At 39.8% G+C, this 126,273-nt stretch overlaps 2 protein-coding genes and 2 long non-coding RNA genes across 9 annotated transcripts; 2 read left to right on the top strand and 2 right to left on the bottom strand.

The window, feature by feature from the left end:
* Window positions 1-25,935: 25,935 nt before the first annotated feature.
* LOC144588826 (uncharacterized) lies at window positions 25,936-34,316 on the top strand. Its single transcript, XR_013544544.1, has 2 exons — window positions 25,936-33,596; window positions 34,102-34,316. It is a non-coding gene; the product is annotated as an uncharacterized LOC144588826 (long non-coding RNA).
* A 20,648-nt stretch (window positions 34,317-54,964) lies between these two features.
* Window positions 54,965-103,270, bottom strand: KIF14 (kinesin family member 14). 2 transcript variants are annotated; one of them, XM_072998063.2, is made up of 30 exons: window positions 103,116-103,270; window positions 100,406-101,624; window positions 98,056-98,307; window positions 96,490-96,580; window positions 94,417-94,515; window positions 93,245-93,297; window positions 92,537-92,567; window positions 90,960-91,067; window positions 89,987-90,103; window positions 87,752-87,870; window positions 85,554-85,726; window positions 84,748-84,895; window positions 82,722-82,785; window positions 82,344-82,528; window positions 81,179-81,281; window positions 80,335-80,495; window positions 79,872-80,019; window positions 77,663-77,815; window positions 75,040-75,157; window positions 71,015-71,105; window positions 70,519-70,657; window positions 69,709-69,809; window positions 68,980-69,065; window positions 68,120-68,341; window positions 67,830-68,014; window positions 67,497-67,655; window positions 66,563-66,685; window positions 64,979-65,053; window positions 64,680-64,830; window positions 54,965-63,151 (listed from the first exon to the last, which is right to left on the bottom strand). In XM_072998063.2, exons 2-30 carry the CDS (start codon window positions 101,503-101,505, stop codon window positions 62,766-62,768), a joined length of 4,941 nt encoding a protein of 1,646 aa, XP_072854164.2. In that variant the 5' UTR covers window positions 101,506-101,624; window positions 103,116-103,270; the 3' UTR covers window positions 54,965-62,765. The 2 variants fall into 2 exon arrangements, with proteins under 2 accessions (XP_072854164.2, XP_020640354.3); XM_020784695.3 differs by having other exon boundaries at window positions 64,692-64,830; window positions 103,116-103,268.
* On the top strand, window positions 103,248-107,019 carry LOC140706708 (uncharacterized). Its single transcript, XR_012086526.2, has 2 exons — window positions 103,248-103,315; window positions 104,263-107,019. It is a non-coding gene; the product is annotated as an uncharacterized LOC140706708 (long non-coding RNA).
* Window positions 107,020-108,041: 1,022 nt separating this feature from the next.
* DDX59 (DEAD-box helicase 59) lies at window positions 108,042-120,093 on the bottom strand. 5 transcript variants are annotated; one of them, XM_020784690.3, is made up of 8 exons: window positions 119,855-120,093; window positions 117,196-118,010; window positions 115,693-115,860; window positions 114,443-114,532; window positions 112,682-112,933; window positions 111,875-112,027; window positions 110,173-110,301; window positions 108,042-108,422 (listed from the first exon to the last, which is right to left on the bottom strand). In XM_020784690.3, exons 2-8 carry the CDS (start codon window positions 117,997-117,999, stop codon window positions 108,159-108,161), a joined length of 1,860 nt encoding a protein of 619 aa, XP_020640349.3. In that variant the 5' UTR covers window positions 118,000-118,010; window positions 119,855-120,093; the 3' UTR covers window positions 108,042-108,158. The 5 variants fall into 5 exon arrangements, with proteins under 5 accessions (XP_020640349.3, XP_078248410.1, XP_020640353.3 ...); XM_078392284.1 differs by having other exon boundaries at window positions 117,196-118,013; window positions 119,837-120,079; XM_020784694.3 differs by having other exon boundaries at window positions 117,196-118,013; window positions 119,855-120,079.
* Between the last annotated feature and the right edge of the window lie 6,180 nt (window positions 120,094-126,273).

The raw sequence follows: 126,273 nt of genomic DNA, 5'->3' as shown, positions 1-126,273 counted from the left end.
AAGTTGCCTCTTGAAACCCAGGAGGAATTGGGCTAGTCACACCTCTAGCAGAAAGGAATTCCAGAGTGAGGCAGCCGCCACAGAGAAGGCCTGATTGAGGGTGGAAGAGTTCCGGACCTTCCCTGGGGTGATCACCTGGAGCATTCCCATGTAAGAGGTGCAGATGGGACAAGTGGACGTTTTGAGGGAGAGGCTCTCAGACAGGTACAGTATCAAAGTCCTAAATGGTTTTGAAAGGTAACATAAGAATCTGGAACTTGGCCTGGAAGCATAGAGGGAGCCAGTGCAGACCAACCAAGACAGGAGTTATATAGTCATATTGAGATGCTCCAGAGACCAATCTGACAGCAGCTTTCTGTACCAGCAACTGCCTTCAGGGACTGCCCCACATAAAGAGTGTTGAAATAGTATGTTTTTTGAGATTACAAGCTATAGATATATACTATTCATCTATGAATACTTCCACACAGCTGGATGTAACAAGGATCCGCCCCCCCCCCCGGGGCTGGACCATCCACTCACGCATCTGCTGCTGCCGTCAGCTCTGCTCTCCATTCCAATCGCTCCAGAGCTCACATTCAGCTATCCACTCCTGGCAGAAGGAGGGAAGACAAGTCTCCCTGCCAGGCTGACGAGTGGATAGCTGACCGTGAGCTCCAGAGCGATTGGAAGGAAGAGCAGAACTGCCAGTGGCAGCGGTCATGTGGGGCCAGACCCTCGTTACATCCAGCCTTGTGGGGGTATTCATATAGACAGAGGTGCTCCTGGTCAGCTGAAAGGCAGATCAGGGAATAGGGATGCAGCCTATGCTGCAAGGGGTTGCACTCCCTCTGAAAGCACAGGTTCACAGCCTGGGGTGCTCCTGGATTCATCTATGAACCTGAATGCCCAGGTTACAGTGGTGCCCAGGAGTGCCTTTGCACAATTAAAACTAGTGCACTGTGGCCATTCCTGGAAAAGTCTGATCTGGCCACAGTGACACATGCCTTAGTTACATCCCAACTGGATTACTATAATGCATTATATGTGGGGCTACCCATGGAAAGTGTCAGGAAACTTCAGCAGGTACAAAATACAGCAGCCAGGTTGCTGATTGGGACTGGTTATAGGGATCACATTACTCACTGTTACAGCAGCTCCACTGGCTGTTGATCTCTTTTTGGATGGAAATCAAAGTAGTGGTTCTAACCAATAAAGTCCTAAATGGCTTGGGTCCAGGCTATCTCAAGAATGTTGGAGAGGGCCTTCTCTGTTGCTGTTGCCAAACTTTGGAACTCCCTCCCCCAGGAGGCCAAGCTGGCTCCATCTTTGCTGTCCTTCCGCAAGTAGGCAAAGACCTTTCTCTTCAGGCAAGCTTCCCTGAGTGACTAGCAGCCTGAGTGGGGGTTTTAAATGAATTTTTTAACTCTTTTTAATGTGTTTTGGTGTTGCTTGTGTTTTTTACTATGGTATTTGTTTAATTCTTTTTTTAGTGTTTGTATACATATTGTTGTTAACTTTAATATTATCTTTTAATTATATAATTAATGGATCCTTTTAGGAAGAAAGGTGGAGTAAAAATATTTTAAAGAATATAAATAGTAAATAAATAATGGATACTGTATTTCTACTCCCAGGTTCTGGTGCTTTGAGGACTTTCTAAGAGCTTTCCCAAGGTTGGAAAAGTTACTTTTCTGGACTACAACTAGCTAAACTAACTATGGAATTGTGAGCATTATAGTCCAAAAGAGTATTCCCCCCCCCCCCCAGTGCTATGTTTTCTGCCACAGGTCAAAATAAAGCACCTAGCCTTGCATTCCAAGCACCTTGACTGCAGGAGGAGAACCATATGTTATGCTGCCTCAGGCAGAAGAATGGGGCATGGTTCTTTCTTCATCTTTCTAACATCTTAACAGGGTTTCTGTTTTCATGCCAGTGACTTCATAGCTGAAGAGGAGAGGACTGAATTGTCAACCTCCCCAATAAATTTACAATTTGTTCTCATTATCACAGTTCATTCACTTAGTCACTACACAGTTCTAGCAATTCACAGATGTTACGTTGAAACTCTCATGACTAGCATATGAGAATCTTGTGAATTCTCCATTAGCTAGAATGCAATCTGAAAATGTATCATTAATTAATTAATTAATTAATGACACAAGGGGCCAAGAGGGATGTCAATTCAAAGAGTAAGACAAGCAGACGCTTACAATCAAAAAAATTCTGCTGATGCGTATTGGTAGGGTAAAGTGTTGTTAGCAGCCGATCATTTCAAAAGTAGATTTTCCCCCACTAGCTGCAATCATTTGGTTGGCAGCTCATGTTATTGAGCCTATTGAATAAGCTATCAATGTTAAGAGGAATTTAAAAATTACAGGATTAAAGGATAATAATGGTTATGAATTAAGAGAAGTATTATGGCCCACACATATTAGTAATGTTTCAGAAATGTGGTGGACACACACCAGGAGTCTAATTAAGCAACTGGAAATGTGCATTATCTCATCACACTTCATGTCTTTAACATAACTAATGGAGCAGTGATAGTGTCACAGATCTGTAAAGGAGGAGTTATTCTCTGCATCTCCGTAGCACATTGGCTCATGCCTCACCTTTTTTCCTCTTTGGTTCTAAATAGTCAAGGCTGTTCCTGCCAAAGCAATATATGGTACAGTTTATGATTAGTGTCACATGTTTTCTGATATTAGCTGAAATCATGCTGCACAATTTATGCTGCATAAAACTGATGACATCATCTGCCTTCTGTGATGTATCTTCTGGAAACAGGATTTCTGCCTTCATGTGAGATATGATATTAATCATAGGTATCTGAAAACCTTTGGTAGGACAAATGAAACAAGAGATAGTGCTCAATATGAGACATCTGTGTTAGAAAACACTCAATCAGCTACTGAGGAAGAGCAAAGAGTAAGTATGAATCGAGATCATCTGACAAATATACATTGGCTACGGGACCATAGCGATGAGTTTCAGAAGAAATTAAATTTGTACTATATTAAAGCCTTTGACCATGTGGACTATGGAAAGCTCTGGGTTATTCTAAAAGAAATAGATGTGCCTCAGTGTTTTATTACCCTGATATATAACCTGTAGTCTGAACAAGAGGCTACTGTTGGGACAGAATATGGAGAAACAGAATGGTTTTCCATTGGCAAAAGTATCAAACAAGTATCAATCTATAGGCAGAAAATATCATACAACAATATGGATTTGATTCAGATGAAGGAGAATGAAAATCAGTTGAAGAGACATCAGTAATTTAAGATACACAGGTGACATTGTATTATTGGCAAAAAATAGTGGTTGAAACAACTTCTAAGGAAGGTAAAAAGAAAGTGCAAATAGAGGGTTGCAGTAGAACATTAAGAAGATAAAAATGACTACAGAAGAATTATGTATGGAGAATTAGAGCAGGGAAATCACCCCAGAGGGAGACCACAGCTGCGATACAAGGATAACTGCAAGCAGGATCTGAAGGCCTTAGGAATGGACCTCAACAGATGGGAAAACTTGACATCTGAGCGTTCAGCTTGGAGGCAGGCATCATGGCCTCTCCCAATTTGAAGAGACCCTTATCCAGCAGGCCGAGGCAAAGAGGCAGTCCCGAACGCAGCAAAATCAGGGAGCTGGACAGGGGACAGATTGTATTTGTCTTCAGTGTGGAAGGGAGTGTCACTCTCGAAATGGCCTTCTCAGCCACACTCGTCTCTGTTCCAAGACCTCCATACAGAGCACATTACCATAGTCTCTCGAGACTGAAGGATGCCTACTATGTAGTGCTGAAAATGAAGAAATCAAAATGGTTAAATAAATTCGGTATCTTGACTGAATCATCAATCCAAATGGATACTGCAGTCAAGAAATGACAAGAAGACTGAGATTTGGAAGAGCAGCTGTGAAGAAGCTAGAAGAGATCCTTAAGTGTAAGATATGTCACTGAAGACCAAGAAGAATATTATTCATGCTATTATTCCTAATTACAATGTATAGATATAAAAGCTGGACACTGAAGAAAACCAACAGAGTAAAAAATCAACTCATTTGAAATGTGGTTCCAGAGGAAAATTTTATGTGTACATATATACATGAGTTCTAGACCATATGAAGACTGAACTCTTACTAAAAACTAAAGAAAGTAAACAGGCTATTATACTTTGGTATACTCTAGAAGACAAAACTCATTGGAAAAGAAAATAAGAAGAGTTGAAAACAATAAGAAAAGAGGAAGACCTTACATGGGATGAGTTGACTCAATAAGCAAATCCATAGTTTTTAGTTCGTGAGATCTGAACAAGGCTGTTAACAAAGGTTCTTTTGGAAGTTATTAATTCATTATGTTGCTGTAAGTTGGAAAGGACTTGAATGCTCATGACAGCAATGGCCTTGAGAAAAGACAACTGAAGAGAAATATGATAGCACTTTCAAATACTTGAAAGATTGTCATACAGAGGAGGGGCAATATCTGTTCTCAATCACCTCAGAGCGCAGGACATGTAATAATGGGCTCAAGTTACAGAAAGCCAGATTTTTGTTTTAATAACGTCCTGTTAAAGTAGTACAACAATGGAACCAATTCCACATTCCATGTACAAAAACCAGCTAAAAGTCAAGTCTTTCTTCAACCCTGCTGATGGTACAGTAGCCTGCACCCATGATCCCCAACCTTGGGCCTCCATATGTTCTTGGACTGCAACTCCCAGAAGCCTTCACCACCACTTCTGCTGGCCAGAATTTCTGGGAATTGAAATCCAAGGTTGGGGACCACTGGCCTACACCACGCTAAAGGGCAACAGGATAGGTCCTAGGCACAGGGCAGGCTACTTAACACACAGCTATCTCACTCCTGCTCTCTCCTACTATCTGCTTCCTGGAACAACTTTTTCACTCTGCATAATGGACCTTGAACCTGCCACGTTTGCCTGTTAAAAGGAATATCTCTGTGGCTATAGGCTGCATCCCCCACTTGCCCCACTTTTCCTGTGTCCAAACTCACCAAACCTAAACTATATATCTGATCTAGTTTGATCACATTTCTAGATGAGTTTTTTATTTCTTAATTTGCATTTTTCACTACTCCATGTTTTAGGCTCAAAGGTATGTGTTTTGTTAAGCGTCTATCCTTTCCATTGGCTTACACTGCCTGGTTCTTATTATTTGAGAAGTAAGAGGGAATCACATATAAACACAAATTGTATCGGTGGGGTAGATCCTTTTGTAATGCTAACAGGAAGACAATATAGACTGGGGGGAAATGTCGAGGGGGAAGGCTTAAACAGTCCCTCTCCTCAATTCTGCTGCATCAGTCAGCCATTCCATCCCTATGTTAGGATTGCTTTAATGTAAAAAACAATAAAATTAAATTAAAACTCATATCATGTGAAACTTTTCTCTAAGCCCAGAATCTGATTTTAATGATAGGATTCATTCCTAGATCTTGTGAAGACCTCTGAGTATGTACAAAGTACATTTACCTTTCCATTGACTAGCTAGCATCAACTAATTCCAACTGTAGGATGAAGATTTTTAAAAGATGGTTTTGGTAGCCAAAACAGCTTGAGCCACAAAATCCTGAATAAAAATAATGTTCATATATTATTTTCGGAAATCAAGCCTGTGATCCCATACACACTTCCATAAAGTCCAGGGAATTCAGTCTAATTTACTAAGTGCAATCTAAATCAGGGTAGATTTCATGGTTAAACAATTTTCCAAGTAAATATCTTTCTGGTTTTTCCTCATAATTCCTTTGGATTATGAAACAAAGTCGGAAGGACACTCACAACCAACCTTCTCATGTCAGTTCCCCAGGCTCAGCCCCGCCTGTTGATCTTTTTACACAGCTTGGGAAAGCTACTTCTTCAGCTATAGTTCCCAGAATCACCATGGCCACTACTGCTGCTGGCTATGTGGTTCTGGTACTTGTAGCCCAAAATAGTAACTCTTCCAAGTTCTGAGATGTCATATCAAGCTTTGGTCCGACCTACAACTCTCACTGCATTAAACATGTTCAGTAGCAAAAGAAAAAACACTTTGAAACGTCAGCCATGTTCTACAATGGATCCAGGCCCATCTTTCAGAAGTTTTCAATTCGTATTATTATTCTCCATGTCCCCCATGCATACATCATAGGCAGTACTGGTGGTATCAAGGATACCCCTCAACAGAGGATACAGTGGCAGTGAAATTCTTGTCACATCCTCTTCTAGCTAAAGAGCCCACCAACTAATATTGAGGTAGTATATTGGCCATATATGCTAAAGGAAAAGGATCTACAGATCCTTTTTTACTGGAGCATGCTTAATATTCCCAAGATGACATCCTTCAACATTACCAATAATGGATTGACATTTTTTTGGTGTGGTTTGTATACACACAGTACTAATTGTATTCATAGTGTAAAGCACATGCCAGGATTTTCTTTGACCAATGGACTGAGACCAAGAAGCCTGACTTATATGGTTGCTCAGTTAAATAATAATTTGATGGTTAACTCATTATGGAATGCCTTCGATAAAAATGCTACAGTACATCTATTCTACGATCGTCCGGCTCAGGCAGAATTGTCTGTGATTTGTTTATGATGTAGTGATGATTGACTCTGTCAGTTACTAATAAATGGTAAATAAAAAAAAAGTAACCTGTGATATTAAAGTACTACATTAGCTACACCGCGATTAAATTACAGTAACATCACCAGCTATAAACCTTTATAGAATCTTCTCAACCATGCAGTAATTCTCCTAACTATGTAGAGCACAAATATTTCTTTGTAAGTCCGAAGCAATACATCAGGGGAGCATTTACTGCTAAAGCTAGATTGAGAGTAAATGCATCTTGGGTTGCTATGAATAAAAGCTCTAGCTTCTCATTACTTTATGACAAGACACAGAAATTCACTTTACTTTTCATTTAAGCTTTTCTGCTCCAGTTTATAGATGTATGCCTTCACGCTTTTATTCCCTTCTCGCTTCAGCCGTACGTAATAAATGATTATAAATTTTCACATTTGACCACCTCTCTGCTAGTCTCATGCTTAATGCACAAAGTTAGGAAGCTGCAGGTAAAAATTTCACAAACACTTTTATTTATGATGTTGTCCTTGGTAACGGAAATTTCAATGTACTGAAATGAAAAGTATGATTAAAAGGATACGACGACCTGACAAGGATAGTAGAGGGCAGCCTTCTATTTCCCACAGAAAATATATAATACTTTTTTGACATCAATTTCATAGAGAATAGACATGGGCTATTCATGAAAAAAAAGAAGAAGACACAAATATGTTTCTAACTTCAGCGCTCTTGTCCTTTAAATGAAACTTCTGCCAAAGCCCATCGTGACTGAATAAATGGGCTTTTGATCTGGAAGTTTTTCATCTGGAGTCACAACTAATTTCCAATAAATGTAATGTAAAATAAAAAGCGAAAAGCTATGTTGGCCTTAGAATCAATTTGTTTCACATTTAAAAGAATTTAAGTCTTTGTTCTGTTCATCACCAACTTTGTTTTAGGTGCTTAATAAATGTAACAGCAATAAAAACAGTAATAACAACTATGACAACAGCCCTAATATTAAAACCTATAAATCTCAACTCAATGTAATTGATGTGTCTTGTCTCCATGTTGTCATATTGTACTGATAGTTCTTTTTAAATGTATGCAATTACTATTATAATTATTGTTTTCCAAATTCCTATCCACCTACTACCGTTGTTTTTTTCAGGGAACAACAAATACTCAAAACTTTTAAGACCCTATCAAGGGTCCAAAACTGTAGTAAAATTATTTAAAACAGAAGGAATAGAAAGAACAAAAGAATAGATAGAGAATAAAGCTACTCTCAGGGAAAGTGGGAGGACTGTAACTCGATGTATGTTGCTTGTGCAATGTTGGCATCTATGTTAATATCATATTATTTCAACCCCAATTGTGTTGTTGTTGCTGCTGCTTTTGCTGCTGCTGTTGTTGTTGTCTGACATTCCTGTGAAATTCTCATCATGGCAATACAGCAAAACTGTTAGACTTGATTTGCTCATATGCTAAATATGCCAAAGTCTGTACACTGCCACACACTGTGCTTGTAGAAAATGCATATATGCAGCGCAATCAACTTATTTCATTTTCCAGTAATGAAGAGAGTTTGCTAAACAAGCAGTATTACGTTCTTTTTCTTGGAAGTATCTGGTGAGCTGTTTTTCTTCAGTTGCTCAGGGAGGAGATGAAACTGGTTATACTTCAGATTTTGTGAGAGCAGAAAGATGTTGTCTGGCTGGCTGGGATTAAAATCTCACCGCAGGAGCAGGCTGGAGAGTATGAAGATGTCCTGAAAAGGGGTGGCAAGCCCAGAAGCCAAGAGTCTGAAGGGAGGGAGGGAAGTACAGAACAGACTGGGGAAGAAGAACCTGAAGGGACATTGTTAAAAGTAGAATAAAAAGGTCAAGGGGAGAAATGACTTATGAAGGGTCTATTTAGAGCAAGGGAAGTCCAAGAAATTCAGCTGGTTGGGGCATAGCAGCAAATGATACCCACCAGTTCCAAAAATAAAAATGCACAAGACCCTCAGCTGCTCCCATGATTTTGGGAGGTGAGGCAGAAAATCTCCAAAAGTACTTCAGCAAAAATACAAGAATAATAAACAAAATAACAGTTTCATGACACCCAGAATTTGCCTAATAGCAGAGCTGGCCCTGAATCAGAAGGAGGATGTTAAAAGAATTTTACAGAAGGTTATTAAGCCCAGAAGGAAAGATATGCTGTGGGTGATTTTAAAAAAAACCTGACAGGAGAGCCAGAGATATGTGATTGGTGCTTAAACTATGTATAAATGTATACATGAAAAGAATGGGGGCGGGGCTGGAATAATAATCAACCCCGACAGACATTTTGTTATGCTACAGATAAAAGGAGCAAAGAATCATTACAGAAGAGATAAAGCTTCAGTACAAATACATTGATGTACTTAAACCTGTTTAATTTTAGTAGATCTTAGTGACAATGAGTAAGTAATATCCATGAAGCTAGCATGTCTGCACAGGTCTCTCTGGCCTGTGGCTATAGCCAGAATTACATCTGCTGTCACTATCTGCAACCTCTAGACCTGCTTACTGCTCAACAGTGCTGTACAGAGCCCTAACTATGAGATGTTACACAGAGACACTGCATTTCCAATCTGTTCTCTGTCCTGAGACCTCCACAAATGCTCACCTTGCTTTCTACCTTCCTCGACTACAGGGATGGGATCTCAAGTCACGGGACTCTCTGTCAAGTCAGACTTAAGTCACACCAATGACTTGGATTCGACTTGAGTCACGAGTCAGAACCCAACCACCCCTCCCTTCTTTCTGGGGGGAAAAGCTTGCTTTTAATAGGGATTTGGACTTGGGGCTTCTGACTCAGGACTTGGTACCAAGGAATCTGAATCAGACTTGGAACTTGGACCCAAAGACTTGCCGACAACCGTGCTTGACTACCTGCACAGAGTTAATAGCACATAAAAGTAAATGGCTGCTAAGTTTAGACTCTAGATTCAGCTGCAGCTTTTCCTGTTGCTATACAAGGATCAGCTCCATCCTATGACGGGAAGTGACAAAGTACCCTCTGGTCTATCAAGAGGTGATTCTGTGGTAGCTAAAGATCCAGCAGAGGATAGTAGTTAGTGGTTCTAATCTCCACTGAACTATGGCATCCCCTTGGTGACTTTGGGCCTATTGTTCCCATCTTGCCTTTGTTATTGTCCCCCTGCTTAGAGGCCAGGAGAGGGGAAGCTGCCACTTTTTTCATTTTCATTTCCTGTTTTTGCCCAGTGTATAGGATCTAAGTAAGAGATAGGTCTTCTGTTGCTTGAGGGCAGGCAATCTGAATTTCCCTCCAGGGAAGGGAAAGTTAGCCTTCCCTTTCTTGATGTGAGTTTGATATAAGCACATTTTGGGTTTTTTGGCAGCTCTCTGAATATAAACTGTTTGAACTGAATTTTGTAATAGTGTATAAATGTAATGAATTTAGTATTGACCAATTAGTATTGACCAATTGGTGTACGCTGCTCTTAACTTTTTTGTAATGTTTCACATGAATTGTAATGTCAGGAAATATAGCATGTATTATGATGTATTATTAATAAAATAATAATGGAACTGCAGAGCTGGAAGGGACCCTATGGATCATTAAGTCTAGCCACTGTCAAGGAGGCACAGTGGAGAATTGAACTCCCAACCTTTAGCTCCACAGTCAGATGCCTAAACAACTGAGCTATCTAGTAGTTCTCATATAGTGATGTATCATGTCTAATGCTGTATTTGTATGTTTCTACAACTTGCTTTGAGCACCAGGAACTGTGGAAACAACAGCAACAGCAGCAGCAACAACAACAACAACAACTTGTGGATGAAACACACTTCAGTGGTTCCCATAGTCATCGGAACTTTGGGAACAATATCAAGAAATTTCACACAGTATTAGAAGCAGTTGCAGATCTCAAAAATAACAGCATTAGAGCTACAAAAAATAGCAGTTTTAGGAACAGCATACATACTGTGCCAATATTTAACAGAACAGATATTTAACAGATATGTAGGTTTTTAGTTAAAAGTAATATCCATTATATAATGACGGTCAATGTTTTTATAATTTTGATTGACTGTGCTATTATTATTATTATTATTATTATTATTATTATTATTATTATTATTATTATTATTATTATTATTATTATTATTATTATTATTATTATTATTATTATTATTACAGCAGACAGCAGAGGAGAAAAAAGAAGCCTAAATCATTATATCAGTACAAGCAGACAAAAATTACTTAAGGCAGTGAAAATGGAGAATATTTTGAAAATAGAAACAAAGGCTCAATGTAAGAAACAACAACTTGAAAATAAATTAAACAGCTGGAAAAATAAACAACTACATGGACAACAGCTGAGAAATATTGATGGAAAGCATGACAATAGTCCAACATGGGCATGGCTAAAACTGGAGACCATTAAGAAAGAAACTAAAGGCTTGATATTTGCTGTACAAGAACAAGCATTCCAAACTAATATGATGAAAGCTAAGATTCAAGGAATTAGTGCTGACCGTGAATGTCGACTCTGCCAAGAAAAAGATGAAACTGTGAATGTCCAAAGATTGCACAAACAGATTACAAAATTAACATGACAGAGTGGCAAAATTAGCACACTGGTCATGATGCAAAAAATATACCTTGCCAGCCTCCAAAAACCCATGGGAACATCAGGTAAAGAAGGTGTCAGAAAATGAGGAAGTCAAGATCTTGTGGGATTTCTGGATTCAAACTGATAGACACCGTGAACAGAACACACCAGACATAGTAGTAATAGAACAAAGAATGTCTGAACCATTAAACTGCAATTATCTGTTATATAATACCAGTCAATGTTTTTATAACTTTGACTATTCCTGGTATTTTAGAATAATAATAATAGCCTGCTCCTTTGATTCACCTTACAGGGCTGTTCTGATAATACAGTGAGAAGTTGGACGCAAATGCCTAGCTCTGCTTGAAGCAAATCAAGGGGAGGGTAAAAGGCAGGTTAGCAATGGCCCCTGCCATCAAAGCTCTACCAAAGGTATTCTTTGAACAATGTCTCCCAGAATTCCCCAGTGGCCACGCTGGCTAAAGAAGTCTGGAAACTATAGTTCCAAGAAATATTTTTCCCCAAACTATGGCTGGAGCCCAAGCAATCTATAAAGAATGTCAAATGCCTGGCAATCTTAAAAGGATGAAGATGTCCGAAAAGCAGTTGTTGGCATGAATATCACATATAGATTTGAACTAACCAGCTAGTTTTCTGATTGTAGACTTCCAGTCTTTTAGTATTATGCAAAATACTAGATTGAGTAGTCTTTTTAAATGAATGTTTGAAATTAATGAAGAAAATAACTCATCTGGATAGAGAGTGTCAAGTTTCAAGCCTTCCCCTTGCATATCACAGATAAAGATGGGTTGCAATCCTCTCTTCAAATTTAAGATCACTGATTGAGCTTCACCATCGCATTGCACATTGCTGCCTGCTGTATAAAACACCTTTCCAAGTTCTTTGAAAGTAGCTTTCACATCACTTTCTAAAGCTCCAGATTTTTCATTGCAGGATTCTTCTTCAAAGGAATCTGTCATCCTTGTACTATCTCTACTATATCATTCTTCAGTACGTACCAGTATTTCCATCTTTTCTTTGTCCTGAATGATCAGATAATATGTTCCCCATTGATCTTTTAGTGTTGCAAATGGGAAGGAAAGCAGTACTTTGTCTTAAGAGTTTTATAAATTCTGTAAGAAAATGGTGGTCCAGGTGCCCATAGGAAAGCTTCAAGGAGGGGATAAAAGCATATTCCCAAGCAACAGATAAATGGAAGCCTCCACAACCTTTCAGTCTCCACTCAGAATATCTTTTAATGCAGTAATTTCTGCTTGAAATACATTAGGACTGAGGGTTCCTAGGCTAGAGAGATAGTCAGCATATGCACAAAGCACTCTGTTATTAATAGTTGGGCTTTTCACTCAAGAGGTATGACAGCTGTCCATCCAAGATTTCCAGGCAATTGCACTGGATGAAATCTCAGGGGATTGTCATCTTTCTCCAGGTGGGGAGACAAATCTCAGGGCAAAGATTTTAAGGAGGAGACTGGAGGATGAGAAAATTTGATTTGGAGTGTACATGTCTATATTCCTTAGTGGCTTGGCACAACAGTGTTTGTGTGTGGATTATGCTCACTTTCCTCCCAACTCTTGCCTGCCCTGCCTTTATGACATCACAAGGGCCTGCTGTCTGTCTCAAATTTTGGTTCTGATACTTAAAATCTCAGGGAATGAACACTGTTGACTTTGCAAACATCACTTCATGCAGTCCTAGAATTAGGGGTGTCAGTGTCAAAAATTTTCTGAATGTTAATAGTTCTCTGTTAGTCTAACACACATTTGCCAGGATTACATCATCTCCAATACCTCTCAAGAAAAGCCTGTGGAAATTACTTTTTTGAACTACAGCTCCCAGAATCCTTCAGTCCCTGGGAAAATTAAATGTTCCAAGTCTGAGCTGGGCAATGCGTATGCTACAGACTCAAAGAGACGTCTGTCCAAAATCTTGTGGGAGGTATTTGCTGCTGTTGGAAAGCGACCATAGCCAGGAATGGAACTTGCTATACAGACTATGACCCTAGTTGTTATTACCTAGTTAGGGAGATATTTCATGGCTCTTTATACTAAATAGTTCACAGTATGCACTTGTACCTCAGAGCATTAAACTCTCAGAAGGGGGAAGCTGCAAATACTTTGTGACAGATTCCATTTGTCGGCTGGCAATTGCAAAACCCAAAAACATATTATGTCTCTTGTCAGCCATAAAAACAACACCACAAATTACAACCTAAACAAAATTATGTAGCAATTATCATCTGGAGATCCATTTTAATCCGTTTCAGATTCACTGTCAATCTGGGACCTTTTCTTTCTTTTCTTTCTTTGCCCTCTTTCTTTCTTTCTTTCTTTACACCTTGAGATCTGATATCAGGTCAGGTAATTATAAGGTATCGCGGCCCTTTAAATTGCTCTCTTTGTAACCACTGCTATTAGAAAACCAGCAGTCGACATTGCTGGGCATTCTGTGTAGTCTCCTAATGCAAACATGCATCACTTTCTAAATAAATTTGATTTTTGCACTTGAAACTTGACAAGAACTGCTTAAAAAGCTCGCATGTGGGATCGATTATGAAAATGCAGCAAGTACATAGGTTAAAAGTGCAAAACCAGAGCTCACACTCTCTTTTAACTTCCTAATGTCTCTGACCCCTTTGTACAAAAGTACTTTAATCAACATTATATGTATAATATTTTAGTCTCAGCATTTAGCAGGCTGTAAAAAATGTTTGCCCGTCAATTATAGACATCAAGTTGATATGCTGCAGGACCAGGACCATTTAAGTTTGCAATTAGAGTGAGGAGAGTTTGCAGAAATCCAGACAGTGGAGGAACAAGGTTTTTCTCCCCTCTTAAAACAGGCACAAAAGTTTGCAAGCAGAAAGGGTGAATATTAGTTACAGAAAAACAAATTGAGACAATTATTTCAGAAATGTGGTCCTTAACACACACAAACACACACACAAACACACACAGCAGTAACAACAAAATATTCCCTATCGTGTAATTGCATTAGATAAATTTGGGACCAGCTTTCCTTTTTAGGCCCTAATACACTATTGGAACAATGACCTGAATCTGACTACCGATTACTGGTATGAGACATGGGTCAATGCACATAAGTGCTCTATTTGTAACCATAAAAGCAAGATAATGTATAGGATGCTAAACCACTGCTTTACATTCCCTTCACCTTATGAAGAAATTGATGGTCCATGTTCATTCAAGGAGGATGGGAAGAGAGTGGTCATTTAGAAACTTGATGCTCAGTCTGGCAACAGGCACTTTTAAAGTCCCCTTTATTTAAAGTTAAAGTAGAGTTCTATTTAGCTGCTGCTGCTCTTTTGAACAACAATAAAGCAAGGAAAGCCTTCAGAATCTTAGAATCCACTGTGGCATTAGGAAATAGGCAAGGGAAGGAAATTCACGAGTTTTGAAACCTCATGAAAAAGTAGTGTTTCCACACCTCAGAAGATGAAAGACACCTCACCTCAAGAATTCACACGTTTACAAAGCACAGGGGCATTCTGGAGAGATAAAATAGGCACAAAAACTGTGTGCATGTATTTCAGTGCAAATGGCTGAAATGCACGCTGTTGAAAAAAACAAACAAAACCATGAGGAGATTCATAAATCAGGTAGCATTTATAAATACATGCATGGGTCAGGTAATAATGCACAAAAGCACTATACAAATTTCAGGAAGGAAAAATAGTATATTACAATTGAACAATGAAACAAGGACAGGAAAAAATGTACACGGGAATTAGAAGGCACATATCAAAACTGAGACTGAGGGATTTTCATGTTCCTAATTAGGCATCTGTTATTGGCCTGAACAACCCTCATGCGTTCCATTGTAGTGAATCCTTTCTGATCCAACTTGGCATGACTAGTCACTAGAGATATGTTTGTTTATCTACATAGCTAACTGTTTTCTCTTTCTATACAATTGTGTGATCAATTTTTGATTCTGAAGGATTTTGACCTAATTCTGGAGAATAATTCTTTAGCTCTTTAGAATACCTTCTTAGCTTTCTTGTTGGCCGTATCCAGAAAGTTCAGCTTGGAGAGGCTTTATTGACCCCTTGGACACTATGCTGTGGGGTCACTCAGGGCTCAATCATCTCTCCTATGCTGTTAAACATCTATGTAGAGCCACTGGGAGAGGACATCTCAAGAACTGGGGTGCATTGTCATCACAATACTGATGACATGTAACTTTCTCTCATTTACTACATCTGCAGTGCATGCTGTTCAGCTCCTGAAATGTTGCCTGTACTGGATAAAGCACTGGACGAGGGCAAACAAGTTGAAATTATTCCTGACAATTGTTGCAGGGAATGGTCTCCTGCCCAATTAGGGGATAATTTATCTAGTCTTAATGGGGTCAAACCTCGGACTGGGTTCACAACATGGACATAGTTAGTCCTGGATCCATTGTCTATGAAACATAAGATATCAGCTATGACCAGGACCACCTTTTTTCATCTTAGATTGCCCAGTTGCACCCCTTTCTGGATGAGAGATCCCTGAAGACATTGATGCATGCATTGCAAATCCTGAGAATTGACTACTGTAACGGTCTCTACATGGGCTTCCCTTGAAGATGATAGAGAAGCTTCATCAGGATTGGAATGAAGCAGCCAAGTTAATCTCTGGGACTAGGAGATTTGAGCATGTCTCTCTTATCCTAGCTCACCTACACTGGCTTTCTGTCAGCCTCCATCCCAGCCTTAAAGTGTTAGTTATGATTTTGGGACCTTGCTTTTCTCATGCCTCACTATTGAGGGTGTCTACATGGAGGGACTTGGAGGGATGTAAAGAACAGCGACACTAGAAACCTTTTCAGCAGTGGCACCCTCCTGGTTGAATAAACTCTCTTTAGAAATTAGACAGACCCCTTTCCTACAGATTTGTTTAGTGAGGCCTAAACAGAATTGTTTAGTGAGGCCTTTGGTAACATCTTATGTTACTTTTTTGTAACCCGTATGTTATATTTTGTATTGATGTTACTCTGTTATTCTTTATTCACTATATTGGGGTTATATTTTGTTAATTTTCATATGGTTTCTTCTAATTTGGTTAGTGTTCTTTTGTCTGTGGTCTGCTGAGGGTCTCTTTTTTGTTTCTTTGTTTGTTTGTTTGTTTGCTTGGTTGATTAATGAGAATAAGGGTAATTTCTTTTGATTATTTTTAGTTTGGCTGTATGGTTTGGTTCACGTAAACTGCCCTGAATAGTGATTTCTTGTAGCTGGGCAGTCCATAAGCTTCATAAATAAAATAAATAAATAAACTGTTAAGCATATGGGAATGTTTTATCCTAGCTCTCACATATGAAACTGTTCAGCCCTCCCTCAGAGCATCTTTGGATGTCTAACTCAAAAGATGATGTGGTGCTGAGAATGGTCAGGGTCAGAATGCGGAACAAACCACAGCCACCCCATGTGGGGTGTGCCACCATAATGGTAATTCACAATATCTGTGTCAGTAGTAAAGGGCCCCCATAGCAGACTGCTTCTATACATTCAGTGTAGCCTTGGCATTCAATTACAGCCAAGTTTATTTATTTATTTAAAAATTCTAACTCAACAGCTGGCTATATCTTAGACCTATAGTATTATAAGTCCTCCTGATACTATTGAGATTTTTGTTCCAGAATAAGAGTCTGTGGCATCATCATCATCTTCTTCATCATCATCATCATCATCATCAGTAGTAGTAGTAGTAGTAATAGTAGTTGTATTTGTAGTTTTATTTATATGCCACATTTCTCCCAACAACGGACCCAAAATGGCTCACAACATTAAAATTCACACAATTAAAAACACAATAAGTTAAATATTAAAAGACAAATTAAACAATATATGATTTAAAATTAAATTAAAACATTAAAACATGGAAATTATTAAAATTATCTGCTAAAATGGGGTTCAGGGATTCAGTTGTAATTGTTAAAAGCCTCCCTGAAGAGCTGGGTCTTTAGCTTTTTTCGAAAGGAGAAAAGGGAAGGGGTCATCCTGCTCTCCCAAGGGAGAGAGTACCATGGCCTGGGAGCTGCCAGAGAAGGCCCTCTCCCGTGTCCCCATCAGCTGTGCTTGTGCTGGCAATGGGACTGAGAGGAGGGCCTCCTCTGCTGATCTTAATTGCTGAGAATGCCATATAGGGAGATCCTTCAGGTAGCCTGGACCCAAGCTGTATAGGGCTTTATAGGTAATGACCAGCACTTTGAATTAAGCCCAGAAATGGACTGGTAGCCAGTGCAGTTCTTGTAACAGGTGTGTTATATGTTCCCTGTAGCTGGCCCCAGTCAGTAGTCTGGCTGCAGAGTTTTGCATCAGCTGAAGTTTCCGAACCATCTTCAAAGGCAGCCCCACATAGAGCGTGTTACAGTAATCCAAACAGGATGTAACTAGGGCATTTCAAGCATTGTAGTACTTGCTTGAAAAAGGAAGTGAGCATTGTGACCTCAGAATTTGGGACTGACCCTACAGCTAGATACAGTGGTGCCCCGCTTGACGACGATAATCTGTTCCAAGAAAATCGCTGTTAAGTGAAATAGTTGTCAAGTGAAAAAAAACCCATTGGAATGCATTGAAAACTGGTTAATGCGTTCCAGTGGGGGAAATACCTCATCGTCCAGCAAAGATCCTCCATAGGGGAAGCCATTTTCGATCGCTGTCTTGTGAAAATAGGTCTGGAAAACAGCGGGGAGCCATTTTGCAAACCGTCAATCAGCTGTTTTTAGTTGTCGTCTTGCGAACAATCAGTTCACAAAACAGGGACCTAATATTGTAAAGGAAAAAAAAACATAGGAACTATCGTTTTGTGATCGCTATAGCGATCGTAAAAAAAACTCATCGTCAAGCGATTTCATCGTCAAGCGGGGTCATCGTCAGGCAGGGCACCAGTGTAATGTGAGGCAGTTGCCTCAGGTGACAGATATTTGAAGGCAGCAGCAAGATGTTGGAAGAAAAAGTTGTGTTCCATACAGGCCGCTCTGCACCTGTTGTGTTCAGGTGCAGTAGAGGATGCTACCCCATCACAACTATTTTCAGAGATGTAACTGTGAATTCAGTCAATTCTTGTACATATAATCGCAGGGCGCATCATTCTGTTATTTATCTCATCTACTAAAACACCATGTGACAACTTTTTGGGGTTCTCCTTTGGTTGTAGTGGGCCTGGGGAAGGCATGAGGGAACATAGCAACTCAGGCAACAGAGGTTGGAGTTAGGTGTTCCCAGAGTCAGTAAATTAAAAAAAACAGGAGAGAGTCACCATTCAAAATGACTTGGTACTCACTACTATGCAGCACAGAAGCAGTGGAATGCTACAACATCCTGCGGGCACATATGTAACTCTTTCCCAATATGGAAGCCCTACTTGTGTCACAAACAGTTAATGAGACTGAGACCTGAAGAAGACTGATACAGAGTTCATATTTTCATGTGCCAGCTCCAGAGCAAATGTCAGCTTCAAAGAACTTAGGCACATTTCATTGCCATTAGCAAACTGCTTGTTGAGTTCCACCTTTGTTTGCCTTACTGTCAACCTTCGCAACCGCTGAGAAAACACAGGTAATTTGATTAAGAGGCAAGCAAATAATATATGTGGGGAACCTGCTGCTAAAGACATGGAAAATAACACAAGTGGTCTCTGAAGAGATGAGAAGCAGGAAACCAGGCAGGACAAACCTCGTTGGATGAGAAGAGCACAAGAAGAATGAGTGAGTGGCAATATGGGAAAGCCTTCCCCAGTGGTGTTAAGTGATGGAACTTGGAGGGGGAGAAAGTTTGCATAACTGCACAACAGGATTATAGCCATTAACTTAGTGTGAGCTTTCATATTTAAAATCTAAAGCTCATATTAAAATAATTCCATAGTTTTAAAGTGCTACAATAGCTTGGCTGTGGGCTTTGTTTGTTTGCTTATTCGCCTGCATTCTTTCTGTTTTTGGTTTTGGTGCAGATAGGGCTACCTAACTTGGAGCCCATCTTAGTTCAAATAAAACACCATTTTCTTAATGATGAATAATCACTATCTGACAAATTATACATTTGAGATGGCGATGGTGATGGCAATGGCCAAGCAGCCCTAGAAGACATTCTTTTTTGTTTTTGTAGAGACCCACAACTAGAGATTAAATAAATTTCTAATTTATTTTCTACACACAGGAGATCTGACTTCAGCCCAAAAGTTGCCAAGGTTTTAAAAGGCAGCAATAAAGCTTTCTTTGTATTAAGCAGTCAAGCACATATAATTTTAATGAACAGTTTTTACATGGTTCATTGGAAAGCTCCCAGTCTCCTATAACACAAATCATTCCTCTGCCATATTCATTTCTTTCATATGGTGCTTATTTATTATTATTATTATTATTATTATTATTATTATTATTATTATTATTATTATTATTATTATTATTATTATTATTATTATTATTATTGTAAGTATATACACAGTATACCCAAACAACGAAATTCACAGACACCCAGAGACCAGACACATGCACAAACATAAAATTCCCCAAACACTCCCCACCCACTAAAAGTCCCCCACTAAAAATACAAACATCTACACTGCAGGCCAAGTAACACAGTGCAACTAATTATTCACTACTGGTGGTCTTTAAGCTCATTATTTAATTGCAATTATAGCTCTGGGATAAAAACTATTCAGAAAACGTGTGGTCCGAGTCTTAATTGTTCTATATCTTCTGCCAGACGGTAACAGTTCAAAAAAGTTATAAGCAGGATGGGAAGAGTCTCTCAGAATGCTGTGTGACTTCCTCAGACAGCGGGATGTGAAGATGTCATCCAGGGTTGGTAGCTGGAGCCCGATGATATTCTGGGCAATTTTAATGGTTCTCTGTAGAGCTTTTTTGTCCACTACAGAGCTACTCCCAAACCATGCCAGAATGCCATAGGTTAGGACACAATGGTGCTACGATAGTATGACAGAAGTAAATGCTGAGATAAATTTAACTTGTGGAGCATTCTCAGGAAATACAGCCTCTTCTGTGCCTTCTTCATTAGCATGTTGGCATTTATAGTCCATGAGAGGTCCTCTGAGATGTAAGTACCCAGAAATTTAAAACTACCAACTCTCTCCACTTCCTCACTGTTTATGTACAGTGGTAAATGTACATTTCTCTTCCTCCTAAAATCAATTGTGAGTTCTTTAGTTTTTTTGATGTTAAGTGTGAGATGATTTTCTTTACACCAAAGTATCAACCTTTGTACTTCCTTTCTATAAGCAGACTCATTGTTCTTATTTATGAGCCCCACCACTGTCGTATCATCTGCAAATTTAATAATTGCATTGGTGTTATACAGTGGGGTGCAATCATGTGTGTACAGGGAATAGAGGAAGGGACTTAGCACACAGTCCTGGGGAGCTCCTGTACTTAGTACCAGGGTAGAAGAATTGTGAGATCCCATCCTTACTGTGGCCTATCTGTCAGAAAATCCTTTATCCACATGCAGATCTCCTGAAGTAATCCCAGGATCATTTTAAAAAACAACCTATTTGGTAGAATGGTATTAAAAGCAGAGCTATAATCCACAAACAACAGCCTCGCATAAGTTCCCTCTTGTTCTAAGTGGCTCAATACAGTATGGAGTACAATGGAGACAGCATCATCAGTAGATCTATTTCTCCTGTATGCAAATTGCCGTGGGTCCAAAGAAGGTGGAAGACTAGCCTTAATGTAATCCAGCACCAATCTCTCAAAACATTTCATAATAACAGATGTTAAAGCTACTGGTCTATAATCATTGAGAAATACCACAGCTGACTGCTTGGGGACTAGCACTATAATAGATGTCTTCAGGCAAGTGGGGACAGAACACTGCAACAATGATAGATTGAAAATATCTGTAAAAACTCCAGCTAATTCTGCAGCACAGCACCTAACAACTCGTCCCATGATTCCATCTGGTCCAGCTGCCTTTCAAACGTTAATATTCTGGAAAGTGCGTCTCACATCCGAAATCTGCAGTACTAGTTGAATAATAATAATAATAATAATAATAATAATAATTATTATTATTATTATTATTATTATTATTATTATTATTATTATTATTATTATTATTATTATTATTATTATTATTATTAAATTTATACCCCGCTTATCTGGTCCACATAGGCTTACATTTCAGTTTACGAAATGCTAATTGAACAACAGCACAAATGGAAGTCCAGTAAATACCAAAGTTAGGGAAGAAGGCAAGTGAACCCCTTGATGAATGCACCTCTCAAACAGTTAATGCAAGAATGACCAACTGGCAACCCAAAGTTTGCCTCTGAACCCTATATTGATTTTCCATTCCTTTTTTTCTTCCTACTGCAGGCTGTGTGGAAATTCTAAAAATATGTCTTCCTCATCTTCAAGATGGCAATGTGGCAATGTATTTTCTGCTGATATCCATGACAGCATTTATGAGAATGATTTTTGTGCAAACTCTGCAACTGCTCACAAATATAATTGCTGCAGCAATATTTTTTTTCCTACTTTGTTGCATGTCCTTCTGTGCTTGTCATGCACACTCTGCTTCTTAAAAGGGAAAATACTCAACTGTGCAAGGACATTTTGCACAAATTGTGAATACCCCAATGGCAGAAAAAGTACTCCATGTCTCATTCTCACACTGGAGGTGAAAAATCTCACAGAATTAACCAACTGTCAACAGTCTGTTTCAACCTGTCAAGGTAGGCTACCTCAACAGGAAGAAAGAATTTAGTGAGATTTCTGCACATCTCTTCTCCATATTCAGCTGAAAGCTGCTAGCCTAACCAGCCAGACTCCTTTCCTCAAGCAGCTACTCTTATAAGATGGCACCTGCAAGTACAGTCTACCAATCAGGCTGTCTTTTCTTCCATAAGACTTTGGGTTGTCAGAGAGGTGTCACCACTTCCCTTACTTGCCTATGGGGACCTTCAACAGTGCCTCCCACAACAAAAGCATAGGGTAGTGGTGGTATTATGACCCAAGGGGGGGAAATATAACGTTTCAAGCAGTTTAGTTTAGGTGCAGATGGCTACCCACATTATAAAACCAACATGATTTAATAGTTGGAGCGTTGGACAGGTACTGGAGAGATCATGGTTCAAATCTCTGAACAACTCATTCAATGACTTTGGGCTTGTAACTGTTTCTCAGACTGGTCTACCTCACAGGGTAGTTGTGAGGACAGAAACGGGGACAAAGCCTAGGTATCTCGATCGCAGTTCTTTGAAGGTAAGGTGGGATATAAATGTAACAGACAAACACATGAAGAACTCTCATTTAGGGGACCAGACAACAATCCACTGACACCAATCTTGCAACAGCTTTAAAAAATACATTTATTGTTCATGACCAGCAACAGAATATTTATGATCGTACATGACAGGATTATCATATTATTTGGGGGTGCTACACTATCATTAATCATTTCTGAAAAAGCTATCTCCCTAAGCAGGTATTTATTTTATAATGACCTAAAGGCAGAAATAAATTATTAAAATCAACATCAGTGCATAACTCTTTAGAATAATTAGAGCACGTTAATGGCAAACATTTTAGCACATTCTGTTTAACCTTCCAAAGCAACACAGAGAACATCAAATATTTATTATCCTCTTGAATGTATGTTTTTGCAAGTGTTAAATAAGCTTTATTCCTTGTTAAGCTTGCTTATATTTTTGTCAGTATTCTCTTGATCCAACCAGCCAGAGTCTCCATAGGTATATGAGAAATGGGTTTTAAAAGTCATATACCATTGTTTATTTTGTTTAATGGTGTTTTAACAGTTTTCTGGTTTCTATCTATACTTGTTTTAAGTCTTGTTGTGAGCCACTGTGAGACCTGGTTTTGGGAGAAAGGTAAAGTAGAATGCACATAAATAAATAAATAAATTCATCCCGCCTCTCTCCTCTTACCTCTCAGATCGATTCTTTCCTGATCCACCAGACTCTGACTTGTTTCTGCCTTTGTTGTCCAGATCCTCTGTGCTCTAATCCTGACTTACCAAGTCTATAGGTGTACTGAGGTTCATCTTCAGGTTCTGTTCATTCTGAAATCAAAAGTCACAGCTCTACACTGTATCCTGAAAATTAATATGCAAGCTAACATAGGATTTGATAATAATGAGTACACGTTATGAGTAAATGTTAATAAGCCATGCCACATTTTTATGGCTAAACATCTGTCATTAATAGAGCAGAATAAGAAATGGCTTTGTGATGGACCATCCCATTGACTGAGGATCAGAAAATTTCACCTTGACGTGGCCTTTTTAAAGAAAAACAACATTTAAGAAGTCTTGCATCAACGGAACAAAATAAAACGAACAAAGCACTATGACCAGCCACATAACAGTACTCAATTTTTATTTTTCTTAACAAATATATTTAATGGGGGGGAGGGGAAAGAAAATATCTAGAATGTTTATTTCCATGATGATCCCAGCATTAAGTGGTACTAATGGTACAATAAAGTTGTTATATGGTGTTAATATAACCTGAGTATTAAAAACGTAATGGATTCACTGTTTATGAACCATTAAGTTTTACTTCACCCCTCAAATAAACTTCATATCATTATTGGCCTATTAATACCTTTTCCCTCCTGTCTGTAATCCTTCAATCTATTGCTCCTACACAGGCATGCATGCACATGTGCGCATGCACACACACACCAATCATATAGCTAAGCATCTGAAGGCAGTAGGATGTGGTGTATAAAACAAGGTTGACACATTGGCATCTGGATATATTGTGCAGAAGTCCATTGCCAAAGTCCATTAAAAATTCTGTTTCTGTTAAGAATAACATTTAACATATATGGGTGCAGCACAGAACTCAGCCTATCAAAGTGAGAGAACAGGGTAGAGAACCTGCAGCACAGGCCTTAAAGCACATTAGAACAGGGAAGTTGCTGAAGACTGGTATCCTAATGTTAAACCATCTCACAGCCCATCAACACTGGCAGAATAGCTTGCTATTTGGGTCAGTTTTGGTGTTATTTGGTTGCTTAAGGCTTCCCACATGTCTTGACTTAGGGCAGGGGTCAGGGAACTTTTTTACCTTTTACTCCCTAAAAAAATTATAAACGCTGTTATTACTCCCTTGATTTGAAAGGAAGGATCTTGGTCACACCTGGCCAGTCGAGCGCTGCCACCGAAGCCTTGTCGCCTGGGCTGCCGCCGACACCTCCTTTGCCGCTGCCTGGTGGGGCCGCGCTCAGTCCTTGGCCCCATGGGACGGTTCCCTTTCTCTGTCGGTGGGCGGCTCCTAGGCGGCCATCGAAGAGCAGCAGGTGGCTCGCCCCCCCGGGGGCATTCAATGCCGCCTCCTGCTCTGGCACCGGCTCCAGCGGCTGCTCGCCGAGGCGGCCGCGGACCTCGCTGTCAAAGCGCCATGACAGCTCCTGCACGGAGGGTGAGAGGCTCCTCCAGGCCCTGCTGGCCAGCGTGGAGGCGCCGCCGAAGGAAGCCAGTGCTTTGGTTGCAGCTGGGCCAGAGAAGGGGGTGGGAAGAGGGCGATTGGGCTGCCAGGGACCCCCTTCTGGGCAGACGAGGAGGAGGACGAGGAGGAAAGGGGGTTAGGGTTGCGTCCTTATTACCCCAGGATTTTCATTTTTACCCCATTTGGGGTAATTGACCCCTGTTCCATGACCACTGACTTAGGGGGATCCATCTCCATTTTGACACAGTGGTAGATTACTTTTTTTTTTACACTGTGTTTCAGAGCACTCCTAATTAGCCTGTTCTGTAGCCCATGAGGATAGTCTGTATCAAAACAGAGCCGTGGGCAGTGTTATCTGAGGTGACAACCCTGTGATATATCTGATGGGTTATGACATTGAAAGGGACGACAGAGAACCTCTCCTCTTCTATTTTCAGCTACTCTACCATTTTACATTTTTGTACATATTTTCCTATTGATGCAACACTATTCCAGATAAACAAGATATACTAGCAATATTATGTATACCATGCTGGGTAGATTCATTGCTGTTTCACTGTGTCACTTATTTTATTTAACCAAAAAAGTCAAGTTGCCATAGTCTACTAAATAACGATCATGGCAAAAGGTGAGGAAGGGAGGGGGCAGGAAGGGAACAATTTGGGGCAATCCAAAGACCTTTCTGGATCCTTCTCATGGAAGAAAAAACATCAATCAGTGTGAATGAAATGATCGCTCAAGTGAGAGATAAAATAGATTGCCCTAAAGATAAGAACCTTTTAAGTATGAACCAGACCACTCCGACTTCCACCATCTTGATGTGCATTCAGTATCCTAGTCATAAGCTCTAAAATGCTCATTTTATTGGTTTTATACTGTGTCTTCCTCTGGGATGAAGATGTAGGGATGTAAAAACTTATAGCACCAGTCCACCTCACAATTACTATTATATGCTACTGCTAGGATAGAAAGGCATTTTGGGGGAATATCCCCATGGTAACCGTAATGTACATTCCATTTTTCACAATATTATTACCATGAAGAAAAAGGATATCCTCTTATGCTCACTACCATTCACAAAATGACACCAAGTAAGGGAAAACCCCAGAAGCTGACTCCTTTTTTTCCATCAGTTAACCACTTCTCACCCAAACACAAAGCAATTGTCAGGGCTGTTTTTCGACAAGTGTGACTGGTAGGGCACAAAAGAGGGTATCCTGCAGATCTTGGCTGTTCCTATTGGTGTCATCAACATGCAGGTGGCCCTTTGCTAAGTAAAGCTTGGCATCTTTTTTCTTGCTAGCAACATGGGCCTTATATTATGCAGCAATATCAAGCCATTTCCTGGCATTTTGAATCATGGATCCAGATGCACGATATCCCACATTCATATACTGGAGGTTTTTTAATTCTCCTGCTTTTAAAAATTTGAAGTCTATTTATTTATGTATGTATGTATGTATTTATTTATTTATTTATTTATTTATTTATTTATTTATTTATTTATTTATTTATTTATTTATTTATTTATTTATATACATGCACACTACCTACAAATGCCAACAGAAACGTCCCTCATGTAGAATCACCCAGTGCTAGAAGATGAGCACATTATCTGTATTATGGTTGCTGGTAGAGCTTTAATGCACACTTGATGATTCCTGACAAGAGCAGTGAATATTATTATAATATTTTAATATTTTAAATTTCAATTATATACCAATAATTAAAAAATAATTTGCAATAACTAAGATATTAATAATTTGTTACAATTTACTCAGTGTTTGGGGTAGGATTGGAGGTTCATACTCAGCCTTACCTCTCAGGTAGTGCTTTGGAAACAATCCCTCTTTGTGCAGGAAAGACTGTGTTGGGGAGCTTAGGTGAGGAAGGTACAGGGGATTCGTCTCACTATGCAGAGGCCACTGGAAGCCCCCTGTGCTGCTGGCCGGCCATTGTCCTCCTTTGCTTTGTTAGGTCAGGGAAATAGTGACTCAACAGGCAATACACCAAAATGAAAAAAGGTGCTGTCTTCTTGCCCTTGTGCATGCAGTCTTTCTTAATAGGAAGTTAGCCAAAGATGCCTTGATTGCTCAATGGCTCTTAGCCTGCAGTGGGCAACCAGAGAGACTGAATCCTTTGGAGGATTGCACCACAAACAGCAATAAAGAAGGGATGTGGTAAGTGGTATTGTGATTTCCTGTAGATAGGCAATTCAGCCAGAAGTGTTGTTGCTTAGTCATTAAGTCGTGTCTGACTCTTAGTGACCCCATGGACCAGAGCACGCCAGGCCCTGCTGTCTTCCACTGCCTCCCGGAGTTGTGTCAAATTCATGTTGGTAGCTTCGGTGACACTGTCCAACCATCTCAGCCTCTGTTGTCCCCTTCTCCTCACATTTTCCCAATATCAGGGTCAGCTAGAAGTAACCCCTACCATTTGGGGCAATGAAAGTGAGTATCTCTACATCAAATAGTTACAGCAGTTTGATTCACTTTAACAAGGATGTCCACATCCTATGGAATCCTGGGATTTATAGCTTGGTGATATATTTGGAATTCTGTGCTAGAAATCGCTAGTGTAATCGCCTGAACCACAGCAAAGAATTCTAAATATCTCATCAAATTATAGACCCCAGAACTATGTAGAGTGCTGTCTTGGTTCTTACTCTGTTGCCAAGTCTATTGTCACTGTGTAATGTAGCCAGGGCTGACCTTAGAGGTGGGCAAACTGGGTGATCACCCAGGGTGTTTAGCTGAGGGGGCATGAACCTCAGCTCAAATGGATGTGAACCAAAGCTCCTAGGCACCAAAAAGGTGAAGAAGAAAACAGGGGGTCTCTCTCACAATCTTTCTCTCTCTCTATTTTAATGCGCTGTTCACAAAGAGATAAGGAACATATTGTCAGCAAGGGTTCATTCTCCACAGCTGCCATGTTTGCAAAATCAGCATACAAATGGAACCTATTGTTTCACTCACCAAACAAAAGCACACTGATCTGCAACTTGTAAAGTGGTGAAGGACATACAAGCACAATAGCACATTCTTTACTGTTTAAATTAGTTCTGACTCAAACAGCTAGAATCAGAAGCTTCCTCATCTCATCTCTTTTGGCCTCAGAATACCTGGATAAATAAACATTCTTGATCTGGACTCATCCGGGCTGGCTTGACCATTGAAGAAATAATAAAGTGATGACCTCAGCAATCAGTCTGGGGGTTTTGTGGTATACAATTATGAGCTATTTGTTCTAGATTTATACAATCTGAAGAGAAACCAGAGTATAGAAATACTGTACCTCAGTTAAGGTAAGATGTAGCATTCACGGCCATCTTACTAATGCCATTCAAACCCAAGAAGGAGTCAAACAAGGCTGCCTTCTGGCTCCACTTTTGTTTAACTTTTACATTGACTCTATGGTGGACCAGTTAAAAATATTGACTTTCATCCCCCTGAAATCGCAGGGAGGCATATAACAACATTACTGTATGCCAATGATGCAGCTGTCATCTCTAGGACCCCAACTGGTCTTAGAAGAGCTTTGCGAATGTTGTCTATATATTGTGAGCAGGAAGATCTGATAATTAATTTTCAAAAAACAAAAATCATGTCTTTTGCCAAAAGGCCAATAATGTGAACATGGATGATAAATCAGCATAGAATTGATCAGATCCACCAATTTAAATATTTAGATTGGAAAACAACACCTAAATAACGGCTCTAGGAAAGCACACAGTGATTATGTGGCATTAAATGCCCACAGAAGTTCTGCTGCAATATTACAATTTATGAGAACAAAGGGGGGGCATTACATTCCCTCGGGCATTAAATTGTTCCATGCAAAAGCAGTAGCCCAACTACTGTATGGCTCCCAATTGGGCCCCTTCCCAAATATTGCAACCCTAGAATGTGTGCAATCAAAATTCCTGAGGGCAATGTCAGGAGTCGCCAGAGATGTCACCAATGTAAAACTAAGATTGGAAACTGGTCAAATTAAAATCGAAGCCAGGATATGGATTGCAGTTCTCATGTACTGGCTCAGGCTGTCTTATCTCCCTATTGGTCTTGCACCATTGATCCTGCAAGACACCTTAAAGTCAACATTGATTCAGTTAATTGAACAAAAAATAGCCTTTTTGGGTCTCTCTAGGTTGACTCTGTTAACCATGGGAATGGAACAGGCAAAGAAAATAATCAAGCAGCATATTGAGGACATTGAGAGACAAAATGATTTAAGCAGTGCCCCAGAATTCTACCTTAGGGAGGACAATCTATACAAGGTCACAGCAGCACCTTGTTTTGCCCAGTTGGAGCAGCCCAGGCAAAGAAGGGTGTTTACTCTGGCCCAGCTTAATGTACTACCTTCAGCAGTGCAGGAAGGACGGTATAAAAAGATCCCCTGGGCAGAGTGCCTTTGCCCGTGTGGAATGGAGCAGACAGAAACAATTGAACACGTCCTGTTGCAGTGCACGTTTTACAAGGATGTACGTGAAGAACTTGTCTCCCCTCTGATTGGCCAATTTCCCAGTTGTACAGAGCAACAATGTATGCAGGTGCTGCTGTCTGACTCCAACCCCATTCTTACACAGGGTTGCCAAATTTTTCACTTCTCCAATGGGCATTAGAAAAAGGACCCTAAAGGTGGATGAGCCTCTGTAGTTAGAGCATGGTTTGCTAGAAATTCTGGAATTGCTTTAGGGGAGATGTTTTGATGCTGTCGTTATTTACCTCAGAACCGAATATTTGCATTTGATCCCAATATTTTTGTATACCTCTGGATATTTATATATTTCAATGTTCTATTTGTGGCTGGTCTTTGACTGTAATAAAGTTTTATCTATCTATCTATCTATCTATCTATCTATCTATCTATCTATCTATCTATCTATCTATCTATCTATCTATCTATCTATCTATCTATCTATCTGTCTGTCTGTCTGTCTGTCTGTCTGTCTGTCTGTCTGTCTGTCTGTCTGTCTGTCTGTCTGTCTGTCTTTGTTCTAGATTTTGTTACTGCTAGAGATGGTAGGTAAAACCTGCTTGTGGGATCTCCTGTCACTTGTGCCAGAATAACTGGACTGCTTTGATGTATTATGTGTCATGGGTTGGGTAGTTATAGGGTGCTATGTGCTGTTCTGCCTCAGGGAGAAAATGTCTTAGATTGGTGCTGGGACACTTACGTCTGCCATTCAGCAATATGTAGGGTCCTAGACAGTTGGACAGGGAAGAATGGGCCAGATGCGATAGGACACTGCAATCCCTTATCTGTTTCAACCTTCTTTCACTGTGACTTGGTTCACCGATTGTTTGGGCTTCTGCTGCCTTGTGATCCAAGCGTAAGGTTAACTCAAGATTTTTACTGTCTGAGAACAAGCAGAAAGCAGTGGCACTTCCATATCAATCGCACCCTATAGATAATGTTTTTCTAGTATAAGTCAAACCATGATGGTGGTGATTGTTACAGGAGGGTCCCATACAGGTCTTCTTGCAGGGATTCTTGAAATGAGGCCTTCATGACAGGGTCTCAGTACCATCTTTTGAAAGATTTGATAGATTTGTCCCATTCTTTCTCTTTCTTCCATCTTTTGGCAAGACCTGTGCTCCAGAGAACAGAAATCCCTGTATATTTTACTAGCCAAAATCTTGTTCTGTACGTTCTGTCTATGAAGGGCAATGACACTGTGTAACAGTCAAGAGCCCTCTCTTCTTCTTCTTCTTCTTCTTCTTCTTCTTCTTTTTTTCTTTTTTTTTTTGGCCTTCATTTTTGCATTCCATGAACATGGAATGGGGGGCAGTGGGTTGGTACGAGCTGCTCACCTTGTCTGGGTGGTGGAAATAGGCATATGTATGGCGTTTGTGGCCAAAAGAAGAGGCATCTGGACAACCTTAAGTGACTGCTACTCATCTATAATGAGGAGAAGGGGCTCCTTCACGAATGAGGAAATGATTCAGACTAGATCCTTTCTCACTGATGTGCCAAATTTGTGCTTTGGTTTGCAGGGAGCGAATTTAAAAATAAAAATATATCACTTCCTGCATAAAAAAATGTTCTCCAACCTCTCATTTAATTCTTATAATAAGAGTTATATTCCATATCAAAAGAGGGAGGGCGGGAGGGAGGGAACGTGTTTGTACAAATTAAGGTGGTGAACTAAACAGTAATATATAATCTTAGAATTACAGAGCTGGAAGGGATCCTATGGATCATCTAATCTAGTCCCTGTGGAAAAGGCACAATGGGGAATGAAACTCCCAGCCTCTGGCTCTACACCCAGATAACTAAACCACTGGGCTACCCAAAAGTTCTAGACAAACATGAAGTTGAAAAAAAAAGTTTTCATTAGACAATACTGTTATATCACTAAACAGTGATCCCAGATTTACTGTCTGGGAGCAGAAACAGACATTAGAGATAGCCCATGAGTGGAAGAAGGAAATCCTTAACTAATGTGCGCATCTATCATGGCAGTAGCTTCTCTCCCCTCCAGGATTATGCAGATTGGCTTGCTCTGTGTGATCCTGGTCTTCAGGATTTAAGCATAGGATCCCTTTTGAAATCTAATTTCACAAACAGACTGCCTAGCCTCTTTGCAATGTTAATGTGTATTTGGCTCTAATTATGAACTGTCTCTTTCTGGCCTCAGAATACTACAGTATGTCAGAATGGGCTGAGGAAAAGGGGTATCATAGTAATTTATTTCATACATAACTAACAAATGTGAAATCTTTTTGAAAAATAAAAATACTGCTGTTCATAACATCTGCATTTGCAGGTACAAAACACTGGAAAGTTTCCGGTTTGTGTCTCTTTGAAATATAGCTGACTAATGCCAAATTGGTAAATCAGTTATTACCAGTTGTTAAAGCTTATCTGAATCCTTGTGATGTAAGCTTATCAACTACTATCTGCTTGAGATTCTGAATGGCTTGATATCCTTTTATGTGTCAACAACATAAACATAATACAATTTGGGTGTCACAAGACAAAATGATAAATAGATAGGGTTTAAAAAAACCCAAAAATGCCTAGTTTTGCTGGATCATGAAGAAGGTTCGAAGCCAAGATTTTATAAAAGCACTTTGTAAAACCCCTGTTTTTTTTTAACTTGTGGGATATTGATGCTGTTAATGGTGAAGTTAAGGAAAAAGAATTGTCCATTTAAAAATAGTCAAAATATTGTGTTTTTTTCAACTGCTATGGATTGCTCAGTGAGTTCAGTACCTAGCTGTAGAGCCAACAGCTAGGAATCTGATTCCCCATATACCTCCTGGGACAAGACCCAGCCTGTATGGCCTTGGGCAAACTGCATCGTCCCAGAACACCACCAGAAGAAGGGAATAGTATACCCATTTTGTGTACTAGTTCTCTAGAAAACCTTTAAAAGGGTCACTACAGGTCAGAATTGACTTGTTGGCACAAAATTATTATTACCTTTTCTCATATGATATGCAGAGAATAAACATTCTGTAGGCACGATATCTAATTAATTATTTTAAAAGTGATTGGCATGGGGACTTTCTCATTCAGCATTGGTCATGTGTGATTTTTTTTTTCAGTAGTGTCATCCTTTCAGTAGAGGTAAAACTGATCCTCAAAACTATAAAAAAAACTTCACTTTTTTCTAAGTTAGGGAGGATGCCTTCTGAAGTACCACATGGCAATCCACATCTCAAAACTTTATCAATTCTGTGTCCAGCGCTGTCATAGAAGTGTCAAAATGGTGTATATTTTATAGCTTTATTTGTGAGGTACTGCTGGCTCTGCATTGAAGTTTTGAAAGGAGCCCAAGAAAGGAAGAGAGGAAAGTGCTGAGAAGAAACCCTGACAAAATTAAACAAAACCCCATTTAAGCTGCAGGCAGCATCACACTGAGAAAGGCTATGTGAATTGAAAGCCTGGCTGTGCCTGAAAAGCCATTCCATTTTCTCTGGATATATTTTCTGTTCAGGAAAAAAGCAGCCATGGAGAGAAAAGGTGGGAGGGAGATAGGTACACAAACAATTTAGATGTAAAAGGTAATACAGGGTGGACTCGAGTGGCATGCAAACAGCAGAATAGGATCAAACTGTGGTTTTCCACAAGCAGTAATGCTCTTGAGATTTCTCCATGCAACTATAGGAATGACGGCCGTGTGTGTGTGTGTGTGTGTGTGTGTGTGTGTGTGTGTGTGTAGAGACAATTTCTACCCAGAGGTATAGACAAAGAAGATAAGCTCCCTCAGGAGCCTAGCATGATAAGTAGCCACAGCCAGAAATGCTGTGATCAGTCAGAAAGGCAGAAGAGTTATTAGCTTAGCCCTGAACCTCCTACTTAATGTGGGACCAGTGGTGATAGCTAACAGACCCAGGCTAAGGTGACAAGCTTTGGACCTGCTCGAGGAAATCCAATTGAAAAGCAGCCAAGAGGAACAACGAGTTAGAAACAGATGTTCCAGCTAGGAGGATGTGCACACATTTAAACAGAACATTGCTTTTCTTTAAAGAAAAAAAAAAAAAAGGAAATTCTAAATATAGGATTTCATCGCTTCCTGTCGCCCTGTTATTCTCAACTACTGTTATCCTTGGCGAGGGGAGGGACGCTAGGTAAAGGCAGCAGGGGGTAGCATCTTTCTAATTTTCAAATACAGTTTAAATCATCTAGTGACCACCTTTCCTGAACCAAGAATTTTAAAACAGCCGCAAGGTTTCCGAGCCATCCCCAAACATAATTGCAGTGCTTTGCACATCAGCAGGCACACACGATCATACACATACACACGTATATGGCATTTTATGAGGAGGGGGGAGATTTCCACCTTAAAAAAAGTATTCCCCCCCCCCCCGATTACAGGGATGGGGAATGTTATTTCAGTTGTTCACAACTACTGTCAACACATATCTAACTGCTATTAAAGAAAGAAAGAAAAGAGGATTGATAAAAGGAATTAATTACACTTTGAAAGGAACAATAACAGACACAAGAAAAGAACTGCTTCTGCCCTAGGTAAGTCCTTTGCGCAGCTCTATATTCTATACCATTTCCAAAAGCACATATACTGTATGTCTGACAAAGATGTTAATATCCAGCACATAACATGTATTGGGCTATATTCTCTTTTGGATGGATTTCCATAATTCTCATTAACATTAATGGGAGTTATATATGCACCCCAGGAGGGCAGAGTGGTCCCACTGTGTTGATTTTTACAACAAATTCACTATTCTCAACACAGTATATCCGGAACATATTTTGAGCTGATCCTGTTTGCAAATGCTACATTCCAAATGAATTTATCTGCAGCTGTGCACTCGAGAATAAAATAAAGAGCATCAGGAAATAAAGCATACTAATAAGTATGGGCATTGTATCTGACTAATTATAGCAGTTATTAATTGTGGAATTCCTCAAGAGTAGCTACACATTTCTGTCAGCATATTTGCTTGCTGTGTCTCAATCTGACACACAATTTGGGAGGAAGAGTAATGCATATTTTTTCTCTTTAATTCAGGTATCTTTCGGTCGAAAATGAGAAAGAAACAAAAATGAGTGTACTGAAATAGAAATATGAGAGAATGCTGACAGAAGCCAGGTAATCTTAAGAACAAAATCAGCACATTGAGTGTGAAACTACCCACAGACATCATTTTTATGAAGCATTTAGACTATTGAAATTTGCAATAGAAACACAAGTAGTCATGGGTCAGCCAGTGTGGTACGGTAAGGCAATATGGCTCACTCTTCATTTCGAGATGTTCAATACAAACTTGCAAGGTGGTCCCACCACATGTAAAAACCCACATGCCCCCATCTGCACGATCCAATCCTATACACAAAAATCCAAAGGTAAGACATACCTTTATCTCTTTGGCTTTTTGCTTTTTAAAAAAAATATTTTTATTGCATAACATGACTACCTTCATTTTTGCAATCCTGTATATACACCACACACACACACACACACACACACACACACACACACATATACATATATACATATATATCCTGAGAAACCTATATGTGGGACAGGAAGCAACAGTTAGAACTGGATATGGAAACACTGATTGGTTCAAAATTGGGAAAGGAGTATGACAAGGCTGTATATTGTCCCCCTGCTTATTTAACATATATGCAGAATACATCATGCGAAAGGCCGGACTGGAGGAATCCCAAACCGGAATTAAGATTGCCGGAAGAAATATCAACAACCTCCAATATGCAGATGATACCACTCTGATGGCAGAAAGTGAGGAGGAAATAAGGAACCTTGTAATGAGGGTGAAAGAGGAGAGTGCAAAAAAACGGTCTGAAGCTCAACATAAAAAAAAAAACCAAGATCATGGCCACTGGTCCCATCACCTCCTGGCAAATAGAAGGGAAAGATATGGAGGCAATGACAGATTTCACTTTCTTGGGCTCCATGATCACTGCAGAGGGTGACAGCAGCACCGAAATTAAAAGATGCCTGCTTCTTGGGAGGAAAGCGATGACAAACCTCGCTAGCATCTTAAAAAGCAGAGACATCACCTTGCCAACAAAAGTCCGAATAGTCAAAGCTATGGTTTTCCCTGTAGTGATGTACGGAAGTGAGAGCTGGACCATAAAGAAAGCTGACTGCTGAAGAATTGATGCTTTTGAATTGTGGTGTTGGAGGAGAATCTTGAGAGTCACCTGGACTGCAAGGAGAACAAACCTATCCATTCTGAAGGAAATCAAGCCTGAGTGTTCACTGGAAGGACAGATCCTGAAGCTGGGGCGCCAATACTTTGGCCATCTCATGAGAAGAGAAGATTCCCTGGAAACGACCCTGATATTGGGAAAGTGTGAAGGCAAGAGGAGAAGGAGACAACGGAGGATGAGATGGTTGGACAGTGTCATTGAAGCGACCAACATGAATTTGACCCAACTCCTGGAGGCAGTGGAAGACAGGAGGGCCTGGCATGCTCTGGTCCATGGGGTCAAGAAGAGTTGGACATGACTAAACAACTAAACAACAACATATACATCACAAGTATTTACTCACATGTATTAAGTGTTTAAGTAGATCCTACCAGCCATTGGCTTCTACTGTCCCTAGGACTCGTATCCCTCATCGTTGTGATGCTTTGTTCCTCCCTTCTTCTTATATACTTGGAGCTCTAGGATTGCTGCTTCTTAAGAGTGTATGATGCTAAAAAGTGCAGACTTTGCTGTATCTCAACCAATAAGTCCCACTTCAAATGTCAAAGCACATTCTCGCTTGTTTTGTTTGTTGTCATTGTTGTTGTTGTTTAGCTCCGCCATTTCTTCAAGTTGGTTCCAACAATTGTTCCCAATCTTGACAATAGGTGCCCTATACAGGAAACGTGTTTCTATACATAGGGAATAATCTACAACTTAGCCTCAGCTTTTTTCCATGTGGTAACTGGGTTGCTGTCAAGGCCACAAAACTCTGGATGTTTGGATCCTGATAAAATACACCTTTCCATTCTGAAGGAAATCAAGCCTGAGTGCTCACTGGAAGGACAGATCCTGAAGCCGGGGCTCCAACACTTTGGCCAACTCATGAGAAGAGAAGACTCCCTGGAAAAGCCCCTGATGCTGGGAAAGTGTGAAGGCAAGAGGAGAAGGGGATGACAGAGGACGAGATGGCTGGACAGTGTCATTGAAGCGACCAACATGAATTTGACCCAACCCCAGGAGGCAGTGGAAGACAGGAGGGCCTGGCGTGCTCTGGTCCATGGGGTCATGAAGAATCAGACATGACTTCACAACTAAACAACAATAAAATACACCTTCACCCGCCCCCCCCCAATCAAGGGACCTTAGAAGCTCCTCCTTGCTCCAAGAGTGTTTGTCCATCTAGGTCACGACTGTTTGCACCAACTGGCAGTAATGGTACCGACCCAAGCAGGAATCTTCCAACAGGTAGGGATGCTATAGGTGGAATATGCTACCATGGTACCAATCTAATCCCATATGCCAAAGCAAGTGCTTTGCCTGAGTAACACACAGCCCTTTCTAAATTGACATTTTGAAGCTCTCAGATTAAAGGTGCAGGATGACCACAGCTGAAAAACAACAGGGAGGAAAAGATGTAATTACCCTTGTCTAGAAATGCTGCTTCTCTTCTCTTCTGTAGCCTCAAACGGCTTCAGAGCTCCATTACTCACATCCACGTATAATGTATTCACCAACAATGCGACAAATAATTTATATAACAATCGGGGGGGGGGGGAATTAAAGATGTTTCAAGTTTAAAAGAAACATTCACACTTAATTGCTTCACCGACAAATCTGAACAAAGCTGATTTAGAAGATCAGTGACTCAGTCTGCTGGTGTTTTCTTCTTAAGGTACATTTAAAAATTAAAGTCAGTCCAGGAGGCTCCAGTTTTCATGTAAGAAGGACGCTGGAGTGGCTGGGAGTTTAACCTTTTCCTTTTGCACAGTTTTCCTGATCTAAATTGGACACACACACACACACACACACACACACACACACACACACACACACACACACACACACACACACACACACACACACACACACACACACACACACACACAGCTGCTGTACAAAGGAATGCACTGTTGGTGCTCATAATGATAGTTGCCATAGTCACGTTCCCAAAAAGAGTTTGAAACCACAGGCAGTTCTATTTATGGTGTGTGTGTGTGATAGAGAGAGAGAGAGAGAGAGAGAGACTGAAAAGCAATACTAAATAGCATTTATTTATTGTTCATTTATTTCTTATATTATTTAATTCTTATATTTATATACCACCACCTTATTAGTGCAAAGCATTATCCTGGGCAGTTTGCCACAAATAATAAAGCACAGCAACAAATTAATTACATAAAGCCAATCAACAGAGAAAATCAGATGCAACAAAAGGCACCATATCCCATTTCTTATCCTCAGCATAGGTTAATAGTTAATCTGTCAGATTTACCCTGGATAGATCTGAGATCCTGTGTAAAAGGTGAGAGATACAGCATTGGACCCCCCCCCCCAGCAGCATAATCCCTGATGAGAACATTCAAAGTTGCCACATTTGTAGAATGAGCATACAAATGGAGCCTATTGTTTGCTCCCAAGGATCAATCACTTTTTTTAAAAAAAAAAAAAAGGCAAGCTACAAATTAGCCTTGCAAAACTGCAAGACACTAGAGAATGATCACAATCCTTTACTGCTTATGGCCATTCTGCTTCTAACTGCCCAGCTCCTCTGCTTCTGCCTTCAAGGTCCACAAACCTGTTCTATAGGTTTTCATCTTCAGCAGGAACTTCCTTTGTTTGTTTTTGTTTGTTTTCATTTTGGTAAAGCTGTGTGTATTATCTGCCATCAAGTCATACCTAACCTATGGCAACCCTAGTAGGGTTTTCAAAGTACTGTGTGTGAGATATTTGAGGAGCAGCTTTATCAATGCCAGTCCCCTGTGAGTTTCCACAGTCAAGTGGGGATAGGACTCCAGGCCCCTGGGCTCCGAGTCCATCACTTTGTGCACTGCACCACACAAGCAGTCAAAACCGCCCACTGAAAAATAAGTCCACCCCCAAATACTTCGTATCAGAACAGGGATATTCAGATAAATATATTGTTGGTGGGAAAATTTAGCTCCTTGCCCCAAGTACTGTGGGAATTGTGGCTAAACTTTGAGTGAATAGGAAAACTTTAGAAGATATTAGATGACATCATCATCTCTGCTAACAAAATTAAAATAACAACAACCAAAATTAGATGACATGTTGACCCAAGAAGGAGTTCTTATCCACTGGAGTTCTTATCCACTACAGTATTCTTTATAAAGTTGGAAAAGACTTATCAGATTACTCATTGTATTGCTTGTTGCTTTTTTTTCCTTACTAAAATATATCCTTACGGTTGCTAAAAGAATGCAAAAAAGTTGAAATTTTCCTCTAAAATTTCTTTTTGTCTCAGTTTACTGTCATGAGCAGACAGTAAATGTTTTTGGTTGTTGTTGGTTTTTTGGGCTCTTTGGCCATTTTCTGAAGATTGTTCTTATTTATTTATTTAATTTATATGCCGCCCACACTACCCAAAGGTCTTCCTGAGGTTTCGCCAGTCTCTGTGGCTGGCATCTTCAGAGGACTGGAGTAGGAACTCTGACAGAAGCCTTCGTGAATACAGTGAATGTTTTTATTTAAATAAATTCATTCCTACTCATTATATTTTAAATGCGGATTTCTTCCACTCTCATAACTTGAACAATGTCATTACAAGGAACTTTGGGATCTTCCAGGTGTACTCTTTGTTTGGCCTGTACAGCTCACGTTACTGATATTTTTCTGCAACATCCTGAAGTTGTTCCTCTTAATCCCTTTTCAAATTGCTTCTCCAGAAATGGGGTTTTCTTTGTCCTATTGGTTAATTCCCTGCCTATTCCATTTTAGCGCTGGGAGTGTTTTCTGATAATTATTTCATGACAAGTAAAATGATGAGTATGTCTCCTTTCTTCCCCTCCTCACATCTCCATTCTGGGGAGGCATGGGAATAATAACCCTTGTTTGTCTATCCAAACTACATGGCAGCTTTAGCTAAACACCCAAGGCAGCGGCAAGCCAAATTGAAGGGCCCAAGAATGGAAGATAAATATAACAGAAATAGCACTAGAATGCAAATAGATAGCAAAAGATAAGGGTGGATCCACCTACTCATAATCAATGCAAATAATGACAAGAAATAAAGTAAAGAGCCTCGTGGCGCAGTGGTTAAAACGCTGTACTGCAACTAAAACTGTGCTCACGACCTGGGGTTCAAATCCCAGGTAGCTGGCTCAAGGTTGACTCAGCCTTCCATCCTTCCGAGGTCGGTAAAATGAGTACCCAGCTTGCTGGGGGGGCAATGTGTAGCCTGTATAATGAAATTGTAAACCGCCCGGAGAGTGCTTGTAGCACTATGGGGCGGTATATAAGTCCAAAAATAAATAAATAAATAAATAAATAAATAAATAAATCCTTGACCATTAAAGCAAAAGCAAAGTGTGCTGCTTATATACCACCCCATAATGCTTCAAGCACTCTCTGGGCGGTTTACAAGTTAATTATGCAGGCTACACATTCCCCCCCCCGCCCACTGAGCTGGGTACTCATTTTACCGACCTCGGAAGGATGGAAGGCTGAGTCAACCTTGAGCCGGTTACCTGGGATTGAACCCCAGGTCGTGAGCACAGTTTTGGCTGAAGTACAGCAGTTTGACCCCTGCGCCATGAGGCTCTTCAAAGATTAAAGAAAGGAAGAGTGGGAAAACACCTTCTGGGAGCAACTGGGAGCAAGCAGAACTAGCAAATTGTGAGTAGATTCCTAGATTAGTAGGTCACTACAGCAAGGGTAGTTTTAGAGGTTGATGATTGAACAAACTGGATCTTTTGGAGGAACAAATAATATCAGCACCAGGAAGATTCATAATTTTGTGTGAGAGAGCAAGCTGAAATGACAAAAAGGGGAGGTGATGTTAATAGAAGAGTGAGGCAAAAGGAACTGGGGGAAAGTGGAAAACTGGGAGGATACATGGTTTATGAGATGAGTTTAATTAGGTAGTTGGTTCCTTTCCACACTTGTGCATGGCACAAGTATGGAAGGAAGGAAGAAACATAATATTCCCTCCAGATAATACTTTCCCTCCAGATAATACTTAATCTTTTTTCTTTGTTTGTTTGTTTCTTTTCTTTTTTTCTCTCCTTTCCTTGAATTTTTTTTAAATATTGCCATCTTGAAAAATATGTTTAGCGTTTATTGTTGGCTGTTTATTGCGGTGGTTTATAATATATTGGTTTGTTATATGTATTTTTAATCATGTTTTATATGCTTGGAAGCCACCTAGAGTGCTCATTCTGAGCAGATAGGCAGGGTATAAATTAAATAAATAAATAAATATTCTGCATAATTCCAACATAAATCAAAAAGAGGAACTGCCAGGAACAATAAACAACCATACCACAGTAAACAACCATGATCTATTAAGCTGTTCCATGAAAACAATTATTGGAAGCATATACAGCATAACATCTCTTCTGGAAGGGTTGCATGTTGCTTCCAAACTTCCAGGTTCTGCATGAACAATTATGCTGCTCATTTCAGAACAAAGATATGTTTGGGTGGTAGTGACTATGGGTCACCCAGTGGACCTATCTCCAAGCCATCACACCTCCAAGCCACCTACTCTCAAAATAATAGACTGTCTAGAGCCTATATACCCAACATGTGTACACCCAACAATGCTCCCTGTACGTATATGCAATCAAGTGACCTGGAAAACTAGTGATACCGGACTAGTATCATTTGTAAGCATAGATGTCATGCATACAGAAAATCAGAGAAAGAGGCAGCGAATTCAGTCTCTAACTAACTGCAGAATATCTACACAGAGGTACTGGAGAAACATTAACTTATGGATCCAGCCTTAGAATCTTAGAGTGGTTATCTAAGTACATTTCCCTCTTTGTAAAGGAATCATATCCGCATTTCTTTGGGATAGGAAAGGTGATAGAAGTCCTAGTTTTAGCTAAATAGGTTGTAGATGTGAGGAACTATGGATGCTTCTTTCATCTTCGGAGAACAAAGGCAGGATCCTGGAGGGACAAGAGAGAGGCATGAGAAGGAAATAACTGCCAGTAGCAAACCAGGTCAGCACAGGTCAAAGCAGGTAAAGGACAGTTTAAGAAACCTGAGGAGGTCCTCTCTCTCTGCTCTTCCCCATGTAAAGACTTGCATCTTCTCAAGTGCAAGCTGAATTGCACCCGGTCACTTCCAGTAGAACTCACTCAGATATTCATTTGTACCAAAAGAAAAGGCAAGTAAAGGGTTTCAATCTGATGCATTTTTGCAGAGGTTATGGCCAGACTGTGACCTTGGATCAGTTTTATCTCATTTTCAGTTTCCCAAAAGAGAATAATGGGATGTACCAATTATTCTGGGATTAGAGATCCATAGTCTACCTCTTGGAACTACATTTTCCAGGGATCCTTGGAAGAGGGGAACAACTTACACTAATTTACACTTTATGAATGTACCTCCAGGACTCAGAAATTTTATTTTAGAAATTGTAGCTTTCGGAACCCACATAGTTATAATGTCTGGTGGGATTTGGGGGCTTCTAGTCCCAAAAATAATTTTTCCAAACTCTGATTACACACTATGGCCTTGAAAGAGCTGGGCTGTAACTTTTTCAATGCCTGGAAGAAATTTTAGCTCCATGGCAGGGCACATGTTTTGCATCCAGAGGGTCCCAAATCAAATTCTCAACATCTCAGGTAGGAAAAAAAGGTATGGCTGAAAGCTGGAGAGCCACTGCCAGTCACTATCTATGATAGTGGGATAGATGGTCCAACAGTCGGGTTATGGTTGCTAGCCCAGTAGCATTCCACACCCCAAGATTACCGGACCCAAATATGAGAAGGAAGAGATTGGCATATCATAGACGCTCATGGTGGAATGGGAAGGGAGGAATTCAGATATGTTGGCCTGGAATCCAGATAAAACCCAATAAATCCAGTAAAATTATAACTCAGAGCTGGGTGAAGGAGGGAGAACGACATCCTTAGTGGCTAATCTGGCAGCAAAATGCACCCAATAATTGTAGTGGTTGCTGCCAGTCCTGCTAAGGTTCACGTTCCGCGGGCCCTTTTTTTTTTAACAGCACACTCGACATGGAGGAAGTATTTTTCCAGGCCCCGCCCTGCTGGCGATGCTTGTGAGAAACCTCATTGCTAGGCCATAGGGAGATCTTCTCTCCCAAAGCTCTGCAATGCTGCTGGCCAGAGCTTGTGCAATTCCTATGACAAATAACAGAGGTATAGCTCCATTGCCTCACAACTGCAGCTGCACAAAAGATAACGTAGCTCTTTTTGTAGTGCAACTGTAGCTTTTTCATTAATTTTATATTTATGGGTGTGTGGCCTCATTAAATATGGAAGATATCCCTTATTTCTAGTGCTGACTCATGCTGTTTTCTGTTCTGTACTAGAGGCCAGTGGCTTGTAGCATTCAGATTTTTAACTAACGAGAAACCATTTTAATCATTTTTTTAAAATGATGTAGTTTTTTAAAAAAAAATGAGTGTGTGTGTTTTAAATATTGCAATTGAAATAGAAACAAACTAATTTTGGTGTGTCTTTTGACCAAACCATAATTAGTTTTAGAATGTAATTTTCTAAACTCTGCTTTCCTTGAAAAGACTAGCCCTTTCCATGTTACAGGACTCAAAAAGGAAAGTCAGTTATTTAAGGAGAACCAGTTGATATTTGCCTATCAACATATCCTAAGGAACTAGCATTTTTACATGTTCTCCAAATTATTAAATCAAATGCTTTGGCTTTTTAAGGTATATGCCACGCTACATGTGGAAGAAAATACAAATGTAAATCTCTTGCAAATGATTGGTGTGTATAAAGTACATAGTTGATTGACACACACTTTCACTTAATGAGGGTAATTACAAAGAACAACAATTCAAAACCACATCTGTTCAATGTAACCGTCTTGTAGTGCCATGCAGCATACATTGAGAGCTATCAGAAATGCCAGTTTTGCCACAAATCATGCACAAGCACACTTGTAAGACAAGAAACAGATTAATAAGCATCAACACTTTCCCATAAACACTTGTTGAGGAGAATAAAAGCTGTTTCTCGCTGAAGAAAATTATCCCAAAGTGGACACTTTCTCTTGGAGCAGCCAGGAAAGGGTGGGGGAATAACAGGAAGGACAGAAGTCCATGAAAGGAAACTTATAAAGAATATTTCTTTCAAAAAGGGCACTAAATATTGAAAAGCCAACATCTGTGTCTCACACAAACAAGCATGACATTCTCTGTATTATTCTGTACTTTATTATTGCTACATGCCCTCAACTTGCCTCTGAGTTATGGTCACCCTGTGAATGAGTTGTTGCCAAAATGACCTGTTCTCAATTGCTGAGCTCAGCTCTTGTACACTCAACCCGGTGGTTTCTTTTAGGGAGTCAGTCTATCTTGTTTTTAGTCTTCCTATTTTCCTGCTGCCTTCAATTTTTCCTAGCATTATTGTCATTTCCTGTTAATCTTGCCTTCTCATAACAGCTTTTAGTTTCATCTTTTTTGTCTCCAGTGATAGTTCAGGGTGGATTTGCTCTAGGAACCACCTGTCCGTCTTTCTGGCCATCCAGGGTAATTGCAAAGCTGTCCTCCAGCATCATATTTCCAGCGAATCTATTTTTTCCTGTCAGCTTTCTTTACTGCCCAGCCTTCACACCCATACTGTACATAGAGAGAAAAAATACAACAATATTTACAATAAACAGATTGTTGGCTTCACAGAACTCTACTTCATTTTTTCCCATAGACCAAATTTTCCAACAACATTTGGTTCTTCTTTGTTTCCTACTTTTGCATTCCAGTCGTCTATGATTATAAACATGTCTTGTTTTGGTGTGTGATCAATTTCCTCTTGGATGCTTATATATAAGCTTTCAATTTCTTCTTCAGCATCTGTAGTTGGCGCATAGACTCAGATGATGGTTATGGTGATACGTTTTCCCCGGAGTCTGGAAGATATTATTCAGTCAGACCTTGTGTTATTACCTGTTACTGCCTATATTACATCTTGCCCCTGTATTAGAGCCACTGCATTTCTTTCTAGTTTGTCATTTCCAGAATATAACACTTTATACTTGTCTTACTGAAAAGATCCCTTTAGTTCATTGACACCACACACTGCAATATTTATATGTTCCATTTCTTGCTTAACAGTTTGCTTTGATTCATACTTCTCATGTTCCATGTTCCAGTTGTACATGCTGTACAGCATTGGACTCTTCTTTCACATCAGCCACTAGACATCCTTTCAGCTTTAATCAAGTTGTGGCATTAAAAATAGTGCTATTTGTCCTCTGCTCTTCCCTAGTAGCTGATTGGGTGCTTTCCAACCAATGCTGGAAAATGATGGGAGTCTCATCTTCCAGCTGTATCTCTTGTTTTATTTTGGGCTGTCTCATCATAATGTTATCATGATAAGAAAAGATCATCAGAAATTTACCACTACCACCTTCTGTGCAATACTAACAAAAATTAGCTTGAGTGTCACCACTGTTGTGTCCTCTGCCAGTGTCACCTACAGCTATTACTGCTGCTGCCTGGTATGCTGCCCCCATCACCCTTGGAACTATCCATTCTCTACTGCTGATGTGACTGTTACCCTTGAAGAGAGTGGACACATCTTAGTCTGGTGTCTCAGCTTTAACCATTCTGCCTTGGGTGACCCTGCCAGGCTTGTAATGGAATCTGGCCTCCTGACGGCATGGCTCTCACCTTCATTGACGCACTCAAACCCCTTCACCACATGAAGGTGTTCGTCCAAGAAGGGGTATTCTGCAGTAACTTGAACTAAAAACTGACTTTGACGGATCTGATGGGTGACATTTTTTAATGTCTTGGGATTAAACTACATTTTGCACAGAATAGTTTCTGCCGATGCCCAGCTTCTGAATAATAAAAAGCAGCCATAATGGTTACAGAGAAAGGTTCAGTACACAGTGCTTCTTGGCGGCTATTTCTGCTGTCAAAATCCTCCGCCTTGCTGTTTTTCTCAGTGTAGAAAAGAGTGGCACAGAATTCCATACAATGGGTTTATACATGTGCCACAGTATGTCATGATTTGTTGGCTAAATCATTAATTGTACAGCAGCCAACAATAAAAATTGTGTTTTGCCTTTTACATCTCTGCTTTCTTTCATCTTTGTTAACTTATAATTTAGGATGCACATCCAGGCACTTTTGGATGTAGCAAAAGTCGTAGAATCATAGAATCATAGAAAATTGAAGTTGGAAGGGGCCTACAAGGCCATCAAGTCCAACCCCCTGCTCAATGCAGGAATACAATCAAAGCATATCTGACAGGTGATTATCTAAGTTTTTCTAGAATGCCCCCAGTGTTGGCTTGCCTCCATGATTTCAGCAAGCCAGTGATTATGAGTCAATAACAAACTGAGTTCTGATTGTGGTTTGTGGCTGATTAACAAACCATGGCATGTTAGCAAAGTGGATTTGTCCATCACAATCAAGCAGGTTTTACCAAAACCAGACTATAGCTAGCTCTGACATGCAAACTTATCAATGGGAAATTTGGCCCCAAAGCTGCAAATAGACAATTTTCTGTTCAAAATGATTAAGACAGATTTTAAAGGGTTCACTATTCAAGGTGTCTCATACTTTTGCTTTTAGTCAACAGAGCATCTGGGTTTTAAACTGTCTGTAAAACTTAAAAGCTATACAGCAGCAGTCTTCTATGCTCTTACTGGGGAGTAATACAAGATGAACTCAGTGCAACTTAATTCTAAGTAAACATGCACACAATTGTGCTGTACATCTGTTAAAAAATACAAATGTATTTTTCCATCTGGTTTCAACAAATAGGAAACATGAGATAATATTCAAACAAACAGACAGTAGAAACAAAGAAATCATAAATAATATTATGAGCTTTCTTAACCATATCCAGAGTATAGGTGCTTTTATTCAAATGCTGTTTAACATTCAGGGTCATGTTTTTAATAGCAAAGGGGCATGGAATTATAGCCAGTCAGTCATATGATCTCAGACAAGTCATTAATGTAACATGACTTTGTTTGCTTTTATATGACAGAAGACATTACAAGACATGGCTGACACATGGTATTATAGCTGAATAAATAAATAGCTTGATTTTGAAACACAAAGGTCCTTAGATATGTTTTGTAAAGAACAGTTCTTTTTTAAATTTTTCTTTAAAGCCTAAGATTTATTCACTTGTTTGATGCAGAAATAGTTTTCCATCAAACGTGTCTAGCACAGCTACAACTGACTAAAGTAGGGTTTGTCATATATAAGTGTTAGCATACGGTATGGAAAAACTAACAGGCAATCTTCCTCAAGATACACACACACTTTCGGATGCTGCCCCTTACACAGCACTATAAATCTGTATTGATAGATGGAGCACTGAACCTCATTCAGACTGAATCAAGTTGGGAATGAATTGTATCATTTGATGAAAATCGTAGGGCACAATACAGCCAAAACAAAGCTGTGGAGGGCAACTTCCATTAATTTTCATGGAAGAGAATTCTCATTAACATCAGAGGGACTTCAAAGTGGCAGGCCTTGAATGGGTCAAGTCCTTAATTTTACATTATTCAAAGACCAGAATCTAACCTTTTCCGTGCCAGAACCCAGAAATGTTAACTGCCTCTTCTTCTTCTCCTTCTTTTCCCCTTTGGTGTTTGTTTTGTTTGCTTGTTGCTTTGAAGAAACTTCAAAACTCTCTTCTAGATAATAATCTGGATCAAGTCCTTCCACCCTAAATCTCAAATTCCTTCATTTCAAAAGTGCTAGTTCTAACATATAAAGTTTTAAATGGCTTAGGTGCAAGCTATATCAAGGACTGTGTCTATGAGCCTACTCAAGTGTTGACATCATCAGGAGAGGCCTTCCTCTCAGTCCCATCACCTTCACAGGTGTGTTTGGTGTAGAGATGGGCATGAACCACAGTTCTTTGGTTTGGCTCACTTTGGCATCGCACCCACACAGGTGTTCCACGAGTGCTACGACTCCCCTCTCCTGTCTCCCTTGAGCACTTGGCCCATTCCCCAAGTGATTTCGTTTCCTGTCTTTTTGTGTGGCATCTGTTTGATCCTTTTTAGTATTTGTATATTTACTGTTTTTAGCTTTAAACATTGTCTTTTAATGATGGAAGATGTCTCGGGTCTTCTTTAAGGAGAAATTTGGGATAAAAAATATTTTAAATAAGTAAAACAAATAAATCAATGGCAAGTGCGGAAGTGTTTCCAAATGCATGGTTAGTCAGCAAACACCCCTATACAGTCAGAGATGACATCACCAGGACAGGCGTCATGAACAAAACTAAGCATCCGGCTGAACTGAGCTGTCATCCTTTTGCACCAATGACAGCTTCCATAGGTGAAACAGCCACCACCAATCAACTGCTTCTAAACTTTTACACCAAACTGTTTTTCCCCCCCGTTCAAGCAGTTCACACATGCAGCTGCAAAGTTATTAGTGCATTTTTTTAAGCAATATAATATATTACATTACATGGGAGAGCCATTAGAACCAGCAGCTGTCTTTTGGACCTCCATCTTGTACTAAAGCACTCCGATAGAACATGATCCTCTGGGCCCTCACACCCTCTGTTCGCTGTTCCTGCAGGGAAGAATGGCTGCCAGCAATATTCTTACCCCTACCACATATGTATGCCCGAAGCAAATTTCCAAAGAACCAGCTGTTTCGGGGTTATCTTGGCATCTGATTAAATGATTTGCCAAAAAAAGAAGAAGAAGAAGAAGAAGAAGAATTCCAGAGGGGAAGAGGTACTTTAAAGGCTGCCGGAGAGTGGTGATAGGGTTGGAGGAAGAGTGAAGAGGCACAGCTGTGACAGCTGAAAGCAGAATAAACCACCGCTGATCTGTTTCCCTGCTTATCACAACACCCATTAATCAATTCCAATCTCAGCAGGCCTACCAAGTCTACCACACTCCAACTCTTAAAAAAAAATGACTGCTCAGCCTTGTAATCCACTTCAAAACCTGTTCATCAGCAGAGGCACTGTTACCCACTAATGTGAAAAGTATTAATGTAATGCTGGGAGGTTGTTCTTTTATTTTTATTTTTTTAAATTTTTAAAAAGACATATTTACAAGTCTCCTGCCTTTCAGAAATTCTTCTACCCCTCACACTGTTTCTTGCTAAGGTGTTGTCTTTAATTCTCCCCTAAGTAGCGCTAGTCTGACTTTGTTGTACGGGTTGCTACAGACTTCCCCATTGTAGGCAGCCTAAATCCCATCTGTTTACTGTGACTAAATTACAAGCTAACCTTTACCCTAGCCAGAATGAAGAGAGTCATTAAAAATATATCCTAGGGGTATGTAAAGAAATTAATTAAGACGCTGGGATCAAGCTATGAAAATAATATTGCAAAAATATACGCCAACAATTACACACCAAGCATTGTCAATCCAGCTGAAACTGAATATGCTAAAGAATGGGCCGCAGACAGACAATATGTTATTTTTCAGAGCATTAAAAGTGGTATGTTACTGACATAGTTGCTTGTAACTTGTCATTGCTTTCCACTACTGCCTCTGGTAAAAAAAACTGTTTGAAAATTACTCAGATTTTTGTCATGTTTCCAAACCTACAAAATATGTTTGAATCACAATTACAGCAGAAAAATAAATATGTGTGTACTGTATATCAAATATGGCATCTTCATTGAATCACTTTATTTAAAATAATGACTGAAATCCAGTAGTAGGTTGCAACTAAATCCCCAGAAATTCTAGTTGCTAGTTACTACTGGGTTTCAGACACGATGTCTCTCCACATTCAGCATTTTTTCTTGTAGATAGTCCAGAATCCAACATTTGGGATACAGCACCATAAATTATAATACTAACCATAATATTGACCTAAGAATCATCACACCTCAAACTAGCCTCCCAAACTTGCAGTCTAATTTTGAAACTTAAATAACTACAATTTGCATGGCTATAACATCTGGCCAGGGTAAATTTTGAATTTTTCTGCTTTTCTCTCATTATTCCCAAATTTTCCCTGTATTTCCAATGTACAAACAGACAAATACACATGCACTCACACATAAAGGCCAATAAAATGTTGTTCTACCATATTTTCTGATCTGTCTTATGGTGTTTTTAATTAAAATTGTTGTGTTGTTTTAACTGATTGTGAGCTGCCTTGAGTCTCTTATGGGAAGAAAGGTGGTATATAAGGAGAAAGGTGGCATATAATCAATCAGTCAATCAATCAATTAGCGGTGTATGTGTCTGTATATTTTACAATACTATTTTGATTCCAAATGAGTGTCCTCTTTTGGAAACAAGCTCACCTTTTCCATGAGGCCTTTGAATCAGCCCTTCCATTCTCAAACCCCTCTTTAGCTATAGGGAGCTTGGTACATTTATGCTTTTGGACTACTCCTAAAACAAATATTAGTACCCATATTGGTTTTTGGTACTCCCGTAATGGCACTCTTTCCTTTCTCTTCCGCTCTTCTGTTCGCCATGCATTCAGCTCTTCAGCTCTTCTATATTCTCTAAATCAGTGGTTCCCTACCTTGGGTCCCCATATGTTCTTGGACTGCAATTCCCAGAAATCCAGTTAATGGTGAAGGCTTCTGAGAGTTTTAATCCAAGAACATCTGGAGACCCAAGGTTGGGAAATACTACCTGAAATGCTTCCAAACACACTCATGCTGCCATGTAAATACACACTGCTGTGTTTGAGACAAAGGGAAATTAAAAGCCCATCCATACTGAGCATGTGTTTAACTTTTCATGCACCTATGATGCCAGTATATGCAGATGATACCACTCTGATGGCAGAAAGTGAGGAGGAATTAAGGAACCTTGTAATGAGGGTGAATGAGGAGAGTGCAAAAAAAAAAACGGTCTGAAGCACAACATCAAAAAAACCAAGATCATGGCCACTGGTCTCATCACCTCCTGGCAAATAGAAGGGGAAGATATGGAGGCAGTGACAGATTTCACTTTCTTGGGCTCCATAATCACTGCAGATGGTGACAGCAGCCCCAAAATTAAAAGACACCTGCTTCTTGGGAGGAAAGTGATGACAAACCTAGACAGCATCTTAAAAAGCAGAGGCATCACCTTGCTGACAAAGGTCTGTATAGTCAAAGTTATGGTTTTTCCAGCAGCGATGTATGGAAGTGAGAGCTGGACCATAAAGAAAGCTGACCACCAAAGAATTGATGCTTTTGAACTGTGGTGCTGGAGGAGACTCTTGAGAGTCCCCTGGACTGCAATGGATGCAAACCTATCCATTCTGAAGGAAATCAACCCTGAGTGTTCCCTGGAAGGACAGATCCTGAAGCTGAGGCTCCAATACTTTGGCCATCTCATGAGAGGAGAAGACTCGCTGGAAAAGACCTCTTGCCTTCACACTTTCCCTGGGACAGTGTGAAGGCAAGAGGAGAAGGGGACGACAGAGAACAAGATGGCTGGACAATGTCATCGAAGCTGCCAACATGAATTTGGCAGTGGAAGACAGGAGGGCCCGGCATGCTCTGGTCCATGGGGTCAGAAAGAGTCGGACACAACTTCACAACTAAATAACAACAAAGGATCTGCTGGTTTGGACACAACTCACCCTGTAGTAATTTACACACTTTGTGGGTGGGTCTCACTTGGTTATCTTTCCTTATAAGAATTTTTTGCATCAATTTTTTCACAAACCAATGCATTACAATACATCCAGCAACAAATACCCCTCCGATGTGTGGATTCAAATATGAAGATTCGAATCTACAACAAAAGCAACAACAAAATGCCATAATGACTCAGAACAATCAGAGAAAACACCACTGTGTGGTTAATGTTCAATACAAGAAGGAGTAAAGATCCATCTTTATCTTTGATGGTTCATTCACACGTTCAAAGAATGTCTGTAATCTGAAACTTAGGCCAATGAAGTATTTTGGAGAAATAAATACTCTTTGCATTACACGTAGTGTCATTGAAAATAACCAATAAATTACAAGAGTATAAAGCCCATAACATTCATGCAGCTCTCTTTTTCAAACTGTTCCCAGTGTTGTTGGTGTTTTTAATCACATAATTAAATATCTCACTTAACAACATAATTTCAGGATAATTATCAAGTTTAACTGCCTGTTTATTAGGCCAGTTATCATTCCTTATTTGCTCATTTATGTTTGTAGCTTTTTAGGGGAATGGTTGGGGAAGAACATGAATGGGTTGGAAAGCATTATCCTTTCTAAAGAGGTGGATTCATGTTGTGGCAATTATGGGACATTATTCATTCCTCAGAATTTTTCAAGCACTTTCTAGGGATAGTATTGCAAATTCATGCTGTTCTAAGTGCTCTGAAACGTGCTTTATTAGATAATTTATGCACTCCACTCTTGCTTCCATGCCACCAATTTTGCTGACATTTAAGGAATGAGTAAGTGCTCCAACACAGTGCTCAGTCATAGGTCATCAGTACCGGTATTGTACAGGTATTACATTCCATAGTGAAGTCATAGATTTGCCAATATCTTGGTGGGTTTTAGTATATGTTTTCTTGTGGCTTGTATTGCTTACTTGTAGACTGCCAGATCCCTGGAACAAGCACCTGTTTGTTTCCTAATTGTTGATAGTGGCTTACGTTAAGCTCCAAGAGTACACAACGTGTATAGGTCTACTCAAAGTCAATAGTTAATTGAGTTGAATTCGGCTTTCCTCCAGGGAATCACATATACAGTATGATTTGAAGCCACACTTTAAACAAATCTGGCAGTCATCTTTGTTTACCCTGGACTATATAAATCCATTCTGGTCTGGTCTCTTTCTACACAAATGAGTGCCAAGCCAAAGAAGAAGAGGAGGAGGAGGAGGAGGAGGAGGAGGAGGATAACGACAACATTTATTGGTGGAAGTAGGATGGTTTCCTTACTATTTTTTTTAGTGAAGAAACTTCGAAAACCAGTAATTGTTCTTCATGATATTCATCTCCATAGTAGTAGTCATAACTTTAGGGACGTAGCACAGTGTTATGAAACATCTGCACAAGTGTTGGTATCCTAGAGAGCAACACAGTGGCTCTGAAGCACATCTTGTTGCATGCTACAATGAGCATGTAGACTGAAGCAATGTTTGGGGATACCCCATCCTGTTCACATTGCAGAAGAGAGCAGCAAAATGGTGGAGGGGCCGAAGCAACGCTCTTGTGTTCAGGAAAGGTTACCTACACAGCATGTTGAAGAACATGAGCAGGATGGTCCTGACTTCCTATCCTGCTGGTGGGGTTCCCATAAACAACTGCTTTGCCACTATGTGAACAGAGCAGGTAAGTCTTCATGTTAACTCAACATGACTGTTCTTGTGAAATGAGGATACACTCCATTCCTTAGCCACAACTTACAGCTGTGCACCTGGGGTTGTTGTAGGTCATAAGTTGTCCCAGGGTCATAAGCTTATTTACCCATCAAACTATTGGCAGACATATTTGTCTTTAGTCTGCTCTGAAGTGGACAAGGCAGATGCATTGATATAAACTCTTTTGAACATTTTGTCCTGAACTGAGCTTGTAGCTCGCTTGCAGAAAGGACATGCTGTGTTCAGCTATTCTAGCATAGAAAATTAGTTCCTGGAAGGACACTTGCTAGGACATAAGTCCATTTGCAATTTGGAAAGATGAATCAGAATGGGCAGAAACACCCTTAATATTACGGTAATAAATCCTGGACAAACCATCAGATTGCTAAAACCAAAACTTAGTGAGGAATAAAAGAGCTACATGGTAAACTAAGATAAAATTGATCAGTTAAAAAGAATAGCCACTTATGAAGAAGTAGTTAGCCTGCACATGGTTCTGCTATCAATATGATTAGCTTGCTTTCCTTTCTACAATGGCACTTCTCCAGAGATATAGCTTGGCAATCAGACTTGCAAATTAAGCCAATATATATGCCCCACTGTACCTAATGTGGAGTAGTGGACAGAGTAATAGACTAGAACTCGGAAGAACAGGGTTCAATCCCCCTCTTGGCTGTGGAAACTCACTAGGGGAGTAGAATTGTAAAACCACTTTTTAAATACTATACCACCGATGGGAAACCTACGGCATGTGTGCTGCAGCTGGCACGCAGGGCCCTTTCTGCCAGCACGCGAGCTGTAAGTTGCCGGATCGCTACTCCCCTCCCCCCCCCCCGGCAGCCAAACCTGAGAAGGTGGCTGCAGCCACAGTGCTGGCACTTCAGCAGGTGGATCCGGAACAGCTGGTGCTGGCAGCAGATCCAGAGTGGGGTCCTGAGGCACCTCCGTGCTGGGATTCCTCCTTCCACCGCCACTTCCAGTTCTGCTGCCACTGCGGCACGCCACCCGCTGGTTTGTTTGTTTTTTCCCCCAGTTTGGGCATGCAAGCCCAAAAAGGTTCACCATCACTGTTATGCTTACTTTGGAAGCCCTGTCAGGGTCATTCTAAGTTGGTTTCAACTTGACAGCATACAACAACAACATACGTTCCAATGGCTAGTTACAAATAAAGCATGCTAATAAGAAGCATACCTGTACCTGAAGTGCTATGATAAACAGACACCAGCTCCTTATGTAAAAGATGCTAAGCATTTCAACTACTTAGATTCTGAGAATCAGTTTTTGTAGGGGGAAGCTTAGGCACATGTATATATCTGTCTCTATAGCATGGGACTTGGCAGCACTGTTTACGGTGGCTCCAGTCCATCCTGGAGGGAAGAAAACAGAAGGTGGTGCTGGGAGATTCCTCTTTGGCACCCCAGCTGCTGGCCTGCAGGGTCCCTCAGGGCTCTCTTTCGTCTCCTATGTTATTTAATATCTACACGGAACTGCTGGGAGAGATTGTCCAGAGTTTTGGGGTTTGATGCCACCAGTACAAAGATGACACCCAACTCTATCTCCCCTTGCAACCTAAATCTGCGGAAGCTGTTTTGGCTCTAGATCATCGTTTTGGCATCAGTAATGGACTGGATGAGGACAAATAAACTGAAACTTACCAGTAACCCAGACAAGACAGAGGTATTCTTAGTCAGTTGAAAGGCAGATCAAGAAATAGGGATACAACCTGTACTGGATGGGGTTAAACTCCATCTGAAAACACAGGTGCTCAGCTTGGGGGTGCTCCTAGATTTACCTCTGAGCCTAGACGCCCATGTTACAGCAGTAGCCAGGAATGTATTTACACAATTAAAACTAGTGTGCCAACTGTGATTCTTTCTTGAGAGGTCTGATCTGGCCACAGTGACACATGCCATAATTATATCCTGGCTGGATTACTGTAATGTGCTGTATGTGGGGTTGCCTGTCAAAAGTGTCAGGAAACTTCAGCTGCTGACTGGGGTGGGTTACAGGGATCGCGCAACCCCCCTGCTATGACAGCTCCACTGGCTGCCACTCTGTTTCCAGGCGCAATTCAAAGTGCTGCTTTTAACCTATAAAGCCCTAAACAGATTAAGCCCAAGCTACCTCAAAGAACATGTCTCCCATGATGAACCTGCTCAGGTACTAAGATGGTCACAGAAGGCATTTCTCTTGACCCAGCCCCCTTCACAGGTGTGTTTGATGAGGACACAAGAGAGGTCCTTCTCTGTCGCTGCTCCAAGATTTTGGAACTCCTTCCCAGAGGAAGCTGGGCTGGCGCCATCTTTGTTGCTCTTCTGCAAGGAAATGAAGACTTTTCTCTTCAGGCAAGCTTTCATTCAATGACTGTCTGCCTGAACATGATCTTTTCAGATGGATTGTTATGCTTTGACTGTGTCTTTAGTATTGCTTGTGTTTCCCATTTCTAAGAGGGAAGAGGGGCATTTTGTTGTTTCTTTGTAATATTTCTATACTTAGTGTTTTTAGCCTTAAATATTGCCTTTTAATGGTGTGTGTCACTTTTGTATACTCATTGTTTTGCTCTCAAATATTGTCTTTAAATGCTATAAGCTGCCTTGGTCCTTTTCTAAGGAGAAAGCAGGGGCAAAAATATTTTTAAAAAATAAATGTACACTAGATATGCCATTTTGCCTGTACAGTAAATAGATAACCTGTATAGCCTAGTTTTCTCAAGCTGCATCCATTACTAGGATTCCTGTTCTTTGTGAGATACACAAAGGGATATGTGAGGAAATGCAGGTTGTCACTAAAGTTAGAACTATTGTGTGTTTTCAAAATTGGTGCTAACACATATCTGAAGGGATCGCAAACCTTCAGCACTCCAGATGTTTTTGGCTACAATTCTCAAAAATCCTTCATTGGCAATACAGGTTGGGGATTTTGGGATCTGTAGTCGAAAACGCCTGAAGTGCCAAAGGTTCCCCACCCGGATAGACCCTCCAGACTTCTGAAAGCAGTGTAGGGCAGCAGCATAATGCAACTCACCCTGCATCATCTGGAGAGCTGTATGTTGCTCACCCTTCCTTGTACAGCAAGTGAGTGGGTACCATACGGATGCTTCTTTTCTCTTTGGCAGCTGGTGTCCAAACTGCTCCCATAGTCCTACTCAGTACAGAAATGCACTGAGATGCTTGCTACCCTCACTATCCCAGGTAATAAAAATGATAGCAGGCTAATCAGTTTTGCCAGCTGGCGTTACACAGCTAGATTAATATTTGAATTAGAACATAACAATACTTGGCAAAATTTTCATATTATTATAGCATCAGACAATTCACCCACTCTTCTATGTGTAATACTGGATCAGAATACCCAAATTCATCTCTCTCTTTGCCCATCTCCTCCTTGCCCACTTATGGAGGAGGGGTCTGAAATAGTCGTATTTTGCAAGCAGGTCCTGGGTTCAACTCCCAGTTTCTCTAGTATTAATTAAAAGAGAGAGAGCTGAAGGATTCTGGCATCATTGTCTAAAAATGTAACTTTTCCAGGCTCTGAGGGGAAAAAAGTCAAGCAATATATGAGAGGAAAGATAACCATGCAATTATCTAAAACTAAACAAAAGGTTGTTTCCATTTCTAAATTTTGAAACTGCTTCGTTTTATGTTTTTGTTTGTTTTTTGTCTGTCTGAACAATGAAAGACTTTTCTGACTTCTGTGGTGGGAGGAAGATTTTTTTTCTGAGCATGGTTTATTTTCGCGCCTTGCATGATCTAAAACCATTGTGAACGGCTTCCATCTTGTGGAAAAAGCAGACATTGCACCCAATGGAAACAAAATACAGTGGTGCCTCGCTTAATGATGTTAATTGATTCCAAAAAAATAGCTGCTAAGCAATTTCATCGCTAAGCAAAAGCAGTTTCCCATTGAAATGCATTGAAACCTATTCAATGCATCTCAATGGGGGGGGGGGGGAAATACAACAACAAATTAAAAAAGAGTCAGAACAAAGTCAAATTTGGTTAGCAAAGGGTTTATTAAGTGCACTCTGTGATTTCAAACATTTTAAACAGTAAATTTTAACTTTATAAATAACAGAAAAACATTTAAAAACAGCAAACATGAGGCTGTTTAAACCATTGTTAAGCAAAACAGGGGACCCAAAATTTAATCGCTATGCAAAGCATGGTCTCAGCCATCGCTAAGCGAAAATCGCCCATAGGAACCATTGTTAAACAAAGCGTAAAAACGCTCCAAAAAAGTCATCGCTAAGGGATTTCATCATTAAACGAAGCAATCGCTAAGCGAGGCACCACTGTATGCTGAACATGGTTATTATTTTTTATTTTTTCCATAACTTATTTCATATATCATCCCATCATACCAGTCATTTTTGTATCTGTTTTGTGTAGTTTTTAGTGCTAATTAAAATCATTCCCTTATCAAGACGCTGTATCTAAGGTGTTTTGTTTAAAAGTAGGATTAGCTCTAGGAAAGTGTTAAAACTGTAAGAAAACTCTAATTACAAGCCAGCTTGTATTTTTCCCCCTTTATATTTTAAAGGGGTCTAAGCCACAGTCTAAGTCAAGCAAGTTATGTCTCTATTTGTCTTCAGTATATATGTTCTTTTGATGCCAACTATATATTATATTATATTATATTATTATATTATATTATATTATATTATATTATATTAAGATATTTAATGTTTCATCATTTCTCATCCCTTAAAAAGGTAAAGGTAAAGGTTCCCCTTGACAATTTTGTCCAGTCGTGTCCGACTCTTGGTGGCGGTGCTCATCTCCGTTTCCAACCCACAGAGCTAGCATTTGTCTGCAGACAATCCTCCATGGTCACGTGGCCAGTGTGACTAGACACGGAACGCCGTTTACCTTCCCACCAAGGTGGTACCTACTTGCATTTTTGCATTTTGCATGCTTTCGAACTGCTAGGTTGGCGGGAGCTGGGACAAGCAACGGAGGCTCAGTCTGTCGCGTGGATTCGATCTTACAACTGCAGGTCTTCTGACCTTGCAGCACAGAGGCTTCAGCAGTTTAACCCGCAGCGCCACCACGTCTCATCCCTTACAGTCAAACTAATGAGAAGATTTAAATCCTTAAAATATCATCCTTGATCTTGACTGGTTGATTATTTCTGAATCTTACACAACAGATTTCAAAGTGTCTTGGACACACATACAGTTTTCAGATCTGCAGCTGAGCAATTTTATCAGGTGCTGCAAAAAATAAAAAAAAGGGATCATGGACAGGTTTGGCCTGGGAATAAATAAATGATAGTGGTTTGCAGTTCCTTTAACAAGAGAAAGACTCCAGAGCCAGGTAACTGAAATATCTATGAAGCAGAATGTCCACCTATGTCTTATAAAGCCATGGCTTTCATTGTCCAATCTGACTGGATTTAGGCCCCTTGTTGACTTATGTTGGGGGGGGGGAGGTTATTGCTGTAAGCTATAGTCAATACCATACAATTATCATTAAAGAAGCATAGCCATTGAGTAGTTCAACATTAATTAGAAGTACCCGTTTTTAAGTTTTAAAGCTCTCATGCTGGGCTTGCCAAAAAGGAAATGGATTTTACTTCAAAATGGCTTGAAATAAAAGCAGATGAATGCTTTCTCCTTGAATGTTTGAGCATTAAAACAAACACATGACATCACTATCCTTGCGTCTTCTAGTAATTTTTTCCAGGATTGAACTTTTGTAGCTGCAAACTTAATTTTTTAAGAAATACCAGCTGCACTTCAGGGTTTTTTTAAAGAAGAAAAATAGTCAGACATCCTGAGGCTTCTAAGCACTGGATAAGTGATGCTATTGTAACAGAAAGGAATTTTCCTGCTTTCCTATTATGATGGTATGAAAAATCTACCCTTAAGAGTGCTGTTTTCCTGAATTATACAAAAGTAAATGTGGAAGTCAGTGCGGGGGGGGGGGGGGAATGGAGCCAGAATCAAAAAGATTTATGTTTTAAGTGAGTCAGAAGTAAACCCAAATCTAGAATCTCTGTGTTGCCACTAATCCAAACAAATGTGTATGTGAACATGCTACACTACACCCTCCCCACAAATAAACTCAACATCATTAAGTGGTTCAACTGGATTTAGATTGCGGAGGTGATATAAATCACTTCTCCATGAAGACAGTGTTCCTAAAACATGGTCTTAATTATGAATTTTCAAAATTATTTAAATGGTAAGTTGAGCATGAACAGTTTTTCAGCCAGAAGCGGCTAGATAGTTTAGAACGTCCTTGTCAATAAGACAACTTTTGGATAGAACTTTTATACCCAGCCGAGAACCTGTGTACACAGTCTCTGCAGAAAAGCTTCTCCTTGTAACCAGGCTGTCCTGGCTGAAGTGTGGCACAAGTAGTTTAGCAAATCAGTAGTTCTGTTTCAAGGCTTCAGGCAGGCATGCGTCTTTAAACACCAGGTGCAGAACCTGGCAGGGAGGGAAAACTCAGTTCTTAGTGAGGAAATGTGAATTTTTGGCATACAACTCCCAGAATATTCACTGCTCATACTGGCTAAAGTATTCTGGGAGTTGTAGTCCTCAAAAATAACTTTCCACTTGTGACAACTGGCAAAATGTGGAGAGAGCTGCAGTACAAACAATGACTTACTAAGCCTTTGTTTGCAGGCTCTCTTTGCTTTTGAACAATTCTTGAGCATCTCAACAGAAATAGCTTTTCTGGGCCAGAATGTCGTAAGCATTATGTTCACAAACAGAATTAAGAGGTAAAGTACAACATTAAAGGCCATGGGCTTATGGCTAACCTACCTAGGCAGTTTGCAAGAAAGCAAAATAACTGCAGTTCTCCCTCTTACCTCTAGGTGCCATTATTGGACCAAGTGAGAGCTGAAGAGTCAATGATGCATTCATAGTGGATTTTTTTTTTTTGAGGGGGGGAGAGAGAGAGAGAGAGAGATCAAGTGTGTTTTATCACCCTATTGGTTAACTTTTCTTTTTTAAAAAAGTATACAAGTGTACAGAGCTACGTCTGTGGTTCCTAAAAGTTTAGCTTTGTCTTTCCTTTTTCTTAGAAACATTCACATTTTCACTCAGCCTATGAAAACTGCCCCATCGGGGTGGCACAAATCTTACAGATGGAATCCAATGTGACTTTCATACATGGCATAAACATCCTTCCCTTGTTGACCTGGCTACAGTCCTAGAAGCCATCTGAAAACTGGTTTGGGGAGGGGGGGAGGGGTCCCAGCCCTCTGATGTTGATTCTGGGATGCAATGGGAAAGGGACATTCTATCCTCCCAAATCATGCCGGATTCTGCTGCTGTATGAGCAGACCACCAGCACTGGATACAGAACGCTAAGCCACATAAAGACTTTCCTTTATACAGTATTCTTAATCATTTATGAGTGCAATAGCAATATCACTTTTTGAGTGTAACAGTGTGACTTAATACACTGTTTGCTTCCACTTGGAGAGGGAAGGGACAAGAATGACAGCTTTGAAATGCGTTTAGCAAAATTAGCCAGTGTTGGCATGATAATTGATTCAGACAGAAAAGGTCAGTGTTAGTTCAAGAGGAAAGAAGAGCTGAGAGCCAATATCCGAAATTAGGGATAAGTGAACAGCAGAGCTGGCTTCCCCCTTTTAAAAAGTAGCAGAACTGGAGGGGCTTTTGTTCTTATCTGTGGAAACATGCTGCCAGAGTACAGAAATGGACACAAGGTAATGCCGAGTCAGCATAAAACAAATTCAGATTGTTCATCTTTCTGTCACAAGGAACCATTGTGAAGTCCTTTAAAAAGAAAAAAAGCTGCACTGCAAATACAGTCTTGTCAATTGTCCTCAAAAGTGAGCATGATGCTGCTGAATATTTGAAAAGAAAAGAAAAATACTAACACCTGACAGTCTTATCCAACTCTGCTTAATAGCAGGAGGGGGCCTATCCAGACACACGTAGGCATGTATATCTTCCTTTTTTACAGTTACTAGCTCAGCAGCATCCCACTCAGGAGATTCCAGGGGCAAAAAGGTGAACCGTTTCCTTAGGATGCCTTTGTATGTGACATGAGCAGACCATTCAGCCGCAATTGCACAATGATGTGTGAGACAGACAAACTATGCTGAATTTAAAGGCCAGTATAGTACTATCATGGATGTGCCTCTGATGGGCTGTTGGGAGAGTTGCAGGCTGAAGCTGCAACATATAATTAGAAGCAAGGGTGTTACCAAAAAAGGAAGAGTTTACTGCACCACTGTAGGATAAGAGTACATTTGGATCTTCTGGTAAATCTTGTAGTCACCTGCCGTATGTCAGGATGTACCAGGGTTGTCTGGTCAGCGCATCCCACTCCCAAACCTATTACCTGGAGAATGATTCCCCAAATCTGTCAGGTCGAACTAGGGACCAGGCAACCCAGCTTTCTATATTGAGATTTGATAGCTGCGCTACCAGCAATACATAGCAGGCTCACCTTCCACAATGTTCCTCTTGTGATGGCACAGTTGCCCTGGGTCCCCTGCAAAAACAACCTACGAGGCATCAGGAGCTGGCCCCAAAATGGGAAGATATCCAGCCTCTTGCTCTCTGTAGTAAATAATCCTTTTGAACCCAGGCAGCAGCAAAGTGCCAGCATCCGTTTCACAGCCTAGAAATGCTTTGGTCCATGCGTGTGTACGCCTAATGGTACAAAATCCAAAAGGTCTTGTCATAACCAGCCTCTTTGATTTCACATAAACTTCAAAATAACAGTTTAATATGATTTTTTTTGTACAGCATTTTATTTATCTTTTATTATATGGAGTCAAAGTCTCATCATTTTAAAAAGGAACCAGTAAGTAATATTTCTGTTTTGCTTTAGCTCCTGTTATCTGTTGAAATTTTACAGCTTGTGTCTACTGTAAACAAGCATTTCACAGACATGCATGTGCAAATATGTACATGAGTATATAAAGAACACGATTATGGGTGCAGCTACATTTTCAAGCTTCAGTCAATCCTGATACACAAAACCTGTTAGAACCAACTTTATATTTTTGTTTTATTGAGCAATATCCTGTTGCTTGGTGTAGTAAATTACACTAGAGTGTAGGCCCAATGCATCAATGGGAATTTAGAGGCAACTCCTCCATAACTTCTGTAGATTCAAATAGTCCTAATCTAACTATGACTTACTATGCTAAAGTAAGTCACAGAGTTGGTTCATTTGAGTCAGTGCAAGAGCTGGCTGACTGACTAAATCCCTATTGGTTTAATGTATTTAATGTAATTTATTATGCTAAGCAACAGGATTTGGGCCTATAGATTAAAAAAAAAACTCTCAACAACTGTGTCAGGGCAAGGATAATTTTATGTCTTCCAGTGGAAGATAAGCAAAGTATGTTGTACTTTGTATTAGACTATTAAGCAATATTTTTTCCAATTTTTTCCAACTTTTGTTGAGCTAAATAGAAGAGGCTTAAATAATTTTATTTTCATGCCTAATTTACTCAACTTTGATCCAGACATCCATGTCAAAGCTTTCCATCTCCCTCCTCATGCAGCCCTCACCTCACCCTGGAAAAAGACAAACAGAGACCAGGGTGTGGGGTCTACTGCTAAAAGAGATGATCGATATAAACAAGGAAAGGGAATGGAAAGAATGTCACTTTAAATATTTGGCCTAGTTACAGGCAGTGAATACTGCATCTGTCTAGTTCATTAAACATTTACCAAGCCAAGCGCTAGGAAATATGAACAGTAAAACCAATAAGGGACCTTCACTGTGGAGCCACATCTTTTTAAAGTGAGTTTTACTGCATCTATGAAGAATAAATTAAAAATTTTAATCCATTTTCTAGCCAGTCACATATCTCAAAATGTTCATTTTGGACTAATTTTATTCCGATGTGAACATAATGTTTCTACAAAACCCTGAAGCCAATTTGCACCCTCACTAAGCTGAGTATTGTCCTTTTGTGGCAGAAGGAACAGCTAAGGTAACTTTCTCACCACTCCCACAAGTATGTGACATTTGTGAGCCAAGTCTTCTCTGCAACAGGTAATTTGCAGTCTTTCCCCTATCCATTGCACAAGCCCTGTGAAGTGACTTGAGCCTGTATGCCAACAAGCCTATGTATAGGTGCTTAGCATCAGGTCTCCTCTGCACGGACAGGAGAAACACACCCATTTACTCCACACTCGGCATGGAAAAAAAATCTTGGCTAGGCAGGCATATGAACTAGCCCTACATCTTCTCACCCCAAATCTCCAGAAAGATCTCTTTTTGTGATGATAACATAGCAGTCAGTACCTCCCTCGTATCCCACAATTTACACAATAATTTAAACCCAATGTATTCCATTAGGTGAAGATTCTCTTAATCCTTCAGGAAAAGACCAAAGTTTACAGTTTGTAATTTTTTCCTGCTTCCAGATAGTTGTAGCTTCACTTCTTCCACATTGCTTTGCTTCAGAATGAATACTGGGCATACAATCGTCCTGAAAGTTCAGTGCATTTTCTCTGTGTTCAAGTTCAAAAGTAATAATAAGAGATTTTGCTACAGAATCCAACTCGCTCTGGTTCACAAGAGGCTCTGAAATTTTGCGGACAGAACCTTCTGTCAAACCAATGGATGAAGTAGATGGATTGCAGAGAGCATTAAAATTCCCAGCTAAGATGCAAATCTTTTCCACAAAATACCTGAGTGGACTTGCATTTCTGTATGAAGCTGCAGGAAACAGAAGAGGAAGTGAACCAACTACATCGAGTTTGACAATAAATCTGACAACAATTGAAAACCACTGAATAACCTATACATGAATTGAATAAAATGATTTATGCATTTTGGCTTGGCTCCTTTCTGCTTTTCTCTTTTTTATCAAAATATGCCTAAAAAGCTCAGTGCATAATTGCTGGCATATAATTATTTACCATACTATAATTAGGAAAACAAAGACCTCTTTTTTGACTTCCATTGATTATATCAATGGCTGGCATTATACTGTAAAATGGTATTATAAAAAGTGTTGAATTCTTTGAGCCATCCAGAAAGCCAAGTTGTATGCTAGCTGTTCATGCAAGTACTGTATACATTTTTCTTCTATTCATTTTTTAAAAGCTCCATTTTTATGGGGCTCTATTCACCCATAGTGATTATTTGTCTTCATTCCAGAACTGGAAAAAGCCAGCCATGCTGACTATACTATGGAGCTACAGTCTGAGAAATGTAGTTCAGAACAGTAATTTTCCCACCTCTGAATATTTTCAACAAAGCAAAAAACACAGGAATGAACTCACTGAAAAGTACTTTTTTCTCTCTCTTCCGCAGCACACACGCTACATAAAAGCAGTTGTCTCCTCTGCCATCTCTTTACATATTCCAAATCAAAAAAACAAAGTTCTGGCTACCAACTTCAAGTTCTTATTATGTCTTTTTGCCATCATCTGCATAAAAAGGTATGGGCCAAAATCCTCTTATGTAGCTTTACATTTAAAAGAATTTTTAAGTAGTATTTATTTTATAGCTATATTTTTAATATGCTGTCATTTTGAGGGAAATTGTCCCAAGTTAAGAAATCACTATAGATATTATCAGCTGCATGCTGGGTCACAACAACACAAGGCAATTCACCTCCAAAGGTTATGCTGTTCGTGTTATACCGGTAAAACTAGGCAAGAGGATTTGGGCTATCAGATTTTTGGTTTACATGTAATCAAGGTGATTTTTGAGCACAGTGCTCATCTGCAACACCTCCAAAACATGTTCACTACAGTGAAAAGATTAATTCGTGGTGTTGAGCACATGGGTTTAATACCTGTGGACAAAGTTAGGGGACTTGCAGTTCGGTACTAAAGTGAGTGATGGATACTGAAAAGGAATTTTAAAAGGGGAGAAAAGACAACTGTAATGGTTTTATGTTCACAAATTTCATGGGAAACTCAAACCATTTACCCTGGTTCTGTTGAAGTATATAAAGGTAGCGCTGCAGTCAATCAACCACATAAGACTTCAGGATACTGAACTAAGGTTTAAGAGATAATTTCATATACTTAAGAAAGATTTGTTTTTCAAAACTTCCACAGAGTTAATATGTGGTTTAGCTGGCCTCAGGCACTGGTCAAGTGAAAAACCATGTTTTTCAAACATAATGGCGCCTTGTTGCTATCATAGTGAAACAAAGGATCCCAGTACTGAATCTTGCATCTCTATAATCATGCTCTTAAAGTATTTTTGCATTACATCAAAATGTACTAACTTGGCGAAATACCTTCTAATGAAGAAGTAACCAGGCGATAGACTTGATCTAGACAATGGCGCAATTCCAAGAATTCAAGAGCTTTACCAGTTGCTTTCTTTAATTCCTGGCCAATAGATTCTTTTCTCCTTAATAGATTTGTTACTTCTTTCTGTGTGAATTAATAAAAGGTTTGTTATTTTTTCAGAACCAGTGACATACTACAAGTATGCTCTGTGCTACATCCATTAACAAATGGATGTAGCACAGAGCATTATGAGACTCCCTCTGCTAATGCCTATGTGAAAAACTGAACTTACATTTTTACAATCAGATGCAATTATTTCAAGGAATTTAGCCAAAGCCACAGCTTTATCTCTTATCTGATTCTGAACCTGGAAGAGAAAAGGAAATCCGAAATTTAAAACTAAGTCATCAAATTTTCAACAATGAATATGCAATGCTTGGTTAGACAAGTGAATGTATAAACGAAGTCTTTGGCCTGGTTCATAAATACCAAGGCATTGGCCACAATCTTCTTGCACAGGTTTGAGATGGGAGTGCATGCGAAAGGAAACAACTGCAAGTGAGAATAAACAGAGAGAAGTGCGCCAAAATCTGTGAGCATAAAGGGAGAAATGGATGGAGAGGGATGTGGGGTTTCTGATTGCGAGAAAGAGAAAATGGGAGTAGAGAAGGAAATGGGGAAAGTTTCTGGCCCACTTCTGATGTGAAGCCCACCAACCATTTTCTGCCTGAAAGGAATGTGATCTGGACTTCATAAACGTTGTTCACTTTTATTTTCTATTATAGGCATCTCCACAAAGCAGTTGTGCACAGGTTTAAAGAGCCACTGATAGCTTTTAAATTGCATTTATTTAAACTGAGATTTTGTACTCTTTTTTTTAAAAAAAATAAATTTTATTTAAAATATACTCTCTTTAAACAGAAGTCTATGGCATCAGTGGAGTGAGATTTCAGCTGGTCAGAGAAAGTGAGGCTATGCATTCTCGTGAGCTTGCTCAGTTCCTTTCCTAAATAGGTATTTGCACCTTGGCCTGGGTATCTTCAATTTAATGTAACATATCTCTCTCTCACACACACACACAGGGTAGTATGTAACCATTACATGAAAACACACACACACACACACACACACACACACACACACACACACAGAGGGTAGTATGTAACCATTACATGAAAAATGCATCTATTGTTATAGCAATGAGCCAAGAAAAGCTTGGTTAGCTATAGGGAGTGAATAATGGAACATCTTTTCTGCTGTTCAAATTCGTTCCTCTTAATACTGCAGGGTGCCTACAAAGTCAGTGAAAGGCAATCAGCCATAGAAAAACATAAGGTGCTACTGAAACTTTTCCAACACCTTTCTGTTATTTTTTTTTTAAAAAGTTATGTTGCTATTGTAATGGATTGGCTCACCTTCCCCCCCCCCCCCCAATATCATGAAATGAATAGTTTAAGCAGCAATTTCCAGAAGGATAGCCATTTTATTCTAGAGTCTGTTGTGGCAAAAACAACAGAATCTTGTGGCAGACGTTTTGTTTGGCCTAATCTCTTGTGGGCTGCAGACCTCTTTTTCAGATGCAGCAAAAGCTCTTTGTTCCACAAAAAACCTTGGCTGTTTTTGCCACAATAGTTTCAGCAGTGGATGGTTTCATCATCCCATGTGCAAAGAGCTATATGTTCTACATGGCATTTTTGACAGTAGTTGTCAAAATACAGTGCAGATAAGGATAACCTGGACACATATGTATATACTGTGTGTGCATGCGTGAACACTGTCCCAGACTAAATTTCTGAAAAGTTTGTCAACAGGGGTTTCTGCAACATGACTAAGAAAATGTTTTGCCAAAAACAGTTCATGATTAGCTCCCCATCACCTCATTTTGTGGGTACCACTTTAAGAGCTCATTCTGCATTCTCTTGGATGCTTTCTGGATGCAGTCTAAAAGATGTGCCAGTCCTCCATCCATTCCATCACAGATGTTTGATATGAACTCCACCTGTGAGGAGCGAAAAATTTTAAAAGTTAGAGGTCAGTAATAATTTGACGAATATTTATGAGAATCACTGCGGGCTTTTAAAAGCAAAGAGTATTTCTTTATACGTATGTTTATTTATTACACTTCTATCTTACTTTTCCTCTATTGAGCTCAAGATGATGTTCCTATATCTCCCTCTCACCCTCATTTTATCTTCACCACAACCCCTATGAAGTAGGTCACACTAACAGCTAGGTTTTGTATGAAATTCATGGCTTGGTGGAGACTAGAATCTGAATCTCAGAAGTCCCAGCATAACATTCTAACAGTGAGTGTTTTTATTTACTACCCGTCATCCCAGATGGTTTTCATGGTGGTGCATACAAATTAATATATAATACAAACAAACAACAAGTAAAATCCCTATAACCAGTCCGAGATTTGTGACAAATAAAAATGGACAGATAAATAAAAATGCTTTAGCCTGATTGTACAAGCAGCTTTAGGAAAAGGACTAAGACATGAATATCTGGTTAAGTTACAGCAGTTACTCTGTTCAAGACTGGTAAACAAGCAGTTGCATAAAGGTAAATAATTTTAAGCATTACTAAAATCACATAGCTTGTTAAACTGTAAATTACTTCTTGCTGCTGGAAGGAAACAGCAGCTTTAGTATCTCTCTTTATCTCCTCATTGAAGCAATACAGAACCCCCATGGCCTCTAAAACCAAGTGCATCCTAACATCATAACCTCACTGATTATGTTTATTCATACATTACACTTTGTTACTGCACACACACAGGTGCACCCACTCACAGATAATTACTTTACCTCTGAATTACGGGAATGACCTTTATTTTCTTTCCCAAAATGGAGGTCTGAGCCAGTAAGTGCTGCCAAATGCCCTATGTATTTTACCAAGTTTTTCAAAGTCTGCATTATTTTCTTCTGGGCCTCTGCTACCACTGATGACAAATCTGAACCACCACCCTGAGACAAAAGAAATAAAGAAGTGAAAAATGTTTGCTGCATGAACCTTCATAAATGATTCCAATTCATACTGTGGAAAAGTGTAAACTGAGTTACTGTCTCAGCACCAAAAACACGACATTACAATGAAGATTTCCTCCATTTTTAAAGGACATTTGCAATGAGATATCTTACCTGCAAGAGCAATTGCAGATACCCTCCTAAATGTTTTATATCTTCCCTTAGCTCATCATAGATTTTCACAAATTCGTCGTTTTCTCGGAAACAGTTCAGCCAATGCTTGGCTAGAATGACAAGCTGCTTGAAAGCTGAGGTAATCCTTATGCTGCAAGACTGAGCAGCTTGATCAACAATGAAAACTTAAACACAAAGAATAATAATTAATTAAAAGAATCTCTGGCAGTTTTTTGTGAATACATTGAATGAAATTCAGAGTACAGGTTTGTTAACAAAATGGAGCTTACAGTTTTCTAGACTTTCTTCTGCTTGCTCATAAGCCTCAATCAAAGCCATGACACCAGAATGAATGATGAACAGTGTTTCCAAAAGGATTTGGGCCATGCTTTCCTCTTCTTCATCAGTCTGTTCCAAAACATCCAAAGCTGAAGCAATCAGATCCTTACAAATACCAGGCAGGAATGACTCCAGTGGATCTGAGTTCTGGCTAATCAATTTATTTGTTGAGCCTGTGGTAACAGAACAGCTTCAGGAAATCTGAATGGATCTGTCAGTATTGTGCTGGATCTTTTGCATAATCTTTCTTTCTTGAAGAAGAAATATCAACATAACTAATAAGCAGATTTCTATTATTAATTAGGTTTGTCATTTGCCAAAAACAAATATATGTCTCAAAAAAGAGAAGATACAGTAGTTATATATATATATATATATATATATATATATATATATATATATATATATATATATATATATATATATATATATGAGAAGAGGAATTTTTTTTTGAATATAGCAATAAAAATTCAAAATTATTAGCTAGAATGTGCAAAAACAGAAAATTAAAAAATACGATAGGGGTAATTAATGATAGAATAGGTAAGAAATTGATATATAAATTGCGGATTTTTCAAGAATTTTATCCCGCCCATCTGGTATATTCTACCACTCTGGGCGGCTTACAGAATATCAAAACAATTAAAAAACAAAAACATTAGCATACAACAATAACAAATAGTGCAGGAATAAATAAATAATAAATAGTAAAGCAAAAGAAATCAGTAGTTGACAGGAGGGAAAATCACAACCTACTGAAAGTATGCAACATAAGCTGTACATTAAATGTCAAAACTGTGTAAATACACACCTGGTAAGTATGAGTGGTGTAGTCTCATCTTTACCTCAGACAAACATCCAGAAATTCGCTTGCTTTTCCTCAGACTTCTACTTCTCCTGAATTGAACAAGAAGACACAAATAACAGGACTCCAGTTACTCACTCGTAAATTTATTTTGCTGATTTTTAAAAAGATAAGTGTTATTTATTTACATTTGCAATATTGGAGGAATACAACAATTCTCAGAATGCTAGAAACCATTCCTTGATAAATACATTTGTTAGTCTTTGTACTGCCTGCCTACCTTGGCCATAAGCCTTGGCTGCTCCAGGAAGTTGTTATGTGCTGTCAAGTTGATTCTGACTTACAGCAGTCCTATTGGGGTTTTCAAGATATGTGAGGTATTTAAGGAATGGTTTACCATTGCCATCCCTCTGTGAGCTTTAACAGCCAAAAGATTTGATCCCAAGCCTTTTGAGTCCTAGTCTGACACTCTCTCCAGTAAACCCCAGGAAATGAGATGTTCTCAGCAGGACACTGTATATGTGCATATTCTCCTGCCCCCTCTCTGAGGAAGGCACTCTGTAGCCAAGGTTCTCATCTAATACTTCCCTCCCTTGCACAATGTAGACATTGCCATTTTGTAAGAATATGACACTTAACAGTATCTAGAACTATCCCTAATGCTCATCAACTCCATGCTCCTTTTCTTTTCCCTATTAATGATAAATTTTAAAAAGCTGAAAACAAATTATTCACCTCTTTGTAGAAACTGAAGAAACAGATGCATTTAAAAAATCAGGTTCCCATTCATCAGTGAGGTCATAGAAAATATCATCAGCTTCTTTAGTGTTGTTCGTCTGGAAAGAAAAGAGACCCATTTTCTTTAAAGGTAGTGAGGGGGTCCCACAATGAAAACCAGTGGCCGAAATCCTGTTGCTTAGCGTAGCAAGTTGCACCTAGAGTATACCTACTGAATAAATGGAACTTATGGAGCAGTGGACTCATCGAATCTCCACAGATTCAATGGCCCTACTTGAGTTGCAACTTAACAATGCTAAGTAGCAGGATTTCAGCCAGTAATTGCTACATTAAGAATGTTTTTCTCTTTGTCATCTTCATATTTTAAGATGGGAAGAATCTATCACATTCTTTAAAAAAAACTATTCAAAACCCCTCGCTCTCCCAGCAAGGTTAAAATACCAGCAAAAAACTTTATGTCCTATCATAACACTAGGTTTAGTCCAGGCCTCTGCAACATAGAATAGGGATTTGTATTTTGGATTTCTTAGGCTACAAATCCCATAATTCCTATTCTCCTCTTCTTGTACCTATCATTCCACATTCCACATGCCTCTCCTCCACTCCTCCTTCCTTTTCTGCCTTAGGCGACTTCCTCAGGACTTCCTCCTTCCCCTCCAGCTCTTTGTAATTCTGGCTGATCCCTGTTGGCCAACAATCAAAGGACAGGCACTTCTGTTGATGGTTACACTGGCAAATCTCCCCAAGTGTCTCTTCCAAGATATTGGGAAGTGCTTTCTAATTAAAAAAAAAAAAATCAGAAGAAACCTCATAGACTTCTTTCATTGCAGCCAGTTTGTCTTCAAATTTCTCCAGGTTCCAAAAAGTCGCAACACCCAGCCTGAGATTACGGACCTGCACTTGAACAGAAGAGCCGGTGCCATTTTCTTTGCCCATTGCATCATGTCTGGTAAAAGAAACACATGAACAAGGAACATCAGGGACCCACACCTGAGACCTGAGACAATGGATAGCTCAGAGTAAGAAGGAAGATTTTATTTTAGACACAGTTTATAAGCAAAACTAGACCTCAAGGGTCTGCTTACTTTTCAAATGAACCATTTGCAACTAGGTAAGAAAAGCAACATCTTTAGAATCATTCCAAGTTCTTGGAATGTCACTGAATTTTGACTGCACACACAACTACCAAAACCTGGTCATTTGTATGTTTAAAAAGAGGATTAAAATGTTGACTTAATCTGATTTAATCATTAACCCAAAGGAACATAGACATGATTTCCAATATTTTAGCTCAAACACTTACCTACAAAAGACAGTGTGCTTCTCTAATTTGCTGCTAATAGTGTTGGCTTCTTTGACCATCATGGAGAGTTTCAAAGAATTCCAATCTGGCTCTGTTGTTTTCCCCCAAAAGAGAAAGGAAATGTGTAATGCGTTAATGCTGTATTTTTAAAAAAGAACTGCTGGATAATCATTATGCAATCAGACATTGCATTAGCAATCCCTGAAACTGTGAAAACTTTTTTTATATAATTGCACTATCAAGTGATATACACTGCCTAATTCAGCACCAGCTACCTCAAGAATCCATCAGATATTATACCAGCTTGGCAACCCAGATAATCAAAGCAGAGCTGAATATCCTTCTGTGCCTGTGAGTAACCAGCACAACCCATCATGCATACAGACATACTGGCAATCTTCTACAGCAACACCAAAAACATCTAGCTTCCCAGATTTTGGAAATCAGCCTGTTGGGAGGTAGAAATAGGTCTAGGAGCACCCGAGGCTTGTTTAAAGGTAAAGATTCCCCTTGACAGTTTTGTCGCGGTGTTGCCCATCTCCGTTTCCAGTCCATAGAGCTAGCGTTTGAAATGCTCAACATGCAAAGTGGGGAATGTGCCAGCTCTATCAGTTTGTTTGCATGAAAAGTAACAAGTCTGAAGAGGTGTACCTCTTACTCATGGCGACTCTTACTCTGGAATAAATCTGGCAACACGATTACCAGATGTAACAATGTCACACATCATCAAGAGTACTTTTAACTGTTCTACTGCCAATATTATCTATGCCGTTTTGTGTGAACAAGGCCTCTCTGCACTTTACACATGACGAACAGGACGATCTCTGAACAAAAGAATTAATGGATACAAATCATACATCTGGAATGGCAATAAAGAGAAACCTGTTTCAAATCATTTTAATATACCTGGACACTCTGTACAACATCAGAAAGTTGCCATTCTGGAGAAGAAAAATTACAGGACAAGAATCCAGAGAGAAATAGCTGAGAAAAATTACAGATGTATGTTTGAAACTCATCTCAGTGGATTCAATATAAGCTAAGGTTTCTTAGGCCATGTATCTGTGGTAATTCCCAGCTATATTCCCTTACTAATTAACCCTATTGTTGTTCCTGCTTGTCATCTACAGCCTGAGATTAATTCAGCCACCAATCATTGTCATTGTTTACAATCATTGTCAATGCTTCCTGGGAGAGGACCTGAATATCAACAGGGATCTTAAAGTTCATTGCCAGATGTGAAATGCTATATTATCAACAACTTCTGCCCCCAAAAAACCTAGTCTCTTTGTTTGGGTGCAATGTATAAATGAATAAATATTTGCAATGTACTTCCGCTCTTATGTCTGAGAAAGTGGCTTTGCCCACAAAAGTTCACATTAAAACACAGCAGTTAGTTTCAGAAGCCAGAACGTTTTTGTCTTCTTTATTTTTTATATTTCATTTGGTTTTGCCTGTTGTGTGTTGGTCATTTTTCAAGGAAGATTTGAATTCCACATATAAGCACAGAAACAGATTTCCTAGCCAGACTTTCTCATCTGAGATCGGTATCAACACAATACACTTGATCCAGAGCCTCGATCAAAGGTCAATCATTGCTTGAAATAGCAGAAAAACAACAGTCTTCATGCAAATGGTGTGGACCCATTGATTTTATAATCCTTTTTTTTTTTTTGGGGACAAGAGATAGAGATCTGGTTTGGGGACAAGCTTTGACTATCTGTGAACAACATGATTTTGTTGTTTGCTAACATTTGCAGCTTCCCCATCCCTCTAAAGTTTTTCATATCATATGTATTATGCAGTAAAATAAATCTACCCTTAGAATATAGTCATGTGAAAAAGAAAGTACACCCTCTTTGAATTCTATAGTTTTCATCTGGTCCTTAGCGGGTCTGAAAATTAGATGAATGCCACCTCAGATGAATAACACATGATATATTACACCATGCCATGATTTGTTTAACAAAAATAAAGACAAAATGGAGAAGCCATGTGTGAAGAACTACTGCCTTTTTCCGTGTATATGAGTCCCCCAACGTATAAAACAACCCCCTAATTTTGACCCTTGCTGGAGGTGGAGGAGCAGTTAATGGGCAACTGCTCCTCCACTTTCGTCTCTCCTGCTCCAGCGCAACTGCTTTGCCTCCGCCTCCTGCTGTCTCCACCACCGGAGGGGACAAGCCATGAACCCTGGAAGAGGCAATTGGGCAGCAGTGGCGGCAGCAGCAAGAGGCACCTGAGCATGCATGCAACTGCTCCTTTGCCCCTGCCTCCTTCTGTGTATAAAACGACCCTCAATTTTTCCTCTAATTATTTTAGGAAAAAGTGTTGTTTTATACACAGAAAAATACGGTAAGTACACCTTATGATTCAATAGCTTGTAGAGCCGCTCTTTTTTACGACATTGCTTCAGTTCATTGAGGTTTGTGGGCATTTGTTTATGCACAGCAATCTTAAGGTCCCACCACAGCATTTCAATCAGGTTGAGTTCTGGACTTTGACTAGGCCATTGCAACACCTTGATTCCTTTCATTTTCAGCCATTCTGTTGTAGATCTGCTGGTAGGTTCAGGATCATTGTCCTGTTGCATGACCCAGTTTCAGCCAAGCTTTAGCTGTCAGACAGATGGCCTCACATTTAACTCTAGAATATTTCGGTATACAGAGGGGTTCATGGTCAGCTCAATGACTGCAAGGTGCCCAGGACTTGGGGCTGCAAAACAAGCCTCTACCACCATGCTTGACAACTGGTATGAGGTGTTTATGCTGATATGCTGTGTTTGGTTTTTGCCAAATGTGGCACTGTGCATTATGCCAAACGTCTCCACATGGGTCTCATCTGTCCAAAGAACATTGTTCCAGAAGTCTTATAGTTTGTCCAGATGCAGCTTTACAAACCTAAGCTGTGCTGCCATGTTCTTTTTAGAGGAGAGGCTTTTTCTTCGCAATTCTTCCAAACAAACCAGAATTTTCCATTCATTTTCTTATTGTACTGTCATGAACTTTAACATTTAACATGCTAACTGGGCCTCTAGAGACTGAGATGTAACTCTTGGTTTTTTTTTTGTTTGTTTGTTTGTTTTGTTTTTTGTAATTTCTCTGATCCTTGCAGGTCTAACTTTGGGGTGAATTTGCTTGGACATCCACTCCTGAGAAGATTAGCAACTGTCTTGAATATTTTCCACTTGTGAAAAATCTTCCTCACTCTAGAATGATGGACTTTAAAATGTTTGGAAATGGCCTTTTAATCCCTCCCAGATTGATGGGCAGCAACAATTGCTTCTCTATGATCACAGCTGATGTATTTGTTCCTTGGCATTCTGTTAAAACACATCTGAATGCTCCAGACCAGCACATTGCAAAAACTTTGGCTCTTATAGAGGTGGTCACACTTCCTGATGATTAATTACTCAAGGGCATTTGGTTAGGAGCATCTGGCTGCTACTTAGCCTCTTAATTCTTATGGAAGCAGTGAGGTTGTACTTAGTTTTTCATACATGACTTCTCCATTTTGGCTTTATTTTTGTAAAATAAATCTTCACACAGTGTAATATGTCATGTGTTGTCATTCATCTGAAGCTATCTTTACCTGATTTTCAGACCTGCTAAGGACCAGATGATATTTATTATGACTTGATATGTAAAACTGTAGAATTCAAAGACAGTGTACTTTCTTTTTCACATGACTGTATTTTGAAAGAAGTTGCAATCCTTTACAAACTTACATCCCAGTGAACTCTATGGGACTTACTTGAAAGTAGATATGCAAAGGATTGTACTGTGAAGATAAATATATATTCAATAGCTTTAGAGTGAATGGGGATGAAAAAGGGTGCCTTCAAGGAAAAATAGGCATCAACATAAATTCAGTATGCACATGGTCCCCTAGTTCTGAGGGGAAATATATATTTTCAGTATGGCAGGAATATAAGCTTATTCCAGTCTATGTTGGAGGAAAGAGATAACACTATTTATAGGAATCCATCAATATTTGTGGGCAACTGCATTATATCTCAACCATACCTTTATTTCTGTTTCCCGTACTCTGCTGAAGAATTTGCACTTCCTGAGCAATTTTCTGCTTCTCAGCCTCCAGGGCTTCAAGAATTCTGGCATGATGAATTGCATGATCTTCTAAAATCTAACACAAAACAACGATTATGTGCTTTTTCAGTGAAAGTGGGGCAGGTCTGAAAAAAGGAGAAGTTCTATTTAAACCCCATATTTTTCATTTTTGCTTTTTCCCCGTAGACTGCTTTCTGTCTTAAATCAGTTCTATTAATCAACTTGTCTTATCTATGCCTTATCTGTGCATTGCAGGCGTTAAACTATTCAGTGTTCCAACTGCTTTAAATGTACAAAACATAAACTCTGCAGGATTCTGTAATTGAACACATACAGAAATAATATTGAACTAAGTTTTCCTTCCAGAGGCATTTGCCTAATTGCTGGACTAGAATTATTTTGATCCAATTCAGTCAGCCTGATCTTAATTCTTTGAAAATGCCAGAGATATAGAAAGTTGACTAAAGCTTTACTTAGGGCTCAGTTACATGCTGTAATACACCTGTTTATGCATTGGGTTCTGCAATTTTATTTTAGTCTGGATAGTGAGTTTTTTTAAACACCCACAATGGGGTTGTTTTTTTGAATCTATTCCAATCACAAGTTTTTAAAAAATCATTTTAACATGTGTGCTTGCCTGCACTGGAGTAAATTATGCCTATGTGGTTTGCCAAGTATTGGATGCCAGGATCATGGGTTTCAGGGCTGCAAAGTTCCCTGCAGTCCAAACTGTTTTAGTTTTTCCCCCCATCTGTAACATAGATCACTCACATTCACTCACTGTGATGTCGCAGAGGGAAATTTGAGTTTCCTTGGGTCTTTTACACATTAACAGGTCACACAGGAAGAGAAGAGAAGAGAAAGCTATGTTTGCAGCTACATTTATAGTCTTGCAGATGGTGCAGTTACAAAAGAATTACCTAATCAGCTGTAAACAAGGGGTTCCTCCTCTCATTATCTTCCAAACTGTATTTTAAAAAGGAAAGCCTCGCCAAAAGTGGTTATGGGATTGCAATTTAAAGCCCATTAACTAGATCAACTTGGATTGTCTCTCCCCCCCCCCCCCACTTTGGGGAAGGTAAACTCATGTTTCTGTGTTCCCCTGAAAGGTGCACAGAATTATAGCATCAGTCCTCCTAAACCGTAACATCATATCCCCAAATATACACCTCACCATGGTCTCCATTTACTGGGAGCTCTTAGGCTTCTTTGATCTGTTGAGAGAAAGGGACTAATAACTGGTAGAGGAGGATGAGATTGGATATGAGATCGAATCAAGATGTGGGTATTATGAAATCTGAATTTAAGTTGTCTAAAGGAGAATCCTGCTTTAACCTTAGGACTCCACTTTGCACTGCTTTCTTCTGTCTCCCACCATGGCCATTTCTGTGCCATGAACCATGTAACTGCCTAACCTCAGTTTCCTTATGGCAAAGAAAGTAGCGACCACAGCAAAAAAAAAAAAAAAAAAAGTGTTGCAATGTAGACAAGCACAATTACCTGCACTTATGAAAAGTCCTGGGAAATAAAGAAGGGAGGAACAGAGAAGTCTTGCTATTCTTAAAGTGTGTGCTGGCACAGCAGCTTTTTCTGCATCAGTTCAAGCAGTCACACATCCGAACAAATGTGAATTGATCTAATTTTTTAAAAAAGTAGAAGCGCCAGCAGCAAAGGTGAAAACTACAGATGGGGAAGGACCCTTGTGCAAATTTGTCTTTCCCTTTTGCATCATGTGGTCAATGGAAAAAAATATTAAATCAGACCAACGTTAAATCTATAGCATTTCCCACAATTTTTCCAGTATAGTCACACCCTAAATAAAATGTAATGTTTGCGCTCACTCTTGCCAAAACTTATTTTTAATATCCCCTAATTATTTCCAAGAGGATTCCAAATACAGTGGTGCCCCGCTTGATTACCCCGCTTCATGACAAAATCACTTCACGATGAGGTTTTTGCAATCGCTATTGCGATTGCAAAACGATGACTGAATGGGGAAAATCCGCTTTACGACGATCGGTTCCCTGCTTCGGGAACCGATTCTTCGCATTACGTCGATCAAAAACAGCTGATCGTCAGGTTTTCAAAATGGCAGCCCGCTCTTTTCCGGACCTATTTCTGGAAGACAGCAACGGAAAATGGCTTCCCCTATGGAGGATCTTCACTGGACGATGAGGTATTTTGCCCATTGGAACGCACTGAACCGGTTTTCAATGCATTTAAATGTTTTTTTCTTTCGCTTGACGATGATATCGCTTAACAGCGATTTTAACGGAACAGATTATCATCATCAAGCGGGGCACCACTGTATCTAACATAGCAAAGAATGCTTACACAACACAGCCCGAAGACATTCACTTCAGTGGCTCAATTCTGACTGGCTCATCAAGCAGAGCAATGGAGTTACATAAATTCTAGTTTCCCAAATATCAGCAAAATTCACAAAAGAAGAGCAGCAAAAGTCATCTGAGACATTTTTCGGAAGTCATACTGATGGAATTTAGTGAAATAATACTAATGTCATGGTGTATTGTCCAATTGATGCGACAAAATGCTAGCTTTCACTGCTTCAAAAATGTACCTCTTTGGCAGTCAGTGTCTGCATTTCCAGCCGCTTCTTGTTGAAGTGTACCTCCAGCTCAAGGCCTCGCTTGGCTTTCTCTAACTCTTGAATTTTGTCTGCTGCTATTTGATTATTCATTTCCTGCAACTGTTTCCTACGGGATTCTTCCTCCTAAGAAAACACAGAGAATGAACATTTTGTAGCAATAAATAAATTATTTACCCAACCAAAGTCATTATCCCAAAACAAACAATTTGGAACAAACAATACAGAACGTGAAGCAGATTCATTCATTCCTGTGTATTTTTTTGACAGATAAAATCAATTTGGAAAGGTGTCCCTGAGAGTCAGAAGCAGGTTACGCAAAAATAGCTACTATGGGAATCAGGGATGGGGAATAATTACAAAGGTGCTCTCACCCTGAAATGCAGCTTTACGGAAAAAAGAAAAATAATATTGGAATAACTCTGGACAACATGGATCTTTGCTGTTATATCTGCTAACTAGACAGATTAGGTCATGTTCCTTAAAAAGGAGTAAGAGGTTATTTTTACATTCTTCCATATGTACTTAAGTTGTTTTTACTGAAAGGATTTTTCAGATCTGCTCTGTCATTCTTTTTGTCCATTCAACAACCAACTGTCACATCTTCCCTAATATTTTATTTCAGTGCCCCAATTCTGCATTTCTCACCTTCTCACTATTGATCTACAGTAATTTGTGCATACTTGCAGATGAACTACTTGGAAATACATTTGCTGATAAATTAAGGTGGCCTTCGTCAACCTCGCATGCCTTTAGATGTGCTGAGTTACAACTCCCCCATCCCGCAACAGCCACACTGCCAACACGTGTGGAAGATATAAGACTGAGAAATATTGTTATAAAGAAATAAGCTTTAAAAGCACATTAATAAAGCCAAAACATGCTCACTGGTTCTCCCCACCTGTTCCACCAGCAAGAAGTCATAGAACACTGGGAGCAAGAGGCCATCAGTTAGAAGACTAAAAAGTAGGAGGGAAATGACCTAACCAAGTTCCTGTTTACATTATCTTGGGAAGAGAGAAACATCCCGTGAAGTGAAATAGCTCTCCTTTCTAAATTAATTGTATGGACACACATCAAGAGGGGGAGATCCCTTCCCCCATTGCAACGCAGGACCATCCCACTTCCAGAACCCTATTCCATTCTTAACCTGCTCAGTTATTATCAACACACTTAGGAGAGGAACAACTAACTTTTCCTCATCCATAGTCACCTTCTTCACATTGAGAATAATGTGTCAAAAAAGGAGAAGCCCCTGCTTGTGTTTACATATGAGCAAAAACCCTGGAAAACTGGGGTTCTTGGTCATGTGTAGAGCTTATATGCAAGTAGTATCTCTAGATACTCTGCACTCCATGTGCACAGAAAGCAATGACAGCTCCCTCAGCATGCTGGTAACAACTGGATATTTATTTATTTTACAAGATATGAAACAGATAAATGTAATTGTATTTATTTAAAATATTTATACCCCACCTTTCTCCATAAAAGGACCGAAGGCAGCTTACATCATTAAAAAACCCCGCTAAAAACAATAAATTATTCACATATTAAAACAGAATTAAAGGAATTCTGTTAGGTTAACAACCAAGTAGGGTTACCCGTGAATCAAACACAGAGGCTTAGAATTGGAAGCCAGTCACTTAGCTGAACATTTAGCATATCACTGTCAGGTAGGGAAGTACAACCTATTTTTTATTTTATTTAAAGTATTTTTACCCTTCCTTTCTCCTTTAGCTTCCTTAAGGATACCGTATTTGTGTTTTCATCCATTTTAGAAAAACATAATCAGCAAAATAAAAGTGAGACAGTGTGCTCAGATCAGAAGATTACACTGACGAGTAGCTGTTGTAATTAGCAAGGCAATATGTTAGTTCGTCACAGCTGCTTGATTGTTTTAGTGGCAAAAATCTACCACAAGCAGCACAGCTCACAATCCAGTTAAATTATTGGGTACATTTGTATTTATTTTCTCTCCTCCAAAATGAAGATCAGCACATACGGTCAGTGCAGTTACTAGTGCACACCAATATTTTTGTTCTTATGTGCATTGCAGCACTTATTCAGTTTTCTTGACTGACAGGTGCATCTTTTGATGGGAATGGTGAGAGCCACGTCCTCTAGCACACCACTTACAGTAGGATCAAGTCACTTTACTTTGGAATATTCAGTAATGACTTACCAGCTGTGCTTCTAATGATTTTATCTGGCTCTCGTAATTTTTCTGCTGAGAATTAAGTTCTTCTTGGGCCATTTCTTTTGCAATCTGGATCCCCTGTATCATTTCCTCCTTAGCTTTCAGTCTTGCTTCCTCTATTTCTGATTCAAGTCTAAAGGTGTTTTTAAAAGCAAAGTAAATGTTATAATCCATGCACAAGCAATCTTGGTTGCTATATAATTCTTTCCTATTGGGAGAAAATCTTCATGTGCCCAGTACCATATGTGATTATTCACAGTAATTAAATGCTTTCCAGCTTCTATACACATATAAAATTAAAAGACTCTTAAACATGTTACGCACTTTTTAACAATCCTTTCACCTTTTAGATCTATGCATCAAAGTTCAAGGAACTAGCATGCAGTGTTTGTATAATATGAAAGAGGGAACATTTATCATTTAAGCCAGAAGACCTATGACTACTCACTGAGCCCTTTGCGCAGCCAGCAACTCATTTTTTGCAAATTCAAAGCCTTTTGGACTGTCCTCTGCAAGCGAAGCCCCACAAGACAGACTTTTTACTTTCTGAACTTCTCCCGGATGGTTAAAGCGAAAATAGTGATCTCCTCCAAGAATGACACGATCACCCTAGAAACATTCAGGAGATATTGGCTATTTCATATAATAAGGAATTAGGAAGCAATGGGGCAAAGTGGAATAATGTTCTGTCTAGCCACCCAAAAGCTACCTTGAATCGCCGTACAGCCTGTGTAACCCACAAGTAAATACAGTGGGGTCTTGACTTGAGAACTTAATCCGTATTGGAAGGCGGTTCTCAAGTCAAAAAGTTCTCAGGTCAAATCTGCATTTCCCATAGGAATGCATTGAAAACCATTTGATCCGTATCTGCTCTTTTCTGTCCATAGAAACTAATGGGAAGCTGCTATTCTGCCTTCGACCACTAGAGAGGGAAATTTTGTTTCTTTTTTTCTTAGGTCAAGAAAGGTTCAGGGAAGGCAGGGAAAATACAGTCCAGGCAGTACAGTACCAGGCAGTCTGAAGACTGTCTCCCAATCCACTCTCTAAACACTGGGAGGAGTGAGGAAGCAGACAGGCACCCTTTTCACTGGCCAACAGTTAACTGAAAGTTCAGATTTTGCACTTTCCCTGCCTCCCACGTGGTTTTTTTCAGTTCTTAACTCAAATCTAAGTATGTAAGTCAAGTCAATATTTTCCTATGAGAGTGGTTCTTAAGTCAAAATGTTCTTAACTCAAGCCGTTCTTAAGTCAAGACCCCACTAATATACTTATCTCCATTCCAAGCAGCTTACATGATGTAGAAATGTAGGTCCAGAAATGCATTTCCCATTCACGTATGTCTTCGCTTCCCCTAGTGGAATAACACTCACAGCACCACCCGTGTGTTTGATAATGCTACAAATAAGAAAAATTACTTATTAAGCACAGAGCTTTAAAATTAAAAACAAAATACTAGTTGGTCACTTCTGAAGGTACACATACTACCAGCATCCAAAATGTCAACACAACAACTCAGTGAACTTTTAAAAACTCCTTTGTCACAACACAACCTGCTTTGGAAACTACCATTTCATATCACAGAAGAGCTGCTGTTCAATAGGGCTGGGAGACTTTTGATTCCTTGAACTCAGAGAATTAGGCACTAACTGATTTGTTATGATCAGTGGAGACAACTTGGAAGAAGACTCTGACTGAGGCCCTCCATTGTCACCTCCATCGCCCTCCTATGTGTGGAAAGTGTTGAGATTTGGAGGCACGCTAGAATCCATGGGAAACAAGGGGTTCTAGCTCATGTTGAAAACCTTGACCTGTAATGGAAATTCTCCTGCTCAATACTCTCCCTCACCCTTTTGGTGCAGAAAAGTGAAAAATTCAGAGATTTACGGGAGATAGGGTCAGGGCACTCTCCATGAAACTTGTTTCCATGGACTATAATGCCTGGAATAGGGCTCAAGTTTCACTAGGATCACAGCTATAATTCATACTATAGCACAGAAACTAAAATACTTGATTTTTTTAAAATTAGGATGTCAAAATATAAGGATACTTCAAAAAATAGATGAGCAGCCATGCTAGCACAATCCATACATTTGAGTCAGTGTCCTAGTTCTCTACAGAGGTTAGCTAGTTGTTTCTGGCCAATCCATAAGGAGATCAGTCGGAACTGGCCTGTTCTCCCCCAGCAACCCACATTAAGAAATATATTGCCTGTGAATGTGGATGTTTCTAATAGCCATGATTTGAAGCCATTGGTAAATTCATCCACCCATGAATCCCATCTGGCCATTACCCTAATCAAAGTCCCTTTTGCTTCCATTTAAATATGTTTCAGATTTGAATTGGAAATCTACCCAGCGTAATACCCATGTTAATTTCAATAGAAATTGCAACACATTGCCATGAAAGAGACTCTGAACACATTTCTCACTTGATACATTTCTTTAGGGACACACTTACCAATGGTCATCAGCAATCAAGATGCCAGACAGCTGAATATCATGATGTGAATTTCCCTTGCACCTCCCAATTGTAGTTTCCCCTTCCTTAATCATGTACAGCAACATCTCGGAGAGTTGAGGATCTTCATTGAGATTTACCAAGTTAGGCAAACTGTTGTCTACCTTGAATGTAATGCCTGCTTTCTAAAATGAAGGGTCCAAAAAGTGAGAAATTATTCTTATGATCAAATTCAGTATACTGTATTAATTAAATCTGATTTCTCTATTCACCTGCTCTTTTTAGGAATGTAATATAGATAGGTAAAGAAAAAGAGTAACACGTGGGAAAAAATTAATTGCTTTGCACCAATGTCTGAATTTAACTGCAGGACGGTACCTGTAACTCCATTGTTTCCTCAAATTTCTTTTTTTCTGCTTGCTCGAATTTTTCTTTCCAGGCCCTTTAATGGAGGTTGCGAGGAGAGAGAATTAGCATCATGAGACAGTAATGTTACTATTTCGTAAGTAACTTTTTAAGGCCAACAAAATCCAGAGAAGACTGGAGTTACAGCTAAAATGTCTTTGTTATCTTGCACTGTGAACAAGATGACAATCTTCATCTCATAACATGAGTATCAATAAGAGTAGAGGCAAACGTAAGAGTCTTATATTACTTGCGGGCTGAATCCAGACTTAGTCATATCTAGCATATACACAGTGAAGCCAGAAGACCTGCCATAAATTATGACAAATGTGCTACCCTGCTCTTAGTAGGTCTAATCTGAGAGTGACTATAGACTTAATTCAACATCACTGATAATTCAGTTTTTAACCACAGTGAATTCTCTGAGAATTTGATATACAGAACAAATACAATACACAGATCTAGTATATAACAGCCAGATAGGAGTATATTTAAAATGCTGATAGAAATTAAACATGGTCTGTGTTGTATAATTATATCTATAGATAAGAACTTCATGCAAAATCTTCAAGAATGAGTTCAGCTCAAAAGAATTAACTCTTTCTGAAAATATAATGCGCCACAACTTCATGGTATTGGACAGTGTATATCAGAAATCATTCCAGTGGTGTGCACAGGGTTGCTGGCTGTCCATTGTGGTGTTGACTAGAGATGGGCGTGAGCCACTGGTTTGGCAGTTCATGCCAGTTCGTCTTTCGCACACAAAAAACTGTTTGGCGCATCCCAACCCCACCGCTTCCAGTGGGCACCCATTCAGAGGCAGTGCCTGACTTCCCTGCCCCACCTCCTCTGGGTGCTGCCTCTGAGTAGGTGCCCACCAGGAAGCGGGGCCAGGAAGCGTCAAACACCTGCTTGTCCAAAAGACGAACCAGCACGAACTGCTGACCAAGTGGTTTGTGCCCATCTCTATTATTGACCCAAAACCGTACTAGAAAATTACATCCCACTTGGCATATGGCATGTTGTCTGACTCAGCTGCACAGCTTAAACAGAAAATGTTCACATGTCCAGGTTATATAACTGGTTGTGCATCCCAACAGAAAACCCTTGACGATCTTTTTTCTTATTCTGTTCTTTATTTTATTTTTTTTATTTACGTTTCTGCTGTAAAGTTTTAAAATTACATTGTTGTTTTTACTGTAAGCCGCCTAGAGTGGTCTAATATGATCAGATAGGCGGGATAGAAATAAAATAAATAAATAAATAAATAAATCCGATTGTACTATGGGTTTTGACATGTCAGCAAAATGTGAAAACTGCTTTTACAATTGCCATTATATGTATGGTATTTCAAGACAGGATTCTGGCTAATAATTAGTGGGGTTTTAAAACAATTTATAAAATATTTCTAAAGCATCAACGTAACATGCAACAAGTGGAAGAATTTCATTATGCTATTAACTACCACATTTTGGAAAACTGGTTGTGTTTATTGATTACTGATGCGATTCAGCAGTTTGATCAACTAATGCTAAGGGTTCATTGGCTGAAATCCTGCTGCATAGTTAGACAAACGATTGGAAGCAAATCATCATAAGAAGTCTCTGTAGACATAACCCGTTCTAAATAAAGTCATGCAACTTAGCATGCAAAAGACCTACAGACATTTCTTTTAAGGCAATTTGCTTCCCAAAGCTATGCTATTTGCATACCTGTGTGCACCACAATTTCAGCCACTGGATCTATTCTAGAATTAGTTACACTTTAATACCACTGAAATTCATATGAAAAGTTATCTGTAAGTAACTCAAGTCCTGCTAAGGTTCAACAGGACCTAAATGCAAGTAACAGAATGGATCCAACTCTACATATGAACTATTTACTTATTTATGGACAATCACTATATAGGCAACATTTCAATGATAAAATCAAAAATAATACTGGTGAACGGCTTCCTTTACAAAAAAAATTACTCAAAAAAAATTGAAAGAATTATTACCTTTGCATTTCAGCCATTTCTCTTTCTTGGTGGTATAGCTTCATTCGAAGGGATGTTATTTCTTGAACATAATGTCTTTGTTTTTCAGGGTCATGATTCTCCGCGTTCTTCTGAGCCAATTTCAACTTCTTAATTTCATCTTTCAATTCTATATTAATAATAATCATCACGTGGCATCAAGTAAATTCTGGCTTATGGTGACCCTTTTTAGGGTTTTCCAGGTAGGAAATATTCAGAAGTGGTTTATCATTCCGTTCTTCTGGGGCTCAACAATTAGTCAAAACAGTAACCCATATATTAACACATATTTTGCTGAAATTTGTGAGAAATATGCAGCAGCTTCATCTCATTTTGAGAAATAATTATGACAAATAAAAGAAACAGACTGAATTCAAAAGATGCTACCTGCAATTAAAGTTTCTGTCTCTGCAATAAATAAAACCAAGTATTTAAGTACAGTATTTTTTAAAGCATCACATACAGATATCAGACAGTTGTGATGGGCTACAAATAACTCCTGAGATGACAGGAGGTGATTTAACTACTAGTAAGTTAAATTCTTTCCCCTCATATAGAGGTCTTTGAAGCTGGCTATGTATTGAGGAAAATGCTATTGCATCATCATACAAAAAAGCTCTTGCAACTTAGGAATGTCTAAATTACAAGTTCTCATTGCTCTCAAGTTGTGCCTATATCTTCCACATTCCTTTCTCTTAAGTGTACACTCTGTAAGATCTGCACATATCTAAGAATAGATAAGAAATGGCCCTTTAAAAAGTAAGAAACAAATTGACGGCCAGGCTTACCTTGGATTAACTTAGCATTGATGTCTTCATTTACTTTGGCAACATTGACTATGAAACATGCTTGTTTAGCATACCGAAGTGTACTAAGAGTTTCTTCTATATTGCTGGCAGCAGGGCTTATTGTGGCAATCATAGCAGTTTTTGAATTTCCACCCAAGCTTTCCTTTAACAGCCTTCATTAGAAGGAAATTTAAAAAAAAACACAAAAAAATAAAACAGTCACAGTGATTTTTCTCAATTAACGTGAAAAAATTCAAACTTCTACATTTATTTTCTGACGTAGTAAAAGAGTACATCATTATAACTTTGCTATCAAATCCACTCCTCTACATATATTAGAACAAGAGTTCCTAATTTCATCATATATGGAGTCAGGTCTTGCCCACCTTCTCCACCCAAGCTGCCTATGCCCAATCCCAGTGTTACGACTCATCTTCTCTAGTTTTTTAGACTCAAGAATCTTATCAACACCAACAAATAGGCTGAGCTCTGTAATAATACAGATACTTCTGGGCACCTGGTCTCTGAAAAGGCATGGGAAGCCGCTCCTCCCAAAACTGAAGTGGACAGCAGTCGAGAGGGCATCATAACAGAGAGTAAGCTATAAAGATGGAGGTGGCCCAAATCAGAAGTGAAATGACTGCAAGCTGAACCGCTCTCTGAGTTCCCAAGCCACCCAGCAATTTCAGGAGCTATGGTTAAAAAAAAAGGAACTTCTCCAGGCTTTGGACTGCATCATGGACTTGAAGAGAAAAACATGTCACCCACGCTGAACAAAGCACGCCTCTCTCTTAAAAGCCGGATCTTACATGTAGCTGTTAGTTCAAAGCATTGGTAGGCCAAGAATCTGAAGTGGGACATAGAGATGGCATAGACTTGTACATCCCTCTATCAAATATTAAGCTCTTGCTATTTTTATCCATAAATAACAAAAACTAATCCAACAATAAGTACAACATGGTCTACCATCTCTAGTGGCATGTTTTCAGGATCGGTTTAAATGCCAGAGTGTGCTCACTGATATATATTAATACTGGTCCTCGGCACTGGACAACCTGACAGCTGTGGTCTAGACAGAAGCATTCCAATACACTCCCTATGATTTACAACATCCCTTGAAAAATATGAACATATGCTTATTTTACTCTAGGTTGCCTGTCCCTTGAAAGCATAGGGCACGGTCACATCAATCTTTTTAAAACTCAAATGATTTATATGGGAGAGATAAAGTTCTACGCATATCTGCTCAGAAATTCATTGGGACTTACTCCTAGGTGAGCGTAGGACTGCAGCTTTAGGCTACAAATCTATGCACACGGAACACAGCAGGACTTACTACAGTGGGGTCTCTACTTAAGAACTTAATCCGTATTGGAAGGTGGTTCTCAAGTTGAAAAGTTCTTACGTTGAATCTGCATTTCCCACAGGAATGCATTGAAAACCATTTAATCCGTATCTGCTCTTTTCCGTCCATAGAAACTACAGTGGAACCTCTACTTAAGAACTTAATCGGTTTTGGAATGGTGTTCTTAAGTTGAAACGTTCTTAAGTTGAAGCAAAATTTCCCATAGGAATGGACTGAAAACCAATTAATCCGTTCTGGCTGTTTTTTTGTTATGTAGAGGTGCGTTCGTACATTGAAGCATTAGTTCCCATAGGAACTAATGCAAAGCTGGTTAATACGTACTCTACCACTAGGGGGAGAATTTTTTTTTTAACCTAAGATGACCTAAGGTTAAAAAAAGAGCAGGAAAGGGTTTTTTTCCTGTTCTTATTTTGGATTTCTGTTCTCAAGTAGAAGCAAAATTTAGTAAAGTTGAATTGTTCTTAAGTAGAGACGTTCTTAAGTAGAGACCCCACTGTACTGAGTAAAATGTTTAAGAATATTAACCCTAAAAGTGGTCACTTGATAGCACCATGCCTCTTGTGAATACGGACATCTTTTCTTCTAGACTACTGTGGGGTAACTCGGTCTTATTGAAAAGAATTAGAAAAAGAATAGCCAAAATGAGTGAGATGGAAAGAGGAAATAATTTCTGACCAAAGTGAGTCAGAGTTAGGTTAGAACCCTCTGGGAAATAGTTACAATATTTACTATCACAAATTGTCTTCCCCCAATGATCTGTTAATAATTTGGTACAGCTGGGAAGGAAAAAGTCACAACAAAGAAGCTTGCAATACACAAAATATTTACATACCACGTAAGGACAGATTCACGGTATGGAATGAACACCTTCTTCCTGGTCTGGTTTTGTTCAGATAGTGCTGTAATAACTTTACCCAATGTTAACAAGGATTTATTTATACTCACACCTTCCTGTATGAAAGAAGAAAGAAACAAGCAACAGAACACACTCAAGATGGGTAATTTCTAGATTTTTTAGAAGCACAGATTGCAGTTCTTTCGAAAACACATCATTATAGCATGCAACATTGTGGAAAGCATGTTTTATATTAACACATATCACCAATCATCTATATACTTCAACCATCCAAAAATCTATACACTCAAAAATTGGACCCAGCTCCGATGGTTATATAAAAGTAAATTCTGATGTTTTGATTAATGTGCTTATTCTTTAACTATTCAAAAGGTCTAGAAGAAGAAGAAGAAGAAGAAGAAGAAGAAGAAGAAGAAGAGAGAAACAAGCTCATCAGGCTGCATAGATATCAAGAGGCTCACTAACATCACGACACACCAGCCACATAATGGCTGAAATCCTGTTGCTTAGCATAAGCCGAATTAGGATTTTGGGTCTGTTTCTCCCTAGTAAACAAGCCATCCCTGCTGCAGCTCTCAAGAACATCCATCCATGTGTGTGCCTAAAGTTAGTTTAGCATATGCTGAGCAACAGGATTTCAGCCACTTAAAATTATTTTCATAGTTCTTATCATAACTATGTTCTACTGAACTATGTTAAGGGCACTGTGCTAAGCAGCATATATGTATCTCTGTTTGCTGCTCAGCTCAGAAATGTGGACATCCCTTTATTAATTTATTTACTTGATTTCTAGCTCTCAAAACTGGGACTCAAAGCAGCTCACAATGAGGATTAAAAGGGACAGATAAAACCATGACACAATTGAATTAAAATGAACGAAAAAGCACAGCAATAAGACACCCACCCTTTAAAAGGCCTTCTCTCAGCACTCAGTCAATTGCCAAAAGAGCATCTGAATATAAATGATTTTGCCTGCTGGTAGAATAACAAAGAAGGGGGCCGTTCTAGAGACTGGGAGCAATCACCAGGAAAGCCTCGTCTTGCATCCAACTCCAAGGTTGGCAGGACAAAGAAAAGGGTTTGTTCTGAGGACCTCAAAAGCCAGACAGGTTCATATAGGGGAATATACTCCTTTAGATAATCACAGAATAATTCATGTTCAATTCCAGGCCACTTCTCATGTTATGGCAGTAATTCTAAACTCAGTGAGAATTATTTTTCTGTAGATATACAGTACATAGAATTACATTGCATGGTTCCCTAAATGAGTTTAATTCACGCTATTAGTTGAGCCATTACTATGTCATTCAATGCCCAAACCTGTCACTTGTATCTATTCATTACACTAACATTTGTTTCTTTATTTTTGAAAAACGCACAGATAAAAGATGCTTAATATGTCTTGCTCACAATCGGCTATAGGCTGGCCTAGAAATCAACAATGGTTGCCATCACATTCCTTGTCCCAGTTAAACTTCCAACACCTATGCAAGGATCACAGTATTACCTTTTTTAGTCACTATGTTTATTTACTCAACAGCTGCTGAAAAACTGCAAATCTAACTAGGGATGAAACAAACCACTCTTTACTTTTTCACTACGGATGCACTGCATGTTCACTAGGGCACTATGGACATTTTGGTTAAACTGTGCAGACGATTCTGGGAAGCTTTGGCTGTACAGTATCAAGGGATACTGCAGGCTACATACATTTGTTTGCATATATCATGGAAAGCAACATGTGTTGAGCTAAATCTCCCATCAGGCCTAGCTAGAGGCAATGGGGAAGAGTGAGGAATGTTATTGTCCAACAGCATTTAGGATGCCCCTAATTGTTCACCCTGTAGATAAAGTGAAGACAGAGTCCATCCCTCAGTAGCACAGTACACGTTTTGCAAGCAGAAGATCTCAGGTTCATCTCCACTTGGGTTGGTTGAGGAAGCTTTCAGTAACAAATCCGGAGAATCAGTCCAAAAGTCAGAGCTGACAATACTGACGTGTCTAGCGGTCCTATCCTGTGTAAAATGGCTCTATATATATTCATAAATGCTTCCTTGTTTTTCAAGTTAGGTGTCAGAGGACCAAGAATTACACTATAGTAGGATTTATGTGGCATGGGGACAAACAATACAGCTTATTCTGTTCTGGAGAGGTACCTGATATCAAGCAAATTGCTATTATATATATTTTATATATATATAATTTTTTTACCTTCCGTCTTTCTCCACTGGTCTGAGCTGTGCGGCAGCGCTCACTACCTGCTAGGTCTACAAGGTTAACGCGACTGATAATTCTGTGTTGATGTTCTTCCTTTTCCACAGTATCTGTCTGAAATAAAACAGTTAGTTAAATAGGTAGCTGTAACAGGCAGCCCTGACCCCACCTGTCCATCACGGCTGGGCAGTGAATCAGCAGCCAATGGGGTGACGGAGGGTGGAGCTGAAGGGGGAGGAGCTGGAATAAAAAGGGGTGTGAAGAGTGTGGGGGAGATCAGATCTGGAGTGTGAGAGAGAAAGAGTTTGTTTAGAGGCCTGTGTGCCAAAGTGTTCAGTGAGGGAAGTCTGTGATTGATTAAATAAGATACAGTGATTGACATCGTGATTAGCTACTTGTGATTTTCATATTTTATTTTGTTATCAATAAACCTGTTTTGTTTTGAAGGAAACCTTTGTCCTTCTTATACAGTCATACAATTGGTGGCAGCGTGTGTGAAGTAGTGTGGTGGGCATTCTGAGAGGCCTGAGTTGGAGGTGACATCAAAGTGGCCTGCTGCTACGTTACAGTAGCTTTACTACCTAAACAGAAAGCTGGGGCTCAAGCTCAAAATAGCTCCAGATTATTACTCTTTGGAATGGAATGAGATGGCACATAAGTGGGTACACCAAGAGGGGGAAATTAAGAGTTATGTGAGGGACTGCCTTAATATGTTCAAATAAGGTTTTATTCATGTGTGCCTCCTTCACATCCAGCCCATGATTTCCTAAAAAAGCATATGAATAGCTGAATTATCTACTCAATATCCTCCCATTATCTCCTAGGCAATATATAAACGGCTCAGTTATTTTCTCAGTGATTACTATATTATTGGGGGTTGGGAGATAATGATGCTCTTTGTGCCAGCGGGAAACGAAGAGATACCTTGTTGAAGATTAAAATGATTGTTTCCTTTAAAGTCACAGCGTACCTTTGTTTGTGTCATCACCAAGGTGAAAACAGAATGGGATCGAGAACTCTTGTCATTCATGCCCGTGGCAGCAGTAGCTCTATGTTTATTTCCTAACTGGAGCCAATGCTAAAAGAAAGAGAGGATATGAATACTTTGAGAAACTATGTTCAGTTCTTAAAAGTTAAAATATGAAGTCAAATGATCAGCTTAAACAACAGTACACTTAATCATGATTTATCCAGATTTTCAACCTGCCATAAGGTTGACTAATAAGATGACTAATAATTGTGAGGGATTGCCTTAAGTTGTCTAATAATTCAATGCAAAATGTGAGTAACAGAAGTGAATATGTCATTTGGAAATAATCCATTGTTCATCCCTAGCCACTGAGGGCACTGGAGAATCCTGTTAGCTTTGCACATGTAAAGGAGCCTGTGGAGTCATTCCTAGAAGATAGTATTGCCCTTGCTGCCTCAACCAAGCATGTAACTGCACTGTGCAACCGAAGCAAAGACTTCCTTTGCCTCACTCAGCAGCCTGCACTTCGCCAAGGCCTTGCAAGTAGTTTCCCTCCCCTTTACCCACAAGTATCCTGCATGCCAGGATCTTACAGAATGGTCAAACTGCTTGGGGAGATGTCCAAGTACAGAGGCACCTCATTTCGCAACATGTGAGGCTATGAACCACTGGAGATGCCAAAGAGAGTGTTAGCTTTTATGGGACAGTTCCATGTGCTGTTCTCTGTGTCGAACAGGCAGACCTGCATTCATACAGCTTACACAAATGAGGTTTCATAGTCTCCTCTCAGCAATACCCAAAAGTGGCTTGGTAGCAGTCATGTTGTTGTTGTTTTTGTGGGATTGGTTTGTGACTTTCTCTTGGTTTTCCGTTTTAACTTGTGTTTTACTTTGTTGTGAATCAGTCCTGTTACTGAAGAGAAGCATCTCTTCAAATAAGAGGGAACATGTAAATAAAAATAAAGCCTTTGACTATTTCTCACAGAAGCCCTGATGAAGTAATGAAATCAGAAGACCTGGCCCAGCAAATAACTTTGTCTCGAGTATAAGAGTCCTAATACAAAGAAGTAATTGTGACTTCAAATATTTTACTATTTACTTATAGAGAATCAGGGAAGATATCAGAACTACCTTCTCCATCACTCTCAATCAGGGATAGACATGCCCTCCCCACCCCCCAAAACCATAAAAGCTTTGAAATTTTTTTCGCTTAGAAAGTCCATTTGTGCTCTCTTAGAGACATGGGGAACATTCTGCCATGTTTTGAGGGCCTTTTGCACCTCACCACTTAAATTCCCCCGCCATTTTTTCCACTAGTTCATGCAAGGGAGCTTTTTCAATTTAAAAAAAACTGATAAGACAAAACATGAGGGTATAAATATTGCAGAACGGGTACACCAGCCCAACAGGATCCAAGAATGGGTATTGGTGGCCCCTGGGCATCAGACGTTTGTCTACCTACCCTCTTAATGTTTTTTTTTTTTAAATGATCAATGGAAACTAGTAACAATATTTTTACATAGGCACTTCAAAGGCTGATGTATTCATAATTCAAACAATAAAACACCAAACTCTTACCTGGATATCAGAGTAAGAACTAACAACATTCCTGGGAGGGGGGAAAAAGCAATTTTTACTTGTTAAGAAAAAAAAAATTTAACTACATAAGTATATAAACACACCTAAATCCTACCAATTTTATGTAACTTACATGCCAGGTATCTTCAAGTGAAGCTAAAAGAATTATTCAAGCAGCAAAATAACCTGTGTGCGTCTCCCTGCAGGAATGGAAGCCCACATCTACACAAAAGTTTACTGGAATTTGCCATATTTGTGAGAACGAGGCCTCCAGTACCAATGACAAAATGTGTGAATGTTGGCAGCCCAGCTTCCCTGTGAAAAGGGAAGGAGATATGTTTGGCTAAAATTAAACATCGGAAAAGAAAAGCAGAGCATGGTTGGGACTAGAAATCGCGTAAGAAGATGGAATAGCCCATTTGAAAGGAAAAGAGGCAGTGTGGCGGAAAGAAGACAATATAGCAGGGAATGGTGTGTGGAAGACACATACTGTAGGTCTGGGGAAAAGCAGTTATCAAACAGGAGGCTATGAACCAAAAACTTACAGGGCCAACAAGAAGTCTGGTTGAGAAAAGAACCAATTCAAAGTAACCAACAAATTCCTTGACTGTAGTCTTCTGCTTTATGTTTGCTTTCTAACAAGTCATGTAAAAGATCAGTACACACAGATATGAGCTGAGGAAGAATTCCACAAACATGCAGACTTACACAGAGAGGTCTTCCACATAGGGGCCAAAGACGGGATGTTCTCTTACACGAAGCTGTTAATCAGAAGAGATGGTGCTGATTAGAAATACAAATCAGTTACAAGGCCATTTTATATACAGTATATATAGCAAAACAACATCTGAAACTCCTTTTTAAAAGGTGATCTGCGTTCAAAGCACATTTCATTTGTTGTTGTTATGTGCCATTAAGTCACTTTCAGCTTACGGCAACCCTATACTTGAGCAACCTCTAAAACGGCCTGTCTTCTGCTCAACCCCTACAGACTCAATCCTGTGGCTTCCTTTAGGGAATCAGCCGATCTCATATTTGGTCTTCCTCTTTTCCTGCTGCCTTCCACCTTTCCCAGGATTATTATCTTTTGCAGAAAATCCTGCCTTCTCACAATGTGTGCCCAAAGTCAGACAGCCTCAGTTCCAATATTTTTGCCTCCAGAGACGGTTCAAGATTGATTTGATCTAGGACCCACTTGTTTTTCCTTCCTGCCACTCCAGGGTCACTTAATTTAAACACCATGAAAAGGAGTCAAAATAAAAATTGCAACAAAGTTTTGTGTAAACCACGTTTTAAGACGTTTAAAAGCCCACTCCACCCCAGCTTTTTAAAAAAGCAGGATATTAAAACAAAATAAAAAGGTAACCCTGAAGTTCGATGCTCTTTAACTTCACTTGCTCCATGCCTATGGAGGATTTGTTTACCCACAAGCAGATCACACATACAGTAGGTCTAAGACCCCATAGGGAACCTGGGTAGAATTCGCAATAAACTATTGTTAGGATTTCAGTGGATCCAAGAAAACAGGAGTTGGTATAATCCACCATATGCCCCTTTATACTTCCTTGCTGAATTCTCAGATGGAATCCTTCAGACAGACATTTATCTGTTTCTGTGCTTCTAACGCTGAAATTGGACATCACTCAGCAAAAATAATCCAGTTCCTAATTTATCAGGAGACCAGTTTGCATCTAAGAGTACTATTCTGGCTGAAATCTAGTACTAAGTCAGAACCAGAGCATACCCATAGAATTAGTGGGGATTTGGTCGGTCAGTTCCTCCACAAATGTCATTGATTCAACATGCATGCTCTGGTTGTGATTTACTACTGGATTTCAGTTACAATGTGCTAACAGTACATACAGAATACAACAAGTTACCGGTTGTTTCTCCTGTCCGTTTTCTCGACTGAAGACGAGCAAATCATGAATTTTTTCATTGTAAACTTCAAAATAGCTCATTTCAAGATGATAAGAAGTCTAACAGAAACAAAGACAAACATTTGGACTATTGTTAATGCATTTTAGAAAAATGTGAAGAACAAGGCTTGCTATGTTTCCTTCATAGCATGGAAGCATTTCCCCCATCATGTAATGGAAACGTGGAAAAGAGATTCCAAATGAGTGTGAGCAAATGACACAGTCCCAGGGATAGGGAATCTCTCATTTAGTTGGGTTTCTCTTGACAGAACAGCGAAAGGTGAATTCTCCTCTCTGCTCCACTTCTCAAGAATATCAGCAGGCAGTACATTCAGCTCCCAGACAAAAGTGCTAGGATCACATTCAAGATACACTGCTACCATCACAACTGTGTGAAGACTAGCTAGATATGTCTGGATTCATATTAATGGGACCTTCACAGAACTGAGATCTAGCTGTGCAAAAGGAGTTACTTCCATGCATTTCTGAGGTAATTTGGCAAGAACAAAAAAAACTTTACAGGTGGTAGGGAGTGACTATCCTATTAAAACAGTGGTCCCCAACCTTGGGCCTCCAGATGTTCTTACACCACAACTCCCAGAAGCCTTCACTACCACTTCTGCTGGCCAGGATTTCTGGGAGTTGAAGTCCAAGAACATCTGGGGGCTCAAAGTTGGGGACCACTGCATTAAAACACATTTAAGCTCAAAGCAAGTTCCTTCACAGAATAGAATCACATACAATTTTTCTTTAAAATTGCCCATATTTCACCTATTGATGCCTTAACCTGCTAAAAAATTAGTATCTTTCTTGCAACTGTTTGTGATGCACAAATTCAAGTTAAATGTACCAGAGCAGAGATATAAACATCTTTAAACAATGCTGTGACCAAGGATCATGGCACTAAAACCTGAGGAGCATTTTAGGTTTCTTTCTGTCAAAAAAATAAACAATACTTTCAGATGTTCCAAAGCTTCAGGTACCTTAGTCCAGGTTCTACATATGGCAAGTTTATCTTATTTATTTTTTTAAAAAAAAAACTTTTGTAATATTAGGAACACAAGCTCAAACTTAAGTTGTTATAAAGTCACCCTTTGAATGATAAAGGCTAATGCTGTACAGCAGTGTCCTCTAACTGAAAAGAAGAAAAAGGCAGCAGCATTACAGAGGTATGAAAAACATTGGGCTGAAGGAACAGAATACCAAGTATTTCATCATCAATTTTATGACTTCTTTAAAACCTACCCAGTTGGGTTTCAACACCTAAATATCTATCTAGGGGTTGAAAATTGTAGGAACAACCAGATACAAGTTGCATTCCTGGGCAACATAAGCTGACCAGTTTCAAAGAAATATTATGATGCAAGTACATGCATATAGAAATAAATATACATGTGATTTGTACATGATCCTTAGTCATAGCTCAGTCTACAGATGTTTATATAACTGCACTGGTGTTCTTAAAATAATGTATGCATTACAGTCATCATAAAGATATGATTAGGCCATCGTGATTTCCATTCAGTACCTTACTGAAAGAATCACAGAAATTAAATGGCAGATAATTTCACTCAGTGATAGGATGGCAGAGAAATATGTCCATATAAGGCCACTTCCCACCATATGTAGGTTAAGAATCTTCAGGGAGTGAGCCTGCAAGAGTGTTCAGAAACCTGGAAAAAGCCTATTCCCTTTTCAAGCATAATAACAAAAAGAGTTTGCAAGAAGAACTTTTTGACATGAAGAGCTGTTCAACAGTGGAATGGACCTCCTCAGAAGGTGGTGGACTCTCCTTCATTGGAAATTTTTAAAACAGAAGCATATCAAACTCTCTTACATTGGAAGGTGATCTATCAGGGATGTTTAAACTATGGATTTCCTGCTTTGCCAGGGGATGGGATTTCATAACATTTGGGGTCCTTTCCAGCTCTACAGTTCTGAAAGTTTTTGATGATTAATCTCAAGAACTTTCTTCCTCTCTGAGGTAGAAAAGAGAGTTCAATCCAACATAGGTGAGGAACCATATTATAGTACCTGTTGTGTTTCTCTTTCTTTTATTCGCGTGAAAAGATCTTCGCAGAATCTCGGGATTATTCCTCGTTCATTGTCATCAAATCCCATCATCCTACAATGACAAACAGTATTTCTATGGGCTCAGGTTTTAATTCTGCAAAAGTAGACTTTGGAATTCTCTAACTTAGCATCAATATATATAGGATACATATGAACTTCACTTGAACCACAACTGTTCTGCAATTTAAAAAAAAATAACACTTAGCCAATACTGCTTTACATCAGATTACAAGGGTGGGCTGTAGTCTATGAGAGCTCATACTAAATAGAATATCTTAGTCCTGAAGGGGCCACAAGATTTTGTATTGGTCTTGCTGCAACAAAATAAAAGTTAATCAAGATGTCTTTGTAAAGTTGTCAATGTGCGCAGGCTAGTGGAAACACAGTACATTCTTCTTTAAATGATCCAGAACCAAGTTTACTTATTGGGCAAAATCCCATTTGCATAGTTATGACAGTATAATACAGATCCAGGTACTGGAAAAAATTAATTTAAATGAACTGAATGCTTCCTATCCCAATCCTTTCAGGTTCTCCGGCTCCATTTTGCTGTTGGGAAACTTTAGGAAACTTTAAGGGGGGGGCGCTTTTATAGCAAAAAAAAATCACCACTGGATTGCCATTGCCAGGATCAGAGCCACAGCCATGACTCAGGAGTAATAGTGACTATTAAAACCGTCCATGCTGAGGCTCCCAAAGGTTTGTCTGGGGCAAAATGGAGTCCTAGGGAGCCTTAGAACCTGAACAGAAGGTGGGACAGGAAGTAACCCGATGGTTTAAATTATTTTATTTCTGGTGCCCAGATCCAGCTGAACAGATTTCTGCCCACTGTATCTTTGCTACTAGATAAATATGAGTGGTATCAGGTAACTCTGGCAGGCAGATCTATATCATCATCCTCATATTGCAGATGGAGGGGTAAGTCTTGCCAAAGGCCACATCATGATTAGATGGCATAGTTGAGATATGAATGAAATAATTTCAGAGCTTAATGTCTTAGCTCACAATGTAACCATAGCTTATCAGGCAGCAGAAACATCATGTTTTATAGCAGGTGTCTCCAAACTACAGTCCAGTGGCCACATCTGGCCCACCTTGACATTTTATCCGGCCCATTTCCTTCAGGCATGCGTGTAGGGGGGGCAGGTGGAGGGATGCATGCAGGTGGGCGGGCATCCGTGCTCTGGGACATGTGTGTGTGTTTGTGCGTGAACATTCCTGTTCCTTCAGCCCTCAAAAATGTTGAAAATATCCAGTGTGGCCCTCACGGTCAAAACTGTGGAGACCTCTGATTTAGAGGAGGGTGTTTATCATTTATATAGTTTAAGTAATTTTTTTCTTTAAAAAGAATACTTTTTAAAGTCTGTGAACAGACTTTTCTCCAGAACTTCACTTAAATCACTTTCATACTTCAGTAAGATTTGCCTCCACCTTTCAAAAAGAAATAAAAAAACTACTAAGAAAAACTTGGAGACAACATATACCCTGTCCTTTTCCTTAAAGTGCAAGAGTTCCAGTCCAACTTACGTATATGACTTTCCAGAGCCAGTCTGTCCATAGGCAAAAAGACAAGTGTTGTATCCTTCAAATGCCCCTTCTAGAAGAGGAACGGCCAAGGACCGATATACCGTCTCTTGACTTGCAAAGTTATTACTCTTATTGATAGACCAGAATGAAAAGTCAAAGGTGAAGCTGTACTTCTGTTTCGTATTAGGATGGTGCACAACAGTCTCTTGTCCAATCATGGAAATTATCTGGAATGTTTCTTCATTTTTGTCTCTAAATAAAGATACAAAATAAGAGTTATTTATGGGGGGGACTGAATGCACCAGATTTAAGATACTCATAGTAACCTCAGTTTCAAGCTCAGTGTACATTTGTTTACAGCATGCCTATGGCAGAGGTGATATCTAAAAATTAAAATATTTCTCATCTAAATTTCAAAAGCCATAGCATGGTGGTACTCAGAACATGGAGAAATTATCTTTCTGGACTAATACCATAATACCACAGCCCACAAGGACAGATTCTGAAAGATATGAGTAGACATGGGGACGAAGAAGAAAAAGGAATCACAATATTTGTGGGAAATCACTGATTCGTGGAATATTTGTCTCTTTGTATTCATCAATTAAGACAATTGTACTCATCAATTAAGACAATCTCAACAAATAAGAAGGGAATACCTGTTTTTCATTCGTCCCCATAGGGACAGAGGGAAAGCTAGACTGCCAGAACAATGGCTTCTGTTACGACAGTCTAGCCTTCCCTCTCTGCCAATGTGCCCACCAAAGAGCTAATTGGCATCTCCTCTCTGCCTGGGGGGGGGGGGCGGCTGCCAATTATCTCTTCAGCAGGCCCATAGGCAGAGAGTGAAGGCTTTGCTTCTGACAAGCTAGCCTTCCCTCTCTGCCTTTGGGCAGTGGAAGCAGAAGCGGCAGCACAGAGGTGGTGGCAATGGAGACAGCGGCAGAGGCAGCAGTGGCTGCAGTAGGACAAGGTAGGGAGGTGTTGGGGCACTGGGAAGGGGGCAGACTGTGGGGGAGGGGAGCTCAGCTTTTTTTTTTAAGACAGCCACAGGCTATCAAAAAAAAAACAAACCAAGAACCAACGAACTGAGTCATGGTTCGCTTGGAAAAACATTAGTAACTTCGTGGTTCATCAAGGTTGATGAACCATGAAGTTACTAATGTTTTTCCAATGCCATTTTCACGGTTATGAGCTGAAAAGCAACTTGTTCAAATGCTACCAATGCCTTTATATCACAATGCGGTAAGCAAGATTTAAACTTCTGTAGAACTCTCCAGCAGGCTGAAAGTTAACCAAAACAGCGGAAGGCTAAGCCTGCTTAGACATGCAAAAGCATATGAAAAATTTTAAAAAATGTTAATTTTAAAGGTGCTACAAGATTTCTGGTATCTCTTATGCTACAGCATAACACAGCTGCCAGTTAGATTACCAACATGGCTGAAGAGATGAAAAAGCTAAATGTTATGCTTCTGCCTCAAACTATGCAGTTTTTTAATAATATTAAAAAGGTCTCCAGAACAAATGGCTGAAATCCTATTGCACAGATCTGCATATGTAACATTAATGATGTTATTCACCAGCAGAAAATCAGTGCTGATTGAAGACTTCCTTTGGCAATTCTGAAGTGTGCACAACTTGATCACATTGTATGAGTTGTGCACACCCCTAAATTGCCTGTAGCCAGCAGCCATTTGCTTCTGATAACGACATCATTCGCATTGCACATGCAAACCTTCCAAAAGGATTTCAGCCCGTATGTACATCTAATTGGATCACCATCATTATGTGGAAGATACTGTAAAGTGCAGGTTATGCTCAGGGCTACTGAGATAAAGAAAAAATCATGACATGAAGACCAGTGTGGTGTACAGTGTCAGTGTGGATTGTTAGAGCAGGACTTAGGAGAGACGGGTTCAAGTCATCATTTAGACATGAACATTCACTGGGGAGTGTGGGGTGGCAATGGTACACTGCTCCTTGAACATCTCACACACTTTCAAAAACCCTATAGTAGGGTTAGTGTGACCAGGAAGCAACTTGATGTACATAACATATAACAATGTCTATTCCATCATTCATTCAAAATACAAAAATGAGGCAAATACCCACTCCTAATTGGAAAGCAAAGTAATACAGAAGGCAAAAATAAGGAGAAAGGTGATGGCCTTCATATTAGTAAAGCTGGAGATTGGTTTTTAGGGTACACTTGGTACAGACCCAACCAAAGTCGTTTTGTACGTAGTTTCACATAGGATGTCAACAGCATGCTGTGCTAACTGATATATTAAAAACAGGACATAATTTCTAAAATCTCAGCTTTAGTTCCTGAAAAATAGTGTTTATGTACCTGCTGCTAAAGGGACGGACTCTCACAGCTACTGTCACTTTACTGTTTTCTATCTTGAAAGGATCATCGTTAATGTACGTGTTTGGCATTGGAGTATCTTCTTTTAGGAAAGAAGACTGCGGGACGTATCTTGCATTTTCTGACACACTTCCATTTTTACTACTTAGAATGGATGCATTAGAAGTACTAGCTTTCTTTTGTGATATTGCTTCAAGAGACAGAGCTTTATTCTTCTCACTGGAGGCAGCAGGACTCTTAGCATGCTGAACAGATCCACATTTGGGAGTACATTTAACTCCTTCTACTGGACCTTTCCTTAGCGTCTTCTGCCCTTCCAAATTTTCAGCTTTAAGAAATCTGCTTTGCAGCCTTTCCGTTCCATTTTCCTTACTGACACGGCATTCTTCAGCCCATTTTATCCTATCCTCCGTTTTTGCTGTTGTGAAAAACGACGATCTAGGGACCTTGTTCTGACTCTGAAAATCAGCAACAGCTATCCTGTGTTTCAGAGGTTTGAAGCTAGCAGCATCAGTTGAACCGCTCTGGCTAACCTGCACATGATTTTTCACCTCAGGATTTGTCTTTTCATCCCTACAGCCTTTAAGTGGTTGAAGGCCCGTCTTCAGAAAGGGAGACTCCCTACTGTTAGCCTTTGATGCAAATAAAGTTGTATTGGCTTTCTCTGGTAGAGACACTGAGTTTTCTGCTCCAGTTTCATTAGTTCCCTTTGTGTTATGCTTCTCAGCTGATCCAGTCCTCAGACGGCGCTGCAATATCAACCTTGTTTCTGTTTGTGTACTTTCACCATCACATGTTGTTGTTGTAACAGACTGTCCTTGGCTTGTCACAGTCCTTTTTTGGAGGGTCCACTTGCCTCCGGGGGTAGATGCATTAGCCGGCCTGTTGCAGGCAGAAAGCACAAAGGTGGCATTCAGTTCCTTAGCCAGGGGCTGTGAAACTGGATTGCATCTCTCATTCTCTGACACATTGGGTGGAAGCTGCTGTCCAACTCTGTCCCTGACACAGGACTTTTCTGCAGCATGCTTCTGTGAACGGGCCACACTAATATGGTTTCCCTTTGGAACAGTATAGATAGGCATTGAGGAATCAAGCAAGTTGTAGCTGCAGAGCTAAAACTTCCTTGTACACTGTCTTCCTGAAAAACACATTTGATTAATGCTTTCTCTGCAGTATAAAGCAAAATGTGTCGCCATGGGATCTGTTTAAAAAAAAACACAATTGTTATTCTGGAAAACATACCCAGTTATTCTATAGATATGTAAAGTTTCCTTATATGACTTTTTGGCAAGATGGAAAAAGCAACATTTAGATGTTTTACTGAAAGATTTTCCACAATTCATTCTTTTAAAAAAAAATTAAATCCAGATTCAGTGCAAACCTATTAAATCATATACATTGTGAAACAAAAACCTTGCTATGGTGTACCCATTTGTCTGGAATTAAGTCAATGGGACTTACTTCTGAGTAGACATATCAATGACTATGTTATACATGATACTGTCAACAAACAAAGCCTTTCTATGGAAATGGGGGAAAGAGAGAAAATATATTATAGTTAACATTTAAAGTAAAGCATTATGGTAAAATGGATGATGTACTCTATTATTGCAGCAAATTACGAGTATTTGGAAATGCAAAACTAAAATTTAGATATTGATTTTCCATAGCACCGGCAACTGGTATCGGTAAATAGTGAAGGTTTCCCTTGACATTTAGTCCAGTCGTGTCCAACTCTAGGCAGTGGTGCTCGTCCCTGTTTCAACTACTGTATGGCGATTTCTCAAGATCTGGCCTCCAGTCCAGCACATCTAACTCTTGGTCCCTGACATTAAGTTAGTGGACTTCTTTCGAGTCCTTGCATACATCAAGATAACTAAAAAATTGTTTCCACCAACTGCTAATCAGAAATTCATGAACAGACAAAGTGGTTGGAGAGAGAGAAAGAGAATTAAAATTCCCTGACGCCTGGAAGCTCCAATTAGCTAATACTGCTACATTATATTTATTTATTTATTAGAGCTTTACCCCGCCCCTCTAGACAATGTCTACTCGGGGCAACAAGAGAACCAGGCAAACAAATCCCTGCGATCAAAATATTGATAGCAAAAATTTGCCAGATGCGGTGGAATCTTTGCGGACTTTAAAAGATTAAAAGCACGACAGAGTGGGAAAGTGTTAGCTTCTTCGTGTACGAAAATACACGAGCATCATTAAAAGGAGCCGCTTTTAACGGGTAGGGGGGTTCATAGTTTAACTTCTGCAAAAACAGCGCCCTCTCTCGCTCCATGATACTGCCCGCGGAAAACGAGCAAGCTCCTCCGCCACAAAAGCAGAGGAACCAGACAGCCAACTCCGGGAGGCAGTGGAAGACAGGAGGGCCTGGCGTGCTCTGGTCCATGGGGTCACGAAGAGTCGGACACAACGACTAAACAACAACAAACAACAACAAGCTGTTCTGACACTCCAGCTTTCATCAGCCCCGGCCAGCATGATCAGTGGGCAGGATTGTGGGAAATGTAGTCCCAAAACAATCTGACACGCCAAAGGATTCCCCGCGGCAAAACCAGAAGCAAAAGCTGGCCCAACGGGTCCACACATCCCGGGGACAACCTTTTAAATCGTAACCAGGTGAGGGAAATCCCGAGACCCAGGAGAGAGAGAGAGATCTTGCGGGCCAGCCGTGACTTACCTGCCCTCCTCCGTAGCCAACAGACGGCCCCTCCCGCGGCACCCCTAATTCTCCGTTCGAATGCGCCGCCGCTGCCTCCTATTGGGTGATGCGGCCGATGACATCACAGGCAGTCCCGCGAGGGAAGAGCAGAGGCGCCGCCCCAGTGAAGGTCTACTAGCGACATCTCCGGTTCCCAAACGAACATGCCCGTGCTGGAGGTGGGAGCGACCAATGGGGAGATAGAGGGACAGAGCGCTAAAGGGAGACCTCAAAAAGGGCGGTGATTTCCTTCCCCCCCCCCCAATTCTGCACCCGGGACGGACCCGCTGAGGGACTGCTGGGTGGGATGTCCGGGAGGTTTCCTTCCCCAGGGGCAGAATCGAGCATAAGGATCTGGAAGCACGAAGTTGGGTTCTAAAATTTCTTTAAATTACGTTAGTTTGCTGTTTGGTTTTCCACTCAGTGGAGAGGTAGCCCCGGTCGGGTCAAGTTGGTGGTGCGTTCGTCAGCGGTGTCATGGGAAATGGCTGAAGTGCAACTGCTACTCATTAGTAACAAGCCCGACAGCTGCCTCCGGGAGACTCCAAAATAAAAATAAAAAATTGAAGGCTGCGGAATCGGTGTTGGGGAACGAGACTTATCTCGAAGGGAGTGGCTCGGAATTGCTCATTGAAAACTAACCCTCTCAAGTACAGTACTGTACTTCGCACTACAACGGGAACAGTTTTAAAGGAACACTGTGTTACCTGAGAGACAGTATGGTATAATGGAGAGAGCGATAGACTAGGAGATTTGGGTTAGGATTCTTGCGGATGGGAGGGTTTGATAATGGTGAATCTGATCCTTAAGCATCTCACTTACCTTTAAAAACCTTAATTGGGGGTGCCATAAGCTGGATGCAACTCCATGGCACAATGTAACAATACAATACAGTAGATGGTCTCTGGGGAAATCCATTTCGTTTTCAGATACTACAAAAAAGGGATTTCAGCTCAACTTAGAAGGAAGTCTCAGGGGTGTGGCAAATGACATCATAGTCCCTGTTGAGCAGAAAGTCCTGGAATTCAGCCCTTCTGTCTAGTAGGCCATTGGCAACCAACAAACTTTCCTGTGCATTTTTCACCCATAGGTATATACAAATTTTAATTTTATTTCTTTTTTTCAGATTTTGGGGAAAAAACACACCTAAATGGACATACTGAGTCTTACCAATACTCTTACAGCCATAGAAGTTATGGGCCCCCTATCAAAAGGACATGGAAGACATGAATTCCCCAAAGGGGGGAAGAAATCATCTCACAGGATAGTCCTCCAGGACTGAAGCTGAAAAGATTCGGTCACATTCTTCTGTTTGTGTACTACAAGCATTGTGTGGGAAAGCAAACAGCCTAGAATAGTCTGCGTTTTCCTAAACAGACTATGCTTTTCTGTCCATTGTCCCTGGATTAGCCAGATGGGCAGAGATTAAGATCAGAGCAGAATAGGGCAGATGATTAACAAGGGACCAGATCACCATAGACAACCTGGCCAGAAACCAGGTAAACAGACACACAGTACCCATATTGGTTATTCTGGGAGGTTCTAGGGTGAATCTTTTGGAGTGAACTTTTTTTCTGTGTCTATCTCTGCCTGAACCTTCCTCCCACTCTTCCCTGCCAAGCCTCTTTGGGCTGACTCCATTTCGGAGCTGAAATGACTGTATTGCCTCCCCGAATCCAGGATCTAGCCAGAGGACCTTACTAGTCTATGTTGCTGTCCTGAATTCCTGCTCTCCAATCTGGGAACTCAGCCTATCCTCTCTTGGGATACTTGCCCAAGAATTTCCTTACATTGTTTCAGCTGGAGTTCCAACACTCCCCAGCTTCAAGGCAGTCTAACAAGACTAGCGATAGACCCCTAAGCTATCTTCTGGAACGAGCCTGTGTGGTTTAGGGAAAGATCCTTTTTTCTTCTTTTTATCCTCATAGCACCTCTGCAAATAGTCTGCTCAGGTATTGCAGAACTTTACAGTGCAGCCTGAATCTCAAAACCCTCTCAGCCATGTGAGTTTGCTTCTTTTCTGTCTGTGTTTCCCCATATTAGTTATAAACTTTATTGTAATCTTTGCAATATTTTAATTCTTTTGTGTTCAGTAACATCCTAGTGGAGAATAGCTCTGCCTGAGTGTGCTATACTCAGCCCAATCTGTGTCAAGATACACTACTGCCATGGTTCAGAGATCCCTTGGGGGTGTCTCCAAACATAAATAAAACGTAAGATAAAGAAACAGTTAATGTTCCCCTGCACAGTCCAATCATGCAATGATATTTATTGCAAGACTTTCCACATTTATTTAGCTCCCCATTCACCTTAAGTCTGTGCTTTGTCTAGAATAACAAATATGAAGGTTATTTTTCCATGTCTAAGCTGTAACTTGTTCCACTGATAGTCTTATCCTTTCACATTAAGGTTCCTGTTCAAAAAATAAATCAGTTTCATAAAAACGGCAATATACATTTTCTGGTATAAAACCTAAAATGAGAGAAACATGGATTTTCCTTCCTCGGCAAAAAAAAAATTATTACGAAAGTGAAGAATAAAAATGATGGGAAGGGCTAAAATGAGACCTGTATCACATAAAAGATTAACATGTTTTAGTAACTTGAGTTTTAACAGGCAGTTTGTTCCATCATTTGCCTGCAGAGCTGTTAAATTCAACATTATCTTTAATACTGCCAACATTTATTTACCTTTAATATTGCCAACATTTTGACCTGAAATGTAGACTTCTGTTCAAAAGGAAAAATAAAATCTCTGATCCTACAGCTATAAATATTCAACTATCCCAAACTGCACCAGAGCACAGACAGAGTTCTGACTCCTGTCCTCTGAAGACGCTGGCCAGAGACTGGCGAAACGTTTAGAAAAACCCCAAGAACACTGCCAGACAGCCTGAAAACCCTACAACAGCCATTGGATCGTGGCTGTGAAAGCCTTTGAGAACACAAAATCTCTTGCATTGTAAAAGTTATTCTGAAGCTGGTTTATACTGAGTCCATGTATTCCAGGGGTGAGAAACTATGGAAGATTTGGGGCTGCATCAGCTCTGAAACTATTTGAACAAAATTATGAAAAATCCAACTAAAATGTTAACAGGAAATCATGAAGTACCTCATTGTTCTGAGCCAGAAGTCATACCAGACTCAATTAGGGGGAAAGAAGTATTTTGCTTCAACCAACATGATTTTCCTCTTTGTTTTTTTGAAATGTGGAGAGTGAAAAGATTTCTCCAATTGCCCACAGGTCTGGACTGGGACTGGGAGAGAATATACACCAATCCCCCCCACCCCCAACTATAATCTCTGTTGTCAAATGATTTAAGAAAGTGTGTGGAGTGTTTTCCTCCTTACAGACTTGTCCGGCTGTCCATGTCTCCTTCCCTTTTGAATCTCTGCTAATGTTTTCAACAAGAAAAGTTTCAGCCTAATTTTCATCGCCGCCTAAATCACTCCCCCATGTCTGCAATACTATTTTGCCCCTTTCCTTCCTTCAAATCATCTACTGCAGCCAACAGACACCAAAGCCACTGGCGTTCTGCACATTCCCAGCATCTGTGCCTGTTAGACACAGGACCTAAATCTGTTAGACAAAACCTAACTGTGCAGAGATGCAAAACCAACCCGCTCTCTCCCCTCAAAAATTCTTTCCCCCTTTCAATTCTATACCAGACCGAGATATTTTATTCCCCAACAAAATGATTCAATAATTATGTTTTAGGAATGTTGGATTGCTCGTTAATTATAAACACATTCCTGGCCATTGTTTCTCTACTTGTGGCAAGAGAATACCACTATTTAATATATATGTGTGTGCCATTCAGGATGCAATGCATATATTTTTCCATTTAAGCTAAAGTACATTTTGTACCCATCCAAAATAAAAAGGGAATCAATAGGACTTATATAAATATTGGCTTAACAAGTCCCTCCAATTCAACTGGTCTATGGTAGTTGGGATTAACAATGAGATTTAGTACAAAGTATGAAATGGCTCCCAATGACAAAGTCAGGTTGATAAAAATCAATGTTTTTTTAAAATATATACAGTGGTACCCCACTTGATGACGATAATCCGTTCCAGCAAAATTGCTGTAGAATGAAATTGTCGTCAAGCGAAAGTAAAAAGCCCATTGAAATGCATTAAAAACCATTTAATGCGTTCCAATGGGCAAAATATCTCACTGTCCAGCGAAGATCCTCCATAGGGTGGCCATTTTCCGGTGCCTGTAATGCGAGCAATCCGTCATGAACACAGCGGGGAGCCATTTTGCACAGGAGGCGGCCATTTTGAAACCCCGACGATCAGCTGTTTTTGATCGTCGTAAAGCGAAAAATCAGTTCCTGAAGCAGGGAACTGATTGTCGTCAAACAGAAAAAACCAGTGAAACATCGTTTTGCAATCGCAAAAAACTAATCATACAGCAGATTCGTTGTACAACAAGGTAATCATCAAGCGGGGCACCACTGTATATTGATTTATATCACAATTTACATTTTAATAAATCATTTTTAAAATTTGAATTGTCCAAAAATATCTGATTTTTAAATTTAAAAAATAATTAATTTATATTTAAATCAAATCTACCCTGGACAAAGCTCACGAAATGCTCTGGAGTACATGACTACTTCAACCTAACAAAGGTATTCATGGGCTAGAGCACTGGTTCTTAACCTTTGTTACTCAGATGTTTTTGGACTGCAACTCCCAGAAGCCTTCACCACCAGCTGTCCTGACTGGGGTTTCTGGGAGCTGCAGTTCAAAAACACCTGAGTAACAAAGGTTAATAACCACTGGGCTAGAGTACTGTTCTGACATTTTGTAAAACATGAGAGGATACAAATGTGACAAATAATCCATCAGACGTAGAAATAACACTGATTTTCAGGTAAGGAATCTGCAATCAAATTATGATTACAAAATGCTTTATATAAACTGGAGCAGTGGTACAGAATTAAATACCAAAATTCAGCACTTGGTACATGTTACAGAAAACCTTTACATTTACAAATACGTAACTACTCGTTACTTTTGAGAAGTGCTTTTGTCATGTTTTCTAATAATGTCCATAAGATTATCACCTGTCACAAGACCACTCTGAGATTTTTTATTTCTCTGCTGTTCTTTTCTTCTCTGATCATGTAGGTATGGAGAGTTTAACAACTGGGGTGGGAGAATAGTGCCAGTTGGTTCAACTCGTTTCACAACATCCCAGAAAAGTTTCTTGCTGTTGTTATTAATAAACGTAATTGCTGTTCCAGTGTGACCCAGCCGACCTGCTCGTCCCACCTGAGAAAAGAAAAGCAGCAGTGCTTACAGGAAGATCTGTCTTGTATAACTAAGAGAATCCAACCGTTAACTTACAGCCTTTAAAAGAGAATATGAATTTTAAGCTTCAGGATAAAAGTTGCACCCAGCAATAAAACTCATCCTCCTTCATCTCAAACAATTGGATTTCAAGAACAACTGCCCTCCAGATATTCTTAGATTACAGTTCCCATGTGCCCTAACCAGAATTGGCAACAATAAGGAACATTGAGGGTTGCAGTCCAATCTCTTAAAGATGATCATACCATTTCCCCGAAAGTAAGACCTAACCTGAAAATAAGCCCTAGTAGGATTTTTCAGGATGCTCATAATATAAGCCCTACCCCAAAAATAAGCCCCAGTTAAGTGAAACCCCGCCCTCCACCATTGTGCAGCAACCAGAAGATGACATGACTATAAAATAAAACATCCCCTGAAAATAAGCCCTAATGTGTTTTTTGAAGCAAAAATGAATATAAGACCCTGTCGTATTTTCAGGTAAACACAGTAGCTCCCTAACCCCCAGCAAGGCCCAATTAGAGCAGACCCATTCAATGAAAATGATTTAGGCAAATATGTATACAAGTTCCACTGATTCAATATGACCTCTTGAATATTAAGTAGACAGACATTCCACCTCCTGTTAAGTAGTAAGGTTTTTAATCCATGTTCATCAGTGTATTTCTATTTTGTATGGTGCTTTCAAAGTTTATGATGAAAAACAACAAATAAGCATATATAAAATGAAATTGCGAACATGAAGATACGAGCTTTTGGAAAATATGGTCAGCTGTACAGAATTGAAAAGATTCAATTCAAAGCAAAAATATTGGTCAACATCCTCTTGGGGGAAAAATTATGAGCATAAGGACAATCGCATCAGCAGTTTTCTCCTGACTTGCCATCTGTCTTGTGGCTTTTCTCTTTATCTGCATTACACTTCTCAAGTGATCAGCTGTCATACAATTATTATCTTCGGCTTAATTAAATGCATGCAATCTTTGTGAAAAGGAAAGGCAATTGAATATATGCAACAGTACAAGTATTTGCCTCAAAAAAATCCAGCATGGATAATTGTGGTGATACATAGTGCACTACACACTTGTTTGGAAAACTGTAAAGTTTCATCACTTATATTAGTTGCAATGAAGATTCAATATAATATCCACACAATTTCATGGGATGCTCTGGAAGGAAACTAGGCTAAAAAAATAAACAAATTCATAATCTGTAATTGCTATAAGTGCCATTCACTGTATACTCAGATATAACTTTAGATGGCAGATATGCTACACACATTCTCAACTGTTGTTCTGCTATGTGTTGGCTTCTACATGAGAAAGAATATCGATTTATTTATTTTCTTGGATCACGATGCAGAAAGCTCCTTTAGGCACAGTCCATAACAGCACAGGCATTAAAAAACAGCTTTTGAATTCTTTAAAAAGTTCATGATTTGGATTTTCTCCACTCCCAGGTACTGTGAAGGATTTGGGGATGTGGTAGCACACACAAACTCAGCACACAAACATCTGACCTGTGGTTAACACAAAGAGTTCAAGAATCCCTCCACGCTTTGGACTACAATCCCAATATTACCTTACCACTGGTCTTACTGAGTGTGGTTGACAAGAATGGTAGTCCAAAAAATATGGTGGCCAAATTTTCCCCACCTCTCCTGTAAGGGGTTTAGTAGCACACTGTAATATTTAAAGCAGATAAATGTATTCACCTGATGTACGTATTCATCCATGCTAGATGGCATGTCAAAATTTACCACAAGCTTAACATTGACAAGGTCGAGTCCACGTCCAAGAACTCCAGTGCTTACTACAACATCATACTTTTCTTGAAACAATCCCTAGCACAAAAAAAGAGAGACCAACAGTATTTTAGATTTCTCATAACTGAGCATCTTGCTGCTTAAATACAGGCTCTAACTCCATCGTAATGAAGTAAATGCTTCAAACCAATGTAAGTATTCTTCTTCTGGTGGAAAAATGGCAGTCACACATTACGTGGCTTCATGAGGTTTGCTGTCAAAAGCAAGGAATACAAGAAGTCCCAGAAAAGTTACTACAAAAGAGGTAACACATTCCGAACACATTTCAAAACAAATAAAGCAGCTGCCGGACAACAAGGAAAAGGAATAAGCTAAAACACTGGTTCCCAACCTTGGGTAACCCAGGTGTTATTAGGCTGCAATTCCCAAAAGCCTTTACCACCAGCTGTGCTGGCCAGGGTTTCTGGGAGTGGTAGTCTAAGAACATCTGGGTTACCCAAAGTTAGGAACCACTGAAATCTTTTAAGAAACTACATCCATTTATTTGCACAAGTACCCTTTGAAGCATAATTCATGAAACGTAACCTTCTCCAATTGCTCCTTTGAATGTTCAGTTATGTTGAAGATCTTTTAATAATTGTATTCGAAACAAATGTATTAAAAATGCGGATACACATATTGGAGATTGTTAGGAAAGAATTTTTTAAAAACTGCCAATATGGTATTTTACACCAATAGATGGTGTCACCACTCTTGGAGAACTGTGAAAGAATAGAATGGAGAAAATAAACTAGGAGAGAGTTTTTCTCCTCTTCGATAATATTAAAACCTGGAATATTCCACTGAAATCCAAGTATAAGAGACTCAGGAGAAATAAATTGAAGGACTTCTTCACACATGTTTAGATGAAATTCACTATTGCCAGCTACTGTGATGGCCGCCAAGCCGAATGATTTGGAGCAGACAGGGAGGTTGCTGTAACAGTCATATCCTCCTTTCAGTTCCCAACAGATATATGAGAGGTCACCACAAGAACAAACTGCAGGCCTTTTGCCTGATCCAGCCCAGCTGCTTTGTGTTCACCACAAAACCCTAGGAAGCCCATCTTTTCATCAGCTACTGTTTGAACATCCCTACAACACCATACTCCAAATTAAAGAATTGGGCCTAGCATGAGGCAGAGTGAAGCTTCCATCTCAGCAAATGTTCATATGTATGAAGACACTAAACTGTTGTTTACTGTCAATGTATTTGTACTGCCGATGACACTGGGGTACAAGGGCACAAGGCACCCTCATCTGAGTAGCCCACAGAAGGCACTGCTGATCCATTCCAAGGCATCAAGATGACTTGAGCTGGTCCTGCCCCTGCAGCCTGTAGACAAGGCAGATGAAGTTACTCCTGTAGACCACAGCCAAGCTGTCAGAATTCACATGACAGAGACAGGTTTCTGGATCCCAGTTATGTCTAAGGTTTGTGGGAATGATGAAAACCAGAGGGGAAATCTATGCAGCACTAGAAAGTCTATAGCAATTTAGCTCAGAATTGTCCAAGACTGGATACTTAGGTTGTGTTGTTTTCCAGATGTCTGTGGCAAATAACCCAAGTAATTATTAATGACATCTTTTAGGTGTGCCAGATGTCTACAAACCTGTAATATCGCCATCCTTTCTGTCTGTGGCTTATCAGAGTGCATTGATATTGTTTGTAAGCCTGTGATTTTATGAACAGCATCACTCAGAAGATCCGCACCCAGCTTGCATTCTACAAACACCAGGACTGGAGGCTTGAAAAGTTTCTTATCCTAAAAATCAGGAAGAAAGACCATAACTTAGTCCTGCATAGAAGCACACATACCAGTTACCAATGCCAATAACAAGTCCTAAATTGTTCACATACCCTGTTTCCCCAAAAATAAGACCTAACCTGAAAATAAGCCCTAGTTAAATGAAACCCCGCTGTCCACCATTGTGCAGCAACCAGAAGAAGACATTACTGTATTTGAATAAATGTAGATTGTGTACATGAAAAAAATAAAACATCCCCCGAAAATATGCCTTAATGAGTTTTTTGGAGCAAAAATTAATATAAGACCCTGTCTTATTTTCGGGGAAACACGGTACCTGCTGCTCAAAGAATTGTAATTTTTTTTAAAGGACAACTTGGAAAAACTGCACACCCCAGTTTTTTCATTTCCTTTTTTTTAAAATGACATCTTAAACTCTGATTTCAATTAAGATTGAAACAATCAAACTGTTATTTTTTCCTGCACAACTTTTAGCAAAGTTCTGGGCCAAAATGAATTAATGCTGACATGTTTACATCTCTCTAACAGGAGAGCTTCTTAAACCTGAATCAGGCCAATAATGCTTTTCTACTTCTTTTCCTCCCAGTCTCCAAATACACACAATTTGTGGAAACAAAAACAAAGGTGGAGTCTCTTTCCATGGATACTGACATTTAATATTTCAAAAAGCTTTTTCTTTTTAGAAGGCTCCTCTACCCACAAAATAATCTGCCGGACACTGGAGCACGGCTGGTTCTTCTCTCCGATGGTTATTTTCACAGGATCTTGCAGGAGCTGACTTGCCAGCTGTTCAATGCCAAAAGGCATTGTGGCTGAAACCAAGATGGTCTGGTGGTCTTTAGGGATTGTTTCCAAAATATCTAACACCTGTTGCTGGAAACCCATCTTCAACATAGTGTCAACCTATTTTGTGGGTGGAAAAACACATATGGACTTGTTACCATTACATTTTCATTTTTATAAAGACTGCTGAGAAAAATTGCTTCATTACTGTACCAACATGTTCTGTCTGAGCTCCTTAATAGTAACAAAGTGACAAGAACATGACCGAATAAAGGAAGCCACCACCTTGAATTTGCAAGAGCTGGGCAGCGCTATTCATAATAGGACAGTTTGTAGGTCATGCATTCATACAATCTCCATATGTTGGAGGCAAGCTGATGGCACATAACAATGGCAACAACCAAAGAAAAAATGGGCACAATGTGTTGTGCTGATTAGAGTGGTGGAAGATCAAGGTTCAAATCCCCCCGCCCCAAGCCACAAAACTCAGGAGAGAACCTATAGCTTATTACTCTCTTTTTCAGGCCAACCTACCTCACAGGGTCATCATGAGGATAAACTGGGGAAGTGTGGAGTCATGTATGGTACCTTGCACTCAGTAGAAGAAAAGGCAGGATATAAATGTTACAAACAAGTGAATAAGGACCAAACTGATGATTCTGAGGAACTAGCAGCACACCATTATGTACTTCCCAACATTGGGTCCACAGATGCTCTTAAACTACAACTCCCAGAAATCCTGGCCAGCACAGCTAGCACTGAAAGCTACTGGGAGTTTCAGTCCAAGAACATCTGGAGGATCCAAGGTTGGAAACCGTTCCTCTAAGAGATGCCAATGGACAAGCCATGCTTGAAAAGGGAACTCTTTGCAAAAAGGCAAGCTTGAGAGGAGCAGGTGCCATTACTTATTCCAAACACTTTCACATCCTGCTCCGTGTTTCCTTTCCATCCTGCTATCAACAGTCTGTTAAAACAGCAACCCAAAGTGCCTTTTTGCTTTACAAAAACTATAGAGAGCTGAGGAAGTTCTTCTACCCACAAAATAACTTGGCAAGCACTGGCACTTTCCCACTCTGATAGTTACTTTCACAGGATTTTGAAAATGCTGACTTGACAAATGCTTAAATGCTTTGATGCCAAAAGGTATGGGAAATCTTCAACTAGGACTGAGGAACTGGTGCCTAGTTGGACTTCATTTCCCATCAGCCCCAGCCAGTAAGGACAATGGCTGAAGGGTGTTCCCATTCAGCGAACCCTGGAGGGGCACAGGCTTCCTACTCATCCTCAACAGTGTTAATCCTCAGCTGCCATTTTGCTCTGGCCTCTCCCTTCTGCCAGAGTTCAGGAAAAAGCAGTGTATGCTTGCTGCCTTATTATAAGGCTGGCACCTGAACTTTTTCTAAGACTCCACTGGAAAAACCCTACCTTGCCCTAGCCAAAAAAAAATGGGTATACAAATAGTCTTGAAATTTACAATGTGCATTTTTCCTAATGCTGCACCCATCTGGCTTGCCAAGGCCAACAATAGATGATCAACAAACAGAAACAGTTATTCCACTGAAATCTGGTACAGATTTAATTAATACCCATTCATGCTTTTTTTGTTTCTACCTATAATGTGTTACTTACTTCATCCACTACAACTATTTTGATGTTATGGAGCTGAATGGCACTTTGCCTTAGAATTTCAAGAAGTCTTCCAGGTGTTGCTATTATAACCTAGCAGAAAAAGAGAAGAAATGTCAACGTTGTAATTTAATCAAAACACTGTTTAATTCCAGCCTATAACAACTCCACTCACCTACAGGCCAGGAGCAAGAAAGATCTTGGTGAACAAGAATGTAACCAGGGAAGAGTACATTTCAGCAGCTAAATTAGGTTCCCAGAAAATTCTAGAGTAGATTTTGAGCCTGAATCCAATTGTTAATCCCAAATAGAGCAGATCCACTGAATCGATATTTGACCGCTGATTTAACTCTTACATAAATCTCATTGATTTACTGGATCTACTCTAGTTGGGGATTATCAGATAGATCCAGGCCTAATTTCTCTCATTCTGACATTCTTTCTCTTCCTTCACTCAGAAACATCCTCCTGGAATTCTACAGCAACATTCACAACTCCCACTGATAGTTTCCTCAAAATACTTGCCAGTCACCAAGACTTTGAGCTACTTCATCCCACCTACAGATAAACTGCATTAAGGAAGAATTTAGAAGACAATTTCATATCCTTCTTTTCTTCCTCCAGCTTTTCTCCATTCTTCAAACTCACTAGCAACTAGCTTCTCTCTCACTCCCCTTTTAATACCACAGAGAAAGCCAACTGCTTTGGTTTGTTCTCTGGAGGTTAAGATGACAAAATGAACTGGGTTTGCAGGGCAGCTGCTACAGGGAAAGAAGGAAAAAAATGCAGCAGATTTCTTTGGCGGAGCAAGAAAGACTGTGTCCACATCTTTTTTTACTCTGGTTTTGAAAGTGCTTGTTGTTTATGCTGGGGTTTGTCAGGAAGGCTGGGGAGGGCGATGTTTGGTTTTCAGAAAGAGAGCCACAGGGGATGCACAGTAGGAAGAAGAATGCTACCTGCACTTGTAATGTTTCTCTTTAATTCCTTAAGAGGGCAGGCTACCATTTACTCCATGAAAAGGAAGTGCACTCTGCATGTGTTCAAAGGTGTTTTTACTATATTTTTGCTTAACAGTAACACATTTTGGCTACTAAGCCCAGACATGATCTATAACCTGTCTTGATTAACAAATAAAGTGGTCATCCTTCAACTGTCCACCAAAACCTGATTCCCAAGACCCTGTGTACATACATTTCAGACAATACACCTCATTCTTTTCCCCCAGTAAACAACATTATCACAACAAGTTTCACCTTAACATTTTGTTTCAGACGATGAAGCTGAGGTGGCAATGGCAATCCTCCAACTAGGAGAACCGTTCTCATGTTTGGTAGACCAACCATGAGCTCTTTGGCCTGTTTCTCTATCTGTACAGCTAGTTCTCTTGTTGGTGTCAGAATAAGAGCAGACGGAGCTTCCGCCTGAAAAAGAAAAACAGTTATAAGTTACCAATCTGAATTCTTGCTAACAAATTCTCAGATAATAAAGAGAGCTGTCAGTTGTCATCAGACCTAGTCAACGTCATCGTTTTTGTCCAACAGTTATTGAGACAGATGACGGTGAATAGTTAAGAGTGCAACATTAGACAATCAAGGAAGTTTGCTCCCACATTATTCAGCTTTAACCACAGAAATGTGAGTAGTGAGCTGTTAAAAGAGACTTTCTGAAGAAATTTTCAGGCAGCTGTGATGTGTTACAGTCATAATGAGATCACTGTCATGGTAAGCAATGGCATGCATGTGTGTATGAGTCGCCACACAAAATGAATCATCCTATTTCACATCAAGTACAATATTTTCCTATAGATCGTTTTTTCCAAGGAGACAGCTGTGGTACAGCTATGTAGGAAAAACAACAAAGCATTTCAGCACTTTTAAGACGGTGGGACTGTATTTGACATGGGCTTTTTGGGAACGTAGCCTACTGCTTCCTGTGTCTGAAGAAGTGACCTCTGACACTTTCAGCCAGTAGGTTGATCATTTCAGTCTATTTCAGCAGACGTCAGTTCATGCTGCCTACCAGCTGACAGCAGCTCAAGAGCAAGAAATAGGAGAGAGGCTATGTTTAAGCTTATGGAATACCATCTCTTCCATTCCTTTCTATGGCAGCTGTGAGAAAACAGTCCTCTCGGACTATTGCCACAAATATTTGATTTTAAATCCCCACTCTACATAGCAAGCTGAATGGCTAGCCAAATTTCCCATGGCAATTTTTTCTGCCAGATAGGAAAACATAATAATCATGGTGGGAGGGGGACAGCTGTTAGCAAAATAGGAAAAAAATATCTGCAGCTCTTGCAGAGGTAGCAAAATATCCACTTGCCCACATGCCCAAAATACACTGGGGCTTCTCCTTTTCTCATCTCCTTGGCAACTGCCTCAGCATCAAGATCCCTTCCAGCTCTACAGTTATATGATGATGTTGATGATTAAATAAAAGGTATATCTCTTGCCCTGCATATGAGCCTTTTCTTGACTGACACAATTGGCAAAATCACAAATTACAATTCGTATACTGTTCTTTATCATGTGAATCATTACTTTCTTTAGACATGAACAAAGAAATTCTAAACAACAAAAAAGCAAATGCACAATAATTTCTCTAGAATTCTTATTACAACACATGCTGAACTGCTATGCAGTCTCCTCGAGAGCAATCACTTCAAATGAAGGGAAACTCTCAGGAAGCACGCATAAGAACATGCCACACAAAACTCCCCCAGGACACAAGTTTTTGCATATAGGTTTGAACTTTACCTCTCCCAGGGCTTTCATTATAACTGGAAGCAAGAAGGCTGCGGTTTTTCCTGACCCTGTGTCAGCCGTGGCCACAATATCTCTGCCTTGCAATCCAACTGGAATCAGCTGCATCTGGACGGGCGTTGGGACTTCATAGCCTGCCTGTTTTAAATTGAAGCTTAAAACATCAGGGAAGCCACAGTGTTCAAACTCTACAATTGGTCTTGTGACTTCTTGGCCTTGGACAACAATGCTGAGTTGCTGCTTTAAATTTTCAATCTGTTCATCCCGGAGGCTTAACAGAAAGGCATTCTCTTCATAGACATAAGCACCATCTAGAAAAGCAGACAAAGAATCTGCTTTTTCACTACTAGGTGGTTCTTCTGAGCTTTCCTTCTCTTTGATTTGTAAAAGGTGTTTGGCTTTACACTCCAAGCTACAAACATCCTCATCAGTCTTGTCACAGATGTACTCCCCATAACGGCCACAAATCACACACACGGGTTCCCCAAGCTGTGGCCAGCGTTGCGTTTTACTGAAAGATTTTATGGGCTCTTCCACCTTGTCAATGGCATTTTCCGAAGTTGACTGAATCAGGCCTGCAGCTGAATCAAGAGAGACCTGGGGTTCAGTGTACTCTTTTGCAGGTTTTAATGACTCAGTCTCTGGACTTAGTATGTCTTTTACATCCGACTCATTAACATCAAACTCTGCAGTCTTTTCAAAAGAGGACTCATCTGGTGAGAGCTTATGTTTCTTAGCTACATAGGTTTCATTGTCAACAGCATTCCTCTTGACTTTCAGAGATCTTGGAACAAACATTCTTCAGCAGTCTGCTATGAAAACATAACAATTAGAATCATTTACCTCAGATAAATGAATACAAACCTGCAAGTAAAAGCAGCTCACCTAAGCTCTTGTGTCTACACCACTTTTCTTTCACTAGATTTTGGCCACAATAAAAGCCTTTCACCACAAGCAATAAAAGCAAAGTAAATACATAAATACATCCTTGTTTCTCTTGTTCCAAATCAACTATGAAAGAACTGCAATGGGCACAGCAATGCTGAAAAACAACTGTTATGTACTATCATGTTGCTTCCAAATTGTGATGACTCTGAATTAATAATCTCAAAAAGGTCCTATATTAGCAATCCTTCTCAGAGCTTTCAAGCTGAAGGCCCTGGTTTACTGAGTCAGTTCATCTCATGCTAGATCTTTCTCTTTTTCTACTGTCTTTCCCTTTTCCTGTGAGTCTTGTCTCCTCCTGTCCAAAGTTCAATAGCCACATGTTAGTCATCTTTAAAAAATAACATCATATTAATCCCATTTGTGGAATTTTATGTGTCATCTATTCAAAAGCTGCAGTTTGCACAGGCTGCGATGCACAGCCTCTGTACAAAGGCAGGTCAACAGTACTCCACTATCTGCAGTGCAAAAAGTAGCATTGACAGCTTATAATGTGGCACAGTAACCATGCAGACGGACAATAATGAGTGATAACACAGCCATCACAGCTTTTTATATATATAAATCTCCACTTCTGATTTCCGAAGAAGGCGCTGTAAAGAATTCTTTATTTACTTTACTTTTTAGACTTATACTCCGCCCCTCTAGACAAAGTCTACTCGGGGCAGCTTACAAAACGTGATAAAATACAATAGAATAATATACTTACTAAAACCTAATTCTGCCTCGGTATACTGACAAAAATAAAGGGGAAAAAGAAAAGTGGGAGGAGAGGAGGCAAAACAAGGTAGCACTTTAAAGACTAGTAGGTTTATTCCAGTGTGAGCTTTCATGGATTTCGTGAAGTGGTTTTTAACGTACAAAAGCTCACACTGAAATACTGTAAATCTGTTACGTCTTTAAAGTGACTGCAATATTTTTCCCCACCACCCTTTGCCTCCACTTGAAGCCTCTGTTCGGACCGGCCGCCTTACCGTGGCCCCGTTCCTCCATCTAGCTGAGGTCTCCTGCTACAGGCGGCTGAAGACAGTTTGTCCCTCAATTGTGACTCCTAAAGGCTGCGACCGTTCTAGATTTCTGAATGCCTCGTCGGTTCCTCTCTCTTTCTCTCTCCCCCCCCCCCCATGCTGTCACAAAGATGGACGAGTTCGTTATACGCAACACTCACTTCCGGCTCTCCTTCGAACACGAGTGCCAAAAAACAACCCTAGAAATACAGTACACTCAGGGAAATGGAAAGAAAATAGGCAGGGTTCGTTGCTGTGTTTAGGAAGAAAATAGCGAGCACCTTCTCCTAGAAAAGGATTTTTTTAAAGCTTGCTGTATGCTGTTCTTCTAGGAGAAAGGTCTACATTTTTTAACAGGAGAAAGGGTCAGGCAAACGAGACTTCCCACCATCTGTATTTCTAAGAAATGTGATATTTCTAAGGAACTGGGAGTTTACTGTATTTACAAGTAAGAGTCACGTGGAATGCATGCTTTTCAGCCGGAGAGCTCCTGTCTTTAAAAAAAAACCACTTCAAGTCATAGTGTGGATTGGAACAAAATTAGTCTAAAGATGGAGAAGGGGAAAGAGTTTGCAAAAGAGACACAATCCAAAAAAAAAACATAGTTAATCAGAAAGGGAAAAAAAAGATTTCTGAATTGCTGGATCTTTAGCAGACTAGAAACCCGATCCTATGAGGTTTACCGGAAAATAGGTTCCCACCTGAGTCCAAGATGAAGGGTTCTACAGCAGTCTGTCTTCAAAGCCACATTTTTCTCCAGCTGCAGCCAAGAACCGACAGTTCTCGTTGAACACCGAGAACGTATCCCTGCGATAGGACAAAACTGCGGTAGACGCTCTAGCCCTCCCCTCCTCGGTGCTCTCTGTAGTTTCTAGGGCCGCCTCTTCCGCTTGGTGGCCGTCCATCTTTTCCTTGGCGTGATGCGGGAAGTTCTTGATTCTCTTTGAAGCTTTGCTGGGAGGGCGTGGCTTTTGACCAAGGTGCCAGCCAATCGGGCAGCCTCCATTCCATTCTCCCTCTCCAAGCCCTCATATGTAGTTCCTTATGCTTATACTGTATCTTCACACGCTTTCGCGACTGCGTTCTGTAACCTCTGAGCGTGCGCAGTCATCGGAAGTCTTTTTGGTGCTTCATTGCCTACCCCCGGTGCTTCCCCCCCCCAATTATAGCTGGACGGTGGATACCCAGATTGGTGTAATGGACAGAGCTGAGGGACTAAGACTCAGTAGGCGTGGGTTCGAATCCTCACTCAAGCCATGCAAACTCATATCACCTTGAAAACCCTATTAGGGTTTGCTATACGTGGGTTCCAATTTGAAAGGCCCATAACAGGGGGGGGGGTCTTTTTATGGCTGGAGAAGGACCCACACTGTGCCACCAGTTTGCTGGATGGTGATTACATAGTTTCCTGATATTTCTTAAGGTCCAGCCTGTTTGGACTGCTTTTTTCCTGGTCATTGAGGGTTTAATTTTAAATTGGCCTTACTGGCTTTTCATTTGCAGTGTGAAGATAGGCATTAGCTTTTGTGTATTGCGTTCTGGTCTCTACAGTTGTTGAAGTAGGAACAGACCAACAAGCAGCTTGCCAAGCACTTAGGGTTTACTACCACAGTTATGACCCAGTCATCTGAATTACAAGTGTGTATTTTCCTGGCAATGATCATGTGAAATGTCCCATTGCTACCTGAGGCATCTTGTGCTGGGTTTATACACAAGCTGAGTAAGCTACCATTATGTCCTCAGGTTATAAAGCACTTCTAAATACAATTTTGAAAAACTACATATTGTTTCCATAATTCTTAGGATAATTAACTTTTAAAAATAAAAATAATGCTACAGAGCCTAGGGACATACACAAAGTTTAGGTCTTCAGCACGTCTCTCTGTCTTTAATTTCACAGTGTTTTCCCACTGTGTAAGTGCAGCAATAATGTGTTAAAAGTACACAGGAGGTGAGAGAAAGGTAGGATAGAAATCTACAATGGGTTCTAGCCATTGTATAGTTAAGGCTAATGATAGATTTCCATGACCGGGTAGTTGCAGTTCGTCAGCCTTGGAAGGCAGCCCATCAAGTAGAAGGAAAACTCCGATTTCAAACCTCTACTGCCTTGTGGCTATAGATGGAAAAAGCTTCAGGAGTAAACCTCGAGGCAAAATCTGGAGCTGGAGTCCCGGAGGCAGTTTGAGTCGTTCTGGCAACTCCTGCAAAGTCTCTGGAACCAGCTGTATTGGCTCTTGCCTTTCCATTGGACTATTTCAGTGATGTGGAGAAGGGGTTGCTGTTTTGGTAACAGCCTATCCTCCATATTATTCTACCCAAGCTTCGTGCTCTGGAGAGGACACTCATACAGAGCGTGTTACCATGTTCTTTCGAGACTGAAGGAGGCCTAAGATTTCCATGTTACCTTCCACAAGGCTGGATGTTGTGTTTTTTTCCCCTTTTAGACAACCTTTTTATTATAGCTTTTATTCACTGATGCTGCAGTTCTGCCTCTCAATCTCACCATCTTCTGAAAGCCTGACGTCTCTGCTTCTACTATTTGCCATATATCAATCTTTCCCCCCCCCAGTGAAAACCTGGGCTGATGCACCCGTATTGTACTTTAGCATCTATGCCAAGTGAACTCTACAGCATAATTCCTCTAAGCACTCCACTTCCTATCTAGAGTATTCCTACTGGAGTGGAAAAGCTGAAATGAGACACAGGTTTTGATAGTGCAAACACATAGAAATAACAGATTTGCAGTATATTCCTGCCCACCATCCATTTGCTCTTCATTTGCAGAAAGAAAAGCTCATTGGTCAGAGTCCTGTTGGTCTCCCAATAATGTATTCATTTATTATTTATTATTTATTACTTTAATTTATATACCACTTCATTAGTGCAGAAGCACTATTCTGGGTGGTTTACAAGCAACTAAAACCAGTGTAAACATACAAGCAACAATAATTTAAAACACAAATAGCATTAAACCAAATGGCACGAAAAACAAATTTTCCAAATAATAGAACAGGAGGTGGGACATTCAACTGAGGTTGGTGTGAAAGGCCTCCCTGAAAAGTAGTGTTTTTAATTTTCTCCTAAACAGAAGCAGGAAAGGAGCCAGGCATAGCTCCTCTGGGAGCTGATTCCATAACATCGGTGTCAACAGTGAGAAGGCCCTGCCTCTTGCAGAAGACTTTCGAGCCTCCCTCTGGCAACAGGCAATTTCAAGCACAACCAACCCTACCTGTACTGCTAACTTAGCTAGTTTTACCCCTCAGTTTCTTTACATTACGGAGTAGTTGTGTACCCACTTCTGTGCTCAGTCACACAACTGACAACAATCAGAAAGGAGAAAAAATAATGGCTTTTTCTCTACATGTGCAATTTTTTCTCCAATAAGATTTTCGTGTTTAAAGGGTTTGGGTAAAGTGATCTATTTTCTTCTTGAGCAAATCAAAAACTGCAGTTAAGCTACAACAATTGTCTTCTGTGATGATTGGTTGAGGGAAAGGTTTGATCCATAATCTGGATTTCCTTACTTTTGCAGGCTCAGATTCAGCTGTAACTGCTTGCTTTAAACTGAAAAGTTGTCTAGAATTCATCTTCTAAACCTAAAGTACGCAGAATGATTCTGCACAGAGCAAATTTATGGACAAACCAAGAACCTATAAAATGCAAAAGTCAGCCCAATAAATTGAGGTGTCACTTCATGTTTGTGCATTCTGCATACTAGCTGTTGCCTAGGAAACACATGCATGCTGCAAAGAATCAATTAAAGGTACTGCTCTAGTCTATATGCCCTTTACCCATATTGTGCCTCTTGAATTATTAAATTTAGCAGCACATAACTGGCCTCATTTTGCATCTCTCACCCGTCTCCCACCCTTTATCTCTAACAAACATACAGCTGCCAATTCCCCCACCCATCTTTGTCTGACTCCTGTGTCTTTAACAGTGGCATTGTAAGAAGGAAGCCAATAGGCAACCTTTTCAACACCTCTGTGACAGGAAATGTTATGTTCATTGGTTCAACATAGTACAACCTTTTTAATCTCAAGACTAAAGGTTAGAGGGATACACTCCACACATCCCAGTAATTTTCACTGGGAGGGAGAGGAGACCTCTCCATCAATCGAGATTATTTTGTTCTTTTGCATTTTGTAGAAAACTCCCGTATGTGATGGTATTAAAATACCACAGAAGCTAAATTCAGGGTGGGTTGCTGCATGTAAGACCTAACTGTAATCCTAAAGCAATCAAACCCCAAGACATGGTTGCTGGTAGGGGATCTCATAATTTTCATCCACATAGAACATGGCAGGTGGTGGCTTTTCACAGACTTGGAAATGCAATGCAATCCAAAGTGTACTGACTCAGAAAAATGTCCCATTTAGCTCAATAGGAATTATTCACCTGTGATTAGGACTGTAGCTCTAGAACTGCAACTACCTTCCAAAGTTTGCACATCTCCACTCCCACATAATTCCCCACTTTCCTCATTCACTAATCTTCAAATATAACATTTTAAAGTAATCTTTTTCTGCTCATTTACAGGGTCAGATTTGGAGGTGAGTAAATAAATGTTGATCCAATAAATAATTATTACGTATTTAGTAGTTAGGCAAAAGTCCATGCAGTTAATTCAGACTTCTAACAGTACCGCTGTCCAAGTCTACCTATTTACTGACCACAGTATTGATTTTACATTATTGGAGGCCGTTCCCAATGTACAGTGGATTTTAATCTAAGGCTAGATATAATCTATCAGATATCTTTGGCTCGCTGATGCAGATGGCAGTCTGGCTATGAAGTTGGTTCTCAGAGTTTTTAAGGACATGCATTGGTTTTGAAATTCAGGAAATTAGTATTTTCAAAGTTTGTTGAGAAGAGTGGCCAAATAGATAAAACATCAGTTTACTTTCTGAATAGCAAAGATTCCTGAGCAAAATCCTACAAACCTACATATACACGTATTACTGGAAGTACTATACTTGGTTTGTTCACATGGGCTTCTTTGGCTCCTGACCAAAAAAGAACTGAAGTTAATTCTTTCTTGTTGTCTCCAGCACCTATGAAAGTGGCTGGTTTTATCAATGCACTACAACCTCCTTCTTTAATTAAACCTACCAATTTATTTTGGCCAGAGTTGGTGTGACAGATGTTGCACATCAAGCCCCTGTTACACTGGGCTATTCCTCCTTCCAATGCCTACCATGATCAGTCAAATTAATGACTTGTTTTCTGCCCCTGAATAAACATTAGAGTTTGGAGATGAGCGAAGCCTAATATGTGTTATCATTTCTTGCTGATGTTAGCCAAATGCAACCAAGTTCAGGGAAGTTTCAGGGATTCCTTCCTGTGTTTATCCATCACTTGTCTCTGCTAGACTTTTTTTATATATACAAGCTTACATATGTGTACACTTAGACAGAGACAATGAGCCTCCACAGCATGTGTGTTCTCAATCAGTAAGAGCCACAGAAATCAAAATGAGGTCTCTGCCCCTTTCTGGTGCAATTCTTACATACTCTCCCAAACCCAGAGGGCTGCTTGCTTAAATTAGTAATGCTCCTGCTGATGTGAATCATTTTCTGAGGGTGACCATGAACCCCCAGAGTCAGTAGGCATTAAAGAGCCAGGCTGTCAACCAATTTTGGACAAGCAAGGGTGCAGACCAAGGGGATCTACACTGAGTGGAAGGTAGGTCTACCTAGGAATAAGAGAACAACGCAGGTACTTCTAGCTTGAGAGAACACTGGCTGATAAAAGCACAGACCAAGCTGGGAACTATCCACTGGAGTGCCTACATGCAAAGAAAGTTTCTTTGCAAGAAAGGCCCACCTTATGTAGGTAGCCCTCCTCCTGAGTTGGCTCTTTTGATCAGATGCATTCAAGCACGCTTGTGGTAGCTTCATGGCATTCAGGTGTATAAGCCTCATTTCTGGGGAAGAATGCATGCCGAAAATAGCCACCACCAGCTATTGTCAGCATTCCCCAAGATCTTGGACCTCTGCTCTGATGGAGCCCCTTTACGCTCTGATTTGGACCTCATGTGCCTTTGCCTAACTTGGGCTATTTGCTACACTTGGTTGCTCTTTAGCTTGACTCTGCCTGTTTGAAACTGGAGGTGCAACTAAATGGCCAAATTAGATTGGGCTAAAGAAGGGTCACTTTGAGGTGTGCTATGTTATTTGAAGCAATCCTTTCATTCACATGCAAGGATTGAGTGGTTTTGAGGCAGAAAACCACACCGGACTTCAGGCAACCTTATTTAGCCTCTCCCTTCCTTGAAAGGGGGAAAAAAGAGAAAGAAAACAAACAAAAAATTCCCCTCCCTATCCCCTCCTGTCTCTTCGTAGGGAAACAAGAGATAGATGCAATTTGTTGTTGTTGTTTCTATGTGGTATAGCACTGAATTAGCTTTCCAATCAAACAATTCAAGGGCTTTTTAAAAAAAATAACTCCACATCCTCTTCTGTTTCCCCCTCCGTGGGACACCAGGAGGAAGCTTTAAATTGCCTAATAACTAATTAAATTGTGAAGCAGCTTAGACAGTGTGAGTGCCAATCATCCACTTTGATTTGATCCCAGCAATCACACATGCCAGAACTGAACCAAAACAGAGCGATCCTACCTATACTTTTTTTTTAAAAAAAAAAAAAGGTAGCCCCTGACAAGGTCTTCATAAGGTGCAAGTAGGCATGGATAAGGAACAGAGTAGTTCACAATTATCTCATGTCAAGTGGTCACTAGAAAATGGAGTGAACCAGACCATTCTCAAAGTGGACCAAACCAAGGGACAAACTCCCTTCTGTTCACACCCTTAGACTGCTTTGGACAATGCCTTTGGATCAACCTTGCCTTAATCAGAGGTGTCTTGGTGGGATTCGCTAGTGTGAATTTGGACTGGTTTTGATCTTTTTTCCAGAGTGTAATTTCCTGGATTGCCAGGATTCATGCTAGAATCCTGTCATCTTAGAAATGCATCTTAGGAAGAGGGAAAAGAGAAAGAAGTCAGTTCTGCTTATGCTTTCATTCTAAAACATCAACAAGGTATTATTACATTGTCTATTATTCAAACTTCCATAGCTGTTGCCCTAGGCAACTGTACTGATAACTGTGCTGTTCCCTTACC

This window comes from Pogona vitticeps, chromosome 4 (assembly GCF_051106095.1).
Source record: "Pogona vitticeps strain Pit_001003342236 chromosome 4, PviZW2.1, whole genome shotgun sequence".
In the NCBI taxonomy this organism is placed as follows: Eukaryota; Metazoa; Chordata; class Lepidosauria; order Squamata; family Agamidae; genus Pogona; species Pogona vitticeps.
The sequence above is the reverse complement of the archived record's forward strand: the minus strand, read 5'-3'. Positions and strand labels throughout refer to the sequence as shown.

Coding starts and splice junctions, on each gene's coding strand:
- KIF14 (XM_072998063.2), bottom strand. CDS start 101,505: ATGCCTATCTATACTGTTCCAAAGGGAAACCATATTAGTGTGGCCCGT. Junction 93,298..94,416: donor ACGGACAGGAGAAACAACCG/GTAACTTGTTGT, acceptor TCTGATTAACAG/CTTCGTGTAAGAGAACATCC. Junction 90,104..90,959: donor TGGTGATGACACAAACAAAG/GTACGCTGTGAC, acceptor GTTTTATTTCAG/ACAGATACTGTGGAAAAGGA.
- DDX59 (XM_020784690.3), bottom strand. CDS start 117,999: ATGTTTGTTCCAAGATCTCTGAAAGTCAAGAGGAATGCTGTTGACAAT. Junction 114,533..115,692: donor GTCTGAAACAAAATGTTAAG/GTGAAACTTGTT, acceptor TTTTTCTGCTAG/GTTATAATAGCAACACCTGG. Junction 110,302..111,874: donor AAAGGATGGCGATATTACAG/GTTTGTAGACAT, acceptor TTTTTGTGCTAG/GGATTGTTTCAAGAAAAGTA.